Here is a 139,752-nt window from a genome sequence, read left to right as displayed (position 1 = left end):
GCGGATGGAATATTTAGTCCTGAGACATTTTCCCTCAACCTCTGCTGACCCCTCTGACACAGGGAGCAACCCCACCAGTTTCTGAGGGTTGCCCCTTCATGCACAGGACATTGTCCTATTTGCTGGATTCTAGAATTCAGGGGTGTGATATGTCTGCCCATAGATGAGAGAGTTAACTGCAACCTTAGTTGGGTCTCTAGGAAGTGAGAAAGGAATTAGGAAATTTCCCTTCAAATGCCATTGGAGACCCTTCACATGTTGTCAAAGGGAACTGCTAGGCGTGTGTGTTGGTGAGCCCATCCCTCTATTTCCTCCACAAACCCAGGTGATCATACCCTCTCCTTGCTACCTTCAAACCATGGGACTTAAGTTGCCAGAAGTAGCAATATCTGTACAGGAGGCCACTCGGGGGTCTGGGGCCTAAGGGGTGTACTTGAGTCCTAGGGAGCTATCTAAGCCACCACTTTCAGCCCAGCCCCAGGCAACTGGCTGACCGGGCTGCTCCTCACACCCAGGGCAGCCTCCCATTTGCAGGACAGCTGGCCAGACCCCATGTAGCCAAGTCCTAACAGGGCCTTGGGCCCTGGGTCCAAGCTTGGAAACTCAAGTCCTAGCAAACCTCTGAAAATGTCAGCTACATAGAAACTGATGTATCTGAGAGGCGAGTGAGGCCAAGTTCCTTAGTAATGCCAGGGTGCATGGGGGCTGCAGGGCCAGGGGCCAGAGTCGAGATTCCAAGAGTTAGAAGTGTGGGCAGAGACAGCGAGAAGACCTGAGTTCAGTGGTGCTGTGAGTTGGGAGTAAAGTGGGAGGCCAGGTACAGTTGCTGCGAGCTCAGGCACTAGATCAACTTCGTGGGCTCTACTTATTCTCATGGGTAATGTGTGCTTCATTAAGCCACCCAATTTAGAAGGTCTCATGAGCATTAAATAAAGTAAGCCCTGTAAAGCGTTTAGCTTGAGGTGAGCCCAGTGTGTGTACATTCAGCTGACAACAGCTACGGTCACAGAAGAGAAACATGGAACTAGTGGTAGTGGGAGCTGATGCTTCAGCCTGGAGCAGGTTAGGCTGGGGAGGGCTGAGGGAAGCCCAGCTGATGCCTATATGGCTGTACAAGGGACTGGAAGCACTTCTAACCCCACCCTGTTCTGTTTTCCAGAAATTCATTACACAACACACGGAGCCCTTCCATACCTGGATAGGCCTCACTGACAGTGATGGCACCTGGAGATGGGTGGATGGCACAGACCATAGGCTTAACTACAGGCAAGTTCCCTCGTTAGTTCCCACCCCGTTAGTTTGGCCTTGGGACAGCCACCTGGTCTTTCACCCCAACACATCAGTCCATTCCCTCTCATCCTTCAGGAACCAAATCCCTCCCCTCTCCCCTCAAACCCCCAACCTCCACGGCTACAACTCTGCACCCTGAGCCCAAGGTGAGGTGGAGGTGTGGGTTGCTGGGATGGAGGGGAGCTCAGAGCTTGTCCTGCCTTCTTAGGAACTGGGCTCCCTTGCAGCCAGACGACTGGACGGGGCACGAGGTGGGTGGAACTGAGGACTGTGCGGAGATGAGGCCGGATGGCCGCTGGAACGACGACTTCTGCCTGCAGATGTACCGCTGGGTGTGTGAGATGAAGTTGAACATCACGGGCTAGGAGCCCATCCTCCAGCATGTCTTTCTGATCTGCACCCCACCCCAGCCCTGTCCCAGCTTTTTTATAGGGATTTTGAAGAAAGGAAGAAAAGAGTCAGAGGCGTGAGAAAGGGTTGAGGACAGATAGAAGGGCGTGGATTAAGAACCTCAGATCTGAGAGGCTGAGAACCTATCTCCTACTGCAATTCATTGGAATTAGAATTTTGAGCCTTCAGTGGAGTTGGAACAAAAGAAACTAATACTTCAGACTCTGTGTGGATTGGTTATTTGGGCTTGGGAATGTAGGGTGCAAAGAAGGAGAGGACATGGTTTAAAAAAGAGAAAATTTTATGTTCTAGATAGTTGCTCCTTGACACCCAGTAGTAAGACACTTTTCCAGTATGGCTGACTGGAAGCATGGCTGTCTCTTTTGGGACCCCAAACACATCTGGACCTATCTCCAGCACAGAAATTGTCAGCAGCAACTTCTACAGTGGGAAAATATGGCCTTTGAAGATCAATCTGAAAGTGACCTTGAAAGGATCTTTAAGCAATTTGATTTTTGCTTTAATTTTTATTACAAAAGTAACATATACTATCAGTAAATTATGTCTCAAATATACACACACACACTACAGGCAATGAGTAACTTTCCCAACCCCTCCCATTTTCCTCAGTTAAATATTTCACAGATACTGTATTGGTCAGGGTTTGCCAAAGAAAGAACCAGTAAGATGTGGATGTATGTATGTATCTATCCACACATACATATACATACACCCACGCATATACATGTACACATACACACGAGTGATTTATTATTAGGGACTGGCTCATGCAACTGTGGAGGGTGGCAAGTCCTGAGTTGACAAGCTGGAGACCCATGAGAGCTGATGGGGTAGCTTGAGCATGAAGGCGGCAGGCTCTAGATGCAGGAAGAGCCATTATTTCAGTATGAGTCTGAAGGCAGGAAAAAACTAGTGTCCCAGGCAGGAATTACTGTTCTACTATGGGAGGCTTATCTTTTTGGTTCTATTCAAGGCTTCAGTGGATTGGGTGAGGCCCACCACACCTATGAGACTAATCTGCTTTACCCAGCCTACCAATTCAGATATTCATCCCATCCAAAAACACCTTCACAGACATATCCAGAATGATGTTTTACCAAATATTTTTGTCCTTCTGTCCCTGTCAAGTTGACACATAAAATGAACCATGATAAGTCCTTGTCAGTGAGTTTCCTGTGCATTTGCATATTCATGACACTGCATATCATTATATTGTTTGCTTTTGTCACTTTACATTGTCTTTGGACATCAATCCAATCTATGCTATTCCCTGGCTGGTTTTACCTCATTGAATTTAACAGGGTAGATTACAGAATGTGGATGTGCCACATGCCATTTAACGGTTCTCTGTAGTAGACAAGTAGTTGCTTTAGATTTTGCCACATGCTAGTTGTTTTCAATCAATTTTTATTTCTCAGCTTATGCTAGGTTGACTTTTTAATTTTCAGCTGCAAAATTTTCTAGGGCTTCTTCAAAATATGCATGGTTGGCATTAAATAAAATTTTAAAGTAATAATACACATAATTAAAAGTCTTATGGGGCTAGAATAGTCACCTCATTTACTTCCTTCAGCCATTCCTGCTGTTCACATAAACAAGTTTCTGTGTTTTAGCAGTCTCTTCCAGTATTGACACCTATATTTCTAAAGAATACACTCATGGATATCCACATATTTATTGATTATAGACATAACTTAGTCACTATGTTGAAATGAGGTGCAATCTATTAATCGCCAAGCCATCTTACTACGTTTACTTTCTTGCATATTTTTTTCTGAAGTTAATCATTTTTTTCTTTTATAATTTTGCCTTATATTCTTTGTTTTTCTCCACATATCCCCAACTCCCTGCTTTATATTCTGTGAACCTATTGCAAAGACTTTCTTAGCTGTGAAAAAACTCACAATAAAATTTTCAAACTGGCCACACAATCAGTATTTCTGTTGTGCTTTTTCCCCTGAGAACCACTGGCAGGAATCCAAGTTTTAGGAGTCCTTCACACAAATGTACACAATTGTGAACAGCCCTCCTTAGGAAGAAAATACAAAATTAAGCATAAAAGTTAGTGTTTAAATGACGAATTTATTTTTATTTTATTTATTTTTTAAAGATTTATTTATTTATTTATACAAGCACTGGGTACAGTCAGAAGCGCGGGAGGGTGAGAGAATTCACCAGAGCCAGAGCGGGGAGCAGAGAAGGCAGAAGGACCAAAGTACACTGCTGAGGGGAGCAGCGGGCGGCAGGAGAGGTCTGCGCACCATGTGGGACCCTCCTCCGGTGGCCGGGAATCAGCCGGGGATTGAACCTGCGCTGCAGAGGCTGCGGGCAGCTTCGCAACCCAGCGCTCAACCGCTGCACCACCAGGGGAGGCCCTAAAGGACAAATTTAAAAATCTGAAAACCGGGCCTCCCCGGTGGCACAGTGGTTGAGCGCTGGGTTGCAAAGCTGCCCGTGGCCTCTGTGGCGCCGGTTCGATCCCCAGCTGCTCCCCGGCCACCGGAGGAAGGTCCCACATGGCGCGCAGACCTCTCCTGCCGCCCGCTGCTCCCCTCAGCAGTGTACCTCGGTCCTCCTGCCTGCTCTGCTCCCTGCTCTGGCTCTGGTGAATTCTCTCACCCTCCCGCGCTTCTGACTGTACCCAGTGCATGTATAAACAAAAAAAACCAAAAAAAAAAAACCAACCAAACAAATAAATAAAAACATGCTTCTAAAAAAAAAAAAAGAAAATAAAAATCTGAAAACCACAGTCAGCATCACAAAATCTAGATAAATTATATATTTTAAGTAATCTAGACACATCTCTAATATCTATCTCCCTGCCTGATTTTTAACTTTTGTTGTATACTCATTGTTTACTTCCACATGTGACAAGGAGTTGTAAGGTGATTTTCCAGAGAGAGAAGGGAAAGAGAATTGTTTCCTTATTACTGATGTCAGGTGCTTCAGGGTGTGTTTGTGTCCCACCTCTGTGTCATCCCCCACAAGTAAGTCTGCATAGTGGGTGGTAGAAGTACCCCCTCTCCCCATACACACACCCTGAAAGCCATTCCTGTGCAGATGGGAAACCATGAGCATACACAACACGACTGCAAACTGATGCCCCTCTCAGTTCCAGCCAAATGTATTTCCAACTCAACCTCTCCGTTGGATGAAAAAGAAGCCAACTGACATGGAATAAAGTGTGAAGGAGAGAACATTGGAGTGGAAAGTGACAATGGTTATTTTAACTGACGGTAGCTCATTTAGCTGTCAATTTCATAATTTAATAAAGAAGCAGACTTAAGCATGTCCTATGCTTGGAAACAAAAACATGGATAAAATAAAATTGCCTTTGAAAAATGAAAAAATTCATGGGAGCCAATAGCCTCCTATAATAATAATTAAAAGCTAAAATTGTTTCACAGTATTTTAGGAGTGATTTACCACACAATTTATCAAAGAAAAACCTCAATGAATGCCAAAAAGGAGGGATTTTTAAGGCCTCATCTCATGTTATAATTAAAGTGATATGTAAATAATAAAGAAGGACCAGAATATTTTAGATCTTTGTAAATGAAAGTACATACTTTTCCGTACTACCATGATTCAAGTGAAAATAATCTAGAAAAGAATCAAATATATCAAAACCTATGGAATGCAGTGAAAGCTAAACTCAGACTAAAATGTGCAGCATTGTGTTTATATAAGTAAAAGTTAAAGATTGACAATAAATAAGCCGGTGTTCAACATAAAAATCAGGAAAGTCAGCTATAAAAAATATTTGAAAATGGGCCTCCCTGGTGGCGCAAGGGGTTAAGGACTGCCCTATGAAGCAATGCACAGACTCTGCAGCACGAGTTCGATCCCTGACTGGCCAGGGAGAAACCACATGGCAAAGCAAACCTCTCCTGTCTCGTCCACTGCTCCCCTCAGCAGTGTATTTCAGTCAGTCTGCCTGTTCTGTGTCCCAATCTGTCTCTGGTGAATCCTCTCACCCCCCACATCTCTGGCCTCTACCCCAACTCTTGTATGCATAAATAAATAAATCTTTAAAAAAATAAATAAAATATTCCAAAATGTAGTAGTAGGAGGGAATAAATAAAAAGAGAATATTAGAAATTTCCAAAAACTAGTAGAATGTAGAAAAACTAAAACCCATTTTTAAAGTAAAATTTTTATTTTTAAATAGTTGGACTCATAAGCAGTTGTATACAGAGAGATCCCATGTAACCTTTACCCAATATCCCCCGATGGTAACATCTTGCAAAACTATTGTATAATATGGTGTTCAGGATATTGGCATGATCCAGTCAAGATGCAGAGCATTTAACCCCTTAAGAATCCCTTGGGGAGGCCTCCCTGCTGGCCTAGGGTTAAGTCTCAGAACTATCACCACTACTGCCTGAGTTATCCCCGGCCAGGGAGCTGACCCACATGGTGAAGAGATCTCTCCTTTCTCACCCACTGCTCCCCTCAGCAGTGTATTTCAGTTGATCCTCCTGTTCTGCTCCCCACTCTGTCTCTGGTAAATCCTCTTACCGCCCCCACCTCTGTCCTACACCCCAGCTCTTCTAGACACACCGAAAAAAGAATCCCCTGTGGAGCCACAGCTACCTCCATCCTCTATCCCATCTAGTTCCAAACCCTGGACAGCCACTAACTGGCTGTGTATTTCCACAGTTTTGTAATCTCAAGAATGTCAGATAAATGGAGCCACACCCTTTGGAATTGACTTTATTCCCCCCACTCAACATCATTCCCTGGAGATTTGTTCAAGTTCTGGCTGGTGTCAGTGGTTGATTCTTTCTTGCCTCGTAGCATTCCATGGGATAGATGTACCACAGCTCGTTGAACCATAAATAGCAACTGGGTTGTTTCTAGCTTTGGGCTCTTACAAATAAAACTGTTATGGACACTCATGTACAAGTTTTATTGTGAACATAAACTTTTGCTTTTTTGTAATAAATACCTAAGAGTACAATTGCTGGGTCATGTAGTGATTGATTGGATGTTTAATTTTAGGAGAAGCTGTAAATTTTTTTTCCCAGACTAGTTGTACCTTTTATCTCCCCATCAACAGTTTGTTCATCCCCTCACCTGCATTTGGTTGCTGTCACTTAAAAAAATTTCTTTTAGTCAACCTGGCAGGTATGTATGATACGTTATTGTGATTTTAATTTTCATTTCCCTGATATTGTAATGATGTTGTCCATCTTTTCACATGTTTATGTAGCTTTCTACCGGTATGTCTTTTTTGGAGAAGTGTCACTTCTTGTATTTTACCCGTTTTTTTTTTCTTGTTTTCATTTTTTTGAGGTGTGTGTGTGTAGAAGAACTGGGGTGTAGGCCAGAGGTGCAGGGGTGACCTTTCACCAGAGACAGAGTGGGGAGCAGAACAGGTAGATCTACTGAAATACACTGCTGAGGGAAGCAGAGGGTGAGACAGGAGAGGTCTGCTGTGCCATATGGTCAGCTGCCTGGCCAGGGATTGAATTCAGGGCATCTGGGTGAAAGCTCTGACACTTAACCCTCCTACTCATTTTCTAACTGGATTGTTTTTTCCCTTACTACTGAGTTTTTGAGACTTGTTTTTATGTTCTCTAGATATCAGTATTTAGCTGAATTTATGGTGTTCAAATATTTTCTCCAAATCTGTAGCTTATGTTCCTCTGTTCTTAACAAGCTCCATTTCCAAGAACACTAATGTCGTCAGTAAAATCCTGGCCGTTCCAATTAAAGAACTGAAAAAAGTGACATGATCGCGTGAAATAGTAGGTTAAAGAGCACTTTTCCTGTTTTTATGGAAATTTGGCTAGAGTCCTAAAACTAAGAATGATTCTTGATAAGCGCCCACACATTTAAAGTAGAGAGGAGCTGAGGGGCAGGGAAATGGGGAGATATTGATCAACGGGTATAAACTTCCAGTTACAAGATTAACAAGTTTGGGGATCTAATGTACATCAGGGTGACTACACCTCATAATATGGTGTGAATACCCGAATGATGGTAACGATGTGAAAGGAGGCAGGTGATAACCAATGTTATGGTGGTAATCATTCTGCAATATGTAAGTGTATTAGATCAACACATTATAGAGCTTATACTTACACCATGTCATATGTCAATTATATCTCAATTAAATTGGGGGAAAAGGAGGAGAAACTGGACACATCTATCAGGACTTAGCAAGCTCTACTAAAAGGTAGCAAAACCAGCCTCTGTAAGAGAAGGAAAGGGAGTTAGTAGATTATTTCAAGGGAATTCTTAGATCTAGAGGAGGGGAATGCTCCTCTGTAACTCCTTAGTCGGATGATAGAATCCAAAGAGAACCACTATAGAGAGTGGGATTGAGTGCAAGGGGGTAAGAAGAGCTGGATTGCAGTGAAGCTGACTCTCTGTTGGGACTTGTCTCTGAGAGGCGGTCTTTGCAGGAGGCATGGATAATTCCTTAGGAGTTTTGGGGTTAATCATGAAGACTCATCTCTGCTTCTTGACAGAAGTCTGGAAGCAAAATACTGGGCTGGAGCTGTTTTATTCATCAGTTCACCCAGCTGCACTTGTTCGTCTGTCAGAAAACCTGTGATCCTACTGGACTCCATAGATGTCAGGCATGAGAAATGTAGCAAGGCCCATCAGGGACGAACTGGGGGGCAGAGTGTGACGGAAAGATGCTGTGGGCACACAACTGTACTCTGGGGCAGGAACTGATGGCGACCCCCATAGAAGCCAGCCAGAGGACTGTGTAGTGGCCCCAAAGGGGTCTCTGAAGCACCATCAGTAGACCGAGGGGAGGCCAACCTTGGGACCTACTGTGAAGAGCATCTTCACTTCCACAGTAGCACCACCTCATTGGTCTCTTGACCTTGCATTCTCATCTCCCTTTGTCCCAACTCTTGAGGATCAATGAGGAGAAGAGGAAAGGAGGAGAAAGGAGGATCAGAACAGCCCAAAGTTCTCCAGAAGCAGAGTCAGAAATGAGAATTCTTGTGGAAGTCATGTTAGAAAGGCTTCCTAGGAAAAGTGAGTAGAGGCAAGATGAAGAAGGACAGAGGAAGTGAGAGTGTGATGGGAGTGGGCCATGAATGAGGACTTTTGTGAAAGTGGTTGAGTGGGAAGAATTCTTAGGCAACACCAAGCCAAGTCCTGTGGTGGTGGGGCAACAGCTCAACAGGACTCATCTCAGAGTTGTTCAGTCAGACACAAGGGATCTGGAGTATCAATACCTTAGCACCTGCAGTCATTGGTTAAGTGCTGCCTGTGGTTGTTAGATTGTAAATTCTGAGTATTCTGTGAATGCTCTCTGGCCAGGTGAAGCTTGGTCTGGAAGCTGGAGGGAAGTCTTGTGACAAAGGGACATAAATTCTGCCTGTTAAGAAAAAATCACACTGGAAGCCAGTGTGCACGAAAAGGAAGAAGGAATCTGGAAGGATCTGAACAAAACCCTTATCGTGTCTGCTGCAGCGCTGTCATTGACCAGCCTGAGTTGTTACTGCATAAAGATTTGATTGGATGTGAGATTAAAGTTTTGCTTTGATCTGGACTGGACTTTTGAGATCTGAAATTAAGACTGATGTTATAGCTGAAGTATTGTTAGAAGTATGGCTTCGGAAAATTCCAAGAAAATATATTTAATAACAGTGCAATGACATATTAGTTATATGATACCCCTTATTAGGTTGAGGAAGTTTCCTTCTGTTGCTAATTTGCTGAAAAGTTGGGTTTTTTTTAATCACGAAAGGGTAGTGAGTTTTGTCTAATGCTTATTCTGAGTGAATTGATATAATTTGTGGATTTTCTTCTAAGCTTACTAATATGGTAGCTTATATTAATTAATTTCTGAATATCAAGTCAATTTTGTAGTCTTGGGATAAACCTAATCTGGTTTTTAATTTTAAATGTCATACTTAGTGCTGCCATGTAATTGATTCTTCTTTAGAATCAAAAGCTAAGGCTTTCTATGTTAATATTTGTTTCAAGTGCATTATTGACTTCAATTATTTTTATAATATCTTCTTTAATGTCTTTGTCAGAGAATTCCTACATCTTTGTCATCTTGGCATTGGTATCTATTATATTTTACCATCTGAGTTGAACTTCTTGTGGTTTTCCATATGTCAAATAATTTTGGATTGTATTCTGGACATTTTGAATATTAAGTTATGTGATTGTGGGTCTTCTTTAAGATTTATGGAGGATATTGATATTTTTGTTTTAGCAGCAGTTGACCTGGTAAGGTTCAGGTGTCAAGTTCCAACACACTTCTGTAGGTTATGGTTCCAATGTCAGTTCAATTCTGAGGTTATTGGGGGGACATGGATATCAGTTTATCCATTATTTCAGTTCTCAGAGTCTTTGGTATGCTAATTGAGGATTAGATCCACATATGTGACTCAGGGATGAGTGCTGAAATGTATAGACAACTAAAAAAAAATCTAAGCAAATTGATTTAATACGTTCATGGATTGAAAAACTTAATAATGTTGTCATGCCAGTTCTCCAAAACATCATATGTAGAATCAAAACAAACCCAAGAAAAACCTCAGCAGGTTTTTTGGGGTAGAAATTGACAAACTGATTCTAAAATGTATGTGGAAACATAATAAATCTAGAATAGCCCAAATAATTATGAAAAAAAAAAAACAAAAAACAAAAACAGTAAGATTGCAAGACTCACATTACCTGACTTCAAGCCAGCATAAAGCTACAGTAAACAGGGCCTCCCCTGGTGGTGCAGTGGTTGAGCGCTGGGCTGCAAAGTTGCCCGCAGCCTCTGCAGCACCGGTTCGATTCCCGGCCACCGGTGGGGGTCCCACATGGCGCAACAGACCTCTTCTGCCACGCCCGCTGCTCCCCTCAACAGTGTATTTCGTCAGTCTGCCTGTTCTGTTCCCCGCTCTGGCTCTGGTGAATTCTCTCACCCTCCCGCGCTTCTGACTGTACCCAGTGCTTGTATAAATAAATAAATAAATCTTTAAAAAAAAAAAAAGCTACAGTAAACAACACATTAATATTTGCATATATATAAAGTTAGACATACAATCAATGGAACAGAATAGAAAGTACAGGAAGAGACCCACATAACTTGATTTTCTTGTAGAGGAACCAAAGTAATTAAATGGACAAAGAAGTATTTTCAATAAATGGTGCTAGAACAACCACATATGTGGGAAAAAATGTAACTCTGAATATCTATAGACACATACAAAAGCTGTAACTATAAGAACTATAAAAGAAAACAGAAAATCTTTGCAAATGTGGGTAGGCAGTTTTCTTAGAGTATAAAAAAACATGAATCAGGGCCTCCCCAGTGGCGCAGCGGTTGAGCGCTGGGTTGCGAAGCTACCCACAGCCTCTGCAGCGCCAGTTTGATCCCCGGCTGCTCCCCGGCCACCGGAGGAGGGTCCCACATGGCGCGCAGACCTCTCCTGCTGCCCGCTGCTCCCCTCAGCAGTGTACTTTGGTCCTTCTGCCTGCTCTGCTCCCCGCTCTGGCTCTGGTGAATTCTCTCACCCTCCCACGCTTCTGACTGTACCTAGTGCTTGTATAAATAATTAAAAATAAATCCAAAAAAACCCCAAAAAACAAAAAACATGAATCATAAAAGAAAAGATTGCCATTTGGACTTCATTTTAAAAATCTATTTTTTGCCTCGTTTCCAGCTCAAGGCGCCTGGGGAACTGCGGCCCTGGGTGCAGACAGGGCCATGTCCAAGGACCACACCACGCACAAACAATCCCGAAAATGGCACAGAAATGGCATCAAGAAACCCCGGTCCCAAAGATACGAATCTCTTAAGGGGGTGGATCCCAAATTCCTAAGGAACATGCGCTTTGCCAAGAAACATAACAAGAAGGGCCTGAAGAAGATGCAGGCCCACAATGCCAAGGCCATGAGTGCACATGCTGAGGCTACCAAGGCCCTTGTAAAGACCAAGACGGTCAGGGCTAACATCCGAAAGGGCAGGAGCCTCAAACTCAGCCGACTTGCCTACATCGCTCACCCCAAGCTTGGGCACATGCACATGCCTGCAACGCCAAGGGTCTCAGGCTTTCGTGGCCAAAGGGCAAGGCTCAAACCCAGGCCAAGGATGTGGCTGCAGCACAGGTCCCCAAAGGAACACAGGCTGCCAAAGGTGCTCAGGGCGCCCAAGGTGCCCAGGCCCCCAGAAAGGCTGAAGAATAAAATGCTGTCTGCCCGTGTGAGGACAGAAGGACTGGTGTCACCCCTAGACTGCTGTCTACAAGGCACTGTTGTCTTCCTGTGCTATTTGTACAAATAAATCTGAAGCAGAAAAAAACAATCTGTTTTTTGCAAACCAATGTTAAAGAAATGAAAAGGCAAACCACAGTCTGGTAATACTTATATCTGAGAAGAGACTTGTGTCCAGAATATATAAAGAATCCTTACAAGTCAATAAGAACACAAACAACCCAATTTAAATAATGGACAAAAAGATCGAATATAAACTTTGCAAAAAAAGATATCCATGGGCCTCCCTGGTGGCGCAGTGGTTGAGCTCTGGGTTGCGAAGCTACCCGCGGCCTCTGTGGCACCGGTTCAATCCTCGGCTGCTGGGTGAGGGTCCCACATGGCGCGCAGACCTCTCCTGCTGCCCGCTGCTCCCCTCAGCAGTGTACTTCGGTCCTTCTGCCTGCTCTGCTCCCCGCTCTGGCTCTGGTGAATTCTCTCACCCTCCTGTGCTTCTGACTGTACCCAGTGCTTGTATAAATAAATAAATAAATCTTTAAAAAAAAAAAATAACACATACTTATTTAAAAAACAAAAAGATATCCAAACGGCCAATACATCAGGAAAATGCAAGTTCAAGGAGCTATCACTACAGAACTATTAGAGTGGATACAATTTCATAGTCTGAAAATACCATTTGTCGGCAAGGATGTGTAACTGAACTCTCCAATATTGCCTTTAGGTAGGTAAAATGATAAAAATATCGGGGAAAATAATTTGGTAATTTCTTATAAAATTGAACACACACATACCATACAACCTAGCAAGTCCAATTTTAGGTATTTACTAAGAGAAATGTGATTTATACAAAGACTTGTGCACAAATGGTCATAGCTTCCTTCATAATGGCTGTAGGGGCAGGAAGGCCACTGAGCAGGTTTCCTATGATCCGAGCAGACCAGGCGGTTAAAGGAGAGTCCTGGAGCCCTCGGTGGCTTTTTCAGGCTTTTATTGAGCTTTTATGTGTAGTGAAGTAACCAGGTACACGGCAGGGTGCAGTGGGGGCCAGGAGGTCAGTAGGCCTCCAAGCCCCCCACAAGTCTTCTCTCTGGGCTTCCTGGCCTTCTTTCTCCTCTCTCTCTCCTGTCTCTGCTTCTCTTGGTCAATATCTCAATACTGCTGCCATGGCCCACAGAAGTAAACAACATAACTTATCATAATGTAACAAAATGCAGATGCCCCATTGGGCAGGGCAATCCTAATGGCAGGAGGGCAGAAAAGCCTGAAAATCACTTACCCTACAATCCACCTGCTCAGGGTTTGCTGCTATACAGTCTACATATAAGTTATATACAATTTTCCCTTAAAAAACATAAACACTGCAGCCATGGCCCACAAGAGAAAATACAACTAAATAATGAAATAATACAACAGAACACAAATAAGTACAAGCAGGGCACCAAGCTAGTGGCAAAAGATGATTATTGGCAACAGCAGATGATCTACCACTTCTACTGCCGAAGGCACTGCCTATTCCACGGAGGGAAACCACTCACAACATCTCATGGCATCTGCCGTTACACACCAGGACTCATCCGCTATATACATTTATAAAACTTACTTAACTGTGTACACAAAATGGATGCATTTTGTTGTGTAGGAATTAGATCTCAAAAAAGTTGATTAAAGCCACAATGATACCATTCTATATCCTCCAAGTGGCAAGGGTGAAAAAGACAGAGAAAGAAATGAACCATTCGCTGGATGGAGTTGCTCTGGTACCTCACCCACCTTTGGTTGGTTTGCAAATTGATGCCATCACCTTAATTTATTTTATTTTATTTTTTTTAATAGAGGCATTTTTTTTTATTTATTTGTTTGTTTGTTTGTTTTGTTTATACATGCACTGGGTACAGTCAGAAGAGCGGGAGGGTGAGAGAATTCACCAGGGCCAGAGCGGGGAGCAGAGCAGGCAGAAGGACCGAAGCACACTGCTGAGGGGAGCAGCGGGTGGCAGGAGAGGCCTGCGCGCCATGTGGGATTCCCCTCCGGTGGCCGGGGAGCAGCCGGGGATCGAACCGGCGCCGCAGATGCCGCGGGCAGCTTCGCAACCCAGCGCTCAACCGCTGCGCCACCGGGGAGGCCCCTGATGCCATCACTTTAGAAAGCACTTGGCGATAAGTACTAAGGCTAAACACAGTATATCCTATGACTCAGCAGTTTCACTCCTGCATATAATTAATACAGAAATGTGTACAGATAGTTATAAAAAGACATGTAGAAAATTGCTTATAGTAGTGATATTCAAAATAGTGAAAAGCTAAAAATAAGCCAAACGCTCATCTGTGGTTGGCTGGATAACTGTGCCTGCTACCACCAGGACACCACATGAATGAGGATGAGTAAGTCACAGCATGAAACAACATGGACGATTTTCAGACACGATGCTGAGCGGAAGAGGCATCATGTATCCTCATATCAAGATTAATTGGTCATATCTTTTCAGGGCAATTTAGCTCTGAATCTAGCTATCTGTACCATTTTTATTTTTATTTTTTTAAAGATTTATTTATTTATGCATACAAGAGCTGGGGTGTAGACCAGAAGTGTGTGTGGGGGTGGTGGTGGTGGTGAGATTATTTACCAGAGACAGAGTGGGGAGCAGAACAGGCAGAGCTACTGAAATACACTGCTGGGGGAGCAGTGGGTGAGGTAGGAAAGGTCTGCCCGCCATGTAGTTCAACTCCCTGGCCGGGGATCGAGCTTATGCTGCAGTGGCTGCTGATAGCTTCATAGTGCTGAGACTTAACCACTTGTGCAACCAGGGAGGCCCTGTACCATTTCGTCTATCTATCTATCTATCTATCTATCTATCTATCTATCTATCTATCTATCTATCTATCTATTACATCATTGTTCCTTTTTAAACAATGTTTGCTTCCCCCTCCTTTCCGCTCAGGTGTAGTCCCCATAGAATTTCCTTCACCAGTGCACCAGTCCACCATCACCACAGCCCCCTGTGCTCCTCCCTCCCTCCCTCTGCTCCCTCTCCCTCCTCATCCCCTGCAGGATGTCTCTGGTTTATAATTGTATGTTGTTTTTGTTTTGTTGTGCTTTGTATTGTTATCACTTTTTCCCCTTGATGTCTTATTTGGTTCCCCTATATTTCTCCTGTAAGTGAAAACCCTACACCATTTCAAACTTTAAGAGAGGTATTTCTACTCAACAGTTCTACTTCTAGGTATCTAACAAAGAGAAGCACTTTCTTCCATGCGCAACAGCACATGTAAACTTCTTCACTTCAACGTTATTTATAAAACCAAAGAGGCAAGCACTGCAACAATGCATCACTAAGGGCATCATTTAAAAAGTTTGGCTATTTAAGCGCTGAACGCCATGCAGACTTTAAACAGAGGAGGTGGGCAGTGGCAGGGGAAGCACCTTACAGAGAAAGCTACATGTGTGGACATCTTCTTACAGGCACAGAAATGTGCACAGAAATACATCTGGAAAGACATAGTCCTAGGCTTGGGGCCAAGGTGGGGCAATCTTCTCCCTTGACTACCGCTTCCTGACCTCCCAGGCTGAGCTATGAGTGGGCATTACCTTCAGTCACTGGTCAACGTAACGCTGTCTCCCCACAGCCACGGGCACAGCAGAGCGACAGAAGAGAGCGTGTCTCCTCTCAGCGAACACCTAGTAGTTCATGAAAGGAATATTTATGCTTCATCTGTGCAATCTGAATCAATGGATTTTGAATGTTCTAGGGCCTAATGAAAGAAGCTCCCCTCTAGGCAATAGAGCCTTGGTTTGGTTTAAATTTGAAGGTGAACTGCCCTGGTTGCTTTGAGCACCTCCTAATACCACTAGGGTGGGGATGCCCATGATTGTGCTTCTTGGGGGCGATCTATTCTGATCAAGAAGGGAAATGGGTCTGTTGCTTCACAATGGAGGGAAAAGAACTGAGCCTACTGTGGGATGCCACCTGCACCCCCGTGTACGTTACCATGAAGGTCAGTGGTGATTGCGGTGACCCAAAAAGCACAGGATCACAAAGGACTTGGAGGCTATGGAAATGAAGTTTTGGGTCACCTTGTCAGGTGACCTGACCATCTGATGTGCTGAGAGTGGTCAAGGGATCGTGGAAAAGGTGGTGGAAGGAAGAAATTGCAGAGACAAAAACATGTGAGGAAGAACAGAAGTTTACTTGCAAAGAAGTTGCAAGGGAATCACACTTTGGGAGAACAGGCTTAGCAAACAAAACCACAGCAGGCATTCAAAGGAAATTCGGTGTGGTTATCCATTTTAAGAAGTTTTTGTTTTTCTGTTCACAGATAGCAGGACAGACCTCTTTCACGAGATTATCATATTCACAAAAGGTCATACATATCTTTAGGCGTCAGCATTGTGGCAGTGGGAGATAAAGTTGTTTTTCCTGGGCAGTCAGCAATTATGGGAAACATTGAAAGTTTAATTTATTTTGGGGACTAGAAGGAGAACTGTTCTTGTGAAACCCACATGCAATTAATCAGCAAAATCCTGCCTCTTCTGTTCTGACCCACCAAAGTCTACCTCTCTAACTTGGAATAAAAGAAATCCTTAGTAATAGCCCACAAAGCCCTAGAGAACTGGCAAGCCATGGTTTCCCTCTGTGACTCATTACTCCTTCTTTGCTTGCTTCTTTATAAAATCTCTGACATCTCTATAAATGAATGATCCTTGTACACACCAGACATTCTCCAACCCCAGGGCCTTTGCACTTGCTGTGCCCTCTGTCTTGGAACACTCTTCCTCCTGGTGTTGTAGAAATAAATTCTAGCCTTTTACCCAGGCAGAGGAAGAACAAGCTGTACTTCAGGAACGGTGAGGTCAGGAGAAGCTTTATTACTCATGCATGAGGTCCCAGACCTGGGTAGCCCTGTAAGGTCTGAGCACCTGCTCAAAGACCAAGGGTTCCTTTTATACACAACTATGTGTCCATATATATCCACAGATATGTGTCCATATCTGTTACATGGATAACATCATTTTTCAGCAGGCACAACCATTTACAGCAAAGTCCCTAGACATGGGGGCAAGGCAAGGGGGCATTTGCAGGCATTTGGGGATGGCAGGCATTTGGGGATGGCCTTGGAGAGAGACCAGCTTGGCTGGCTGCCCGACCTTGTAGATATGAGTGCTGAGGCCCTGGCCATGAATCTTGAAAGGAAAGGAGCTCTAGGTAAGCAAACTTGTTGATTATGCCTGCATTGGAATGTTCATTGCACCTGGGCCGGAAGTTCTGCTGGGATATTTATTATATTCATTTGCTCAATAAAATATTTTCTCATCACTAGAGCCCCTCATGACTTGCTCCCTCACCATCTTCAGACTTTTGCTCAAGTGTCACCTTCCTGATAAGGCCCTTTTTTGATACCCTATTCTAGATAGTTCTTTAGAAGTCAACCCTTTTTTACTTCTCAGCTATATTTTCCTCCATAGCACTTATCACCATAAGACGTTTTATATATATATATATATAAATATATGTTTATATTTATATATATATATATATGTTTTTTGTCATTAATTTTGTTTATCTGTCTCCCACTAGAATGAGGGTGCTCACCCACTATGAGGGCAAGCTTTTTTGTCCTTTTACTGCCAAAGTATGCCTCTTTTGAAGGAGCGTGCCTGGCAGTGTGCAGACATCCACTAAGTACTTGTTGAATGGATGAATAAATGTGTGCATAGGTGACTGGAAAAAATATACCAAGTTCTTTGTGGGAGAACTTCAACAATGCAGAAGTGGTGATTATCCCCAGATTAGCGTGTGAGTACAATGCAGAGAGGAGCTAGCAAAGACCTCACCACCCCCACTCTTTTCCAGGAAGAAGTTGTTGCTCAGGCATGGGACTGGGGAGATTATTGTCTCCCCTCTCTCTGAGTTCACTCCCCTCCAGGGTGGTCTGTGTCTGGTGACAGGGCGACAAGGGGTTGTAAAGGTCCTGGCTCAGCCCCATGCTGGACAGCTGCACCTGGCACTGTAGGTTGACCCAGGTTACATGAGCTGGGCTGTGTAGGGTCTTCAGGGCTGTGTAGGTTCTCTCTCTGCCCACTCCTCCTTCTTTCCCCTTCCTTTCACAGGTATTGATCCTTAATAGATAGCTGCACCCCAAGTTCAGTCTCAGCATGGACTTCCAAGACCCTGTGACAAATACCAATCAAAATAACAAATAAAAGTAAAGCAAGAAGACAAGACAAAGCTGGAAACAACTTAAATGTTTAAAACAGGGAAAATCTTTTTTTTTTTTTAAAGAGGCATGTATTTACTTATTTATTTGTTTGTTTGTTTGTTTGTTTGTACATGCACTGGGTACAGTCAGAAATGCGGGAGGGTGAGAGAATTCACCAGAGCCAGAGCAGGGAGCAGAGCAGGCAGAAGGACCGAAGTACACTGCTGAGGGGAGCAGCGGGCAGCAGGAGAGGTCTGCGCGCCATGTGGGACCCTCCTCAGGTGGCCGGGGAGCAGCCGGGGATCGAACTGGCGCTGCAGAGGCTGCGGGCAGCTTCGCAACCCAGCGCTCAACCACTGCGCCACCGGGGAGGCCCAAAACAGGGAAAATTTTAATAAATGATGAAATGATAAATGATCGATAGTGTGAAATGAGATGGAGAAAAATAAAGGACATTATGTGAAGTGATGTAGAGAAATGTCCCTGATGCTTTGGTTTTTGTATAAAAAAGCAAGTTACAGACAACAATTCCATTTACATAGAAAATATAATCTAACTTGTGTTTGCTTTCCTTCTCTACCTTTCAACACACTCTGTTTCCTTCTCATTGCAAGGATGTGCGTATGAAGTCAGGGAAGCTCCCTTAGAGGGATTTAATGGGTGAGCTGGATGAAGTTGAAACCCGTTCATGAAGACAGTGCCTGTGAAAGGAGACCACACCAGGGTGTCACGCAGCACTGGGCTTGAAATCTGGCTGTTTCACTTGCTGGACCTATCATCTTGGTCAAGTCACACAGTGGGTCTGAGCCATGGTCCGTCATTCAAAATAATACCAAAAATTGGGGTCTCCCAAGTGGTGCAAGGGGCTAAGATGCAGCACTGAAGCTCTCTGTGGCCACTGCAGCACGAGTTTGATCCGTGGCCAGGGAGCTACCCACATGGCACAGCAGACCTGTCCTGTCTTGTCCACCGCTCCCCTCAGTAGTGTATTTCAGTTAGTCCACCTGTTCTGCTCCCCACTCTGTCTCTGGTGAATCCTCTCACCCCCATACCTCTGGCCTGTTCCCCAGTTCTTGTATGCATAAATAAATCTTTTTTTAAAAAAGAAACACTTTAAATAATTAGTAATAATAATAATACCCAAATTCTTGTGGGAACTGAATGGTTAATGTGCAGCCAATGCTGACACAATTCCCATTTCATCTGATGATCAATAAATTTTGCTCCTTTCCCCAGCTTCCCCCCTCCCATTCTGACCAGGAAATCCTATTCTCCATCACCCTCTCTCCTCCTTTTATGCAGAGTGAAAAGAGTTACGCCAGAGCTGGGGCACCTTGAGGGCTGAGACTCCAGAGGAAGGCCAGGGACTTGGGTGAAGACTGAGCAGCAGCAGAGCAGTGGGCTCCTCTGGACCAGGTATGCAATCCCGGAAACACCAACAGTTCTAGGAAATTCAGATACAGGAAGTGAAAAGCTAAATTGTGCAGCTTCCCTCACCCATATGGTACAAATGAGGAAGTTGGGGGGCTGGAAAAAGCGGAAAGGGAGTAGGCACAGCTGGGAGAAGAACAGAGCTGGCTCCATCACAAACTCCCCCCACCCGCGCCCCCACGCAATCTCTGCCTGTGTTGCGATTTCAATTCCTTCTCCTTGTTTACTGCCCATAGTTGAGGAAGTAGGAGATTCCAGAGGATAGACTCCAGGCTCACAGACACAAAGACCAGCGGGAATTCAGTTTCTTCTATGGCTCCTCCTTCCCTCGCCTCTACCCCACTCTCCAGCGTTTCGTTTTTCCAGTTCTGATCATTGCTGCCCTGAGATCCCGAGAGCCACAGCCTCCCAGCTCGCCACAGGTAACTGGGCTGGGGATGCAGGTGAGACCGAGGGACCAGGGAGGACGTCAGAGGAAGCAGAGAAGGACTGTGCATCTAAATGGGAAGACGGAGAAGGGGCAACTTGGAGATGTCATTGCCCAATGGAGCGTCGTGAGTGGGCGTGTTGCATTCTCCTCCTGCCTCCGCGGGGTCTGTTTTCCAGGATGGCACCTACACCTTCAGTCAACTGGAATGGTAGCCCCCGTCCCAACTGGGGATGAGCTCAACTATTTCCGGCTTTAGTGCGAAGTTTAGGTCCGACTTCATCCATGGCTCCAACATAAGGGTCAGCCCCAATCCCAGCAGGGATTGCCACACAGATAGATTTGACCCTGGCAGTATATTTTGTTCCAACTTCTCCTCCATCTTTAGTCCCAAACTCACCCCACCCCAGTTCAAAACCCAGTCTTGAGCCCACTGTAATCCAGACTGCAAACCCAAGTCCTTTCCCATTCCCAGCTGTGAGGCCAGGCCGCTTCTCAACTGGAACCTCAGCTCTCACCTCAGCTCCAGCCCTGACATCGGCCCCAGCTGGCCCCAGCCTCCCCGTTTGTGCTACCTCTGTCTGCTTCAGCTCTGACAGCTTCGGTGTTGGGCCAAGCATGTCAATGAAGTATGAGAACTTCCAGAACGTGGAGAGTGAGGACAAAAGCCAGTGGTTTAGAAATGGTAAGAGGAAAGAGAACTGGCCTATCCTAAAACACCCCTTAATATGTTTAGAAGGATTTCTTTGTGATATCCCATCTGCATATCTGGGACACCCCCCCCCGCCATCCCGACTCAGAGAGGGCCAGGACCCAGGATGAGAGGATTCAAGGTCCCCAGGAAAACAGGGGCAGGGAGACCACAGAGATGTGGGGTCGTGTGTGCTGGGGCGGCAGATGAGTGCTTGCGCTGGGGAAAGAGCAGTTGGGCTTAGACGGAAAGCTCATTCTGCTGACAGTACGGAGGACGTGAGTCTGCTAAAGACCTGGCTCCCCAACACTCTCTGGGTCCTCCTGCCACCTCGTCAGCTCTGATGATAGGACTTTATACAACATCCTCCTCCTCTGTCCTTGTGTCCTTGTGATGGGCATTCCCCAGGGGTGTGAGGGACCCATGCAATGAGGACCTGTGAGGCCTGTGAGGGGTCAAAGGCCAGGACACCCCCTGTCCCACAATTCTTGTCCAGCCCCATCACCTCACAGATCCCTGTGGGCCCATCCACCTCACGTCCCACACCCTCCTGGTCCTGACATGCTTTCCCTTTACAGGGCTGCCTCCTCCCCAGTCCTTCTTGCAGCATCTCTGCTCTGGGCCCCGTCCCATCCTGCTCTGCCTGGCCCTCAACCTTCTCCTTCTGGTTGGCATCTGTGTGATTGGATCCCAAGTGAGGCGCAGGGGTGTGTGGAGTGGAGAGGCGGAGGTTGAGGGTGGAGGTGGGGGGTGGGGAAGGGGACAGGGTGAGGGGTGGAGGTTAGGGGTCTCCGGCAGGCAATGAAGCAATCATGGGTTTACTGGTGGGGGCACTGAGGGGTAGTGATGGATAAGGGTGGCTGCTGGCCCTGCCACTTACTAGCCAGGTAATGCAGTCGAGTGGCTTAGCCTCTCTGAGCCGTGGTTCCTGCATCTGCAATACTGATACCATTTGCCCCCATCCTTTGGGTTGGGGCGCTGTGAGACCAAATGAGACATGCGTGTCAGGTGTTCTGCTCAGTGCCCACACAGCAGACCTGACGCATATTAACACCAGTGGTCCCATCCGCCCTGTAGGGTAAGTGAAAAGGTATCAGGCTTTTCTGCCCTCCCACCATTAGGATTGATCATGGATCCTTGCGGTCCTGCATGCATGCCTGATGGCGGGCACCTGGAGTAGGGTATGGGCATATGTAGGTTGGATTCACCTGGGCTGAGACTGGGCTTATAAGGGCAGCGTCACAGAGATGCCAGTAGAAGAACAAACGGAAGACGAATGAAACGGCAGAGAAAAGGCCACGAGAGAAGGCCTGAGAGTCCAGATAGAGTGAAGACTTGCTGGGGGCCGGGAGGCCTGCAAGAGGCTGGCAGGCCTCCCGGCCCCCAGGCACCCCTGCCTGCTGTGTACCTGGTAAATCCCAATAAAAGCCTGCAAAAGCCACCAAGGGACTCCAGGACTCCACCTTCACCCCATCTGCATAGAATCATAGAGAAACCTGCACTGGCCCTTCCTGCCCCCTACACGCCTGCTCAGATTCCAAGTTTCAGGGGGACCTGGTGACCCTGAGAACAACTTTCAGCAACGTCACGGCTGAGGTCGAGTCCCTGAACTCTCGAGGTGAGCTTCTGTTGGGCGTGGGGCGGTGGGGGTGGGGCTGGAGGCAGCCTGGCCTGAGCCTTGGGACCCCGTGTCTTCCAGGTGACAGGAGCTCTGACGTCTCTGAGCGCTGAGGTGGAGAACCACAAGCAGGAGCTGCAAGCAGGTGAGACCCCTCAGCAGGTGTGTGGTAGGGTGGGGGCTGGGCTTTCTGGGCAGAGAGGAGGCGGCTGGAGCAGCCTCAAGATGCTGAGCGTCCCCCCTCCAGCCCGCAGCTTGAACAACAAAGTGTTTTCTCTGGAGGAACAGCAGGCGGAATTCAAAGCAGGTCAGACCTTGGCTCCCCTCCACTTGGCCACGATGTGTGTGGGACAACTTGGAGGTTCCTAAGCTGGGTCCCCAGGTGCAGCTGGCCTCCAGGGACTCACTGAGCAGAAGCCACAACCACAACCAGGCACCGTCCCCACGGCCCATCTCCGAATGTTGTTCCGAAATGCTCCCTGTGGTCCAGCAGCTGGTCAAAGACCTGAAGTCCCTGACTTGCAAGATGACTCTTCTCCAGAGCAACAGTGAGGAGTAGAGGGGGGCTTACCCGGCCTCACTGGCTGTCCACATCCCCCCGAGCAGCATCTGAGACCCTCCCCACCCCTGGCCCCTCAGGTTCTCAAACTACCTGCTGTCCCACTGACTGGCTGGAGCATGGAGGCAGCTGCTACTGGTTCTCTCGCTCTCGGAAGTCCTGGTCCGAGGCTGAGAAGTACTGCCAGCTGGAGAACGCCCACCTGGTGATCATTAGCTCCAGGGATGAGCAGGTGACTGTGGAGCCCAGGTCCCACGGCATATCCCATTTACGGAAATGGTTTTCAACCCTGGCTGTACGCTGGAATCAGCTCTGGAGCTTTGAGGACAACTGCCATCCCAGGCTCACCCTCAGAGGCTCCCTGAGCCGCCATGGGATAAACACCCCAGAGCACCTCAACTGCTTTAGTGAACTGCTAGTCCAAGGGGCAGGCTGGGACTCTGTCCTCGGAGTCCACCCCACCCGCCACACACATTGTTGCCTTTCTGTCATCCCAGAATTTTGTCCAGAAACACAGACACCTGGATGGGCCTCATTGATGACTACAGAGAGTGGAAATGGGCAGATGGGACAGACTACGAGACCAGCTTCAAGTGAGTGTGCTCTGGCCTGGCCCCTTCCTCCCGGGACTCAGCGACCCAGGGTCTGGGCCTCAGCCCCTTCTTCCCAGACCTGGTTTCTCTTCCATCCGTTCTTCCTACTGTGCTGCTGTCCTCCCCTCTCAGGAACTGGAGGCCAGGGCAGCCAGACAACTATCAAGAATTGGACTGGGCAGAGAGCAGCAATGTGCCCACTTCCGCTCGGATGTCAGGTAGAATGACGATATCTGCTGGAATCCTTTCAACCGGGTCTGTGAGACCAGCCTGAGTACTGCGGGCTCTGAGAACCTTCCCTGGACCTTTCACAAGACCCTGTGGGAGGGGGTACCCCCAGGAGATTGGAGCATTGCCGTAATTTTGAATTCTTTTCTTTTTAACTTTCAAAAGACTAGATAGAGTTCCTAAGTTTTCTTTAATTTCAGTTTTATTGAGATATAAATATGAAATTGTAAGATATTTAAAGTGTATGTTGTGGTGATTTGATAGGCTTATTTATTGGGAAAGGATTCCTCCCATCTAATTAATCAACACATCCATCACCTCCCATATTCACCTTGGTTGGTGGTTTTTTGTTTTTTGTTTTTTTGTGAGAACATTTAAATTCTTCTCTCTTAGCAAATTTCAATTATACATGCAGTGTTTTACACTATAATCACATGTTTCCTATTAGCTCCTAAGACCTCACTCATCTTATAGCGGAAAGTTTAACCTTTAACTAATCCTTTGTTTGTTACCTCTACCTCTGGCCCCATCCAGGTTAGGTGAGGGATGTAAAGAGAAGGAAGAGTATCAGGGAAAATTCTCAGCTTGGAGGGAGACCTGATGCAGGTGACTAAAGTGGGTAACCTGCAGGAGTTGGCGCTGATGCTTAGGTGGTTCTCCTGAGACCACAGGTGCTCTCACAGGTTTCTCTCTCTCTCTCTCTCTCTCTCTCTCTCTCTCTCTCTTTCTCTCTCTCTCTCTCTGTACAGAGGGTGAGAGGATTCACCAGAGACGGAGTGGGGAGCAGAACAGGTGGATTGACTGAAATACACTGCTGAGGGGAGCAGCGGGCGAGACAGGAGAGGTCTGCTGCACCATGTGGGTAGCTCCCTGGCTGGGGATCGAACTCAGGCCCTTGCCATGATAGCACTGAGACTAACCCCTCTGCCACCAGGGAGGCCCTCTCACAGGTTTTTTTTTTTTTTTTTTAAAGATTTATTTATGCATACAAGAGCTGGGGTACAGGCCAGAGATACGGGGTGGGGGGGGTGAGAGGATTCACCAGAGACAGTGTGGGGAACAGAACAGGCAGGCTGAGCGAAATACACTGCTGAGGGGAGCAGCGGGTGAGACAGGAGAGGTCTGCTGCACCATGTGGGTTGCACCCTGGCCGGCTGGGGTTTGAACTCAAGCTGCGGAAGCTTCGGATTGCTTCATAGTGCGGTACTTAACCCCTTGTGCTACCAGGGAGGCACCTCACAGGTTCTTCTTGTCCTTGAGCCCTCATGAGTACCATCGGGAAGACCACAACTTCTGTCAGAGAGGTGGGGAAGGATAATGAGTACCCAGAGATTTCATGAGGGAAAAAGACCTCAATTTAGCTCCAAATATTATCTACCACATATTTTTTACTTTGTCTTTCTGTTTGTATTTTCTTGTATGCATTGTATTTTTCAAAGTGAGTTTAAGATTTATGAAACTCATTAAAGTCGGTTCAAAGGAATATAAGAGAGATAAGTCATTTTTGTTAACAAAGTTAAAAACTCAGGAAAAAGATTGCTAAATTAGAGACAAAACTGGTTAATGCCCGATAGGTCAATAAAACTGAATATTTGGGGTTAGCCTGTGTACCACATAAAAATAATTTGTTGTGTATTGGATAAAATCATTTGCTTGGCTATTTATTTTCACTCAAAATTTAACAATATTTCATTCAAGAATAAATAGTAAGTCAAACAAAGGTACATATCCTAGATTAGATAATGCTTGGGTGGGCCTATATGAGACAATGTCCAACATGATAACTGAAAGGATATTCAATCATCCTTTTGCTCTTCTCCATCTGTTTTCTCATCAGCCCCCACCATTTGTGAAGAAATAATTTTTAGAGGTTGCTCTTGATCACCTAAATCAACCCACCCACCCACCAACCAACCAACCGACAACCACTAACCCACCAAATCACTAACCACTCAAACACCACCCGCCCACCCAGTCACCACCCAACCAAGTCACCCTTGTTTCCTTGTGTTTTGACCTGATTCATGAACATATATTTTTATATATTATATCTCATTAGTTTCTATCACTGGAGACTTAAAAAAATTACTGCTATTTTCTCTTTCATTCTGAGCTTATAAAACCAAATCAAAGAAATGTACTTCTACCAGCTTTTGCCTGTGGTACCTATAAATGTGGGTGGATTCAATTTTCTCCATCAGGAAATGACTTTTACATGGAAGAGGTGCCAGAGCAACTCCCTAGGAGGACTTTGAAAGCACCTGTTCCTTAATGATGGACTTAAAATGCCTAATCAGATAAAGCATATTCTCAAATATGAGACCCCAGAAAATTAAATATATATATATATATATATATATATATATATATATTGCACAGTTGAATTTTCAAACAATCTCCTGGTAAAAAGCAGGACATAATCTTACTGAAATCATGCAAGTAACTACACTGCCATTAAAATGAAAGAGATTTAATAAGAGAATTTTCCCCACTTACTGAGGGATCAGTGAGGACATAAATGTTGGAAGAATATTTTACTAAATTAAGACCCAAGAAGAATGAGAAAGGGCTTTATTATAAAACTATCAAAAAATAGAACATTAAAACAATACTGATAATATTCCAAGCCAATAACTGCAAGTTTATTTCCCTCATTTGTTTATGCAATCCTGTTTTAATGAGTTCTTGTTCTGCTGCATGTTGGGTCAGCATTCAAGCTTCAGAAAGTCCTTTGTATCTGAAATTCTCACTCAGACTGATGATGGTACTGACAGTTGTCTAAGCTATGTCTCATGAATCCATTTCTTGAAATAATAGTATTTAAAAATACTTGGTACAAGACCTTTCTTGACGTCTGTCCTCTGTTGAAGAGACATTTTTGTTTTTACCACATAGCTTGTAACAGGATGTTCAGACAAGCACCAGAAAGAAACAGACCATTCATATTGACAAGGTTGAATAGCTAGTCAATTTATTATAATAATCAGCAAAATCATAATGAAGGAGACTAGTATGGTTCATAATACAAAACCATTTTATGATGATTTGATGAAGATTTCTTGAAGAGGAAGAATGTTTTATAAACAGGGCCTCCCTGGTTGCCTATGGATTAAGTCTCAGCATGATCACTTCTATAGCCTGAGTTTGATCCTTGGCCAGGGAGCTAACCCACAGAAAGCACAGCAGACTTCTCCTGCCTCATCCCCTCCTCCCCTCAGTAGTGTATTTCAGTGAATCTACCTGTTCTGCACCCCACTGTGCCTCTGGTGAACCCTTCCCTCTTGCACCTCTGGCCTACACCCCAGTTCTTCTACGCAAAAATAAAAAATAAATAAAAAGTATATTTCATGAATAGCAAGGGCATTAACAAATCTTTAGCACCTTCATATCTATTGTATAGAGTATATAATCAGAAGAATCTTTACATCATTTATTTTTGCCAGTACCTAATTAACCTAGGATGATGAAATTCCTTTTTGATTAGCCTGCTCTTTCCATAGAGCTCTGAAATTAGTGTAGCGATAATTAAGAATATGGAGCACATCAAATAAACCTCTTTATTAAAGCACCTGTCTTCCACTAAAGTACAAGAAAAAAACTTTGTGGTTGTCCCATGGCCTTCTGGGAAACCCTACATAGTTTAGGGTGAAAAAAAAGAAGAAAATTTATAGGTAGAGGAAGAAGCCACAGAGAAAGTTGAAGCTCTAAAATAAGCTTAGAACAACATGAACCAAGTAAACCAGAGGTAAAACCACCTCTGAGGCATGGAATATGGACTTGAGAAAAACACAGAATGCAGAGGGAAAGGAAGAGGCTTCCGTGGCTCATTGCGAAGAACAAGAACACGTGACAGAAGGTAAAGAAGCTAAGTTAAACTGTCTCCTTCACGGAAAGCAATGGGACTAAGCAAATTTGAGAAGCTATGGAGAAACTTCTAAGAACCTGGATGGACACCCAGACACAGAAGTGGGCTCCTTCCAGCACCGTGACTATTTTTTTTAAAGATTTATTTATTTATGCATTCAAGAACTGAGGTACAGGCCAGAGGTGTGGGGGGTGAGAGAATCCACCAGAGACAGAGTGGGGAACAAAACAGCCAGACTGACTGAAATACACTGCTGAGGGGCACAGCGGGCGAGACAGGAGAGGTCTGCTGTGCCATGTGGGTAGCTTTCTGGCCGGGGATGGAACTCGTGCTGCAGTGGCTGCGAATAGCTTCATAGGTTGCTTCTTAACCCCTTCTTAACGCCACCAGGGAGGTCCAGCACTGTGACTATTACGAGCAAAGCAAGAAATTTGTACACTGTATGACGTTTGACAAAATTACCTACTGAGGCATTTCTTGGACTGTATCTTGATTATTTAGCAAAACATGACTTTATGTAACTGCTGCAGCAGGAGGAAGCTACTACGATCCCTGGGGACCTGGGTATTTAGCAGCTGCAACACTGGCTTAATGCTCTGCACTGAGTAAGGCGCTGGGCACGTCCAGCTTCACGTCTGGAATGAAAATAGAAGCTCCTCTCAGAGCTGACTTACTTGCAGGTTTGGGGGAAAGGACAAGAATCTGAACAGAATAAAGAACATGTGTGATTCATTGGCTAGAAAGGAAGACAAACGCCTATAGTAGTGCCCCCAGAATTCTTAGAATTTGAAATGTCAATATGAGTCATCACTGGTTATGTTTTATTAAGTGAAAAAGCAATGCCATTGTATTACTCACGTGGTGTGTGATTACTTCGTGGGGGTGGATGGGAACAGTGTATTGCCATTTGATAGAAAGGTTTCAGAATGAGAAAAGAACACAATTAAATAAATCAGGACAAGCGGGGTACAACCCTTTTAACTCTATCACTTTCCACAAATTTATCTGCCACTGCCTGAGGCCGCAATACACCTAGGCCTGCTATACACAGGCATAGCCAAGACGCCTAAAGTCAGTCAATTCCAAGTTAACACATAAAGATTTATTTATTTATGCATACAAGAACTGGGGTACAGGCCAGAGGTGCGGGGCGTGAGAGGATTCACCAGAGACAGAGTGGGGAGCAGAACAAGCAGATCAACTGCAATACACTGCTGAGGGGAACAGCAGGTGAGATAGGAAAGGTCTGCTGCGCCATGTGGGTTGCTCCCTGGCTGGCCGGGATTAAACTCATGCTGCAGAGGCTGTAGATAGCTTCAGAGTGCTGTGCTTAACTCCGGGTGCCACCAGGGAGGCCCTAGGACTACTTTAAATTAAACTCTCAGCTGGACGTTGCTGGGACCTCAGATGTGGCAGGTCTCTGTGTCCAGATCTTACTTGTGAACAGGCTTATGGTTATGAATTTTAACCAAATCTTCTTTTTTTTTCTCTGCCCAGAACCAAGGCCAAGAAGACCAACTTCTAATCTTTCTGGTTATGCTTCCTGTGCTGTTCTGCTCCGACTCCCCACCTCATATACACCCAAGACTTTGTCACTTGCCATCCACCAGGGCGTTCAGCTAGAAGCTCGGTGTTATGCTGTCACTCTCTTCAGGTTCTGTCTACTTCTGGCCCTGCTTACCTCTCTGCATGCAGGCCTTACTCTCTAAGACTGTCCCCTACTTTCCTTCTCGCTAAGTCGCTACTTTTTTCCTTCTGTCCAGCACCTCCAGGAGGACAGTTTCAGGAAATTTAGCTGCCCATTGCTAGAAAAAGAACTTAATGTTCCTGTTTTGCATTTATTTATCTCATATCTAGCCACTTTGCTGAAACTCATCAATACTTCCTCAGAAGTGACTGGTATGCTGCATCCAGTTTTAACCCAGGTTCTGCCTCTTTCTGCTGGTCTTTACCCTTCTTCAGGCCTGAAACTAAGGAGACAAGACCCTTTGGGTTCAAAAGACAAAGGGCCTAGTGCTCCTGACTAGGCTGCCTGGAATTGTCCTGAGGGCAGTGGGGAGCCTTGGTGGGTAGGTCAGATGTGAATTTTGAAAAAAAGTCCCTCTGTTACAGTGAAGCAAGTGGTTAGTTGGGACCAGCCTGAGAGGGGAGGTCAGTCAGGGTGTGGTGTAGTCGTCAAGACCCAGAGGGAAGGTATGCATATATTGATGCCCACCTCGTGCCAGACAATATGGCAAGTCCTTTACACAGCATGTAGGTGTTTTTTCCTGTTTTGCTTTTGTGTGTGTGTGCATGTGTGTGTGTGTGTGTATACATTGTGATGAAAAAGGAGGGGATTGTGGTAAAAACCAGAAGAAACAAATCACATTAATAATAATAAACACCCTCCCCACCCCGTGCATATCCAGAGTCCCAGGAATGGGCTCCTCTAGAGAAATCTTTGGTTTTCCAACTTTTCCAGTTCCTTCAGGCACCTATGGGGAGATCACAGATAGTTTAGCCAACACTCTTGGTTTCCTGCGCAACTTTGATTCCTACTTTTTCCTGACCCTACTTGGTGTTCAGGAGCCACTGTACTCCACATAGTCTTGTGCTTTGGAGGCGGCTGGCTCAGGTAAGATGTGATGAAAGGAAGGCACCCCCTTGTCAGGGGCTGGTTAATCATGTATTTGGGACACAATTCTGGCCATGGATGAGGGGTTATCTTTTGGGGACTGTTGGAAAATTTTCCTTACTGTTAAGGGGGACACTCTGCAAGAGACGTGCTTATTTTCCTCTCCACATTGTCCTTCCTGGCTGCCATATTTGAAATCGCATAGTCCTCAGTCAGTCTGAAGGCGACAGGCTGAAAATATGGAAAGAACCTGATTCCTTGATGATGTAGCTAGGCTTGGGTAATCCTCCCTTCATAGGAGGACTATAAAATCAATAGCTTTATTGATACATAAGGCAATGTACTTTCATTCAAGCCCAGCTGAATTGGATTCTTCTGATACTGCAGCCAGAAAAATGCATCATAACTGGCAGAGATGGTTTGAGCTGCCAGTGCACATGCTGCTTAGTTACTCCTGAAGGGCCTGGGGCTCGAAGCCAGCTCAGTCTTTCCTTCCTTCCAGGACTGATATTATGCAAAACTGTCACCCGCTGAGCTTTCTGGGCACTGCCACTTCTCATCACCATCCCCAATATGTCACAGGATGCTGAACCCTAAGCTGGAAACAGAGATGAAGCTGAAAGTGGAAGAGATTGTCAGAGACTCGAGAAGCAACAGGGAGACTCAGGAGGCAGCTGTCTAAGGCAGAGTGGTCAGCAGAGTCAAAGGCGGCTCAAGGGTCAAGCAGGTCAGTGCCCAAATAAATAACTAGGCTGGGGAGGAGTAAGGAAGACAACTTGCTTATAAAACCAAACTGGAAACTCCCTAGATTAGCCCAGCAGGGCAAGAAACACAAGACTGGGCAGCAACTCTCTGCTCCAAGTTTTCCGTTCTCCTTGGGGCCCTTATTGTTCTGCTTCTATCTCAAAGGCCCATGTGTCCTGTGATGGGGGAGGCCTAAGGCTGCATGTAACCCTCTCCTTAGTTCACTCTCCCAGGTGAACCAGGATGGAACTTTCTTAACGACTTAAGCTAACACACTCAGGAAACCAAAGCACTCCTACACATGCTTATTTGTTCAGAAAATTCTTACATAATGCTTGCTTCTTGCTAGCAGTTCTTCCAAACCCTTTACAAATATTAACTTCTTTAATCCTTGCAACAAACCTAACAAATTGTGTTAATAGTGACAAGGTGCTATTATTATCACCATCATTTTTTTTTTCAGAATCGGTTACTATTTTACCATCATGTTTTTGGTTAGTTAAACAATTTGTTCTAGGTCACAGAGCTGGTAGATAAGTGGGGTTCAGAATTTGAACCCAGGTGGTCTGGTTTCAGAGTTCATGCTCCTATCACCAGGTTACATTTCCTCAATAATAACACACTCAACTCTGAGCGTATTAAAAAAACACCCACATTCCATACTAAATATTTTTTAGTTAAAATTTTTGTAAGGATTTACATCTCTGTAACATCTTTAAAGACACATCCCCCAAAGCAAAAAAAGTGAAGGAAAAGATGAACAGCTGGGGTTACATCAAATTAAAAAGCTTCTGTACAGCCAAAGAGACATTAGCCAAAACAAAGAGACGCCCTACTTACTAATTGGGAGAAAATTTTTGCACTCCATACAACTGATAAGGGATTGATCACAAAGATCTACAAAGAACTCACACAACTCCACAAAAACAAAGTAAACAATCCAGTCCAAAAATGGGCAGAGGAGCTAAAAAGACACTTCTCCAAAGAGGAAATGCAAATGGTCAACAGGTATATGAAAAATGTTCCACATCACTTGTAACCAGGGAAATGCAAATCAAAACCACAATGAAATACCACCTTATACCAGTGAGAACAGCACATATTAAAAAACAAAACAAAACAGGAAACAGCAAGTGTTGGTGAGGATGTGGAGAAAAAGCAGTTCTCCCACACTGCTGATGGGGTGCAAACTGGTCCAACCACTGTGGAAAGCTGTCTGGAGGATCCTCGCCCAGCTAAAGATGAAGTTTCCATAGGATCCAGCAATTCCCCTCCTAGGAATCTACCCAAAGGACACAAAAACATTAATTCAAAAGGATACCTGCACCACTATGTCTACTGCAGCACTATATACAACAGGTAAGCTATGGAAACAACCCAGATGCCCCAAAAATAGATGACTGGGTCAAGAAGTGTGGTACATATGCACCATGGAATACTATTCAGCAATCAAGAAAGATAAACTCATGCCACTCACAGCAACGTGGATGGAGCTGGAAGGGATTATGCTGAGTGAAATAAGACAGAAAGAAAAAGAAAAATATCAGATGCTTTCACTTATAGGAGGACCCAAATAAGGGGGAGGACCCAAATAGGGGACCCAAATAAGGGATCAAGGGAAAAAATAATTACAGTAAATCAAAAAACAAAACTAGGGACTCCCTGGTGGCACAAGGGGTTAAGATGCAACCTATGAAGCTATCTGCAGCCACTGTAGCACTTGAGTTCGAGCCCCAGCCAGGGAGCTACCCACATGGTGCAGCAGACCTCTCCTGACTCGCCAGCTGCTCCCCTCAGCAGTGTACTTCAATAAATCTGCCTGCTCTGTTCCCCACTCTGCCTTCACCTCTGGCCTATACCCCAGTTCTTGTATGCATAAATAAATAAATCTTAAAAAAAAAAACTAACAGGCAACTATTAATCAGAGACACTCTGCAGAGGAGAGGGAGGGAGAGGGATCAAAGCGGGTGGGGGGTTGGGGGGGCGGAGAAGGAATGTATTTTTACACAAGGGACTATTATGATGGTGCAAGGGTGAATTGGTGGTGGGAATTTCATAGGAACTACACCTGAGAGGAGAAAGCATGCAGTGTACAAAAAGGAAGAATGATACATATATAAATAATAATAAATTTTTAAAATAATTAATGCATATATATATTTTTAAAGATTTATTTATTTATGCATATAAGAGCTGAGGTGCAGGCCAGAGATGCAGGGGTGAAAGGATTCACCAGAGACAGAGTGGGGAGCAGAACAGGTGGACTGACTGAAACACTGCTGAGGGGAGCAGCGGGTGAGTCAGGAGAGGTCTGCTGCACCATGTGGGTTGCTCCCTGCCCAGCCAGGGATCCAACTCATGCTGCAGAGACTGCGATTGCTTCATAGTGTGGTGCTTAACCCCTTGTGCCACCAGGGAGGCCCTATATTTAAATAAATGTGTGTAAAACATAGCAGTCGATTAACTTCTTTGTTAAATTTCCTATTTCTAATATTTTATTATATTGGCAAACAATTCATAGGTTAATTTTTCTCATTTCCCAGAATTTCCCAAATATTCAGATGGTTGCCAAGAAATCAGAGCCAATCATACTTTCAGACAATTCCTTATACGCAAATAACTTTTTTAAAATCCTTACAAAAATCTTTGTAAATATGGGCCTCCCCGGTGGCGCAGCGGTTGAGCGCTGGGCTGAGAAGCTGCCCGCAGCCTCTGCAGTGCCGGTTCGATCCCTGGCCGCTGGGCAAGGGTCTCACATGGCGCACAGACCTCTCCTGCTGCCCGCTGCTCCCCTCAGCAGTGTACTTCGGTCCTTCTGCCTGCTCTGCTCCCTGCTCTGGCTCTAGTGAATTCTCTCACCCTCCCACGCTTCTGACTGTACCCAGTGCTTGTATAAATAAATAAATAAATCTTTAAAAAAAAATCTTTGTAAATATAATATATTTATTTATTTATTTTATTTTTTTTTATTTTGACTTTTTGCATATTCTTTTTTTTTTAATATTAAATTTTATTTTTATATTCCCCCATACAATTGCAAACGCCCCATTCTGACCCCAATCCTTCCCCTCCCCCCCCCCCACCCCCCAAAAAGTGTCTCTGGTTCATAGTTTTTTGTTGATTTTGATTTTCACTTTCTTATATTCATTTTCCTGGTCCCTTATTTAAGTTTTCTAGATTCCTGCTATGAGTGAGACCATCCGGTGTTTTTCTTTTTCTTTTTGGCTTATTTCGCTGAGCATGATCCCTTCCAGTGCCATCCATGTTGCTGCAAATTGCATGTGTTTATCTTTTTTGAATGCTGAGTAATATTCCATGGTATATATGTACCACATCTTCTTGATCCAGTCATCTATTTTTGGGCATTTGGGTTGTTTCCAAAGCTTAGCTATTGTAAACAGTGCTGCTATAAACATAGGAGTGCAGGTGCTCTTTGGAATTGATGTTTCTGTGTCCTTTGGGTAAATACCTAGGAGTGGAATTGCTGGATCATATGGAAGCTCTATGTTTAGTAGGTCCAGAAATCTCCACACAGCTCTCCATAGTGGTTGGACCAGTTTGCACTCCCACCAACAGTGCAGGAGAGTTCCTTTTTCTCCACATCCTCGCCAACATTTGTTGTTGCTAGTTTTTTTAATATGTGCCATTCTCACTGGTGTGAGATGGTATCTCATGGTAGTTTTGATTTGCATTTCCCTGATTACAAGTGATGTTGAACATTTTTTCATATGTCTGTTGGCCATTTGCATTTCCTCTTCAGAGAAGTTTCTTTTTAGCTCTTCTGCCCATTTTTTGACTGGATTATTTTCTTTGTTGTTGCTGAGTCTCATCAGCTCTTTGCAGATTTTTGTGATCAGTCCTTTATCATTAGTGTTGGGTGCAAAAATGTTCTCCCAGTTGGTGGGGTTTCTCTTTGTTTTTGTTATTGTCTCTTTTGCTGTGCAGAAGCTCTTTAATTTGATGTAGTCCCAGCTGTTTAACTTTCTCTTCACTATCACTGCTTTGGGTGATGTGTCTGTAAAGATGTCTTTGATGTGCAAATCACGTAGTGTTTCGCCTATATTTCCTTCTATGTATTTTATGGTTTCAGGTCTTATGTCTAGTTCTTTAATCCATTTTGAGTTGATTTTTGTGTATGGTGTGAGGTAGTGGTCAAGCTTCATTCTTTTGCATGTAGCGACCCAGTTTTCCCAGCACCATTTATTGAACAAACTTTCTTTGCTCCAATGCATAGTCTTTGCTCCTTTGTCAAAGATTAGTTGACCATAAATCTGTGGGTTTATTTCTGGATTTTCTATTCGATTCCATTGGTCTGTATGTCTGTTCTTGTTCCAATACCATGCAGTTTTGATGATTATGGCTTTGTAGTATAGTTTGAAGTCTGGGAGTCTGATGCCTCCATTTCCTTCTTTTTTTTCAGTAGAGCTTTGGCTATTCGGGGTTTTTGGTGATTCCATATGAATTTCATCAATAATTGTTCTATTTCTTTGAAGAATGCCATTGAGATTTTGATTGGAATAGCATTGAATCTGTATATTGCTTTTGGTAGGATGGCCATTTTAATAATGTTTATTCTTCCAATCCATGAGCAGGGGATGTCTTTCCATTTCTTTGTGTCTTCTTCTATTTCTTTTAACAGTGTTTTATAGTTTTCTTTGTATAGGTCCTTTACCTCTTTTGTAAGATTTATTCCCAAATATTTGATTTTTTTTGTTTCGATAATAAAAGGGGTGGTTTTTTTGATTTCTTCTTCTTCAGATTTATTGTTTGTGTATAGGAAGGCTACTGACTTTTGCGTGTTGATTTTGTATCCTGCCACTTTACTGAATTGATTGATGAGTTGAATTAGTTTTTCTGTGGAGATTTTGGGGTTCTCTATGTATATTATCATATCATCTGCAAATAGTGATAGTTTGACTTCTTCTTTTCCTATTTGGATTCCTTGGATGTCTTTCTCTTGTCTTATTGCTCTGGCTAGGACTTCCAGTATTATATTGAAAAGCAGTAGTGAGAGTGGACATCCTTGTCTTGTTCCAGATCTTAATGGAATTGCTTTCAGCTTTTCACCATTGAGAATGATACTGGCTGTTGGCTTGTCATAGATGGCCTTTATGATGTTAAGGTATGTTCCTTGTATCCCAAGAATTTCAAGGGCTTTTATCATGAATGGGTGTTGCACTTTGTCGAAAGCTTTCTCAGCATCTATTGATATTATCATATGGTTTTTATATTTCTTTTTGTTAATGTGTTGGATAACGTTGATTGATTTTCGGATGTTAAACCATCCTTGTGCCCCTGGAATGAATCCAACTTGGTCGTGGTGAATTATCTTATGGATACATTGTTGGATTCTGATAGCTAAAATTTTATTGAGGATTTTTGCATCAGTGTTCATTAGGGAGATTGGCCTATAGTTTTCCTTTTTTGTGTTGTCCTTATTCGGTTTTGGTATTAGTGTAATATTGGCTTCATAGAACGTGTTTGGTATTGTCCCTTCCTTCTCAATTTTTTGGAAGAGTTTGTGAAGGATAGGCACTAATTCGTCTCTGAATGTTTGGTAGAATTCATTTGTAAATCCATCAGGTCCTGGGCTTTTGTTTTTGGGGAGGTTTTTAATTACCATTTCAATTTCGCTGCTTGTAATTGGTCTGTTTAGGTGTTCTATTTCTTCTTTATCTAGCTTTGGGTGATTGTAGAGTTGTAGGAATTTGTCCATCTCCTCTAGATTGTTGAACTTGTTTCCATATAACTGTTCATAGTAGTTACTGATTATTCTTTTGATTTCTGCTGTGTCCGTTGTGATTTCTCCTCTTTCATTTATGATCCTGTGTATTTGTGCTTTCTCCCTTTTTTCCTTTGTGAGCCTGGCTAGGGGTTTGTCTATTTTATTTATTTTTTCAAAGAACCAGCTCTTGGTTTCATTGATCTTTTGGATTGTTTTTTTAGTTTCAATTTCATTTATTTCTGCTTTGGTTTTTATTATTTCTTTTCTTCTACTGGTTTTGGGTTTTTTTTTGTTGTTCTTTTTCTAGATCTTTGAGCTTCGAGATTAGGTTGTTTCTTTGAGTTCTTTCTTGTTTTTTGATGTGAGCTTCTATTGCTATATATTTTCCTCTTATTACTGCTTTTGCTGCATCCCATACATTTAGGATATTGGTGTCCTCCTTGTCATTCAATTCAAAGAATTTTTTAATTTCTTCTTTGATCTCCTCGTTAGTCCAGTGGTCTTCCAGTAGTGTGGCTTTTAATCTCCATGAGGTAGGATAGTTCCTTGCCTTCTTTTTATGATTTATTTCTAGTTTGATGCCTTCGTGGTCAGAAAAGATGGTTGGTATGATTTCAATCTTGGTGTATCTGTTGATGTTTGTCTTGTGCCCCAGTATGTGATCGATCCTGGAGAATGATCCGTGTGCGCTTGAGAAAAATGTGTACTCCGTTTTTTTTGGGTTTAGTGTTCTATAGATGTCTGTTAAGCCCAAATGCTCTAGGTCCTTATTTAGAGCTTTAGTTTCTTTACTTATTTTTTGTCTTGTTGATCTATCCATTGTTGATAGTGGTGTGTTGAAGTCTCCCACTACGTATGTGTTTTCTCTGATGTCTGTTTTCAGAGAGGACAACAGTTGTCTGATATATTTTGGTGCTCTTTCGTTTGGTGAGTATATGTTAATGAGTGTTATTTCTTCTTGAAGTATTGTCCCCTTAATCATAATGTAGTGACCATTGGGGTCTCTTTTTATTTTTTTGAGTTTGAAGTCTGTTTTATCTGATATAAGTATAGCTGTTCCTGCTTTCTTTTTTGGCCCATTTGCTTGTAGGATTGTTTTCCATCCTTTGACTTTGAGCCTATTTTTATCTTTTGTAGCTAAATGTGTTTCCTGGAGACAGCAAAAGGTTGGGTTTTGTTTCTTAATCCAGGCTGCAACTCTGTGTCTTTTTATTGAAGAGTTTAGTCCATTTACATTTAGAGTTAATATTGATATGTTAGCATCTGTATTTGCCATTATGTTTGTCTTTCCTTTGATTTTATTTATTTATTCTTTTAATAACTTTTTTTTTTTTTTTGTCTTCTTTCGTTGTTATTCGTCCCTCTGAGGTTCTGGCTTTAGGATTCCTTGTAGTATTTTTTGGAGTGGGGGTTTAGTCGCAATGAAATTCCGGAGTTTCTCTTTGTCTGGGAAGGTCCATATTCTTTCTTCATGGAGGAAAGAGAGCTTTGCGGGATAGAGTATTCTTGGTTGGCATCTGTTTTCTTGGAGTCTGTTGACTATGTCCCTCCACTCTCTCCTTGCCCGTAGTGTTTCTTCAGAGAAGTCTGATGTCAGCCTGATTGGTTTTCCTTTGAATGTTATCTGTTTCTTCCCTCTTGTCAGCTTCATTATTTTTTCCTTGTCCTGGATTCTTGGGAGCTTTACTATTATGTGTCTTGCTGTGTTTTTCCTTTCGTCGTGGTAGTTTGGTGTTCTTCTTGCTTCTTGTATATCAATTTTCAGCTCCTTCTTCGCATTTGGGAAGTTCTCTTCAATTATATCCATGAATATTTTCTCTGTTCCTACATCTCTCTCCTCTCCTTCTGGAATTCCTATAACTCTTATATTTCCTTTCCTCATGGAGTCAGATAGTTCCCGAAGTCTTTCTTCATTCTTTTTCCTTCGTACTTCTCTTTCCTTTTCTGTTTTGGTTCTTTTTATTTCTGTGTCTTCAAGATTACTTATTCGTTCTTCCATTTCATCTATTCTGCTTTCATTGCTTTTCCCAGAGTTCTTTAGTTCCTCCATTAATTCTTTGATCTCCTGCATTTCTCTTACTTCCCTCTTTAGGGACTCAATTTCCTTCTTCTGATCTATCACTTTTTTAATCATGGCAATTTTAAATTCTCTTTCTGGAAGGCTCAGAAGTTCTTCCAAGTTGCTGTCGTTGCAATCTGGGTAGTGGTTTTCTTTTTGTGGTGTGCTTCTTTCCTGAGGAGTTGTTAGGTTGCGTGTGGTTCTTCTTCTCCCTACTGTCTGTTTTCTAATTTGTCGTATGCGTTGGGACACTGTGTTGTTTGGACTGACTGACATCTTGGGTGAACTTCTCCGCTCCCCTCTGGCTCTTCCAGGAGCCATCTCTGTCTTCTGGGGGAGCTTTCTGCTGGTTTTAGGCAGTTTTTACTGAAGAAATGTCCCTGTTCTCAAATGGCGAAGCGGGATGCAGTCCCTGCGCCTCCGGTTTCAGGCACACTCTTCTGCGCACCTGGTCTGCCCCGGACGTGGGTGCCTGCTCCCTCTGTGGGCTCAGACTGCTGGTCGGAAGGGGCCTGGCGTGGAATAACTTCCCGGCTGGCCACTGGGTCCTCCAGAAGCCTTCTGCCCTTTTCAAGCAGTCTTAAGAAATTTCCTGTTTTATGGGGTGTTAATGACTTTTTTTTTCCTGGTCGCTAGGTGGCGCCAGAGATCTCTCCTATTGTCCTTGGGGGGCTGTTTTTTGCCTCCCCCCACCCCGTGGGACAGGGAACAGAGCGGGAATGGTAGGGTACACCTCAACAGCTTTGGGGTGCTGTGTCTGCCTTGTGCCCCACCGTCGTGGAGAACCCACGCCCCGAATTTTCGTGCCCCGGGTCTCAGTTCAAAGCCCTCAGTTCCAGGACGCGGGCTGTAGCCCAGTTCAGTGGCGCGGGAATGGCGCCTTTTGCACCGCTCCCGTGCCTGGGCGCCTGGATCCTGCTTACTCAGGGAGGGACCTTCACCTCAGTGAGGACCTCAGCGCGTCTCCCCGCAAGCCTAGGTCGTCTCCCCGCAAGCCTAGGTCGCAGGCGCGGGGACCTGGGCAGCTGCGATCCCGGTCTGCACTTGCTTTTCAAGCGCGCGCCGAGTGCGCCGCTTTCCGCGCAAGCTTACCGGCAGCCCGGGCTGTGTGCGCGTCTCCCGGGGTCTTTGTTCTTCTCTAATGGCGCCCGGAGCCGTTCGCTCACCGCCGCGGCGGATCCTGCAGGGTTCGCCTCAGCTCCCGTTCACGGGGTGTGGTGGCTGCAATAGTTCCTTTCCACTCACAGTCCCGCTTGCTGCATCGTTTGTTTTTGTTGGCCGTTTTGGTTTGTTGTTTTCCTCCTCTCTGCCGGTTGGAGAGTGCCGCCTCTGTGGGCGGGGGAGGGGAGCAGGGTTCTGCGCTTTCCTCCCTTCTAGTCCTCTTTTATGGCCAGTTTCTTCTTCCATATTTATTTATTTATATATATTTTACATCATTGTTCATTTTTGTACAATGCATGCTTTCTCCTCTCAGGTGTAGTTCCCATAGAATTCCCACCACCAATTCACCTGTGCACCATCATAATAATCCCTTGTGGGGCCTCTCTGGTGGCGCAAGGGTTAAAGACAGCGCTATCAAGCTATGGCCAGCCACTGCAGCACATGTTCAAACCAGCCAGCCAGAGAGAAACCCACATGGCGAAGCAGACCTCTCGTGTCTCGCCTGCTGCTCCCCTCAGCAGTGTATTTCAGTAGATCTCTCTGTTCTGCTCCCTACTCTCTCTGGTGAATCCTCTCACCTCCCGGCACCTTTGGCTTACACCCCAGTTCTTGTATGCTTAAATAAATCTTTTAAAAAAATAATAATCCCTTGTGTAAAATCACATTCCCTTCCCTGTTTTGATCCCTTTCCCTCCCTCTCCCCTGCAGAGTGTCTCTGATTAATAGTTGCCTGTTAATTTTGTTTTTTGATTTACTGTAATTATTTTTTCCCTTGATCCCTTATTTGGGTCCCCTATTTGGGTCCTCCCCCTTATTTGGGTCCTCCTATAAGTGAAAGCATCTGATATTTTTCTTTTTCCTTCTGTCTTATTTCACTCAGCATAATCCCTTCCAGCTCCATCCACGTTGCTGTGAGTGGCATGAGTTTATCTTTCTTGATTGCTGAATAGTATTCCATGGTGTATATGTACCACACTTCTTGACCCAGTCATCTTTTTGGGGCATCTGGGTTGTTTCCATAGCTTACCTGTTGTATATAGTGCTGCAGTAGACATAGTGGTGCAGGTATCCTTTTGAATTAATGTTTTTGTGTCCTTTGGGTAGATTCCTAGGAGGGGAATTGCTGGATCCTATGGAAACTTCATCTTTAGCAGGGCGAGGAACCTCCAGACAGCTTTCCACAGTGGTTGGACAAGTTTGCACTCCCATCAGCAGTGTGGGAGAACTGCTTTTTCTCCACATCCTCACCAACACTTGCTGTTTCCTGTTTTGTTTTGTTTTTTAATATGTGCTGTTCTCACTGGTATAAGGTGGTATTTCATTGTGGTTTTGATTTGCATTTCCCTGGTTACAAGTGATGTGGAACATTTTTCATATACCTGTTGACCATTTGCATTTCCTCTTTGGAGAAGTGTCTTTTTAGCTCCTCTGCCCATTTTTGGACTGGATTGTTTACTTCGTTTTTGTGGAGTTGTGTGAGTTCTTTGTAGATCTTTGTGATCAATCCCTTATCAGTTGTATGGAGTGCAAAAATTTTCTCCCAATTAGTAAGTAGGGCATCTCTTTGTTTTGGCTAATGTCTCTTTGGCTGTACAGAAGCTTTTTAATTTGATGTAACCCCAGCTGTTCATCTTTTCCTTCACTTTTTTTGCTTTGGGGGATGTGTCTTTAAAGATGTTACTGAGATGTATGTCATGTAGAGTTTTGCCTATAGTTTCTTCTATATATTTTATGGATTCAGGTCTTATGTCCAAGTCTTTTACCCATTTTGAGTTGGTTTTTATGCATGGTGTGAGGTAGTAGTCTAGCTTCATTTTTTTGCACGTAGCAGTTCAGTTTTCCCAGCACCATTTATTTAACAAACTGTCCTTGTTCCATTGCATATTCCTTTGCACCCTTCTCAAAGATTAGTTTCCATTAATATGTGCGTTTATTTGTGGGTTTTCTATTTGATTCCATTGGAATGTGTGTCTGTTTTTATTCCAGTACCATGCATTCACTATTTTAGATAGCTTTCTTTTTGTATTCTGATACCAGTAAACTTTTTTTTTTAGGATTTTTATTTATTTATGCATACAAGAGCTGGGGTACAGGCCAGAGATACGGAAGGTGAGAGGATTCACCAGAGACAGAGTGGGGAACAGAACAGGCAGATTGACCAAAGTACACTGCTGAGGGGAGCAGAGGGCGAGTCAGGTCTGCTGCGCCATGTAGGTTGCTCCCTGGCCAGCTGGTGATAGAACTACTGCTGCAGTGGCTGCGGATAGCTTCATAGAAACTTTTTCAGGTCTATTACATTCTGTAAGTACTTGGTAAGCTGTTAGCCCTGAGCCCTGTAAGATAAATCAGCTCTCCTCAAGGACATTAGGGGAATAAACTCAGAGCCACAAGTCACCTAAGGACAGCCAGGCTTTCTGTGTAATGGAGTTTAGGCACTGATCTGGCCCCACCCTGCCACTCACTGCCCTCCATCCTGAAACATCTATACCTGAGCATTTGACACCAACTTCCACTTTCCAGATCCCTAAGCCCAGGAGCAGTGAGCTGTTGACCCCTAAGTCAGGATGCCCCTCCTAGGCAGCTGAATGACCAGATGCCCAAGCCTTGACCTAACTGGCTATGGGCCTACCCAGAGGTGACTTTCCTCCAGGTCAGGTTCCACCACCTCCTTCAAATTAGAACACAGGGGCCTTCCTGGTGGCTCAAGAGGTTAGGACACAGCACTAGGAAGCAATCCGCAGCCACTGCAGCATGAGTTCAATCCCCGGCCAGGGAGGTAATCCACATGGTGCAGCAGACCTCTCCTGTCTTGCCCGCTGCTCCCCTCAGCAGTATATTTCGCTCAGCCTGCCTGTTCTGTTCCCCACACTGTCTCTGGTGAATCCTCTCACCCCCCATGCCTCTGGCCTATACCCCAGTTCTTGTATGCCTAAATAAATAAATCTTAAAAAAAAAAAATTAGAATCCAGATTCATAAGTGACCTTCACTGGGAATGACTCCTGGTTGTGAATCAAGAAAAGAGAGATGACAAGAACTTAAGACAGAGGTAGATACAGCTGGATAAAGCTGTTTTTCTGAACAGAGAGAAGGAAGCCTTAGGAGAGAGGCTGCCTAAGATTTTAAATGCTTTCAAAGTAGGGGAACGGCAGAAGGCTTTGTGGAGGAATTGACAAGGAGTTGTAGCCAGAGCAAAGGAGATTCTGTCTACTTGAGCAGACAAGAGGAATTCTGTTTATAAACCAGGGTACTGAGTGTGCATAGACCTCCTCCCACCCCTTGGTAGGGACAAACTACCAGCGGCAGTCAGCCTCTTCAGCCCAGAGACCCTCCTAGCAGCTCTGTGACTCTTCCAGGGCTCAGCCAGTCCGCACCCTACGCCTACCCTCAGTTTGCTGAACAGCAAAAATATTCCACCCTAGTGTGGACACTGGAAGGAAAGAAAACAGGGATCCTCTGCTTGGTCTGGAAATCTCTGCCTTACATGGGTTAGATCTCTAGGAAGCCTAATTTGCCTCCCAATAGCTACAGGAAAACCTGTTATCTGACTCCCTGTCTCCTCCCACCTTGCTTCCAGTCCAGGTTGACATTATTCAGCTGGAAAGCAGATGCCAGCCTGGCAGGGCCCTGACAGCCTTAGAATAGCAGGTCTGGGGGTTGTCAGTCAGACCTCTAAGAGGCTGAGTTTGTTAAGTTAGATGTGAGGTCCCAGGTTGGTTCTGGGAAGGCAGGCCGAGGGTCCAGAAACCCCAGCGGTAGCTGAAAGGTGGGTTACTGCAGAGAGGAAATGAAGTGATAGACATCACCACTGGCCCTTTTGGTGTGGCTCCCCCTCTCAAATGAAGATATGAGGAACAGAGAGAACTGGAGTAGAGATTGGCCTGGAGTAGAAATGATGGGATAACTACCCATGACTAGAAAATTGGTGGAAATGAAACAGATGAGACCTTCCTGAGCAGAATGTCCGCCGTCTGCCTGGAATTGTGCTGGGTCCTTTCCAAGGTCCGTTGCAGTGAAGTTTCACCAACATTCCTTTGAAGAAGAATTACCTCCTTTAAATCGATACCCAGAAAATGTTGGAGTTGGACCTCAAGGACTAAACTCTTAATACTTCATCAAGTCCAAGTTGCTTTTGCAGAATGTACGCACACTGCTCCTTCAGTTCAAACCCCATTCCCATCCTGATAACCTGCTTTTCGTGGACATTTTAGTGGACATCTTGTACTCTTTTATTTAAGAAATTTCTATTATTATTCCAATGTATTGATTGATGTCCCAATTTGTTTTTGATGAGAGACAGAATCCTGAAAACACCAAGTGTTCGCTTTCCTGGTATCCCTTGTGCCCCTGACCTGGACTTGGAGCTTGTGAATGGAACAGAGAACATTTCTGAGCAGCAGCAGCTTCTGGGCCTGTGGTCACAGAGGGCCAGCAGCGACACCTACTGTCCAGTGGCAACAGCAATGGCTGTGAAATTGTGTTCTGAACCTGGTCTGTGCTGTACATCCTTGGTAGTTCTGAAGACTACCTAGCGCCCTGTAATCAATCATTTTTCTCCTGAAATAAGCCAGAGTCAATGTCCGTAGCTTATAACTAAGAACCTTGACACAGATGTAGGCCAAAGTCACAGAACCAGAAAATGCCAAATAAGACACATTTGGATATTTAGCCACTGAGGCCAGGATCAAAGGCTTTAGTTGGGTAATTCCCACCCTCGTGACCCCCCCTGTCCTGGAGACGGGGATGTCTGGAGAGACCCAGGAGAGAGGCTCTAGACCTTTGGCAGGCAAGGAAAGGGGACTGAGGAGGTGGGGGGTGGTAAGAGTGGGAAGAGATGGGGACTGGATTGGAAGAGACATGGGAGTCCAACTTGGCAGAAGATGGTAAGCGAGATGTAATGTAGGACTCCCATCCCATCCTACCCCAGGTCTCGGCTCCAATTTAATTCTAGCCTCAGTTCTGCCTCATCTGTACCAACTTCAACCCCACCCCAGGCTACCCTGGCTCCAGACTCAGCAAGGCCCTTATCTAGTCCTAGACCCAGTCCAACTTATGGTTCAAGTTCAGATCTTCATTCATGTGTGTTCACCCAAGCAGACTTGTCCGGGCACACAGTGAGCCCCACTACCCTGAGTGGCTGACTTTCCCTGCCTGCTTTATTACCCACCCTCCATCTCTTAGATGTGCTCGCTTGACCCTGCACCACAAACCCTGAGCTTTGTGTCCTCATCTGTTTCCTGGGCCATATTCTTCTTGCAATTTGTATGCCCTGGGTCTAGGGGTCTGAGATCTATGCTGACTTCCCATGGCCTGTTCTCTGGGTGAGTTGGAGAAGATGATTCTGGGGAGTGGTGAGTGAGAAGCAGCTCTATTAGGTACTTAGAAGCCCAAGATCAGCTAGACCAAAAACTAGAGAGCCTCCTATTTTTGTGTACCTCAGGAAGAACAGTTTCCTGAGGGTAACACTATCTACCCTTGCCTGTCCCATTCCCTCCTGTAGAGGGAGCCCAGTGGGTGCCTCCAGAGAATGACTGGGCTCAATTCAGGGCTTCCCATAGGTAGGCCTCAGGACCCCCAAGAGCCTTCTTCAGGGGCTCCTATGAGAAAGCTCCAAAGCAACTGAGAGTTCACAAACAGACATGCTCCCAGACCCTGTCTCCCCAAAACAAATTGTGCACAGATCTTAACCCTTTCAAATTTGATCTCCCCAAAGACCCAACCTGGCTCTCAGTCTTGGTGCCATCTTCTCAGAAGCCTCTGTGCCATGAGAGCCAGTGGCAGAAGAAGTGAATGCTCAGGCTGAAGTGCCAAGGAAGAAAGATGAGACAGAGGTCCAAGAAAACCTCTGGTTTGTGTACCCATGGAAGCCACAGGAGCAAAAATGAGGAATGCCAGAGGCCAGAGGCACTGATACAAACTATTGGACTTCATGCTTCTGTTAGAACTCGTCTTGAATCTAGAACACCCAATACCATCAGATCACTGTGACCACTTTGCTCGCACTAAAACAGTCCCTTTCGGCCTTTTGCCATGGACCTTGAACATTCTGGACAAGTCTCTTCTTATCTGTGACTGAATGTAACACATGTCCATTAAATCATTTCTTCTATGCTTTCTTCGCTGAAGAAGGGAAGAAAAAGGGGAAAGGAAAGAAAAGGAGGAAGAAAGAACTCAACTGGGCTCAGCGCCTGCTGAGGGTTTTCTCCATGTAGGCAGACATTACTAATTTGCTCCCTCAGCAACCCTTTTTTATCATAGCGCCACATCCAGTGGAGCATTAGTTCCCTGGGGCCAATCATTCAACGAGTCCCTCATTCTGTGTTTATCCCATTTAGGGAGTCTTCATTCACCTTTGGCAACTTTGTGTGTCAGAGTCAAGGCTGATAATGCAAGATCCTACCTCCAAGGATCTCGTGACGTGGGATTCAGAGGCAAAGACAAAAATGGATGATTTCAGTGAAGGCTGAGAAGTGCTCTTATGTAGGCCGATTGGCAGTGAGTGTGGTTGGGGTCGACCTCGACCTCCCAGGGAAGGTCCCTCCCGGGGAAGACCTTGCTGTACCATCAGTGGATGAAACACTTAAATAATTTAGTTATTCCAAGTATCATTTCCCTATGAAAATATGCATCCAAGATTATGAAGTAGAATGAAATAAGATGCAAAATTCCCCATGAATTTCCAATACAAAACGAGATCTTTCAAATTTCCTACACTAAAAGGTCTATAACCCCAGACTCTCCTGACCCCTCTGACTGTGTTATGAGTCCTCTCCCTCTATATTCAGCTGTCATTATTCATGAATATTAGTGAAATCTACATAGTGGAGATAGCTGAGAATCATCAATCTTGGAAAATATCTAAGCCTGCCCCTTAATCTGCTTTCATGGCCTTTCTTGATGGGACCCTCTGCCCGGTTCGCCTTTGTCCATCCTACATTGTTCTCCTACTCTGTTCTCCACACAGTGGCTTTTTACGCTCCTCAATAGATAAACAATGTGGCAAGCTGGTTCATGCCTTAGTGATTTTCCACAGGCTGCTTCCTTTGCCTGGAATGGCCCTGCCCACAGACCCATCTGGCAAACTCCTACTCACCCTTCAAGACCCAGTTCAAAGGGCTCCACTTCTGTGAAGACTTCCCAGTAGGCTCCAGTATAATGAGTCAGTTCCTCCCATGCACCATTCTATGTTATCTGTATCCCTCTCCTTGTATTGAGATTTCTTTACTTCACTTTTTCACTAGTTTGATTGTGGGGGCTTAGAGGGGAGAAACTATCATTCATATTTGTATTTCCAGCCCTAAGCATGGCATCTGGCATGGTAGGTGTCTATAAATATTTTGTATGAAGGAGCTAATGAGCAAAACTTATTTTGACTCCTTTCTTCTCATTTTAGAGTTAAAAAAAAGACCAGTATTGTCTCATAAATTTTGAAGAACATTAAGAAAACCACTCACCCAAAGAAAATAATTCCATTTTGCTTTTTTGTAGCCACCACAAGGTGGAACCTATGTAGTTCTACTGGGAACTCACCAGACCAATGTGGGTCTTTGACCTTGAGAAAGTAGAAGGAGCGAGGTAGGGCAAGGCAGTAGGGCTAGAGGGTCTGCCCAGCTTCCTTGGAGTCAAACTGCAGTAAGAGGGGTTTGCACATAAATGTTCCTGGCCCTGTTCTGACATGTATACACACGGGACTCATTTCATCCTCATAACAACCTGCTACTCTCCCCTTCCCCATTTTAGAGAAGAAGAAATGGAGGCACAGAGAGGTCAACTAGCTTGCTCACAATCAAGTGGCTAATAAATGGCAAGGCTGAGAGTCAAACCCAGGAAGTCTAGCTTGGGGATCTATTCTATATTAGCTCCATGAGCAAAAGATGGAGAGGGATGGTAATAATGGGAAGGATGGCTAGGGAGGAGGATAAAAAGGGAACCATGGATAGTTTAGGAATCTGCATGTACACACATTGTTTTGTTACAGGGCAGGGAGAGGGGCCCCAGGACCTGCCCACTCTAAATAGGTTCTGCCATCTGCCGCATTAAGATGAAACGTACTCTACTGTGTAAGACCTTTAATGCAAAGAAACTTTAATACAATTAGTGTACAACAAAGAAAAGACAAAGGGGGCCTTCCTGGTGGCACAGGGGTTAAAGACAGTGCTATCAAGCTATCCCCAGCCACTGTGGCATGAGTTTGATCCCTGGCCAGCCACATGGCTTGGCAGACCTCAGCTGGCTGCTCCCCTCAGCAGTGTATTTCAGTAGATCTGCCTGTTCTGCTCCCTACTCTGTCTCTGGTGAATCCTCTCACCCCCCACACCTCTGGCCTGTACCCCAGTTCTTCTTTTTTTTTAAAAAAAGATTTATTTATTTATGCATACAAGAGCTGGGGTACAGGCCAGAGATGAAAGGGGTGAGAGGATCCACCAGAGACAGAATGGGGAACAGAACAGGCAGACTGACTGAAATACACTGCTGAGGGGAGCAGTGGTGAGAAAGAAGAGGTCTGCTGCGCCATGTGGGTTTCTCCCTGGCCGGCCAGGGATCGAACTTGTGCTGCAGAGGCTGCGGATTGCTTCATAGTGCAGTGCTTAATCCCTTGCGCCACCAGGGAGGCCCTGTACCCCAGTTCTTGTACGCATAAATAAATCTTTTTTTAAAAAAGACAAATATAGGTTCAAACCAAGCACCCTAAGTTACCCCATCCCCTCATGGGTAAATGTCCAGCGAAACAGGGTTAGCCCAAAGCAGGGCCACTGAGGCCCAAATGCCTGCCACAAGTCTAAAGAACCTTCTAGCAGGACCCACAAAGGGTCAGAAACAGCCAGACAAATCTGGAAGGAAAAGAGCAAAATCAAAATCAAGATAAAACTGCCATTGTTTACTTCCCCACAGGTCTCTCACCCACATGTCTTTCAACCAGCCCAAGGCCAAAAAGCAAGTGCATCTTCTTCACATGTCTCTCTGCTCCCTGTCACTCCTTTCAGGTCTCCTCTTGCACTCCATCCTTCTTTCTTCTCCAGTCTCCTCTCCAGCTTCTCCTCCTCCCTGCTCAGCTCTACCCTTCCTTGGGTGGGGTCCGGGACCTGGAACCCCCCCCCCTTTTCTGGGGGAGTTACAGTTTGAGATAACCTAATTACTTATAGGATGTGACTAGGTTGATTTTTTTAAAGAATTATTTTATTTATGCATACAAGAGCTGGGGTATAGGCCAGAGGTACAGGGGGTAAAATGATTCACCAGAGACAGTGTGGAGCAGAACAGGCAGACTGACTGAAATGCACTGTTGAGGTGAGCAGCGGGTGTGACAGGAGAGGTCTGCTGCACCATGTGGATCGACTCCCTGGCTTGGGATCGAACTCGTGCTGCAGTGGCTGCTGATAGCTTCATAGCACTGAGACTTAACCCCTTGGTTCACCAGGGAGGCCCGTGACTAGGTTGATTTGTGAGGTATCAGTGATTCTCTGCAATGGCCTCCATCTTCATATCCCCACCTCTCTGCTGCAAGGGACCTTGGTGATACTCTCCACAGCAGTCTGATACTTGATCTAGAAGTTGGCACCTAAGGATTTTTAATTTCTGTAGCTGGATTAATGGCTATGTTAATCCCTTTCATTCTCACCTCCTTTGTGTGAGCCAGACCCTGGTCTTATGCTGCCTCCTTTCCAACTTATCTACTCTTAACTTTCATCAGTTTTTGGAGCATGATGCTTGGCCCTTCTCAGATTGGCTGGCAAATCTAATAAAAGCGCATATTAAGGATTCAACCCCTGTCCTTTGCCATTTTTGGCTTTGTTGGCATGTAGCAGACAAAGACGACGAAATTTCCTGGCAACAGGAATTTTGGTGAAGGATATAGGGAACATCAGGATGAAGATGACTGTGCTCTTTCACAGTCAATCACTCCTGCCTCCTGGGTTAATAAATATCTTATAGAGGTGCTCAGCATCACTTTGAACAATTCCTAGATCCGGAGGGGCCAGTCCCCTCTTTGCTATGCATTTTTACTTAACCCCGGAGGAGGGAATTGTTACAGCTGGCTTCATTTATCTTGGAGCAGAGTCCTCACCAGCCATCTTCCTGCTTTCCTGCTTTCCCGGGTGGCTGAGAACAGGCTGGCTCCACCTCCTAGGTGCCTTTCACAATAGCACCCCAGAGTAGGGAAACCGGTGAGGTCACTTTCCTAGGGTGTACGTGTCAGGAGCACAAACTTTTATGGACTTCTGAACCCCATCTAGGGCATTTCAAACTAAAAGTTATGCAAAAATCCAGGAGTGAGAAAATGCTAGGCATGGCCATGGAGCAGGTAAGAAGCTAACAGCTGATAGAAGGGTGTAGGTGAGACGGAAGACAGAATGAAAAGACATCCTGGGCTGGCTCTTGATTGCGAAAGGTCTCATACACAAAGTAGTTTGATTTTTTTTTCCTCTTATAGTCATTGGGGAGCAGTTGAAGGTCATGCTGTGTTTGTAAGGTTTACAGTTTCAATAAAGAAGCTGTTTTTCTTTTATTTGCAGATACTTTGTCAACATTTAGGAAATACTGCCATCAAGTGGCTGTGGGCTGATGCATTCTCCAAGCTGTAAGTTACAGAATTTTCTATATTGTTCAATAATTAATTCAAAGATAACATCTCTTGATTCAAGCAGCTGAAGTAAAGCAACGGTAACCTTAATCCTAATGTTAAAAAAACATATTTATAAAATTCTTCAAGAAATCAATACCTGGGCTCAATTCTCTGGCTTCTTGCTTTGTTTTTAAAAGTCTGACTTAAATCTTCAGGGATTCTGATCACAAGGATCCTTTCTATTCTCAGGTCTTAGAATCATAAACTCTCCGACCCTGCAAAAGTTCTGCTATTTTCAGGAAGGTTTGGCATCAATCGCTTCAGTCCATTCCCCTTAACTGTGGCAAAGGGACCTGTGGCAACAACTTCAATCCTAGGTCCTTTTTTCTGGTATGGTCCTGCAGTTGGATAGACCCCAAATCAAGTGCTTCCACCATTTTTAAAAGCAGTTCGATTTTAGGCAACTCGCTTAAAACGTAGTTATTTCATCTACAAAATGGAGATGACACCTTCTTAGGGTTATTGTGAAGGTGAAAAGAGGACGGGAGTAAGGAGTGCCTGGCATATACAGTTCCATTACAAGGGAGCCCTCTTCCTGGCTGTAATAGTAATTCCTTCCCCATAACAAGGGAGTCCTCTTCCTTGCTGTAATAATACGTCCTTGAGGGCATATTATTGATGAGCAGGGAGCGACTACTCAGTGGAGGTCTGTGATTTGAGATCCGATATTTTCCGGGTCCTCCGGGGCACAAACTACTCTTGCCCTCAGGCTTCGGGGGACCACCCCTATTTTCGTACCTCGCCTCCAGACCTCGGCCTTGGCGGGGGTTGCCCTTGCTCGCCTCCTCCTCGAGCCCGGGCGGCAGGTGCGTGGGCGTGAGCCTAGCGGGGTGGGGCTGCATTCATTCCTCGCCGCTCCCTTCCTGGGGGCTGGGGGTGTTTAATTCAATCCCCGTGGGACTAAGCTTCTGGCCTCACCCGCCGCTCGACGGATTGGCTGTCGCATTCCGCCCCCGCCCTCCGTACCCCCAGCCTCCCAGGTGGCTCAGGCCCCCTGTGGTGATCTCTGTTTACGGAGAGAGCCCGTCCAAGTTGGGCTCCATCTCCGCACTCGCTCCCCACTGGGGCCCCGCCCGCCGGGGAAGCGGGGCGAACACCCGGCCGAGCCTTTCCTCGCCCTTCCCCTCCCCCACCGCCCGGAGAGGTCGGGTAAGGGGGCAGGGGCGTTTGGGAGGGGGAACCCCCGTACTTCGCGCGGATCCGAGGCCCGGCGCCGGCTCCCGCCCCCCCCCCGCCCTCTCTTGCTCAAGGTGACGTGCCCACCTTGACCAGGCAGCCAGAGCTGGAGCTCAGGGATGCCAGGTCCCTAGAGGAGGCACAGACGTGGAGACTTCACTCACAGGTGTTCCCCTCCCCAGATGGCGATGACCCCCAAGCCGGCCGGACCCCCGGACGGGGGCTGGGGCTGGGTGGTGGCGGCCGCAGCCTTCGCGGTGAACGGGCTCTCCTACGGGCTGTTACGCTCCCTGGGCCTTGTCCTGCCTGACCTCGCGGAGCATTTTGACCGAAACGCTCAGGACACTGCGTGGGTCAGCGCCCTGGCCCTGGCCGTGCAGCAGGCAGCCAGTGAGGGGGCGCCCGCGGCGGGAGGCAGGAGCGGGGGTGGAGGGGCCGCGAGTGTAGAGGTCGGGTCCCCGCCCGAGGATCGGACAACCTGAGCACGGCCATCGGGAAAACTGGTCGTGGATGTCAAGGGGAGGCGCCTTTAGGCTGGAGGAGGAATGTCAGGCCAGGAAAACAGCCAATGAGAAGTGCTGGCGCGAGTTCGGGGGTCCAGGGGCGTGTCTTGCGTTGACTCCGGCCCCTTCTAGGCCCAGTGGGCAGCGCCCTGAGCACCCGCTGGGGGGCGCGCCCGGTGGTGATGGCTGGGGGCGTCCTCACGTCCGTGGGCTTCGTCTTCTCGGCTTTCGCCGGCAGTCTCCTGCACCTCTACCTGGGCCTGGGCCTCCTTGCTGGTGAGGGGACAGGGACGCCGGGCCCTGGCGGGGGCGATGGTGGAGAGAGCAGCTTGTCGGGGCTGGAGGCCAAAGGGTGCGGAGGCGCGTGCGAGGAGCGGGGCTGGGGTTGTTGGGGCCGGCGCTCACGTCCCTGGCTTCACCCAGTCCTCTCCTTTCGCAGGCTGCGGCTGGGCCCTCGTGTTCGCCCCTGCCCTCGGTACCCTCTCCCGTTACTTCTCCCGCCGTCGAGTCCTGGCCGTGGGGCTGGCACTCACTGGCAACGGGGCTTCCTCGCTGCTCCTAGCGCCCACTTTGCAGCTCCTCCTTGATACTTTCGGCTGGCGGGGCGCCCTGCTCCTCCTTGGCGCCATCACCCTCCACCTCACCCCCTGTGGCGCCCTGTTGCGTCCCTTGGCGCTCCTTGGCGACCCCCCGGCCCCGCCCCGCGGACCCCTCGCTGCCCTTGGCCTGGGCCTCTTCACACGCCGGGCCTTCTTAGTTTTTGCTCTGGGCACGGCCCTGGTGGGGGGCGGGTACTTCATCCCTTACGTGCACTTGGCTCCTCACGCTTTAGACCGGGGCTTGGCGGGGTACGGAGCAGCGTTGGTGGTGGCAGTGGCTGCGGTGGGGGATGCGGGAGCTCGGCTGGTCTGCGGGTGGCTGGCAGACCAAGGCTGGGTGCCCCTCCCGCGGCTGCTGGCGGTCTTCGGGGCTCTGACAGGGCTGGGGCTGCTGGCGGTGGGACTGGTGCCCGCTGTGGGGAGCCCCGAGGGCTGGGGGGGCCCCCTGTTGGCCGCGGCTGGGGCCTACGGACTGAGCGCTGGAAGTTATGCCCCGCTGGTTTTCGGCGTGCTCCCGGGGCTAGTGGGCATCGGAGGTGTCGTACAAGCCACCGGGCTGGTGATGATGCTGATGAGCCTCGGGGGGCTTCTAGGACCTCCCCTGTCAGGTAAGGGTTAGACCCAACAGATCTACTGGCAACTGCCCTCTGCCCCTAGTGTCCAAGCCCTCTAAATTCCTCTACCCTTCCTCTCAGGCTTCCTGCGGGATGAGACAGGAGACTTCACGGCCTCCTTCCTCGTGTGCAGCTCTTTCATCCTTACTGGCAGCTTCGTCTATATGGGGCTGCCCACGGCGCTGCCCTCCTGCCGTCCAGCCTCCCGCCCAGGCACCCCTCCCCCTGAGAGAGGGGAGCTGCTCCCTGTTCCTCAGGTTGCCCTTCTCACCCCAGGAGGCCCTCAGCCTACTCCAGACACCACCTGTTGACCATTTTCTTGTTGGAGTCCCTCCTCCAATAAAGAATTTCTATCTGGTTTTCCTGCAAGTTCCAATTGTTAGTCAACCTAGTATGCTAAAAACATTCTACTTAAGAGAGCCAAAAGGCTGCTTGAAAGGAACAGGATCCCACTAGGCTTTGGGGGGAGGTGGGGTGTCTGTCCAACCAATCCATTACTCTTTGCCTGACTTGTCATCACAACCTGGAATCTTTGAGAAGTTGTCTGCCTGTCAGTTGAAGTTTGTTGCTGGGGTTGGGGTGGGGCACTGTGGGTGCCTGTTCCCCACCCTCATTTCCCTCACCTGAGCATCCAGATCACCCAAATAACTCTTTCCAGCATTTTGCTTATTCAGCTGGCTGGAGGGGAATACAAATATCCTAGACCCACACTTCAGCTATGTCAACTTTAGCTCCCCTTGCCCAAACTAGGCACCATTCTTGTGATTTCTTTTCTAAGTCACAGGGCATAGTAGGAAAGAGAGAGGTTAGTGGACAAGTGGGAGGAAATGTGGTCCAGAGAATAGACTCAGGCTTCAAATGACCCCATTTTGTCAACCCAAGCATATGGGCCCCAGCTCTTTTTGAGGTTCTGAGTACTGTCCAGTTTTCTTATTCAGCTTTATCTCAAAGGGGCATCCCTCTTTCCCAAACATCTGTCTTCAGAGAAGAAACTCAGCAGGCAACACTGAAGATCGTATGTAAAACATGAGAAGTCTCTTGGCCTTTGATTTTCATGATTGATTCACAGCTCAGTGGAGCAAACTAAACTCCTGAATCCTTCAGAAGAGGTTGTGGCAACAAAGAAGAGATAGGAGCCCTCAACAAAATACCAAGGGTTGGCATATACACTGCAGGAGCTCCAAGCCTGCTCTGGGGAGGCAGATCAAGATGCTTAAGGCACTGTGGTTTCATGGGCACTAAGATGCAGTAGGAGTAGAAGACGTAGAGCTGCTAAACTCTGGCCTTCTTGGTCAGACTGCCCCTTCTTGGAGTTCAGTCCTCTCCCGGCCCTTCCTTGGGCAAGGGGACTTTGGTATCCAGTGCATCCGTTACAAGATTCTGGGGTTTGGAGGTAGGAGCTGAGAAGCAGAAGAAGTGGGGCAGGGTGATGAGAACTCCACTCCCTGCAAGAAGAAAGGCCCCAGCCACTACAAAAGAAGCGGTGTAGTTGCCTGTCACATCTCGGAGGTAGCCTAGATACAAGAAAAAAAAAAAATACCTGGGTGATGTTTGCCAGCACTATAAATCAGACATATTTTTGGTTGGAGGGATCAAAATAATCTATAACCCATCATCTTGGAAGAATTGAGTGCCAAGGTAGGATGGTGCCAAGGATGGTGAGCTTGAGAACTCTGGTTTCCAAAGAGACCTCCAAAGGTCATCTCAATCACCTTCCTGCCTTCAGAAAGGACCTCCAAACCAGCCAGTGAAGATCTGAGGATCCAGATAGTGTCTTTTCGGCAACTGTGGCCTTCCTGCCTACATCTTCAGTTAATAGTTAAGAGGGAAATGTTAAGGATTTGAAAGTCTGGCATCCAGAACTGGGAGAACTTTGACCAGATGACTCAGACACCAGGGTTACGGGCCCCGACGGCCAAGGGAAAAGGTAGACACTGGCATGCTGGTCTGGTTGGGTCCTCTGAAAACCCAAGCTGTGGGTACCCTGCTGAGGGTAGGAAGCTTCTCAGTCTTTCTGGTGTGTGCCAGTTTCTTCCTGCCTTGGACTCGTTTTGAGGCTGCTATGATTGGCCGTGCTGGCCCTGCAGTGTACTGAACCACAGGACAATATTTACATATAATGTGAATAGTCCCCTCCCCTGCAGCCCAGACCCACAGAGAAACTCTGTTCCCCTTACCTGACAGAGGAGCCCCCAGCAGCCCCCCGATGCTCTCTACCATCTGTACCAGTCCCAGGCCACAGTATATCCTTCCAGTCCCCACCAGTTCAGGCAGCACGGAGAAGGCCACTGGGGTCAGGGCCCCTGATGCGAAGCCATAAGCCACAGCCAGAGTCACCAGAGCTGTGGGAGCCTGAGCCACAGAGAACAGGGCTAGTGACACCCCAGTCAGGGTGGTCCAGAACATCAAAAGACGTGCCACCGGCCCTGGGATGGCATCCCCTAGCCACCCGGAGACCACACGCCCCACGAGGTCAGAAATAGCAGCCACCGAGAGTACAGAGGCAGCAGACAGTGGGTTCCAATCCAGGTCCCGGAGATGAGCCACCAGGTGCACATAGGGAATAAAATAGCCAGTGTTGATCAGGGTGAGGGCCACAGTGTAACGGAGAAAGGGGCCATGATGGAGGAGGGAGATGAGTTGGGCCCCAGGGCCACCCACAGCAGGGTCCTCAGTCAGGGAGAGTGGGCGGAGGAGAGCACCACAAGCCACCAGGTGGAGGGAGAGGGCAGACACCAACAATAGGGCCCCCCGCCAGGCATAGTGGTTGAGCAGCCATTGGAAAAGTGGGGCAAAGGCAAAAGAGGAGAGGCCCACTCCTGTCAGTGCCAGCCCCGTGGCCAGGGATCGCCGGCGAGAGAAGTAACGGGAAAGGCAGGCGATCGTCGGAGTGAAGGTCAAGGCCCAGCCAGAGCCTGTCAAAAAGGAAGAAATGGGGGTTGGGGACTCAGTGCGCTCAGGCAACTTGGTAACCCCAACGCTGCAACAGAATGTAGCACAGATCAGGGTTACAATCCTAGCTTTGACCTTGTATATTTTACTTAATCTCCCAGCCTCAATCTCATCTGCAAAATGAGGGGGCATGGTAATATGCCTTATGAGACTTGCAGGCTTAAAGGTAATGTTTGCAAAATAAGCAGCACAGAACTTTAAGGTTAGACCTGGGCTCTACCATTTCTGGCCAAGCTGCATAAACGTCTAAAGTCCCTTCCCCTATAAACTGGATAATGTTATGTACTTCACAGGCATAATTACCTGTCTCCATTTTATAGTAATTCTTGCTTTTACACTCCAGTCCCACTATCCCCAGGCTTGCAATTTTCTAATTTCCCCACCATGTTTATCAGTTTAAGCATTCCTCTTGAGAATTCCCTTCAAGGCCCAAAGTTTCTCTCAGCTTGTCTATGTCTTCTGGAAAGAGCAGGAAGAAGGTGAACGTCCAGAAGCCAAAGACAAGTATTGGACTTTCCTGCCGTAGCCCGGCTTCTCACCTGAGAGCAGCCCAATACTCAGGTATAGGTGAGTTAAGGAAGTGGCAAAGGAGGCGAGCAGCATCCCCAGAGCAGCCAAGATGCCTCCGATCATCACCACGGGCCTTGGCCCGAACTTTGTGCTCAGGGCACTGCCCACTGGGCCTGGGTAGGAAGAAGGAAGGAAGTTTTGCGTAAAGATCTTAGGCGTCCTTCTCCAGCACCTCCCTTCCCATTTACTATCTCAGCACCCCCGCCCCCTTCCGAGGGTCGCAGGATGCCAGACCCAGCGCGGCACTCACTCCCAAACTGCTGCACCGCGATTCCTATGGAGGTGATCCAGGAGACGCGTGCTGCTGGTTCCTCAAACGCCGCCACGAACTCCACAAAGAAGACCCCGAAGGAACGCAGTACCCCGAACACCAGCGCCGACTGGAAGAAAGCCGAGAGAACCACCATCCAGCCCCAGCCCCCGTCTGGGGGCCCGGCCCTGTGCGCCATCCGAGAGGCAACAGGGCTGCCGCTACCGAGAGTCCCCGCGGGCGCAGGACTTAGGACGCTCCACCTTTGCCCACCCTCTCCGCTCCGGCCCGCGGGGGAGGAGAGGCTGGTGGAGAGGAAGGTACCGACGAGGGCTTCAAAGCTGCAGAGAGCTGCTTGAGGTGCCTGCGCTTCTCCCCTCGGGGGGCCACGGAGGTGGGGAGACCGGGCCTAGAAGCCCGGATTTCAGCGCACGGGGGCGTGGCCCCGCTGGTCAGGAGTCGCGGCCCGGGCGCACGGAGCGTGGCCTGGAGCCAACCATCGGTCTAGGAATGGGGGGCGGTACTGGGCTTGGACCCCACCCCCAGGCATGCCAGTCTCCGCGGGGATTCTCTTGCATTGGAAGTATCTGCACCTGCCCTGGTCAACGTTCCTGTTCGTAACTCGCCAATGAGAACGCGGGATTCCTTAGGGGGCGGGGCCAGAGGGGTAGGGCGGGGCTTAGAGCCCAGCGCGGAACCTGCGGTGAGTAGGGCGCATGCGCAAGGAGGAGACTTTAGGCGGCTGACAGACCCTCGCCACGTGACTCGGGAACCTAGCGGGAGGCGGCCCCGTTTCAGGTCCGACTCGCGGGTCCTTTCGTCCAGATTTCAGCACCCAGTCCCGCGCGTAAGGAGTGCAGCATGGGGGGCGGGGGTGGGTGGGTGCGTAAACCGTTTCAGGAGGGGAAAACACTAACTTGCTCCGCGAGAGGCCCAGGAGTTACAAGACCAGGTGGGGGCGAGAGGAGCGTCCAAAGGAGACTCAAGCGAAATACCTGATTCGAGCGCAGGAGGCCGCTAACACACCAGAATCTGGATGCCTGATCCCTGAGGGGTTCGGAGGCCAAGGAAAGAGACTAGGGGAATAGGTTGTTGAACTCCTAGCGTTCATTTCTGTAATGAGAACTTGTTCCTGTCGCTTCTGTGCCTTCCAACAGGAAACCTACAGGTCACAGAAACCAAAAATAACTGGGGAGGAGAAGGGCGGCTGAGAACTTACTCAGGACCCCAACAGCACCACCTACCTGTCTTTCTTCAGTGAGGCAGGAATCGTCTCTGCCCTCTGGCACAACCACTTTCTAACCACTTGAAGGGATGAACTAAATAAACAAACCATGACCACCGGAGCCATCAGCCCCCAGCCACTATCCATTCCCTCCATCTTGGCTTTCTGTTTCTTCATAATAATTGAAGGTCCTCAGGACTCTGATCTTGAAACCTTGGGCTGGGAGTTCATACCCAGATCAGTGGGAAAAAAGCATCGTAGAAAAGGTGGAAAGCTTATGTACTTTTTAAAGGCACACCGAACCTTATAATTTTATATGCGGGAAATAAAAATAAGCATATATTTTTAAAAAAATATGTGTAAGTGAAGTTAAAACTTCGGCTAGTGGAGAATATGCCAAAGATGCAGAAATTGGTTTGGTTGTATAATATAGTGATTAAGAGCTCAGACTTTATTTTTTTAAAGATTTTTATTTATGCATACAAGAAGTGGGGTGTAGGCTAGAGGTGTGTGGGGTGGGAGGGGGCGAGAGGATTCACCAAAGACAGAGTGGGGAGCAGAAAAGGCAGATCTACTGAAATACACTGCTGAGGGGAGCAGGGGGAAAGAGGAGAGGTCTGCTGCGCCATGTGGGTCAGCTCCCTGGCCGGGGATCGAACTCATGCCACAGTAGCTGGTGATAGCTTGAGAGTGCTGAGACTTTAACCCCTGCCCCACCAGGGAGGCCCAAGAGCCCAGACTTTAGAATCAAATCACAGTTCCAATCTTAGCATCGTTACTTACTAACTTGGTCAAGATCATCTTGGGTCCCTATCTGTAAACTGGGGGGTAATAATAGTATCTACCAGCTTTTAGGGTTATCAGGGGAGTTGAATTGAAAAATCTATGTGCTAAAATGCTTAATTTATGGCCTGACCTTCACAGGAGATAATGTTAGCTGGCCTTATTTTTAACAGGGGAGAATAAACTGTAGTGGGGGGGGCAGTGAAAGAAAGCTTTATTTAGTTTCTTTGTTTTACCTTTTGCCTTAAAAAAAATCTAATCGAGATCATGGGTTTTAAAAGACTGAGAAATATAACTACAAACTGTAAACGTTGGAAAGAACTGCAGAGACCTTGTTAATGGATTTATTTCACAGATGAGGAAATCCAAAAGGGAGGTAACATCAGAATTAGTGACCATCTACCCCCTGCCCCTGGGCTAAGCTATGCACCCAGGACACACAGGGTAGGGAAAAGAGTGGGGTGGAAGCAAGCACTGTGCACTAGGTAGATTCCAAGACACCACTGCTGGGGAAGGGATGTGGAAGCCTATTGGCTCCAACTGCACAGCCTTCCCAATGCCAGCTCTAGCATCTGTTGTCCTCACTGGACCCAAGTTCTATCGATTTTCCTTGGTGGTAGTCAGGGGTGTCCCAAGCATTAAGATCCCCAGCACAGATGCATCTTCCAGCCTCTGATGTTAGTGGCTTCCTGGTTTCTCCCTGCCGCCTCCACACCTCAGGCAGGAAGTGACTTCAGAGCAGCAGGATGCAGGTGGCTCCGGAGAAACTTCATGAAGTCACTGGTTCCTACACAATGAGCCGGAAGGCAAGGGCAGGGACTGGGAGAACAAGGGCCATTTAAAATGTCTGCTGGGATGGGTGGTGGAATTGGCCCAGAATCCACATGGTATCCAGGAGGGAAGAACCCTTCTTTCTCCCACCCCCTGGCATACCTCAGTCCCTAGATCTTCTCCAGGTAAGAACCCAGGACACATCAGACAATGTGAGGCTTCTTTATTCCAAAAATCTGATCTTGCAAGATCTAACATCTCCACCCCTAAGCACTCTCCACCTGCCCATCCAATCTGCTAAATAAAAATCATAGTTCATTCTGTTTTCTCTTTCTTCTTCAATTCTATAGTGGGGAGTAAGAGGGAAAGAAGGAGACGAGTAGCTTTCATACCAGTCCCCAAGTGACATCACTAATACTGACCCATCTTGAGAAAGTTCCACCCCACAAAATCAAAGTGCTTCTTATCTTCTACCCCCAGCTTGTTATCCAACAGGCCCCAGGACAACTGGGGCAGGATTATAAATCAAGGATTAGAACATCATCTCACATTTCAGACATTCCATCCAGCTAAGAGGCAACTCCATTCCTAATTTTCTACCTACTTGGCCTATACCAGAGACTGTGCCCCTCAAACAATCTCTTAATCCTACCTGGATACCTGGTCAACTAGAAGGCTCCTTCGGTCATCTGCCAATCACCTTTGAAATCTTCTAAGGCTATAATCCCAAACTACAGCAAACCCAGAATGGAACTCAGCTCCTTTTCTCCCCCTGTGGAATGTTCTTGTGCACTCATTGGTTCCAAGCAGAGAAGTAATGAGAAGACCAGGTCACAGACCCATCTTTTCTAAGGTAAGCAAGTTACCCAGCACCAGTTCTACAGGCAAAGAAGTTTCTGGAATCTGGACACTTGCCAGAACATGTCCAAAAACCTACTAAAGGAAGTTTGTCTCAGGTAGATAGAGGATAGTAACCCAAGGAACATTTAAGCCCAGCCGCCTCTGCAGTAAAGGACAGGTCTTGTCTCTTTACTCTTTAGTCAAGATAAAGAGTTTCATAAGTCTCCCTTAGGTCATGACGTTCTTAGAGGCTGGGTAGAATCAAAAAAGGCTGCATCATCTCTGATACCTTAGATCCCTACACTCAAGGAGGGATCATTTCAATGCCAAGACCAATGGGAGGATTATGGGTTTATCTCAAGCCCCTGAATGGACTCTTTCAAGATAGATGGACACGGAGGAGCCAAACCTAGGTCACCAGACTAATGGGACTACACTGGACTGCCTTGCAGGAGAGACTGCCAGCCTCCACTTAGAGTGATGCACATCCACACTGGCACTCCCCTGCGCTCCAGGAGGCATTTTTACCTCCATTTCAGGCTCACCATAAAAGTTCCTATGACACTTGAAGAAGAGGGGAAAAATCTACATCCAGTTCTAGCCTGCTAGAGAACTTACAATACCCACAACACCAGAGAGGGTTCCTGACCCAGTCTCAAACCCATGTGTTCCCAGAGCTGCCCTAAAAACAAATAAAGGTTCCAGACCTAGAATTGGAGGGGCAAGAAAGAGAACCCCTTTCTCCATTTTAAACAAACCAACAAGCAAACAAATAGAAGAACAATTCTAAAGAGAAAAGTTATGACAATAATAATAAAAAGCACTCAAGCCTAAGGAGACAGCCAAGTGCTAGTCTCTGCCAGCAGAGCTGTGACCACACGGTCTGTGTTCAGGTCACTTCTATCACACTCATGAAAGAAGAGGGCAATGCAATAGAATGAAGGTCCTGGTGCCACCCAAAGACCTAAATAAATTATATTTACAGATATCTGAGTGAGTGGAGGGCTGTTTCCTTAAGGAAACAAAGCCTCCAGCCTGTCCCCTCTCCCAACCTCTAGCTTGCTCTCCTCAGAAATAATTTTGATTGTGGGGAAGAGGTTTTGACCAGCAAAACAGAGGCAGATTAGGCCGGCATCTGCCACCCCTGCTCTCCCCAGTGAGAAATTAAAGTGGTGGCAGTTTCTGATGGGAGCAGGGCTCTTGCACACCCCCATGCCCAAGCCTGACAGGGAAGCCAGGTCTGAGTCTGCAGCTTTCGTCCCTCCAGGAAGCAAGTGGGTCTGGGCGGGCACTCAGCTAGGGTCCCCCCAGAATGTGGTAGTGCACTTTGGTGTTGGTGGTAGCTCCGTGTTTCTGGCGCAGATGCAGCCGCAGTTGACTTTTGTGCCGGAAATGCAGGCCACAGGGGTCGCACTGTGGGAGGACAGCCGGGTTAGGTTCCCTCCGCATTCACAACCACCTTTCAGGAGTGGATCAAAGGCGAATTGCCTAGCTCTCCGCCAAAGACAAGCCCTTTAGTCCTCACGTGCTCTCAAATCCTCAGGGGGACACCAAGGAGCCAGGTACAGCCCTCTTCAGCAAAGGTTTTTCCATCGGTTAGCCCCTCCCCAGCATAGTGCCCAGTCGAGGACTCTAAGGCTACACCTGCCCCTCCCTATACCCCACCCCACCTTATTCACACGGACTCTTCCAGATCACTGCCCATTTCGAAAAGATCTATAGACCGTCAGGCCAGCTGCTAGATAAACGGGAGGTAATTCTAAGCTTTAGGCCAGGCAGTCGGGCACTTACGTGGTAAGGCTTCTCTCCCGTGTGGATGCGAACATGGCTCTTGAGCGTCTGTAGGTGGCGGAAGCGAGTCCCGCAGGTGGGGCAAGGATAAGGCTTCTCCCCGGTGTGGATGAGCACGTGCGCGCGCAGATGCGCCACCTAGGAGGGGAGGAGACTTCAGACCGCGCCTTCGGGGCGGGGGCACAGAAACCCTCGCCCCAAGATAAATTTGCCCTTGAACGGGCTCTGAGACTGACTCCATACCTGCACAAACCGCGAGCCGCACGTCTCACACTTATAGGGCTTCTCTCCGGAATGGATGCGGCTGTGTGTTTTCAAGTTAGCGGGCCGGTTAAAGCGGGCTCCGCAGATGGAACAGTGGTAGGGCTTTTCTCCTGGAGGCAAGAAGGAAGAGGGGTTAAGCACTGCTCCAGGACACCTATGGGCATGAAGGCCAGGGCTGCCCCGCCCCCCCCAACTCCTCCCCTACCTGTGTGCACTGTGCGGTGACTGGCGAGGTTGCCCTTGTAGCGGAAGGCAGACCTGCAGAGTTGACACTTGTAGGGCTTGTCCTGCTCTCCAGGAGTCATGGGGTCCAGCCGGGATGAGCACCCGGCCACGGCCTCACAGTTCTGGCAGCTGAAAAATTCACAGCCTGGGAACAGGGATGGGTAATGACAACCAGTGAATACCAGGGAATCCCCAAAGCCCACAATAGCAGGTTTTCTTCTTTCCAATTTACTGGTAAGATCTGGATACTCATTTTACAGGTTAAGTGGTGAGCTAGAGGTGAAGTCAGGATCTGACTCCAAAGTACTAGCTGATCTCTTCATAGTGGTGGTGTGAGGTGGAGGTCCCTACTAGTGGTTGGAAGTTTCTGTTTCTTTCTCCTCTCGTGCACCATTCTGGATGACAGTTTGCCCCAGAGGCCCTGTCAAGCCCTAGACTGACCACTCAGCCCTGGATGGGAATAGGCCAGAAACTTCCAAATTTTGCTGCACTTTGGAAACTTTAAAAAAATATGGATGCCTAGTTTCCAGTCCAGACATTCCTGATCTATGGAGTGTTTCCTGAGCAATGCGATTTTTTTTTTTAAAGTTCCCTCAGTCATTTTAATTTGCAGTAATTAGAATAGACCTTTCCTGGGGACATTTGGCTCAAACTGACATTGATCAGCCAAAGGAGAAAAGTCAAGTTAGAGGTAGAAGGGGCTCTTACCTGGTGGTGGGTGAGCTCGCCCAGAGGGTGATCCATTGGCCCCTTGAACCTGAGTTGTGAGGAGATGGTGGGTATTGACTGAAGCTCCACATTTGAATTGTACAGTGGTAGCAGCTGGAGAGAGCCTAGGCAGATAGCAAGGCCCAGATAAAAGGGTTAGGAGAGATTATATGGAAAATAACACACCTGGAGAACCTGGGGTCCAATTCTACTCTTTGGAGGTGAGCCATATTGACCAATGAGCTGTTTCCAACTGGACTGCCAACGCCCCACCCCAGTATGTAAGTCTAGCTTTTAGCCAACTCCCTATATGGGCTAGTGTCAAAGAAACCCACCCCCTCACTCCCTGCTCCTAACCATCCAGGCCCAATAGCTGTGCCTCCTAGCTGAGGCTAGCCTCTAAAGATATTTGGGGTTCCAGTTTCTGTACCTGGTCTGGGGACCAGGAATTGGTCCATCTTCACTGCTGCTGCTGCTGCTGCTGCTGCTACTGCTGCTGCTGCTGCTGCAGGCCTCATCTCCACTGGGGAGCCTAGCTTGGGGGCAAAGTTGACCAGAACTCCTCTCCCCAGCCAGACCCCCTGCTTGGGAGGCCTGAGAATTTAGCACGATGAACTTGTACTTTTTCCAGTTGCAGGCCTTGGGGTCTGGGCTACCTGGACCGGGGGAGCCTTGACTGCAGCTTCGAGACTCAGTAGGTGGGTCTGGGTTGCCTTCCGAGCGCCTGGGACTGCCTGGTGGAGGGGCCGTTGGTGGCCTAGGGGGTTCTGCCTCCAGGGGCCGCAGTGAGATGCCCAGAGGTTCATAGCTGGGAAAAGTGTGATGGACATTAGTACTATATCCTAATCTTGACCTCTGCCCTGGACACCCGGATGCCATCTCACCCATGGAAAACACCGAATGCTGTCTCTTTCCCTCACCTGGCCTGGATGAAGCGGTGGCATGCCTGGACCACATGTTCCATCTGCAAGTAGGTGGCTGCTGCAAGGACCGCAGGTGCAGTGGCGGGAGAGAGGCGTAGGCGTGAAGTGTACATGAAGTCCAGGAGAGGAGCAAAGCCTCCGGCTTCGGGTCCCCCCGGCAGGGAGAGCACATCGACACCCACTCCTGCACGGCCTCGGAAAATAGAATAGAAGAATCCACTGGGGAGAGAGCAGACAGGTCATGTTAGGGGCTGGGGGTGGGGGGGGGAACCACTGGAAAGTGCACCACTGTACACAGCTCCGCCCCATAGAAGCCCCTCCTCCTGCTACTATTCCCTCGCCAATTCCTGAAGGCTCCACCTCAAGTCTCTGGAAGGCTTGGCTTTGGATTCCCTTCCAAAGACCTTCTGGCTCCGTCCTTTTTCCATTTGGGTCCCACCCACCCCAGGAGCCACCCCTCGAACCTGCAGGCGATAAGGACAGCCTTGTGAGCTCGAAGGGGTTGCCCGCCAACCAGCAGCGTGACGTCAGTGAGGATCCCGCGCAGGCGCAGCTCGTTCAGGTTGCCGAGCACGTCGGAGGAGTGGCGCGTGAACTCGCGGACGTAGCCCAGCGCGCCCTCCCGGGCGGCGGTGGAGCCCATAGCGGCGCAGGCCTGCGGGTTCCAAGGAGAGGACTCAGGGGTCCAGGCAGTCCTAAGCTGTCTCCGCAGTTCCCTTCCTTTTCCTCCTGAGGTTGCAGCTGGAGTCAAGGCCCCCGGCCCCGTCTCACCCGGTCTCCTTTAATTCATCATGTCATCCTGCCCTCGATCGCACCATCCCTCGCTTTCCTGCACCAGATTCCGCAGCGCGAAAAGCTAGTTGAAGGTTCCCACACGCTGGCGTCGACTGCTAGCGTGGGAGTCGGGCCGCTCCCAGCGCCTCTTCGGCGTCCCCACACCCCTGCTTCGCAGCGCGCCGGCCTGCGGCTCAGCTGTCGGGCCGGCCTGGAGACTCCGACGACGAGCGGTCCACCTCCCCGCCCACCCCGATCAAAGCTCCCGAACCTGCCTGGGCTCAGACCCCTGGGTTAGCCCGACCTCCGGGCCTGCCTTGCCCCCATCGCCAACCCCAACCCCTCTCGGGACCTGGCAGTCTGACACCCTCGGTCTCTCTTCTTACCCCCGTCCTGCAGGGGCTGCGGCTCCTGTTCTCAAGGGGGGCGGGGTCTCGCTCCCCTCCCGGCCTCGGCTCCTTTATCTGGCCGGGATGTCGGGGGCGGGGGTGGAGGTGGGGTGAACGCCTGGGTCTGTATCCTTCCTTCCTCCCTCGCTCTCCAGATGGCGAGCCCGGGGCGGGGTCTCCGGCTCCAGGGCGGGACCTCAGAAACGCTGGGTGGTCGTAATGTACAGGGTCTTGGGCCCCTGAAATTGGAACCGATAATGGCATATTGGAGTTGGGGCGGAGGTTGGGATATGGAGATTGCAAAAATGGGTGACCTGGGTCGTCGGAGGGCCCGGGACAGAGAAAATTGGTGTGTTGGCTTTTGGAAGGGGGTGCTAGGAACCCGAGAGTGAATACAGCAGAACTCCCCTTTCCAGTGCACTGTATTAAGGCAAGTGAAGGGGACCCCAACGAGGCACCAGGTTTGGAGAGGTGTTAGTGGGCTCCGGTGGGGTCCCAGCGAGCCGGAGGGTGTGGTGTGAATGACAGCCTCTTCTAGCCATGCCCACAAAAAGGGGGGCTCTGGCCGGGCGGGGTTGGGAGGGGGCGGATATGATTTCTAGTTGGTTTCCTTCCATTGTCCTGCGACCGGACGGCTCCGGCAGCTGCTTCCCCCCGAGGAGGTGGGGAAAGCCCCGGGTGGGGGGCCGACAGACGCTCTGGAGACCTAGTCGTCGGACTCTCGCTCCCGACTCTCTTCTGAATCCTTTTAGGGATCCAGGGGGACAGACTCCTGCCCAAAGCCCGCTCGCCCTTTCCCAATCCCAGCTCACTAGGGCCTTGGGCACCCGCCGGTCGGCTACGCTCCGAGGCTGGCGGGACGCCGGGGTCCGGCGCGGCAAGTAGGCAACCCTCGGCAATGTCAGGCTTCTTCCACGAGGGGGCGGACGAGCACCAGCCTCGCCTCGCCCAGTGGTTTTTTTTTTTTTTTTTTTTTTTTACTCGCCTGGGGGTCCGCTCACCCCGGCGCGGCATTGATTTGGTCGATTTGGTCTGGGCGGCTGGAACCTTCATCCTCTTCCCTTTGCGCTGTTTTCTTTTGTCCCTCTGTCTTCTAGGAGGGGACTAGAGCTGGGCAGAGGGAGGGAGCGTGGGGGGACAGAAGGGAATTTCTCTGAGGCTGGGGTTTCTACCTGTGGTGAGAAATCCCCGGGCTTCGGGAGCAAGGGAAATGGGTGGGACAAGGAGCCGGGTGTGCGCTCAGGACTTTGTTTTGTAATTAAGCTGGACGTGATTATCCACGTGTCTTTAGAGGTGAATTTCTAATGAACATTAGTATGAAAGTTGGGTGGGGTAAACAAAGCAAAGGGGGGGAAATACCAGGCAGAGTTTCCAGGGTGAAAAAAAGGGAGAAACACCTAATTTTAAGTCCCTGATCCTGGAGAGAGGGAGGAATGGGCCATACCTTCATGTTTTGTTTGGGGGAGATTTTGAGGGGAGTCCAAGGTTCATCTGGAGAAGGCAGACCAGAGTGAGCCCAGCTGCAAAGCAGGGACTCTTTGCATTTGGGCTCAGGGCCTACCGTTGCCCAGGAATGACTGGCCATGACCCATGGAGCTGCACATCCAGGCCTGGGACCCTCTCCTTCAGATCTGAGGGTGTCTTTATTTGAGTGGAGGAACTGCTGGGGAACTGGGGACCACTAGAGGTTCAGGCGGGTGAGGTGGTTTTGGCATGTGAGGGTTACTTTGGTGTCTGCCCAGCTTGGAGGTGGGAGTTGGAGGAGGGGGGGGACTCCCTTTGGTATCAGGCTGGAGTGGGTTTTGTTATCTGGTCACTTGTGGGGTGCATGTTTATTATGGGGTTTTGAGATAGTTTGATTGTTCTGGACACTGGAGGCTGCCTTCAGACTTGAGGGCCAGTGGTAAGTTTGAGGCATGGAGCTGATTTTGAAGCTACATTCATTCAGGGGGCTCTGATGCTCACAAGTACCCATCCTTGTCATCCTGGAATACTGGGAGAAACTGCTAGTTGTTCTTTGGAGGGTAGATGACGGTTTTGCTTTGGGGATTCATAGTCGTTGATGCATATGGACATTTTGATTCCAAATAGAGAGTTCATGCTGATTTTGGGGTGCTGTGTGTTTTGGGTGCCATATAAGTGTCCAGACTTGGATTAGATTTTGGACCACATGAAATTCAATTTGGAGCTTTTGGAAATTAGCTTGAGATGGAACATAATAGGAATCTGGGAGCAAGTTTGAGGTCCTTTTGTAATTGTGGGTCATTGAAGGGAAGCACAGTTTAATTTTTGAATGTTGTGGCAAGTAAGGGTGATTTCTGTGTATACAGAGGTAGCCAGGGAGCTTTTTCTAGCGGGAGAAACAAGGTAAGGGTTCTCAGGGTAGGAGAGTAAACTTTTGGGGTGTCTTGTCACTCTGGGTACATTTGGTGAGTCTGAGGGATGGGTCATAAGGTGGGACTAATTTGGGGGTTCACCTCAATGCTGGTTTGGGGTGTCTTTTGCTTATGGTACCCTCTGACTTCAGATTCTAGAAATCTTTTTCAGTGAACCCCAAAGGAGTCCAGGGCTTGTAGGAAGAAATTTGAAAAGGGATATTATCGCTTCTTATTTCTATGTGATCTGCATATATCTGAGGAAGAAAAGATGGTTTTAGACTCTAAACCCCAATTTCTTAAGGGAGCCCACCTCAGTTTTGGGGAAGGTGGGAGAAAATGGAATGTCTTGTGGTAAACACGCAGACCAGGGCTATGCTGCAGAGGTGGTGGTGGGGTGCAAGGAGGTGATTGTTGTACCCTAATTTTCTAGGATAAGATCCCCAAACAGAAAGCAAGACAGGACTGGGAGTGAGAGTAAGACTGTGGGGGGGAGGGGTTCCCCACCGCAGCAGGGGCTAGGGGGTAAGCCAGGCCGGCTCTGCTCTCCTGGGTCCCGGTTCTCTTCGGCTCTCCTCCCCTCTCTCCCTCCCACCGCCCACCCCCCCAACCCAAGGAAAAAAAACCTGCCTGTGCAACAGCAATGGCAGATTCCAATCCTCCAGGCTTTCCTAAACCACCACGGAGACCAGCCAGGGGGGAGGGGAAGGGAGGATCGGGCTTTCCTGCTTCCCCAAGACTGGGGCTATGAGTTTGACCTCCTGGCCCCTAGACCCTCGAGGAGTGTCCCCCGGGTCTGGAAGCCAGGTGTCCTGGACCCTAGCCCCCGAGCGGGGGGGCCTGGAGAGACGGGGAGGAGGAAGGAGGGAGTGACTTCCAAAATTGGCATCGGGACAGAGCAGGGCTGGCGGGAGGCAGGCGAAAGACGGAATTTTCCTGAAAAAACGGGGGTATCTGAGGACCCCAAATTTGGGGAGCTAGTCCAGGACTGTTCTGCCAACATCCTAGATTTTTTGGGGATTTTTTGGGGGCCCCAGGACCCCTCTAGATGGGGTGAGGAATGTAGTGTTGGGGGAATCTGACTGGGGCATTGCAGCTGCCTCTCCCGCCGAGTTGGAGACGGATGGGCTGGGACGAGTTTTGGGGGGTGTCCCCAATTCTGACTGGGAGTGGAGGAACCCCCTCCTGAGTTCTCTTATGGGGGTCCCCTATCCTTAGGGCACTCCTCACTCCCTGAGCCAGCCGAGAGGAAGGAGGCCAGCGGTGCGACTGGGGTGGCTCCTTTCTCCTGCACCCCAAATGTGAGGGCTGAACCCCAAATTTTGCTCCCTTCAAAATAGGGAACCAGGATCTCAGGGGAGAGTAGCTGAGGTAAGTCGGGAGGAAAGTGTCCCCTGTTTTCAGGAGAGACGTGGCGGTTGGGGGGGAGGTTTGGAGGTGCGTGTTGGGGTGGGGTTGGGCTTTGTCAGCCTTGGAAGTGGGGGGATGATTGGCAAGGCTTTATCTTATGCCCCTAAACTGCAGTCCCCCAGATGGAAACCAAAGACTGAGTCCAGAGGGCCCCCCAACATCACCAGTCGTTAGTATCGTGTTTGATTTGTTTCACCCCCACAAAGGCTCTGCCGAGGATGGTTGCTGGGGGCAGCTGTTCAATTTGGGGGCTATGGTGGGTGGAATGAGGAGCAGAGGACTTGGCAGGGTAAATAGGGGTCTGGAGGGAGGGGGTCTGGCATTCCTCCGGGCCTAAAAAGACTGCTTATACCCACCATCTATTTGATTGCTAAGAGTTTTGGGGGTGTGTCGGAAGGGGGGTGGTGGTAGAAGTGGGAGGATAACTCTTGGGTTTTAGAGGATATTATCTTGATTTGCAGAAAGGATTTTGGCCCTTGGATTTTGCTTTCTGGGGGGGGGGCATTTTTTAAAAAATTAAGTCCTGGACAGGAGAAAAAGGCTGAGGGAAGGCCTAGGGTGGGGGTGGGGAGAGGCATGTTTGTCTCAGTTTCAACGTGGCTCTCTGGGGGTGGGCCCACCTTCCTCAGCCTGGTGGATGGGCTGGTGGGGCTTGTTGCAAGCGGGGTGGGTCTTGGGTCCTGGGGGCAAGGACAGTGGGAACAGTATTGGAAGTTGACTACCTGGACCCCAGGTCCAGATGGCCCTCTCTTTGGGTCCTGCTGCTCCCCTTTCCCCCTGGCCTCCATTTCCTGCCTTTGGCCTCCATCTTGTGGCAGGCCCAGGGCCCAGGGCAACTTCCGGCCCCCCTCTCCCAACCATGTTCCGGCCCCACCACCTCTGGACTGCCAACTCCCAACTCTGCTGTCCTTGGCCTTCTGTCTCTCCTAGCTTTCTCTTGGGTTCTGACCCAGGGAGGGAGGAACAAAAGCAGGAAGTCGTGGGTCCCTGCCCTTGCTGAGTCGGGAGGCAGTGTTGGTCCCCCCCAGTCATTCCCTATTTCCTCCGCCTCTCACCCCACCCTAGGGATTCCCTGAGTGGAGTTCCTACAGAGGAAGATGGTTTAGGTCTTATACTGAGGGCTCACCTCATAGGCCCCTCTCCCTCCTGCTCAGCTTCTAGCCCTGGTTTCTTACTTCCCCCAACCCTTCTCAGGGTCATGTTTGCCTTTTAAGCCTGGTCTGCCTTGGTGATGGGGTCTCCACAACAGTCTTGTGCTCCCTTCCTCTCCACCCACCCAAGTCCTGCTCCCGCCCCAGCAGCACACTGTGGTTTGTACGGCACTGTGGCCACGTCCAAACCACACTGTGGTGTTAGAGCGAGGGTGGGGGAGGCACCGATGAACCTTGGCCCCGACAGGCCACCCTGCAGAAGCAGCACAAAAACATCTGGGGCCTTGTGGCAAACTTCTTGCAAGGTTGCAGAGTGGCGGCAGAGGGAGGTGTGAGTACACTGGGTCTCCCTAAAACCCCCAGGGTAATCTCAGGAATTGCCAGAGTCCCTGGGAATAAGTTCTGCCTCCAGAGAGCAAAGTCGGTTCTTTGCTGCCCATACCCAGCTTCCCTGGCTCTAGCAGCACAGAAATATTGGCACTGGGAAGAGAGTCTGCCAATACTGGCTGTGCTGCTCCAGGCAGGATGGTGAGATCTGCCCACAAGGGGCTGAGCCCCTGAAAGCGAGGGAGAGAGGGAACCACATAGGCACTCCAGTAATGTTAGGCTGCAGGCACCAAGCTGAGAGGGAAATCTTTATTGTTTTCTGTATAAAAATGTCCATCAGATGGAAGTCAATGGGTTTGACGGTAGACACTCGTACAGGGAACAGCGAGGACGACAGCCCCAGCAACCTTTCGACCCTCTCACACAGGCCTTGCTCAGAGTCCCAGGCGATCCACAGGTCCAGGGTGAACTGTGAGAGGGGTCAGAGATGGAAGGTTCATCGAGAGAGTAGCGGAGGGTCAGTGGAGGTCACGAGAAGGCCAGAATCCAGGGTCAGGCTGTCTGGAACAGGAAGTAAAAGGCACAGAGATGGAGCAAGCCCAAAGTACGTTTCCCAAAGCATTCGCGCCCTCCTGACCTGACCGCCTGCACTGTGTGTGAGAAGCTTCTCTTCCAAAGTCCCTGTACAGGGTGGTGTGTCCTGCCGAGACCCTCCCTTTCCATCCAAGTGAGCGCTGCTTCTCCTGCCCCTTTAGCTGGTGTAGGGGGAGGAGGACTCCTACCCTGGTCGAAGTTGAGTTTCTTGGCTGGAGGAGTTTCTCCTAGTCCTTCAATATCCACCAGGTCACTGTTGCCGTCCGAGTCATTCAGAGCACTGAGTGTCACATCTGAGGGCAGGGGGCATAAGCTAGGTTCTAGGTTCCCTGACTGCCCCCCAGTCTCCCAAGGCTTTGAGCTCTCCCTCCTGCACCCCAGCCCCTCGGGAACCTTCACTAATAGAAGAAGAGATCTGCCCTTTGACCCACATCCAATGGTCTCACTGAACCTCAGACAGGACTCTGACCCCTAGGCAGCAACTCCACAGGCCTCACCAGCCTTCTGTTTCTTTATGGGGGGGGCCCCAGCCTCAGGGACACTGGAGCTGCTGGGTGGAGGGGCCGCTGGAGGCGGTGACAAGACACCAGATGCCACCTTCTTGGGCCCTTTCTTGGGTGACTCAGCTGGAAGGGGTATGCCAGAGTCTTCATATACCTTGCGCTTCACGGTGGCCTTTATCTGAGCCCTGAAGAGAGGATACCAGGTTAGGAAACGAGTCCTCGGAAAGGCTGAGGGAAGAAGGGAGGGGAGGGGCAGGAGTAATGGACCACTCAGAAGGAATACCGGGGAGCCTCTAATAAGAGTCCAGCTTTGGGCCCTACCCCTTTGATAGGACTGTTTTTCCTGAAGCTCTGTACTCACTTAGAGCAGTTGGAGTGTGAAGAGTAGAGTCCCTGAACTGAGTGGCGGGAAAAGCCCACATCCTTATTCTCTTTGGGGAGAGATATATGGATAAGGAAGGCGACCAGGTAAACACTGGTGTTCTACCGGCAGACTGAAACTTAGTATATCCTGATCAGCTAATTAAAAAATCACAGCATCCCTGGACTCACTGCTATGGTCTCCAAAGATCTATATAAATAACTAGGGAACTCCCATATCACAGTAAAGGATTATCTCAGGCAACCCAGGATAGTGGAAGGTTCTGTTACCATAGCATTTTGGTTACGTCTTACCAATTATGGCCATTAAATAGTTTTTCAGCACTCAAGGAGATGCTAACAAAACTAGCAACAGAGAGATGTTGAGTGGGGACTTCTGAGGAAGATGCAACAATGGGTTTGGAGGGAAAAAGCTACCCCCCTCCCCTTTCTCTGCCAGCCAACCCTCCCTCACACTGTCCGTTCCTTGATGACACAGCTGATGTGATTAAGATCGTCCCCAAATCGCTTCACAGCAGCCCTCAGCATCTCTATCTCCGTCTCCGTCCACTTGGCACTGTCAGGAGGGGAAAGGGGGATAGCAAAGTGGAAGGAGAGGTGTGGAGCCAGCCCAAAGGCTAAGCATGCCACAGCAACCAGCCTCCTCCCCCCAATCTCTGGGGTCCCTTCCACGAATCCATAGAGGTCTTCCCTAGGAAAAAAGAAACTCTTAGGGCCCCGTGGGAACCCTGAGGACACTCAACCACATCATATTGCAACTACCACCACCTTCCTTCGAGTCCTCCCCCATCAACGTGGAACAGCTGCTGTAAACAGTCCACTGAAGCCAATTCAACAAGTGGGCGTCTTATGAACAGAACCCCTGAACATAGCTGCAGCAGTTGAGGGAATTCCATATATGATTTGGGGTGGTTGGGTAGTAGTGATTGTGGTCTGCTGGTTCGCAGCAGGATAGAGCGGTTTAATGATTCCGTGCAGTGAGCCAGTGTTCTCAATGTCATTCATTCATTCAACAATCATTTATTAACACCTACTCTGCTGCACCAGGTAAAAGGGGAAACTAACATCTGTCCCTGCCCTAGAAAGTGTCCATGTCTGTGATCGAGTCCAAGCGTCGGCTCTCAGCCTCCACGTCCCAGCCCGGGATCACGTACCCCGCGGGGGAAGAGTCGGCCACGGGATGCAGCTGCATCGTCAGCTCCCCGAGCTTCGTGAAGGCGGCGCCAGCCGCGGAGAATATCTCTCCGACCTGGGGGCGGAGCAGCATTAAGGGAGGGCCGGCGCACACCCCCCACGCCGTCCCGCCCGGAATCCCTAGCCCCACCCCAGGCTCCGCTCCCGCCCGCCCCCCGCCCGGGGCGGAAGAGCCGGGAGCCAACCGGGGGGGCCCGCTCTCCCGTGGCCGCCAGGGAGCGCTGTCCGCGAGGGAGGTCGAACCTTTGTGGACGCTGACGTCATGTCCCCGCGCGCCTCCTCACGGAGACGCTGCCGCCGCCGCCACCACGCGAGCCGGGACCACGGAGAGCCAGGCGACAGAACCACTCCGACTCCCGCGCAGGAAGTCCCGCCCCTCCTCGCAGCTGATTGGCTCAAGCTCGGCCGCGCACAGCCTCGCCAGTCGCAGTCACCGAAGCCGCCTCCGCGCACACTAGGAATGAGTGGAAGAAACCGCCTCACTTCCGGCCCGGCTTCACTCCACTTCCGTCCAGGGGTCGAGTCTCCCGGTTACGGGGCGGATTTCCAAGCCTCGACCCGACCCCCCTTCCCCTTCAAGCACTGACACAAGACTTAAGAGAGCAGTATCTCTTTATTGTGGTACCGGACAAGGCCCCAGCCTCCTTCCCGGGGTCGGTGTCAGAGTGGAGAATAGGGATTCAGTCTCTCGCCAGGGAAATCCAGTCCCGCGGAGTTGGGGTTAGGGACAGTGAGGGTGGGGAGTCTTTAAATAGAGGAAGGGACTGAAGAGGGAAAACGTGACCATGCTCTAGCGCACCATGTATTCCTTGCGCTTATTGAGTCGAACTTGGCAAAAAGAGAAGCCTCCGAGGAGGAGGTAAAGGCCCGCGGCGATGAAACAGTTGTAGCTGACTTGCTCGTAAAGGTCGTATATGCTCTTGGGGCCATTCCTAAGGGGCGGGAATTAGGCAGAGAAGTGTCAGAAACATTAAACAGCAGCCATCGTTTACTGAGCCATCATTTACTAAGCACGTTTACTAATATTCACACCCCTGTGGGGCTCTGAGTTCTGTTATAGAATCCACTTTGCAGAGGTGGATTGTGGCACTGAGAAGTCAAATACCTTAGAGGACGCACCTAAAGCTGTGGATTTAGGAGGATTGCTGAGGTCTGACTCCCAAGACCGCGCCTAATTATGGTAAATAGAGCAGCTCTCTGTACCCAGTTCCTTAGCCACGGCGGGCCCCAGGCTTTCAGCCTTCTGTAACTTCGTGCTCAAAATTCCCACCAAGATGCGGTGACTTGCCACTTGTCCTCAGCATATGCCTCCCCACCTGCATACTCACTCAAAATCTTTCTCCGTGAAGGGGACGTCCTCAATTAGTACAGCGGAATGGACATTGAAAAAGATCCCAAGCATTATCTGAAAAGGGGGATTGGTAGGTTGTTGAACTTAGTCACCTAGGTGAATCTAGGTCACTACCTAAACAACTCCCTCTTATACTGTTGCCACAACAACTGGACTTAAGAAGTACCAGAATGAACTGGGATTGGGGTGGTTGTTGCTGGATTCGGACTCAGTCACCTGGAATAAGGCGTGAGGTGATGACAAAGAAACGACACGGCAAGGGCAGGAATAGTGAGAAATTGAGGAATCCAGATTAGCCTCCGCTCCAGAAGCGTGGTTATCACGGGACATGGCGGAAGGAGTCAGAGAGGTCGGCACTTAATATTATTTCTTGCTGGAGTGGGAGCCGATAGAGTCCCGGGGAAACGAGGCCTCAGCTACCCATTTCGGGAACACGTCCCTCACTTCCCCCCTGCCTTCCATGCAGCTCAAGCATCTCTCAAGAACCCAGCTCCTCTTCCTCGTACGTTGGGCATGGAGGTGGGACCTTCATATTTACAAGCCCAGAATCCAGTTTCAGGCCCCAGCACCACCTTCGTCCCTTCCGCCCCGTTCTAGTTCCCCATTTCTTAATATCAGATCTGTCTCGTTCTCCAGCGGCAATCACCAGCCCCTCCAACCTGCCTACTGCTTTCTAAGGCCTGGAGTCTGCTAGCCTTCCAGCCCTCCAACGCCCAAGCCCCTCCGGCCCTCTCCGGTTCTCGCCGGGCAGTCCCCTCACCAACATGATCACTCCCCAGGCGCTGAGGACGATACCGCAGGCGGCCAGTTTGGGCCCACAGCACAGAAGCGACGCCATGGAGAAGAAAGTCGGGGGATCGCCCAGATGTGGGTAGAATGGAAAAACGGTGACAGGAAGGCCCGGGTCCTCCCGGGATGAGCGAATTGGATTTACGGGCTCGCAGGGCTGAGGACTGAGAGCGCCAAGGGCTGCCGAGGGGGCGGGGCCTCTGGACCCAACCATTGTGTTGGGGGTAGAGGGGAGGCCCCAGGTAGAGAACGCTGGACGCCTCCGGGTCCTGTTGGGACTTGGGTGGGAGAAGGAGGTATCTGAAACCGAAGCAGTTCCTCTGGAACTCTCTCACTGATCTTTGTATTTGGGCGTGAGTATTGCGGTAGCGAGGGCCTCCATTTCCTTGTCTCCGCCTTTCCAGGTTGGAATGGAGGAAGCCATCGTGTCACGTGACCAACCGGCAAGTCACGTGACGGGGAACAGGCACTAGCCGGACCTGGAGGATCTGCTGGTGTTTTTTGGCGCTGTGCTTTTTTGGGAGCAGAGGATAGGAACCATCTCACTCCCCCTCTCGCAAATACCTTAGTTTCGGGTAGTGTCCAGCGATGGGGAAATGGTAAGTGAAACTTAGAGAATTACCCCAGGAGAGAATATCTCTGTCTCCTCTCCACTCATTTCTTTAAAGAAAATACTCTGACACAGTAAAAGGAGATAGGATTCTCTTCCCAAGGCCCAGTATGCTGTTGTAGCCAGAATATTTTAAAATTGCTATGGGTTTTGGGCTTTGGAAATACTTGAGGAACATTTTGCTATTAAACTTAAAATACTGAATAAGTTTGGCTGTCAAATCTAGGAAAAATATGCACAGTTAAAGTCCTGGAGAAGCAGACTCACTGAACAAGGTGTGAAGGTGAGTGGTCCTTATAAATGTACTGGAGAAAGGAATAAGTGTAAAAAAAAGCCACTGCTTCCCTACTGTAAACTAAGGAAACAGATTATAGTCCTTTGAATAAAGTAGGGTATATGCTTCAAAAAATATGAAAGCTTATCTTCTCAAAAAAAAAAAATTGGGTACTTCATTGGTGAGAGACTGATGTGTAATAGTTATTCTGGGAACTGGGGTTGTTTGAAGAATACAATTTTGCAGTGAGCTTGTTGTGCCCATTCTAGTAAGGACATTGATCATATCGCAATTGAGAGGGGTCATTTAATTCCAACACCTCAGCCAGAGAGAAACACTGTCAGTGGCTAGAATAACTGCGTAATTTTCTATTCATTTTGTGTGTATTTTTCCAGGAAGGGTTGTGTATAAGAACTTGGAAAACATGGAGACACCCCAAAGTAGTAAAGGGGCTGGAAAAGTGACCTTGAAACATGAACTTTACATAGTTTGAGACTAGGAAAGGAAGCTATTTTGAAGGCTTTTATTGTTTTAAAAACACCATTCTTACTCAGGGACTTTTGGGGTATGTGTGTGAATAGGAAAAATAGGTATGTGGTAGGGAAAGTTGCCAAAGAACAGAATTGTGAATTTTTAAGTTGGCCATCAAGCATGAGGTCTAGCTCCTGGGCAAGGAAAATTAGTTGCAGTAATTATAATCTCCACGTAATCTCTTCCCCTGCTCAGCATTTTTTTTTTTTAAGGTTTATTTATTTATACAGGAGCTGGGGTGCAGGCCAGAGGCGTGGGAGGGTGAGAGGATTCACCAGAGACAGACCCCAGAGCAGAACAGGCAGATGGGCCAAAGGCACTGCTGAGGGGACCAGCAGTCAAGACAGGAGAGGTCTGCTGCGCCATGTGGGACTCTCCCTGGCCGGCCGGGAATCGAACCAGCACAGTATTTTAGCAGCTGCGCCACAGGGGAGGGCCCCCTGCTCAGCATTCTCTGGAGGTTTTGGGAATAGAGTCAGTCCCTCAGGCCAATACAGGATACCCTCTTGCAGGTACTGCCACTGAGGGCCAAATCCAGCCCACACGCTGCTCATGTCCTTAAAGCAAAGGTTTTTTTTTTTTTTTTTTTTTTTGGCATTTTTATATGACTGACTAAATTGAAAGAATATTTTGCGACAGGTTCATAGTTCACAATCATAAATAAATTTTTATTGAAACATTAATTTACATATTTTCTGTAGCTGCTTTTGCGTTATAGCAGGAGAGTTGAGCAGTTATGAGAGACTGTGTGGCCTACAGAGCCTAAAGTATTTATTATCTGGCTCTTTGCCAAAAGGGATTTCTGCCTCCTGGGCTAGCGGGATGCTGATAAAGGTGGTTTAGTCAGGGGGGAGGGGGGGGGAGGAAAGAGAGCGACAGCAGCAGAGATTAGGAAACCAAAAAATTCAAGATCAAAGTGTCAATTCTAGAGCTGATCTGAGGTCTTCCAGGTCGGAGCACTTTAGGGTTCAGATAGTGACACTGTTCTCTATGTGGCTGGGCTTCATGTATTCATAGGGTATGTCAAGTTGCTTATTCCGGGCTGTGATCTCCCTTTCGAGGTTTTCCAAATCCATTTGCAATTGCTTTAGTATAGCCTTGACCTTGGGGCCTGAGAAATACTTTTCTTTGTGATGCCCCAGAGGCACCTGAGAAAGAACAAAAGCATCACTTAGTTTATTTTCTACAGGCAGAAATACCTGGAACCCAGCCATTCTGTCATTTTTTTCCTAGCTGTCATTTCCCTTTTTTCCAGAGGCCTCTCTTACCATGTCTGGCTGGCGGCGACCCAGATGCCACGTGATGGTCATTTGAAGACAGGACTGCTGGACATCAGGTAGTGACCCCATCACTGTGGCCATGGTCACATCTTTGGTGGTAGGTGGGGGCATCCGCATTGTGCACGGGGCATTAGGAACCCAGGCATACCAGTCCAGCTGTGGGAAGAAACTGCAACCCTAGGATCCTGATACACGGGGTTTGGATCCCCTTTTCCCTGGGGCAGTCCATGGTCCAGACCCTTGCCTTCAAGGACTTAAGCTTTCAGTTGTCCATACCTGACCCTGGTTGACGGCCGAGTGCTGGACAGTGCATGTGAAGACACACATGGTAAGGAAATGGCAGAGTTGCTTCTGGGACTGGAAGGAGATGGGAAAACCTATGCAGAAAAGAAATAGGATTTAGAAGTTATGACATAAGAGGAGAGAAATAAAGACTAACAGGGGTGTCTGTATTTTAAAGTTGATGAGTATTTGTTCATTTGTTCTTTTATTCAAGTATGCATCAGACATGAGTTTCAATAAAAGCTCAAACAATATAGTTTGTTTACATTAGACCAAGCATTTAACCTCTCTGAATCTCAGTTTCTGTGAATGTGAATTAACCTATCTTTTCAATAAGATAATGTATAGAAGTCATCTGGTATGTGACAAAAATTCGATAAATGTTATTGTTATGGAGGGGCCAGGAGCTAAAAAGATTGCATCATCAAAGATCCTTTACCTCAAAAAGTGGTTAAGAATTTAGGGATGCTTCCTTCTATTCCAGGACTGGAAATGACAAGTGTCTGAGTTGTAAGGTGAGGAATGACAGAAAGTCATAGATTTCTAGTGTCACAGCCAAGTGAGGCTTCCCACAAGGGTTACCTCAGGCCACTCATTTTACAGTGGAGGTGGGGGCTCAGAGACCCCATTAATGTTACTAATTAAGTAGAACAAATATAATTACTCTCATTTTATAGATTTAAAAAAAGGTAAGACCAGAGATTAAATTGCTTGTCAGGATCTCAGAGTTGGGAAAAGGCAGAGGTTGACCTTAAACTTGGGTTTCTGGCCGTTAATCCCAACTCTGATATAGTTGTTTTAAAGATCTATCTATCTATCGATCTATCTATCTGTCTATCTTTTTATGTGTAGAAGAGCTGGGGTATAGGCCAGAGGTGCAGGGGAATGAGAGGATTCACCAGAGACAGAGTGGGGAACAGAACAGGCAGATCTACTGAAATACACTGCTGAGCAGTAGGCGAGACAGGAGAGGGCTGCTGTGTCATCTCCTTGGCTGGGGATCAAATTCAGACCCTTGAGGTGATAGCGCTGAGACTCAACCCCTAGGCGACTAGGGAAGTTCATCCCATTTTGTTTTTTGTTTTTTTTTAACTGTAGCACAAAATCTGTTGGGAAAATTAGGCAAAGGTGAGCTGTGAGATCTTAGGAAGGGAGAGTAATAGCAGAGGCGAAAGCTACTGTGAATTTAAAAAAAAATTTTTTTCTGAATGTAAATACTATTTGGGGGAAAGATGACCAGGGGGAGGAAGAAATGTCTTTTGGTGAGGGGGGGGTGGCATGTGCAGCCTGAGGCATGTGCAGCCTGAGGCAAGTGCAGCCTGTGCAGTATTGAGAGCTACTATTTGGTCCTGGAAGGGCAGGGTAGTGCAGCCACAGTCCCCAGGGGTAGGCTTCCTCCTGCGTGTGGGTTTATTGCTCCCCTATCCCTAGGGCCTGGCCATAATGGTTTCCCAGTAAATGTTACCCCACACAGGCAGAGATGTTGGTGAAAAGTGGAAGGAACGGACTGAAAGATGATTTGAAGCAGTCTAGGCTGGCCCACATGTGTCAGCGAGAAAAGGAACAACCTAGAAAAGCTCAGGAAAGGATATTTCTTTCCCAGAGTTTAAATGTTGGTGGGGGTTGCTTCTTGGCCTCTTGGCCAAGATCAAGTATAAAATGTTGCTGGAGGAAAAAAGGATATAGGTGGTGGGTAGACAGGGCATTAAAGGTAGTGGCTAGATCCTAATGGACAGGGGTAGGGGTGGGGAAGACTGGATTGGCCAAAGAAATGTGAGCCCCAAGGGCAGGACTCTGAGCCTGGGTTTGAAGCAAAGCATATACAGTATTGAGTTTGCACTTAGACATGCCCTTGCATTGTGGCAAGTGTGCAGTGTGCCCAGGACTCTGTGTACCAAGCAAGAGGAGAAGAGAGGGAAAGCCAGGGTGGGACACTATAGGCTTTGGTGGAAATTTTTTCCCATTTAGGTAGGAAATTAGGCAACCATGAGGAGAGAACTTGATATCATGCAAGGACTGGGCAGATCCCTCACTGGCCATGGCTCTGGCCTTATTGGGCCCCTTGCAATGGGGATGGGGGACAGAAGGAAAGGTTGAGTGCCAAGGTCTGGGAGGAGGACAATCTTTGGATATCAAGAATTGTCTAAGGAGGCAGGACTGGCATTCAGATGCTTCATCTGTGGAGAGGAGGGTTTTGTGAAGAGTTGGGGTCATGTCCCCAGAAGAGCAGGGCTGAAATGGGGCTCTGGGCAGAGTCTTTGAGGCACTCCCAGCTCTGGGGAGGGGTCCTACCTCGGTCCTGGGCCTGGCATAGCCCCACTTCAGTGATCTCCCGACACCAGGCCTGCAGCTCAGGGTCCCCTCTCACGACATCATCCCCGGGGTAGAAGAGACGGCAGATCCCCTCGACGTACCTGTCCAGAGGAGGGCGTGAGCCTCGGAGACTAGACTTCTCTTTCCTGTGGCCTTTGCCCAGCTCGCTCTCACTGTCTGAATACAGATCCTTTAAGACTTGTCTTTTGGGACATTCCTCATCTCTTTTTGAACACTAGTGTAGAATGGAAGGGAATGTAGGTCACTGGTTCTAGGAATTCCCTATACAAGGTTGATAGTCAATTTTTCTAACAAAGAATGGGTCATATTTCTTGATTGGCAGACGAGATCCCTCACTCTCCTCACCGCAGAGACTAGACCTAGGCTCTCTGCCCCTACCCCAGTCTTCTCCTTTTAATGCCCTACTCACTGACTCCTTGCTCATTCCCATCCCCAGGACCGAATCTCAGCTCTTCTGTCTGGACCCTGCAGTTTTCATGTTCATTTTGCCCTGTACTGACCTCAGCCCAGAGCTCCGCTCGCCCTCCCCCCAGGCCTCTCCATTGCTCAGCCCCACTCTCACCCACCGGGCAATGATCTCCCAGAGGTGTAAAGCATCGTGGGCATAGAGAGCACTTGGGACTCCCAGCAGGCCCCGGTCAGCCAGGTTATCAGGAGGACAGAGGGAGCGGTAGGTTAGCTGAGCCAAGGCCCGACGGAGCAGCTGCACATGGCCTCCTCCACCTGTGCTTATTGCCTGGGTCAAGATAAATGAGCAGTCTTGAGGGGAGAACACGGGCATAGTATATAAGGAGTTCAGGTGTGGGCTTTTCACATTTAAAGACATGGGGATAAGGTGGGGGGACTCATGGGTTTTAAGAACAATCACACAGGCTGGTCTGGGATCTTGAAAGTAGCAGGAGGTCATACATAACTGGGTGATTAAGCAGCCCCACACCCCATTCCCTCCTTACCTTATCAAATATACCTCCATCTGAAATGAGTTGTGTCCGAGCCCTGGTGTTGATTTCCATGGTGTAGCGGATGTGCGGGATCAGGAGCTGGATGGAGGGAATGGAGAGGGGTTTATGGAGCCCATGCTTGGGCCCTTCCTGTGTGTGTTTGGGGGTGTGCCTTCTCTCCCTTTGTTACTTTCCCTGCCTCTGATCATTCACTACCATGCTTTCCTCACTGCCCCTCTGATTCACACTCTGTGGCCAGACTGACCAGGATTTTAGTTCACCCTTTGACATGAGCTTTGAAACCTGACCAAAGTAATAACCCCTGTAAGTGTTAACCTCATTTGTCAACAAGGGTGATAACAGGGTTTCTTATCTCAGGGCACTGTGCCGGTGCTTACATGAGGGTGTCGAGTGTTTAGAGTACACAGGAACAGCAGCTGTTCTCAGTTATTTTTGCTGAGTGTGGATATCCTTTAGGAATCAGCCCCTTTTCATTTCTTTGATACTTCTATTCAGTCTTCTAAATAAACCTCTCCACACATTGCTAAAGCCACCCCTCCATTCTCTGTTCCTTTCATCGCTGGGTTTTGTATCTCAGTCTGTTTTGTCTTCATTTCCACCCAGTTTATATTCAGGTGTCCTGTGGTGTTGGTATTGATCTGAGCTGATGCTGGACGCAGGGCAGCACCCAACTAACTACGCTGATGTTCAAGGTATCAGAGCAGCTCACATTGGTCTGAAACTTTTCCAAAAGTTCATGAAAGATGCTGAGTGACTAGAACGTCCACATGAAGAGAAACGATACCCGAGGCCCAAGGACTCCTAATAACAGTAATGATCTTTGCAAGAACTAGTCACTTTTTAACTGGTACCTTTTAGCCTGTATCATGCTGCTGTGCTGTGTCACTCTGTCCACTAACAGCTCCATAATGGAGCGCGCACCTGGTAAGTGCTGAGGTCAGGATTCAGACCCCCACAGTCTGAATCCAGAGCCTGCACAGCTGACCTTTGAGACATTTACAGGCACAGCTCTCCTGGCTATCCTGATGGCAACTCCGGTATTGACCAAGGGATGAAGCTGTTGTGCTGAGTGAGGACAGGTAGGAAGAGGGCTGAGCTGTCAGGGACAGTAAAGTAAATCTCTGCTTATCCTATTCAATATGGTGAAGTCGGACACTGTGAAATCAATAAAACCCAAGATTTTCTTAACCACACTGATCTCCATCTTGTTTGTTGCCCCAGACTCAGAGAGGCCACAGTTACAATATATTGCCTTGGGGAGTCCCCAGAGGAGGCCCCCAAAGTAAACAATTCATTTGTCCTCCCAACCAGGGTTCGCTCGTATATCTTGCCAATACTTCATGCTTAAAACCAAACAGCTCATCTTTGTCTCTAAACTGACTTCTCCCGTCCTAAATGTTTCTGACAGTTGCTTGGGTTCATAAACTTGTTCTTTCTCTGCCATCTTCCCTGTATCTAAAGTGTTAAGATTTTGAGAACTTTTTAAAGCAAGGACAAGTCTTACTTTGTTGCCTTCTGCCTAGCAATAGATACTGAACTAATTGTAAAATGAAAGTGTTTCTAGTGTGGCACTCCCACCGTGCTGGGTCCCAGGTGCTGGGAAAGCATGGACCTCTGCCTGTTCCCTCTCCAGTTTCACACCCAAGCATGCCATGGCTACTGTTGTTTCCCTTCACTGAGACTCTGATTTTTTCCTTTTTCATTTCTGTCAGCCACCTTGCTAAGGCGTGTGGTTACCTTCCTCTTTTCTGGGCAGGTATAGTAGCCTGCTTGGCTATTCTTGTCTTTTGATCTGTTCCTGCTTAGACTCCCCCGTGCGGTGGAAGGTTCTCTATCAGTCCTATAATGCTTTAGGTGGTCTCTTGGGATTTCAAATTCCAGTTCCAGATGTTCTCTGGTTGGTTCTTTTAGGCATCACTTGGTCTTTCTGGCTAAAGAATAAATCTTCCAAGGCAAGAACAAGAGTTGTTTTTCTAACAATAGCCTGTAATTCAGGTCCATTGCTGTCAGGTATCTGACAATTTTAGAGGGTCCCTTTATAATATGTCCTGAAGAAATGTTAAGTGACTTAATTAAAATTCATGTCTCGAGGTATTGGATCAACCTTTCTTCTCCCCTTTTACAAATTGCTATAGAGATTTTTTTGCTACTGCAATATCATATGATATCAGGTGGTTTCCTGTCCCTGAGATGTGGGACCTGGAGGGTAGAGGATGTACCTTGAAGATGGGGTGCATCTCTGGGAGGCACCTCATGGTGGCGACAGCAATGACCTCAGCCAGCAGATGAGTGCTCAGCAGATGATGATGCAGCTGGTGCAGTTGAAAATCTGAATTTCGGACCCAGCACTTTGCCAGGAGCCAAGCAAGTGGGGGGTCTGAGGGCAGGAACAGTGCTGGGATGGGGAGACTAGGGCTGGGAGGCTGGATCTGGGGGAAAAAAAATTAAGCATGTATTGAGCTCCTACTTTACAGATGACATTATGCTTCCCATTCTGGAGGAAGCCAACCAAATTAGACACTTTCCTTCCAGGAGGCTGTAACTTAGTTGGAGGATCGAGGACCTCGGTAGACTTGGCACCTGCCAGTGCCCTGGTGGTTGCCCTCAATGCAGGGGTCAGAAGCAGGGGTCCAGAAAGGAAGCCCTAACAGTGCTTTGGAAGAAACATGATGGTGTCTGTGTGGATGGGAGAATGGAAAAGGGAAGCTGGATATGTGTGCTAATTGACTGTTCACATGAACTGACTGTTGAGAACTATAGGGAAAAAGATATTCTAGAAAAGATGGATAGTTAGAGTCAGAGGCCACTGAGAAATTAAGTAGTGATTTTTTTTTTAAAGATTTATTTACTTTTGCATAGAAGAACAGGGGTGTTGGCCAGAAGTTCAGGGGGTGAGAGGATTCACCAGAGACAGTGGGGAGCAGAACTGGCAGATCTACTGAAATACACTGCTACAGGGAGCTGCAGGTGAGACAGAAGAGTTCTGCTGCTCCATGTGGGTCACCTCCCTGGCTGGGGATTGAACTCAGACCATTGAGATGATAGCGCTGAGACTTAACCCCTGTACCACCAGGGAGGCCCTAAGCAGTGATTCTTAAGGTGTGTTCCCAAACAGCAGCATCAGCATCACTTTGGAACTTGTTAGCAAATTCTTGGCCTCTGCCCCAGGCCTACTGAATCAGAAAATCTGGTGGTGGGACCAGGCAACCTTTGTTTTAACAAGCCCTTCTGGTGATTCTAATGCAGGCTGAAGTTAGTTCCACTGGGTATAGGATGAGACTCCTAAAGGCCCTATGACTCTTGAACAAGTCCTTCCAGTTGGATGAGTCAGGGGAAACGAGGCTGTGAGCAAACTGTGGCATAAGGACAGGTCCCATTGTGTGAGGAAGGAGTTTGGGAGCCACGAGTCAGGGGGCTGGGTCCTTGGCAGGGGAAGCTGGAGTGGACAGAGGACAGTATTGGCAGGAGGACGCCCACGGCACCACACCTGGATGACCATGGGTAGCAGTTTCCCATCAGATTCCATCTTCAGCATCACGAGAGGAGCTGCCAGGTACTGCTTCTCTCCTCGGATCACGTTGGCTGGAATTCCATCGAGCAGGATGAAGTCAGCCTCAAACAGGGAGCCTTGCTGGGGAAGGAGTTCACGTATAGCTCGAGATCAGAGTCGACCACCAGAGGGTCAGGGCAGGGGTGGGGGTGTTTAAAGATGTTTATCTGTATCAATACCAGAGTCTTGGCAGAACTAGAGCATCTGGTGCATTTTATCTCACTCTAAAGAGATAGCCTGGGGAGGTGGGCCTCTTCCTCAGGGATATGTGGTAGCCATTCTTAGTTTAGAACCAGATCTGCTCCAGTTTGCATTACCAGCATTGGAAACTATTGCTTTGTCAAGACAGCGAGTCTCCTTTCCTATGATTCTCATGATTCCCCTGATCTCTACTCTCCGTGTTTGGCCTCCACCAACTCAGCAAATGCTTTCACTTCCTGATCCTATCACCTCCTCTACCAAATATTCCACTGAAACAAACAATATGTTTGTTCCCTTAGCCACCACTATCACTGAATCCAGCAAAGGCATGAACATACTCACACCTTTCCTGCCTCATCCTTCTCACAGCTCCTCTCTTCTAAACCCAGGCTCCTTCAGGGAACCTTCCAATCCCCCAGCTGGATGGAGCTTTCTTCATTTTCCGGGCCCAGCACACTGGTGTCCACAGCACTGATATTAGCCAGGAAATGTCATTATCCCTGCTAACATCCCTGACCCGTTCTGTGCTCTAGGAATCCATCCTTTTTCTCCTTCTATATGAGAGCTCCTTATAGATGTTCCTACATGCCTTATCTTTGGGTGTTCCAGGACAGGACACTGCCCCCGGGCACAGTGGCTACCACACTCTCCCTTTACTTATTCATCCTTGGTCCCTTCCCTTATTGTTTCTTCTCCCCACATACAAGGAGAAAGCAAGGCAGGGAGGGAGGGGGTACCTGGAGTTCTTTCTCTAACTGAGTCCGAAGTTCCTCCATCCCAGGGGGCAGCACCAGCCTGGAGGGCAGAGAGGTGGAGCGTCTCAACATCATGGGGTTGGCACCGTTGAGGAACTGGTAGCCGAAAATCTCATCATCCTGCCAGCGCTGATGGACCATCTCTGTGGGGTTGAGGGTGGAGTGTAGAAGGAGAATATTTACCTTAGGCCGCATGTCCCTCTCCTCTAGTCCCTCCCCCACCACTGAGATTCTGTCATGACCACCCCATATTCAGCCCTTGCCTTTTCATCTCAAGGCCTCTGTGAGATGATGAGACACCATAAGGTCTCATCTGGATAGGAATTATTGGGCTCTATGGAGTGTAATGTTTGGTCATCTACGGGCATGAAGAGGTTTATCAAGACCTGGGGAAACCACTGACCAGCTAGGGCACTCTTCGGGCCCCAGAAGATCTGATCAAAATCCTCCAGACGGTTCCAGGGGCTCAGAAGGGTATAAACACGCTTGAGGATAGTCTCCAGAGTCCTAGGATAGGTGTTGAGGCATGAACACCTGGGTCAATTCCTCAGCCCCTCACCGTGTACTATCATTCTTGGATCTCCAAGCCCTTATTTCACCCTGAGCTCCAGGATTTTTCTTACCCTGCCTTCTGTGTCCATTCAAAGTCCAGCCTCTTCTCCTCATGGAATCTCATATTTGGAGGTAGATCCTCCGTAGAGCCAGCAGCTATTGTCAGGGGTAACCCTTCCTTCCAGGTGGCCCAGCTAGGAGATGGGGACAGGGCTTCAGTGGGCTGTCTGGGTCAGTGGTGGGGACAGGGGCAGGGAAGGGGAGGGCTACAGGGGAGAGCCTCTGAATGGGTGGTCACCAATATGTTTGTTGTCTTTCCTTTAGTTCCTTTTCTCGATGCTTCTGGAATATATCCAATGCATTGTCCCCTGCCAGACGTGCTGGGGAGACAAGAAGATTTGCCATGCAGTTTTGTGTGGTCCTGTGCCCTCCCTGCTTGTCCTCATCTTCCTTTCATAGTCATAGTCCATGTGATCAGTCATGATCTGTGACTTTTGTCACAGACTGCATTGATGGATTCCCCAGACACATTTACCCCACTTTTGCCAACTTTACCCTTTTGGTTTCATTTATCTCAGCCTTCATTTACTGCCTTGACACAAAAATCTGTTATTTGCTACCCTTTCCTGTCCCTTAACTCATCTTCCCCTACCTGATCCTATATCAAGAGTTATGGGTGCATCAATCACCTTAATTAAGATGATAAAAGCTTAATCACCATTATGCCCACACCTTGTCTACTGTATATTGCTTTGGTTCATTTCACATGCCTTGAACCTCAGATGCCACACCTTTAACCTTCTCCCAGCTGTTGAAAAACAGCTGTGTTTGCTTTCTCCACTTGGCTTCCCTTTTTCCTTATGGGCTTCCCTTTTTCCTTATGACCTACCACCAGAGTTGGTGTTTATTACTTGTTCCTGCACTGGTCCTTTTTGTCAATTGTCTAGGGGTCACATTTCATGTTTCCATCTTTAGCTGTCCTTGCTGTCAGGTTTTTTTCTTGTTTCCCATGGGAGCAAATGCAGTATTTGCTGTCCTCCCTCACCCCCTCCTCAAAGTTTTCTTCCATGTTCTTCCACCCAGACCTCTCCAGAGTTGTCATTTATTGCTAATGTGGCTATCTCCTCTCAGGGACGCCCAGCACCGCCTGTTCACCTGTTTTCGCCCTAATTTGTATCCTGTCATGTAGACATCTTTCTGCTTTTACCCTGATTTTCAGTTTTCCCTCATTGGAGCAACGCCCCCTCCCACTTCTCACCTTCAAAGACAGTCTCTACTTCCCTGGCTCGCAGCCTTTTGAATTTTACATATAACTTTGGATTTTATCACTATCCCCCTCACCCCATCCTATCCCCACACTAAACCTGCTGACCCCCACTTTCGTCTTGTCCCTCCCGACCTTCCTCAGTCCTATTCCCGCGAGGCCTGGCACCCCCGTTCCCGCCCCGCCCCTCACCGGTGCCCTCGGGCAGGCTCAGCACGTCCTCGCCCTGCACCCAGCGGTAGCACGGGAAGGCGGCCTCGGCGCTGTCTCCCGGGCCCCGCACGGTGATGCGGTCGCAGAACCACGCGTCGTCCACCAGGGAGTGGTGTTTGCGCAGCTTCACGAACTGCAGCGGCCCCAGGTCCTCGGCGACGTGGCGCTCGAACTCCTCCACCTGGGGGCGCGGAAGCCGGCGGTGAGCCTCCGGGGCAGGAGGGGCGTCCGGCCGGGGCTGGGGCTGGGCTGAGGGGTGGCGTGGCGCCGGGGCGCGGCGGGCCGCTCTGGGGCGTCTCGCTTGGCCAGGTGCCCCGAGACGGCGCCCCGCGTCCGCTCCTCGGGACCCCGCGCGGCGAGGCCGAGCGAGCGGGGCGCGGACCGCAGGTGCCGAAGGGCCGGGCGCGCATCGCCACGACCGTCCATCCTCCGCCGACAGCCGTCGCCGCGTCCGCGCTCCCCGAGGCGCGTCCCGTTTACCCCGGACCCTGCGCTGTCAGGCCTCGGGCGCCCTTGGGAGGGGGAGGCTGAGAGGACCAGGGTCGGGGCGGGGGCGGCGGGGGAGGGTTGGGTGCCGCCCGGCCTCTGCCCCGGGAGCCCAAGTCGCCGGCGGGGACCGCCGGGGCGGCCAGGCGGCGCCGTTTCTTGCCTGGCCCCCAGCCCTCGCCGGCCCCCAGGGCGGAAGCCCCCCGTCGCGAGCCCCTCCCGACCGGGCTGGGGCTCCCGGCTCCGGCCCGCTGACCTGGCCCCGCGCCGGCCGCAGCTGCAGCTCCAGCTCCGCCTCCCCGCGCGCCCCGACGAGCCACAGCTGCACGCGGTTGTGGGACCCCGAGTAGAGCGAGGCCCCGGTGGCCACGCGGATGCGGTAGCGGCCCATAGTGGCCCCAGGCTGCTCAGGCTAGGGGGAGCCGGGTTCTGTGCGATCCTCCGAACCGCCCAGGGCCGCCGGCGAGTGTCTAGGCGCCCGAGGGCCAGTTCTGGACCTTTAAAGATGGGTCTGCGGCCCCGCCCTCCTCTCCACTTTTAGGCGCTCCCAAGTCCCCGCCCCGGACTAGCCCGAACCTGCCGGCAGTAGAGCCGGCTGTGGGGAAGGAGCGCGTCTCTATGTCGGAGTTGGGCTGCCGGGAGGTAAAGGGACCCTGGTCTGGGGGAGACCCAGAGGATGACGTTCCTGGTCTTCTCTGGACCTCCCGGGGGAGGCCTAGGGGTCACACAACTTGGGGTTGGAGGGACCAAAGATGTGGACACTCCTGGCATTTTGGAGAGCTGGGAGGAAGAATGGGAGGGTCTTTTCCAAATGGAGGAGAAAGTTCCCAGTTTTCTGGGTGGAAACGGGGAAAGGCAGTAGGGCGACTTATGGAAGGCCGACTGGGAGGCTGCGCAGGGCTCCGCGGGATTTCTAGCCTCGGTAACTCAGCTGCTGATTGCGACCGCATTTGAGCCCAGTTCTTAGAAACACAGACAAAGCGCCCAGGCTGCCTTGAACCTGGAAAAGCAGCAGTTCAAAGACTCGCCCCCACCTCTGCCTCGGCCTGATTCAGACATCCTGGCCTTAAGACCCGGGTGCACCAGATACGCAGAGAGACCTCACCGCGGCAGGGTAGTGAAAGCCTACTTTTGTCCAACCTTCACAGTGAAGCAGAAATTGTTTGGGACCCCGGCGTTAGGGGGCAGTATAGAGTCACCAGTGTACATGGGCTTGTCCCATGAACTTTGTTTTTTCCAGGTGAAAGCAGCCACTTCCCCACCAGTATATTCCAGGGTCGTTTTTATTTGGCCTCATCCTACCGTCCCTGATGCCAGCTCTTTCTGGCAGGATTCAATTTTCTCCCAAAAATTATGTGGAAACAGTTATTAGGCATGAAGTGCCACTTCTTCCCCCTTGTCCTTAAACATCCTCTGGCCCATTCCCATCCCCACCCCCAGCTATTTCCTGGGCAGGAAACCCAGGAACAGCTGTGGGACCAGTGCTGGTTGGGGGCTTTGTAAACATTAAAAGGGTGATTCAGGGTTCAGGCTTTGTCACTGACCCAGGAATCAGATGAAGCCTCTTACAGGTCTCTAGCTAGATCTTGGTGTGGGTTATAAGCATTTGGCTCACAGTGAATGTGTCTGTTGTCCTGGGTAGGGGGTGGGTCAGGGCAAGGTAAATCTGCTTTCTTGAGCCAGACCCTCACAAATGACTTGGTATATTGGTTATAAGAGGGAATAAGGTTGGGAATAAGAGGGGTTCTAGTCCTGCCTTCCAGCCTCCAAACCTCACTAAGTGTCTGATCCCTATTAGGTGCCATTCCCCTTTCTTGTCTTTGAGAACCCCCCCCACCCGCCACCCCACTATGTTCTTGCTCAGGACTGGGTGTCTCCCATTTGCCTGTCCAAAGTTCCTCAGTTTGGGGGATGATTCTGTTTAGTAATATCCGAATAAAGTGACTCACATTCCATTTTGTGTGGTAGCTGGATGTGGCCTTTCAATGCTGTTATTTTTTGCCTAGAAAAGAGAATTTGTTTTGTACCTGTTTCCAAAATCAGCCCATACTTCAGCCTCCTTCTCTGTTGTGTTGTGATACTTTTTCTGCCCCCTGTAGTGTAGCGGTCACTGGGCAGTGTAGGAGTGGGGTGCATGGAAGGTTGAGGTGTGTGGGATGAATAATTAAGAACAATAATCCAAGCTATTATATATGCTAAATAAGTTAATACATTTAAAACAGCTAGAAAATGCCAGGTTCCTGATCCCTCTGTATATTAGTTGCTATTATTCTATTCTTTACAGACTGAAAACAATTTCCAACTGAAATGTCAGCCTCACTCCTGGAAAATTTTCTGCCTTTCTCCTCCACACATTGTTTTTGTACATCCTTCCAAAGGCACCAGCCTCCCACGAGGGGTCTTATTCCTTATGATCCTCCTTCCCACATTTTTTTTTTTCTTTTTCCTTTTAAAGTACATGCACTATATTGGGGATATATAATTAAAAAGAAATTTTCACAACCTAGAAAACCTCTCCACAAAAAATAGTAGAGGAAGAAACAGTTTGATTGTCCAATAAGCATTAAACTAGAATGTGATGCATGTCACAAGCAATCGTGAAGAGATTTCGAAGCCCAAGAAATTTTGCCCTTTTCTGTAGTCAAACACAGGTACAAGCCCTAACACACGTTCTGAACACAGCCAATAGCTAGTCCTCAAGAGAGAGACTGGCAGCTCCATCTGCCTCACCTGCTTCATCCCAGCTGCTGAGCTCATGGGTGGCCCTCTGTGTTACTAACAGAGTTAAACAGGGGGGAAACAAAGCTCCTGATCTTTATGGCAAGAGGTAGTTTTGCAACTTAGAGCAAGGTGCCCACCTTAGTTAGGCTCCCGCCCTCCCACAGAAACTGGCAAGTGGGAGTGCTATCTCCCTTGATGTTTGTATTTCAAAGACTCCCAGGTCCCTGGGAAAGACATTCCTGGGTCATAAAGCTGGTCAGAGGCTTGGTTAGCGACTAAAAAGATGTACATGTTTTTTTAGAGACACAGAAAAAAGAACACGTTTTCTGAAGACAGCTCCCCTTTCTACTAAAAGGGAGGGAAGGAGTAGTCCCTTATCTTCAATGGGGAGAATGAAGCCTCCTATTTTAACATTTTTATTTGTTATTACAACCACCATTTTGTTCTTATGTTTGCTCCAGGAAGGGCACCGGGGAAGCCCACACACATGCTTCAAAGCTAGACTCTCCTCGCAGGTTCCCAGCACGCTGTTTCCTGCACCAGTCGCAGTCTCCCACATTCCCATTTCTTCTCTTTGCAGAACAACTTTACTTTTCCTTCACAGCCACTCTCCCTAGGTAATGCCCCTCACACCCCACAAGGCAGTGTGGGGGTGGGTTTGACCTGCCACAGGCTTGTGCAAGTATTTCCCGAAACACAAGAATGATTCCATTCCCTTCCTTTCGCCTCTTCCACTGTGGCTCAAACTGCAGTCAGGGTAGAGGATAACTCCAGTCCCTGCTACACAAGTGTTAGTGACTCATGTTTGGCATGGGCTTCATCCATTTATATTTGTGCCTTGGACAAACTGGACAAGTAGACATGGCATGATAGACTGTAACTTTAAACTCTGTACACAGAGAATCTGACTCCACGGTGGAAACTGTATTATCTGTTTTTTCCAGAGGCTGAGTGCCCACCCACGCCTGTCTGTAGGAAGTCCAGCACTTGCCTCCAAACCTGCCACTTCCTTCTGTCCTTGTTCTGTGATGTAATTGGGGGACATGATCCATGTGGTGCAGGCACCCCTTCCTGAGTCACGACAGTGACCAGCTCTTGGGCTTGCAAACTCCTCATTCACAGAGGCTCAGGTGTGACGTGGTGCCAGGGCCAGGCCCAGCCTCAGGCTTTTAAGCTTCAGTTTTTCAGAGAGGATTTATTTATTTATTTGTTTGTTTGTTTGTTTGTTTATATAAGAACCGGGGTACAGGCCAGATGTGTGGGAGGGTGAGAGGATTCACCAGAGACAGAGCGGGGAACAGAACAGGCAGACTGACGAAATACACTGCTGAGGGGAGCAGTGGGCGTGACAGGAGAGGTCTGCCGCACCATGTGGGACCCTCGCTGGCCGGCCGGGATCGAACCCACACTGCAGAGGCTTCGTACAACTTCACAGCGCTGCGCTCAACCGCCTGCGCCACCAGGGGAGGCCCCAGAGAGAATTTAATTAACATTGAACAATGTCAAAAACAATTAGAGTCTCACTCTCTTTTTCCTTCAGTGTCTTGGGCACTTTAGGCAAATTTACTCCCTCCTTATCCACCATCTCTGTGTACCAGGGAGTACTGGGGTGAGACTGAGGCATGAGGAGGATGTGACAGGGACACGAGAGCCTTTGTGGAGCCTCCAAAAGGTGGCAGAGAGGGGACACTCAAGGTTCAGAGGTTTGTTTCCAGGTAACTATGTCCACTGAGAGAGGAAAATAGCTACAGATTCTTACCCCTTTGTTACCTCTCCCTACCCCCCACCTCCTGCCCCCATCCTACCAGGTATGCCCAAACCAAGCCCAAAGAGTCTGCTCGAGCTTCTGTGGGTGCATAGATTCATCTTCAATCATGAATACGTTTGTAGGAGCTGTTCGTTTTGGCTGAAAAACACATGTGCCACACTCTACCCATTTCCCTGCAGCTTGCTCTGCTCACATACTCGGAGAGTTCATGGGACACAGCAGCTCAGTGGCTATACACCTGGTTCATTCTTTCATTTTTTCCCAATTTATTTATTTATTTATTTTAAAGATTTATTTATTTATGCATACAAGAGCTGGGGTACCGGCCAGAGATGTGGGGGTGTGAGGGGATTCACCAGAGACAGACAGGAGAACAGAACAGGCAGACTGACTGAAATACACTGCTGAGGGGAGCAGCGGGTGAGACAGGAGAGGTGTGCTGCACCATGTGGGTTGATCCCTGGCTGGCTGGGGATCAAACTCATGTTGCAGAGGCTGCAGATTGCTTCATAGTGTGGTGCTTAATCCCTTGCGCCACCAGAGAGGCCTTATTTATTTATTTTTAAAGATTTATTTATTTATGCATACCAAGTGCTAGGGTACAGGCCAGAGGTACAGGGGGTGAGAGGATTCACCAGAGACAGAGTGGGGAGCAGAACAGGCAGACGTACTGAAATATGCTGCTGAGGGGAGCAGCGGGCAAGATAGGAGAGGTCTGCTGTGTCATGTGGATAGCTCCCTGATCAGTGGGGGATTGAACTTGTGCCGCAGTGGTCGCAGATTGCTTCATAGTGCTGACGCTTAACCCCTTGCGCCACCAGGGAGGCCCTGATTTATTCTTTTTTTTTTAACACTTTAAAATTTTGTTTATTTATACAAGCACTGGGGTACAAGCCAGAGACACGGGGTGAGAGAATTCACCAGAGACAGAGCAGGAAGCAGAACAGGAAGAAGGACTGAAATACACTGCTGAGGGGAGCAGCGGGCGCGACAGGAGAGGTCTGCCGTGCCATGTGGGAATCTCCCTGGCTGGCTGGGAATCGCACCAGCACTGCAGAGGTTGTGGACAGCTTCACAGTGCTGCGTTCAACCTGCTGTGCCACCAGGGAGGCCCCTGATTTATTCTTTTTTTAATTTTTTTTTTATGGAGGCATGTTTTATTTATTGGTTTGTTTGTTTGTTTGTTTGTTTGTTTGTTTTAGTTTGTACATGCACTGGGTACAGTCAGAAGCGCGGGAGGGTGAGAGAATTCACCAGAGCCAGAGCTGGGAGCAGAGCAGGCAGAAGGACCGAAGTACACTGCTGAGGGGAGCAGCGGGCGGCAGGAGAGGTCTGCGCGCCATGTGGGACCCTCCTCCGGTGGCCGGGGAGCAGCCGGGGATCGAACCGGCGCCGCAGAGGCTGCGGGTAGCTTCGCAACCCAGCGCTCAACCGCTGCGCCACCAGGGAGGCCCTGATTTATTCTTTTAAACATCTGCCAGGTGCTGCACAGCACAGATCCTCCATTCAACATTCATTCAGTTATTCTCAGGTTTTGAACTTAGGATGCATCAACCAAGGGCATGTTTGCACTTATATCCTTATGCACTTGGTGGTTTTATTTCTGTGGGTTCCAGTCCAGGTAAAAGGTAAAAACAATAAGGGACAAACAGAAACAAACTTAAGAAATGAAAACAAACAGCAAATTGAGTGTCCTTACTCATCAGGTAGAGGAATATAATACCAGACAAGCCTTTGAGTTATACACAGAGGAAGGTAAGTCAGTGATTTTAACTGCTAGATAGGGGTTCGGTGTGTATATACTAATTAAAAATTGAAAGCTTATCCCCTTGGAGAGGTTGGAGTGAGTCCACAGGTCTGTACACAGTTGGTGGAAACAACTGATGTTCTTTAGTTGTAGCCCACGGAGGGTCTGGCATACTAGTGTTGCTCCAAATTCATGGACAGTTAAAATTTTCAGCAGGCTAGAAACAGTTGTAGTGAAAAACAGCATTGGGTTTTGTTATCTGCTAGGCCAGTGCTGCTAAATGTTCTTTTCCATGGGCTTCTGGGTGAAAGAGGATGTATATGTGGGTTCATGGAGTTCATCTGTGATATTGTCCAGTGAAGGGATGGAGGTTGTGGGGAGATGGAGGCAGAATGCAGAAATAAGTCCAGTGAAGGGATGGAGGTTGTGGGGAGATGGAGGGAGAATGCAGAAATAAGGCTTTCAGAAAGCAATTAAGGAAAAAATGCCTTAAGCCTTGTAAGGGAGCAATAATGGAACTTGTTGGAAATAATGGGGGGAAATGGTAGAAATTGCTGAAAATAATGGGAAAAAATGGTAAAGAAACATGGTTCAGGAAGTGATTTCCTTAATAGCACTCACTGCTTGGCCGGTGATATGAGGTTGGATTCGCCCAGAAGATGAAGGGGTGAAACAGGGACCCCAAGACTCTGTCTGGCAGAGGCTGATATGAGTCCTTCCCTTGCTGTCATCTCCCCAGCATCAGTGGCAGAGCACGTGTGGCCATCAAGCCTCATTCTTCTGTGTTGTCGATTTGCATTGTAAGCAAACATGGTGTTAGAACTGGCAACCCAGACCACCTTCCCTCGAGACTGGCATCTCTAAACTGCTTGGATTGACTTTCCTGAAGCCAGATACTTGAACTTTCCATGAGGAGGTTGAGGGGTTGATCCTGGTGTCTCCCTTTGGCCCCTGCTGCTGCTCTTTGGTCCTCAAGGACCCAACATCTAATGCCTGATCTTTCTTTCCAGGACTGAACAGCAAGACCAGACCCAACATAGCTGGGGCTTCTCAGTCCAACAGTGGAACTTGCTGGAAATAATGGGGAATGCCTAGAGAAACCCAGGTTAGAGGACAAATGAACTGTAGGCAACAGGGACACAAATTCCACTCCTCCCCTGGAATCTCTGCCAACATCTTGTAACCATCCCAAACTCTGTTTATCTTTCTCTTTGTGAAGATATTTACCTTGTAATCTTACATTATTCAACTTTCTTACTCATTGATTTATAGATAATTTTCATGTCTCGCCAACTGTGATCTCTTTGTTCTACTCTGTGTGCAACCATATTTAAAGCTGTCACTGACAAAAAGCTGTTCCACTGACAGACTTTTACTGAAGGTTTGAAAGGGTAAATTCAGGGCAGGGAATAGGGTGAGGTGAGTGAGGCCTCCACCTCAGATACAACATTTAAGTGTATTCCCCCAGACTCAGTAAGAAACATGAATAAGGGCCTCCCTGGTGGTGTAGGCGGTTGAGCGCAGCGCTGTGAAGCTGTCCGCGGCCTCTGCAGTGTGGGTTTGATCCCAGCCATCCCTATGTATCTCTATGTGGAGATACCCACATAGCGCAGCAGACCTCTCCTGTCTCTCCCCCTGCTCCCCTCAGCAGTGTATTTTGTCAGTCTGTTCTGTTCCTGCTCTATCTCTGGTGAATCCTCTCACCCTCCTGCACATCTGGCCTGTACCATGGTTCTTGTATGGTAAATAAATCTTAAAAAAAAAAAAAAGAATATTTTCATGCAATATTTAAAAAATTAATGTAATCCCCCATGAACCAAATATCAGAATTTTTCGTGGAGGCAGGATCATTGTAAGACTTACTATAGTCCTCTATAGTCTCAATATTTTTTGTTATCATTCCTGCCACCAGAAATTTCTCTGACTGTCTTAATCCCCAGCACCTTCACATCCAACCCACAGGTGACTTGTGGTAGAAATGTCTTACTTCATCTTTTTTCTGTTTATTCCCAGACCCACTCACCTCTTCTCCCTACCTCCAACCTCTCCCCAGCAATGGCTTACTTGAGGAAAGTCAATTTTCTTATTTTACCATGTAAAACCACTTGTCTTTAATAGTCTCATCTCCTTTCCAAAGCCAAAATGGTTCTTCAAGGTGTTCTGTAAATAATGAACTATCTGCTATTTTAGCAATATAAATAAATGATTTTTATAGATCAAATTCTCAAGCATCACTGTCTTCTCCATGAGTGTCTGTAAATTGAAGAAAGCACAGATTGACTCTCTTAAGATTCACATACTACAACCACCATCCCCCCAAAATAATTGGCTGCAATCAGGGGTGTGTGTGTGTGTGTGTGTGTGTGTGCGCGCGCGTGCGCGCACTCGTACTGAAAGTAAGAAAATGAATGTGTCTAATTTAATCCTACAAGGCTCTGAGAAGTAGGCATTCTCATCTCTGTCTCATAAACAAGGACACTAACACTCAAAGAGAGGAAGGAAGTCCCTCCATGTTACAAAAGAAATTGGTAGAAGAGCCCAGAAAGTCTCATGGGCTTGATTCATATTCTCATTACCCTTTCTCTCTTTGACACTTCAGTGTAACCTTCCACCCTCATCACTGTAGTGAGTCCACACCCAATCCTTATTTATAACATCTTCATTCTTAACCCCCTACATAAGCTTTGTAAAAGTCTTGCTTTGAGTTAGGCTACCTACTAGGGTGTGGAGGGCCTCAAGCAAATAGTTATTTGCAGGCCCCACAACTCACTGGCCTGTGTAAGATGTGGCGATTTACCAATGAATGTATATAATAATGGCGAGTGGGGTGGTATTTCCATCTGAGGGGGCTGGCATGAGCCTTTGCTCCCATTGTTTTTAGAGCAGTACTTAAGAGTATACTTTTGGAGATCATGCTTATTTGAAAATGTCTTTATTCAACTCACACTTGGTTTAGATTTGCCTAGGACAAGAATCATGGATGGATGGAAAATAAACTTCCTTTAGAATTTTAGAGGGTTTTTTTTTTTTTGAAAGATTTATTTATGCATACAAGAGCTGGGGTACAGGCCAGAGATGCAGGGGGTGAGAGGATTCACCAGAAACAGGATGGAGAACAGAACAGGCAGATATACTGAAGTACACTGCTGAGGGGAGCAGCAGGTGAGACAGGAGAGGTCTGCCTTACCATGTGGGTTGCTCCCTGGCCGGCCGGGGATTGAACTGCAGAGGCTGTGGGATTGCTTCATAGTGCAGTGCTTAACCTCTTGCGCTACCAGGGAGGCCCTTTTTTTTTTTTTTTTTTTTTTTTTTTTTACTGAAAGTAAAGACTATGTTTCATAACAAGAGAACTCTGAAATCCAGTGACTTAAACATTTAATTAACAGTTTCTATGCTTTTTCTAATTTCCAGTTCTGTCTTTTTCACTACTTTATTAGATATACCCTTGACTCATCTCCACTTCTACTGAATTACGTTTTCTTTCTTGCTATTGAATCTTCTGTCTTGTTCTCTGATTATAATTTTTAGAAAGATCTTGCTCTATTTCAAGGATGCTAAATCTTCCCTAATATTTCTGAACTGGTAACTATAGTTAAAAAAAAATCTTTTCAGGGCCTCCCCTGGTGGCGCAGTGGTTGAGCGCTGGGCTGCGAAGCTGCCCGCAGCCTCCGCAGTGCCAGTTCGATCCCCAGCCTCCGCGCCAGGGTCCCACATGGCGCGCAGACCTCTCCTGCCGCCCGCTGCTCCCCTCAGCAGTGTACTTCCTCAGTCTGCCTGTTCTGTTCCCCACTCTGGCTGTTCTGTTCCCCACTCTGGCTCTGGTGAATTCTCACCCTCCCGCACTTCTGACTGTACCCAGTGCTTGTATGGATAAAAAAAAAAATCTTTTCAAGACCTTTTATCTTTTTAATTGCCTGGGGATCCTTGGTTTTGTCTTCATATTTAAGATTGATGTACTTAAGAGGGTGATGGTTTCCTCAATAGGGCTTTTCAAAGTAATGGCAGAGCGCTGACTGTTTGGTATGGGACTCCAAGTGATAGTGTCTGTGGGCCTTTTCTATTGGGATGCTTGATTTCTCCAAAGATCAACATTCCAATGACCTGTTTGGGGTGTACAAGCCTGACCATCAGGATTCTTGGCAGCTTTTGAAGAGGACTGGGGACTCACCATTAAATGCGTCAGCTTTCACTTAGATTGTGTGTTTTCAATAAAAGGCATTATTAGGCTTCTGTCCCAAGTCCAGAGTCCCCCTGCTCTACTAGAAGATAAACTTTTAGTCCTATGTTGGGAAGGTGGGAGAACTGCCAGACTGAATGGGGTGATCAATGATATGGGGACCATTTGCTTCTCACACAGACTTGCAGTTCATTGTACCGTGTTCAGGCTCATCTGCACCCCTGTCCCCCAGGATCATTGACTTCGGTTCCTGAGGAGCTGTGCTTACTGGCCCACACACCCTGCAGGCACTTGGCTTTTGGCTTTCTTTCAGCTCTCAGGTCTGCTAAGTTACTTACCATTTGTCCATCTGCTTTCAGCTTCCAAAATACAGATATCATCTCATATCTACTCTTGTATCACCTCTAATTCCCTTTGTAATTATGCTTTTAAATAATTCCTTATCTGGCATTTTAGTGGAGAGAGGGAGGTTGAGCGAAGAAGGGAAGACAGGGTCAAACCTTTGTGTTACTATAGTGCTACTCCTCCATTTTTCCTAGTTTCTCCTTGAACTTTTAGGTGAATGTTAGAGCTCCATGCTCTTCAGTGTCTCTTCTTCATTTTTACAAACTCTTTTTCTTACTTACTTGAAATCACATTTTAGTGAAAAAAATTTCCAAGGTTTTTTTTTATCATGTTAAATATAATTTTCTACAATTTTATTTATTTTTTGCTGTAACATTGGTTTATATCATTGTGTATTTGAAGTACAAGACCCCATACCCCCATCCACAGTGTTGTTACCACATCATATCCACCACCAAGACCCCCACAGTTCACCACCATAATCCACTGTGCTCCCTCCTCACCTTGCTTTTTGCCCCTCCCCCTCTCCTTGCCCCTTCAGTAGCTTTGGTTCTGTAGTCAGCTCTCTGGTATTGTTGTAGAGCAGACCCGATACAAAACGGGGTGCCTGACTGTGGGTCCTCACCCGCGCTTAAAAGGACTTATCAATGCTCTACTGCAGGCACACGCGAAAGGTTAATAAAAGGTTTATTGACAAGGGAAGGGGAAATGAGGAAATGTACTGCTCAGGGAGAAAAGTGGGAGATAAAGTTTTAAGTGAGTACCCATCTGCCGATCTAGAATCCCAAATGGCGCTCTGAGAGCTGGCCGTGAGCCAGGAGCTGTGAAGCCAGGAGGCGAGCGTCAGCGAGCCAGAGCCCAAGGCCCACATGTTTGGTTTTTATATCCAACCTGGCTGCCCAACTCCACCCTCAGGTCCCAGCCACCTTCCCTTTGGTGGTGATGGGATTTGTCTTTCCCAATGTCTTGATGGCTTTAGTCTGGAGTGGGGGTGGGGTCCACAAAGCCTGTATGGGATTAGCTCAGGACATCATTTCCCCCTAACAGTATTAGTTCTCAGTCAGGTACAAAGCCCTTCCTTCCTTCCTTCCTTCCTTCCTTCCTTCCTTCCTTCCTTCCTTCCTTCCTTCCTTCCTTCCTTCCTTCCATACAAGAACTGGGGTACAGGCCAGAGGTGTGGGGGGTGAGAGGATTCACCAGAGACAGAGTGGGGAACAGAACAGGCAGACTGACTGAAATACACTGCTGAGGGGTGCAGCTGGCAAGTCAGGAGAGGTCTGCTGTGCTGTGTGGGTAGTTCCCTGGCCGGGCTGCAGATAGCTTCATAGGTTGCATCTTAATGTCTTGAGCCACCAGGGAGACCCCAAAGCCTTATTTCTATTTGTGGTAGTATAAGAGTATTCCTTGACTGAGTCTTCCAACTCTCAAATTCATCCTTAGTTATTTTCCTTCTGCCAGTGAGTTTTAATTGCAACACTTATAATTTTCTATTTGCTAGTTCTCTAATTACTCATTTGATAATTTCCAATTTCTATTTCATGAATGCACTGCCCATTCTTATCTCTGGAGATATTAATCATACTTATTTTTTCCCAAATGTTATTGATTTACCATTCATTTACATAAGTATACAATTCTGGGAGTACTGCTCACACCTCAGCATGTGCACGATTCACTCCCACGCCACACAACTCACATACTCCCTCAATCCCCTCCTCTCCCCTCTTCCCCCACCAGCCACCACATTTTTCACAGAGCCTCAGAGGTATGCAAGTTTGTTTTCTTTGGTTATTTTTATTCCACAAATGTACATTTACTTTATAAATCCTGTTCTGATACCTTATTCTTTCATTGTGTATAAGTTCCCCCAACTTTTTGATTTTGGGTCTCCATTAGGATGTTAGAAGTGTGGCAGCTGTTTGGTGATCCTGTTTCTGTGCACTTCTCTTCACGCTGCTGTTATTTTCTAGACTGCTGCGTTGGCTTTCACAGCCCAATTGGGGAGGGGACCGGTGTTGCCGTCAGGGTTGAATCTTGTCCTTGTTTTCGCTGAAGTTGGAAGTGAATGGGGCATGTGGCTGGTGAGGTATGTGAAAGCTGAGTACAGGGTGTGGAGGCTCCATATTCTGTGTGGATGGCCTCCTTGTGGCTACAACACCTCAGGGCATTGGTCTTACTTTCTCTGAGGGAGAGGAACATAATCCTCTCTCCAAATTCCTGCTGATGTTCTAGGCTACAGTTTTCCATTTCAGTAATCTGGTATGATTTCTGTCTTTAAGCAATTATCTCTCTCTATTCCACCAATGCCATTCCCTTTCCAGTTTTGAAGCATAGTTTTTAATTTATTGGTAATATATTTCCTATCGTTTCTGCAGTTAGAGCTTGGCGTAGGAGCACAGACTATGGGTCTGTGATATTGTAAAATACTGGATATTTATTCTATGCCGAATTCTATTGTACTGGTCTCTGAAAAGATATTTTAAAATAGTCTTAATTTTCAAACTATGAATCAAAGAAGCAAAGAGTAGCTTAACCAATATATCCTGCTTTACTGGTTTGTTACAAAATTAGGTTACACTCCTTTCAATATGTAGATTAAATTGTCTTGTGCCTCCACCTGACTATTAGGATTTTTTTTTTCTTTCTCCAGGGTCCTTCTGCCACACTGACAGCTAACAGTCTAGGTACGTACTTTGGGTCAAACATTCTTCTAAGTGCCATGTATATAATTTAAATTTATGACATAAATATAAATCAGCTAATAACAACTCCAGACCGTCAGGGAAGCTTCTGAAGTTTAATGGGTGGGTTATTATCATTATCTTGAGAACAAAATCTAAAAACTTGCTCAGCCTGCCAGAGATTCCTGTTTTGTTTTGGTGTTTGGCTGTTAGTGCTTTTACTTGCACTTGGCATTACTGGCGAATCTCAGGCGACCTAATGATTTTGCTCCTTGTCCGTTTGTACATGATCCCTGAGAGCATCACAACCTATAGGATGGTGATCATTTAAGAGGTGGACACATAGCCCAGGATGGGCTAATCTGAGTCAAAGAAGCTTTTACTTCTAGGACCTTGATGAAAATAGAGAGGGTGAAGAGTGTGTTTCCACTGAGGCTGCCAACCTCCTAGACTATAGACTTGTTGACTCTAGTGGCCTCACTTGGAGAAAGCTGTCAGAGAATAATAAAGCCAAGCATAGAGGAAAGCAAAGTGGGTCATGGAGGGAGAGTCTGGATGATCTGGTTTGAACCCCTTGAAGCAGCCACTTATTCCAACCACATCTGAGGTCAGACTATTCCTGACTTTTAAATTATAGGAACCAATAAATGTCATTTCTTTTTTAAAAGTCACTTTGAATTGACTTTCTATTACATGTGAACAAAGAATCCCAAATAATGTGCAGTGTAAGGCAGAAGCACAGACCTCTAGGCTAGAGTCCCCGGGTCCCTGTGGTCTAGGTCTAAGACACAGTGACTTTAAAAACAATGTGCCAACCTGTGGGTGATTTTCCCCCAGGCAACCCCAGATCAATGCAAGTGAATATGGATGTGGAATTAATTTCCTAAGCCCTCCCTACAGCCTTTTCTCATACATTACTCTTAATTCCTGGGGCCTTCTCGAGGGCAGGAGAGTGGCATCTCCTGATCTTTTTCATGTTTCTAGAACCACTCTGGGTGAGTCAGCCAGTTTAAAAGGCACTGCCTTTGGGAGTGGGAAGACTGCTCAGTGACTGGCCTGGTATTTTCACTTCGACTCACTATTTAATATTTCTTTAAGATGTAGAAAAAAGGATTTTTGGGGGTTACGGATCAAATTTTGTGCTGGTACCTGCCTGCCAAACAGGAAGGATGGCAAGGCATTCTGCCCACCAGTTCTTAAAAGAAAATCACTTTGTTTTGGCCTCTCAGATTCAATTTGCATTTGTTCAAAGAAAATATTCCAAATTTCCATCACTAGACAGATAGCACCTGCCCACTGGCCAGCCAGTTTTGATGAATTTATGGAACAGGCACACCTTGGAGATATTTCAGGTAGGCTTCAGACAACCACAATAAATTGAATATCGCAATAAAGCAGGTCACATAAATTTTGGGGTTTCCTGGTGCATCTAAAAGTTATGTTTACACTATCCTGTAATTTGTTACATGTGCAATAATAGTTTTATGTCTTAAAAAAAAGTACATACTTTAATTAAATGTGACTCAGAGACAAGAAATGAACTCAGGCTGTTGGAAAATGGCTCTGCTCACCTTGCTTGGCTCAGGGCTGCCCCAGTCTTCAACTTGTAAAAAATGCAATTATCTGTGCAATACAGTAGAGGTGTAAAAAACAAGATATGCCTGTAAATCTTGTTATCTTTTCCATGGTTCCTGCTGTCTGGATGTATTTCTGTGAGCAGCAGCAAGAGTGAACCAGTGCTTTTCTGGGGGTGGATTTTGGGTGTGGATTTCTCTCTCTCTTCTACAAATCCATTCAGAAGCATTAGTGTGTGAGCAGTTGACCTCTACCTGGCATCAGAAAGTGGCAGAAAAGCCAGGGACATCACGGCTGTTTCACTGAGGCATACTCCAAATATGTCACAGCTCCTGCTCAGGTCAGTGTCCCTGACATTTAAAAAAAAAATCCAGTGATTTATCTTAGAAAGGAATAGTTTAAAAATCTTTTAATTTTAGAAGAGTTTTAGATTTACAGGAAAATTGTCAAGATAGTACAGAGGATTTGTCACTAATATTTTGATATCTGTGTGAAACTTTTTAGTTTGGGAGTTCTCTCCGGGGTCATTTGATGATGATCTTGTACTTTTATATGCTGGCAACGTGGAGTATGTCAGCAATAGTTGGATCTCAGTCTCTGCTGTAATCTGAGTGGATTGTAACCAGAAACCCTTATATTCTTATATTAAAGAATCGTCTCCATATTATATTTATGCTAGTCTTGTCACTCTCTGTTTTTTGGGGAATGTGCTTTTGCACAATCAGTGAAGTAATTGATCAACACAAATAGGCCTTCAAAGTAGCAGCTTTCAGTCGTTGAGGATAATATGGGCGCATACAATTGATGAGTATTACTCTGGAGCATGTATACAAAGTGTTGGTATTAGCAAGGCTTCTGTGGGGGTACTGATGTATTGGGCATTACAATTGGATTTGGCTTTCACAGTTATATCTAAATGGGCCTGTGTGCCATATTTATAAAAAACTTACAATTAAATATTTTAATATATATTAAAGTATAATGTATGTATTAAAGGATATACATTAAAATATTTTGTTCTTTTTCTTATTTATAAAACTAAATGATTCGATGATCTTTTTTGTTTTATTGCTTATATACAATAAAATACATTCATTTTATTTATTTATTTTTTTTAATCCTTTTTTTTTATAGAGGCATGTTTTTATTTATTTATTTATTTATTTATTTATTTATTTTATTTGTTTTGTTTATACATGCACTGGGTACAGTCAGAAGCGCGGGAGGGTGAGAGAATTCACCAGAGTGGGGAGCAGAGCAGGCAGAAGGACCGAAGTACACTGCTGAGGGGAGCAGCGGGCGGCAGGAGAGGTCTGCGCGCCATGTGGGATCCTCCTCCGGTGGCCGGGGAGCAGCCGGGGATCGAACCGGCGCCGCAGAGGCCGCGGGCAGCTTCGCAACCCAGCGCTCAACCGCTGCGCCACCGGGGAGGCCCTACATTCATTTTAAAGGTACATTTCCATGGGTCTTGACAGATTCACACATCCTTATATCGATGATCACATAAATACTTGGAACATTTCATTCTCTCAAAATATTAAATATTCCTTTACGCTTCATATTCATGCACCCAGCAAACTAGTGATCTACTTTCGGTCACTATAGATTATATTTGTCTTTTCTAGATTCATAAATAAATTGAGTCATGTATCCTATACTTTTGTATCTGGCTTTATCCACTTAGCATAAAGTCTTTGTCATCTATAGGTTTATTATGATTGTCAGTGGTTCATTTTTAGTAGTTTACAATTTTTCTAAATTTTGAAATATGCAGTCACAGGAAATTGCAAAGATAGGACAAAGAGGGCCCATGAATGGGCCTCCCCTGGTGGTGCAGGCAGTTGAGCGCAGCGCTGTGAAGCTGTCTGCAGCCGCTGCAGCACCAGTTTGGTCCCGGCCGGCCGATGAGGGTCTCACATGGCACAGCAGACCTCTCCTGTCGTGCCTGCTGCTCCCCTCAGCAGTGTATTTCATCAGTCTGCCTGTTCTGTTCCCCGCTCTGTCTCTGGTGAATCCTCTCACCCTCCCACGCATCTGGCCTTTACCCTAGTCTTGTATAAATAAATAAATAAATAAATAAATCTTAAAAAAAAAAAAAGAGGGTCCATGAATGTCTTAACATTATAGCACAATATCAAAATTGGGGAAAGGACACTGGTACAATGGGTGTGTATCAGTCTACTTATCACATGTGTAGACTTGTGTAACCATTGCCAGTGAGACACACGACTATCCCATTACCACAAGGATTTCCCTGGCTTCACACCCTCTCCTCCTCTCACCATTTCTAACCCCCAAAAACCACTGATGTGTTCTCCACCTCTATAATTAAGTCATTTCTAGAATGTTATATAAATGGAATCGTACCGTATATGGCCTTCTGAGATGGGCTTTTTTGCCACTCAGCACAGTGCTCTTGCATATAGTTGCGTGTGTTTTTTTAATCCACTTTGCCAATCCTCTTGGCCTGCTTTGATTCTGTAGGGGAGAGGTAGGAGGGTCTCATTACTACTCAGAGGGAGTGGAAGGCCCGGATTCCCATGTGGTTTCCCCTAACCTTTTGGAAGGGAAGTCTCATCAACACCAAGTAGGATGGGAAGTCCCAGCTCTCCATTCCATGTTCTCTACAGGGGCATGTTAGTGGTGCCTGTGGCAGCCCAGCAAGAGGGGCGTCTGGCTACTTCCCCATCCAGCATTGCTACTTCCCCATCCAGCATTCGTTAGTGCGGCTGCCCATCGGGTCTGTGGTTCTTGCCATGGTGTTTGATTGGGATACAGAGATCCTAAAGTTTTCTGTCTTTCTAGGTTGCCCTTTACTTTTTCCCTTTCTAGAGAGAGGAGGACTCCTTAGGGATTTGTTTGTTTATGTCTTATAGTATTCGCAGGTAGGCAGCTTCTCCAGCATTCAGTCTCAGACATCTGAGGCAATAAGAAAACTCAGGGAACTCACTGCCACGTCATATCATTCCTAAGGTCCCTAAGTGCTTAGCGAATGTGTTCTTACCTCTACGTTAAAGCAGCTTCTTGTAATTGTCATGTATGTCATGGCCATCATTTTTAGCTACACTTAGTGGGAAGTACGGGGAGAAATGAATCTATTTCATCTTCAGTTCAAGTTTTGATTGCTGACTAATATTCCATTGTATAGGAGTATAGTCATGTGTTGCTTAATGACAGTGATATATTTTGAGAATTGCACTGTAGGCAATTGTTATGTGCACATTATAGCGTATACTGACATAAACGAGGTGGGATAGGCTGTAACATATCTAGGCTACATTTGGGGAACACTGACATATATGTGGTTTGTTGCTGACTGAAACATCGTTATGTGTTTCATGACTATACCACAATTTGTTTACCCATTTATCTGTTGATGTACATTTGGATTGTTTCCAGTTTTTGGTCTTACGAATAATGCTGCTTTGAACATGATTTATTGCTACTATGAACATACATCAAGTCTTTGTGTGGACATATGTTTTCTTTTCTCTTGGATAAACACCTACTGGTGGACTTGCTGAGTCATATGGTAATTGTATGTTTAACTTTATAAGAAACCGTCAAACTGTTTTCCAAAGTAGTTGTATCATTTTACTTTCTCACCAGCGATGTCCAATTGCTCTAAATCTTCTCCAGCAGTTGGTGTTGACAGTCTTTTAAGTTTCAGTCATTGTAGTTTTAATTTGCAGTTACCTAGTGACTGATGAAGTTTAACTTCTTTTCGTGTGCTTATTTGCCATTCATATATCTTCCTTGGTGATGTGTCTGTTAAAATATTTGACCTATTTTTTTTAATTGAGTTGTTCATCTTTTTACTAGGGAGTTGTAAAAGTTCTCCATATATTTTGTATACAGTTCTTTATTAGGTATAGGTTTTGCAAATATCTTTTCCCAATCTGTGACTTGTCTTTATGTTATCTTAACAGTGTCTTTGGAATAGCACATGTATTTAATTTTGATCAAGTCTTGTTTATCAATTTTTTCTTTTGTAGTTGATTTTTTTTGCCCTAGCAAAGAAAACCACCCAAACAAAAGTAAAAAGACATTTTCCTGTACTTTTGTCTAAAAGTATTATAGTTTTGAATTCTTACAATAAAGTTTATTATTTATTTTAACTTATTTTTAATATATGGTATAAAGCAAAGATTAAGACCTTTTTTTTTTTGCATATGGATGTTCAATTATTCCAGCACCTTTTGTTGAGAACATAAATCTTTTTAAAAAGAGATTATCCTATTTCAGCTTCGAAACTATTAAAAATCAATTGACTATATATATATATATATATATATATATATATATGTGGGTCTATTTCTGGACTCTATTTCATTGTCTATACCAATATCACACTACTACTACTAATTGTTTACCATTTCATATATTAATAGTTATTTATATGCAATAATAGAGTAGGTTAGCTTTATAGTTAGCTAGCTCTCTAGTAAGTCTTACATGTAATGTCCATAGTTTTTAGCTGAGTAAAAACTGAGTGAAATTTTCCTTTTGTACTAAAAGTCAGCTAGTATAAGTCCTCCAACTTTGTTCCTATTTTTTTCCTGATTGTTTTGGATATTCAAGACCCTTTGCTTTTCTATTTAAATTTAGAATTGAGCTTGTCCATTTCTATAAAACAGTTGCCCAGGATTTTTATTGGCATTGTGTTGATATGTAGGTCAATTTAGGGAGAACTGACATCTTAACTCTCCTGAGTCTTCTGATTCATGAGCATGGTATACCTCTTCATTTATTTATGTATTCTTTAATGTTTCTTATAACATTTTGTAGATTTTAATGTTTAGTGTGGTCATTTCTTGTAATTTTGAGATGAGTTTTTCCTCTTTCCTTCCTGCCCTCCTATTCCATTTTACCTCTCCCTCCCTTCCTTCCTCCATTCTGTCCTCTCTCTGTTCATCTACCCCTTCCCTCCTTTTTGTCTTTCTTTCTTTCTTCTTTTAAATTCATCTAGAAAGTACATATCTTGAGTCCTGTGTTCATATCATGAATATATGAAACTTAAAATACTGTTTATCTCTAGATAAATACGCTTGAGAAGCCTTAAAATACAGTTAGGCAGAGGTTGCAGTCAAGCACAAAGCACTCTTGTGTGGGGAGACAATGTAGAATAATTATTAAGAGCACAGACTGTGGATCCAGACCACCTGTGTTTGCAATCCTGGCTTTACCATAACTAGATGTATACCTTGGGAAAGCTATTTCATCTTCTTTGGGCTTCAGTTTCCCCATATGTAAAGTTGTAAATGTACCTATAAATTTTTCTTGAAGGTGAAAAGTCAATATATGCCAAGTGATTAGAATAGTGTACAGTAAGCACTGGATTAGTATGTGATGATACTGCTGTTGTTGTGACCCATTGTTTACTGGGAGAAGCAGCCCTGTGGTGACAACACAAATAAATGCATAAGAATTCTAATCAAAGCTCAGAAACACAAAGATTGGATGGGTCAGGAAAGTCTTTAATGGGAGTTAATATTTGGACTGACTCTTGAAAAGTGAACGTAACTCACTAGATGTATCAGGAGAAAGGAGCATCTTAGGCAGAGGGAAGCCGGGACAAAGGCAGAGCAGTTTCATTTATCCATGTTTGTGGTGAATAGTAAGTAGTTTGTGGCACTGGCATGTAGAATTCATGGAAGAAGACAGAAGGATGATGCAGTTGGAAAGCTGGTCAGTGGCTGGATTAACACGGACTCTTGTGGTTAGTGAAAGCCATAAAAGAAAATGCAAATTTGTGTTGAACCTGAAATCATTGAACTTTGAAGCCAATGAAGCCAGTAAGGTGGTGTTGTTTTCTGTCTGAGCAAGACTTTAGACAGGGGTTTATCAAGGGGCAGAACTACATACTTCTATCGCTGGAGCGATAGAAGAGCTTAGATGTAGAGTTATCATTAAAGGCATGTGTGGGAGCACATGCCTAGGCAGTTTGTGAGATAGGCAGTAACAGAAGTGACAAAATGTTGAGTGGACTTTTCCTTCATGCATTCAACTAATACATGCCACACCTACTATTTGCCATACACCTTAACCCTTGTAGATAATGAGTGCAGGGCAGTGAACAAAGATACAAAATACCACTCTTATTCTATCATCTACTATGTATCTATTTTAGTAGATGTATTTTTTTTCTGGAGTATTTTTTTAAAAATCTCAGATACCATATCATTTTACCTTTAAACACTTTAGCATGTATCTCTAACTGATAAAGACTTTAAAAAACATAACCATATCACTTATCAAACCATACCAGATAGCTGCATAAAATTATTTAATAGTCGGTACAACTGGGGCCCCCCTGGTGGCACAAGGGGTTAAGATGCAACCTATGAATCTGTCTGCAGCCGCTACAGCACGAGTTCGATCGCTGGCCAGGGAGCTACCCACCTGGTGCAGCAGACCTCTCCTGTCTTGCCTGCTGCTCCCCTCAACAGTGTACTTCGGTCAGTCTGCCTGTTCTGTTCCCCACTCTGTCTCTGGTGAATCCTCTTACCCCCACACCTCTGGCCTGCACCCTAGTTCTTGCATGAATAAATAAATCTTAAAAAGAAGATTGCACATTGCTTTAAAAAATATAGTCAGTGCATATTCATATTTCCCTCAGTGTGATAAAACACAGCTTTCTTTGAATCCAGATTCTAACAGATCACACCTTATATTTGGTCAGGTCTCTTCTCTCTGTTAATTTCTAAGAGTCCTCTATATTTCCTTTTGTATCCTTTCATGCCATTTCAATTTTTTATTTAAAAATTCAACCAAAGGTCTCCCGGATGGTGCAGCATTTGAGTGCTGGACTGTGTGCGAGGCTGCCCGCAGCCTCTGCAGCGCTGGTTCGGTCCCTGGCCACCGGGGAGGGTCCCACATGGCTCTCAGACCTCTCCTGCCATGCCTGCTGCTCCCTTCAGCAGTGTATTTCCTCGGTCTGCCTGTTCTGTTCCCCCCTCTGGCTCTGGTGAGTTCTCTCACCCTCCTGCGCTTCTGACTGTACCCAGTACTTGCATAAATAAATAAATAAATCTTAAAAAAATAATTCAACCAAGATGAAAATGCATACATTGTGCAAAAATGAAAAATGGGGCCTCCCTGGTGGCGCGGGCAGTTGAGTGCTGGGTTGCGAAGCTGCCTGCAGCCTCTGCCACCGGGTGATCCCCGGCCACCAGGTGAGGGTCCCACATGGCACGCAGATCTCTCCTGCTGCACCTGCTGCTCCCCTCAGCAGTGTATTTCGTCAGTCTGCCTGTTCTGTTCTCCGCTCTGGCTCTGGTGAATTCTTTCACCCTCCCGTGCTTCTGACTGTACCCAGTGCTTGTATAAATAAATAAATAAATCTTTAAAAAAAAAGAAAATGATATAAAATATATAAAATTAAAAAAATAATAAAATAAAAAAATAAAAATTATCAGGTGGTAAAATAGACATTTTTGGTGAACGCTTCTATTTTAACATATGTATAGGTTCTCATAACTGCCACCACAACCAGGATACAGAACAGTTCCTTCACCCCCATGATAGTTCCTGGCATTATTCCTTTTAGGTCTGTCTTTTGTGCTATTTTGTTTGTTGGAAAATTGAGTTATTTATTCTGCAGTGTTTCCCATGACCTGGATTTGACCAATAACATGCTAACAGTGTGGTTAGTGTGTTTCTCTCCTATTTCCCATAAACTGGTAAATGGATATAGAGGTTTGATATAATTCAGATCCAATTTTTTTTGGGGGGGGGCAAGGATAGGTGATGCTTTGATTTTCCTATTGCATCATATTGGGAGGGCTATAATGTCTGGTTGAATCACTTTTAATGATGCTGAGATTGATCATTAAGTTCAGTTGTTATCAGCTTCATCTAGCCACCCATTATATAGTTCATCTAAAGATTTTATTAGGGCCATTATCTGGATCTGTTATTTCAACAGGGATTGCAAAATAGGATTTCTCAATTTTGTGATTTCATTTGCATTCATTAATTGCATTTTCGTATTCTGATCTATATTCAACAAAAGAAAGGGTCATTTCTTTGAAGAGTGGGTGGGACAGTGTGGCCAGGTCAGCTGCCATCCAAGAGAACCATTTGTAAAGACTTGGAATGGTTTGCAACCTCTTCTTCCCAGCTGGATGCCAGTTGAGCAGCAGAAATGAGCCACTCTGATGCTACTTAGTATGAGGACAGTGTGTGAAAAACTTCCTGGACACTTCAGTTATGTCCTCTGGAGATTGCAGAGGACACAGCGGAACCCTGATCCTTGCTCTTTCACCTCTCATCCTTTCTCCCAGCCTGACTCTGAGGGAGCCAGAGCAATGTGTAGGCCAATGGGGCATGGGGAGGGTGGCAGAGTGAGAGCAGGAGAGGGAGGGATCCCAGGGGAACAGGGTGGAGGATTATTGGGACTTCTATGGTGGGCGTGGTGTGAGAACATACATTTGCAGAGGTTTGAAAATAAAAATTAACAGAAAGCTACAGGTTATAATATAACCCAGAGGCAGATGTGAGGACAGTGGAGAGTTTCGATTTTATGTTTGTGCCCTATTGAGTCTGCCTGTATATTACCACTAACAGGCTGGTTATTATCTGACTATTTAATCCTCTACCCTGTAACCCTGAAAACAAATACAAGCGTGTAAATTAATTTTACCTCAATAAACATAATTAGAGGGGGGTAAAGGTTATTATGGAAGTTCAGGTTGGATCATGGCACTGCATGGTGCCCTAAAGCAAGAGTACATTTGCACCTCCACCCTAGACTTCTCCAGGATCAGCCCATGCACACAGTCGCCTACAGCGTATCAACTCTCAGGAATGAAAGTCACCTCAATCTCAACTTATTCAACCTGAATGCATGTTTTTCCTCCCCAAACCTGATCCTCCTTCAGTGTTCCCAGTTTCTATGAACCACATCATTTATTTGTAGTTGTGCAAGTCAGAATCTAGAAGTCACCCTTATCTCCTCCTCTTTGCCAAGCCCATCGAGCTGCTCATTTAAGTGTCTCCTGAATCCTTTAGTTTTTCTTCCTCTTGATTTTCGTTTGTTTTTTTTTTGGTGGGACCCTCCCGGTGGCCGGGGATCGAACTGGTGCTTTAGAGGCTGCGGGCAGCCTCGCAACACAGCGCCCAATCACTGCGCCACCAGGGGAGGCCCTCTTGATTATCTTTAATGTAACTTTATACCCTCACATAGGATCATGATCCCCACTCCGTTTTGCTCCCATTGAACCCTGTACAATTGACCCCTTTCTTTGATTTGTCTCCTCCTCCACCCTGGTCTCCTTCCCCCTCGTGACCACCATTTATTCCCATAAATAAGCAAAGTTTGCTTTGTTTTGTTTTCTTTTCTCTTTCTTAAAGGTTTAGTTGTACAGTTTTATATTTTAACACCTGTATATAGTACTTTATGGTCACCACCAAGATCTAGTTTCCACCCAACACCATATAGTTGACCCCCTTTATCAGTTTGAACCCCCATTCTCCCATTCTCCTTTTCTGGCTGGTGACCAGCATTCTGTTGTGAAAATCTATGGGTTTATTTTATTTTGTTTTATTTTACTGTTCATTTGGTTTGTTTCTTCACATATGAGTGAAGTCACATGGCATTTGTCTTTCCCAATTTGACTTATTTTACATAGAACAATCCCCTCAAGCTCCACCCACATGGTCACAATTCTCGTCCTTTTATAGTGGCTGGGTGGTATTCCATTGTGTATCTACACCGCATCTTTTTTTAATCATTGCAGCTGTTTATAGAATATGTACATATAAGGTATTATTATACTGGTTATATTTCTCATGTGGTTTTTAATTAGAAAATGTATCCAAAGTAAAACAGCACAGACATATACAAACTTAAAAAATAAAGAATCAGGAGACAGATGAATAGATAAGGCAAATGATCCATTGAGAATTCAAATCATTTGGGGAGTAAGGGGAGACAAATTGAAGCCACACTAGATTTGTGGCTTCTCTTATGTTTGTACTTCCCCTGTGTCTAAAATAACCTTGCCTTTAAAAAGGGATAACTAAACTCCACATATCATTAAAATGTTAATAGAATACTAGATTCACATTGGAAAGTGCAGAGGAAGTACAGAGGAAATATTTTCTATAACAATGATTCTAATATAGTACCTCTTGAAAATGACCCCATGAATACATTCTTGCTGTAGATAAATTTTAAACATAATGCTGCACTGATATTTTGAAGCTTTAAATTCTTAGTCTTATTTTTTAGAATATTTATTTATTTATCCCTACAAGAACTGGGGCGCAGACCAGAGGTACAGGAGGTGAGAGGATTTACCAGGGACAGAGTGGGGAGCAGAACAGGCAGATGTACTGAAATACACTGCTGAGGGGAGCAACGGGTGAGACAGGAGAGGTCTGCTGTGCCATGTGGGTCGCCTCCCTGGCCAGGGATCGAACTCAGGCTGTAGCGGAGATAACACTGAGACCTAAGCTCCAGGTCACCAAGGAGGCCCTTTAACTTCATTTTTCACCCACAACTTTTGTGGTACTTTGGTTCACCTAAGGTTGTGCCTTTCCAGATCCTATGGGGTTTCATTGGTACACTTCCATTTGGGAATACCCCCCAAATGTTACTCCTCTTCAGGATTAGGAAGATTAAATTACTGAAGGTTACAGATCCAATCATAGAACTCAGATTCAATCTCAGGTCTGTCCATCTTTAAATGTCTATGTTTCTTCATTTATTTTATAAGGCCTGATAAACCCAAGAAAATAGAATACCAGAAGAACCAATTTCAGAACATAAATAAAAAATTAAATGTTAACAAATTGAATCCAGCACATTGAGAAATCTATATACGATAGACAACTCAATAAAGAAACACAAACCATATCAGGTTACTAGCCCCCGAATTAACCTTTTTCTTCCCACCAACTCTTGCTCTCAATTTTTTTGGCGCATTGGGTGGTGAGTGGTTGAAACTTGGAAATTTAGCAACAAAAAATGAGATCTTAAAACTTTACACAGAGGGTGCCTCCCCTGGTGGCGCAGGCGGTTGAGCGCAGTGCTATGAAGCTGTCCGCAGTCTCTGCAGCGCCGGTTCGATCCCCGCCGGCTGGTGAGGGTTCCACATGGTGAGGCAGACCTCTCCTGTCTCACCCGCTGCTCCCCTCAGCAATGTATTTTAGTCAATCTGCCTGTTCTGTTCCCTGCTCTGTCTCTGGTGAATCCTCTCACCCTTCCACACCTCTGGCCTGTACCCCATCTACTGTATAAATAAAAATTAAAAAAAATAAATCTTTTAAAAAAAAAAAAACTTTACACAGAGGGCCTCCCTGGCGGCACAAGGGGTTAAGCACAGCACTATTAAGCTATTGGCAGCCACAGTAGCACGAGTTTGATCCCAGTAGCACGGGTTTGATCCTGGCCAGGGAGCTAACCCACATGGCACATCAGATTTCTCCTGTCTCACCCGCTGCTCCCCTCAGCAGTATATTAATCTACCTGTTCTGTTTCCTGCTCTGTCTCTGGTGAATCCTATTATCCCCTGCACCTCTGGCTTGTACCCCAATTCTTGTCTGCATAAATAAATAAATCCTTAAAAAAAAAACTTTACACAGAGAGAGAGAGTATAAGATCATATATAAGAGATGGGGAATCAGATTTAGCTTTTCAAGCTTCAACAAACAACACTGGAAACAAGAAGAAGACAGCAGAACAATGCCTTCACATTTTGGAAGAAAAATTATTTCTGACCTAAAATTCTGCACCCAGCTAAATTATCAATGAAGTGTGAAGGTAAGTAAAGACATTTTCAGACATGTAAGATTTCAAAGCCGTAAACACCCATGTCTCTTTTCTCAAGAGGCTACTGGAGGCTGTGCTTCCTGAACAAGAGAATAAACCAAGAAGCAGAAAGCATGGGATCCAACAGATAGGAATCTGACACTGAGAAAGGTGAAAGGAATCTTCAGGGTCGGGATGATGGGAGATTTGCACCCAAGAAAAACTTAAGGGTACCACGTACCCTATACTGTTAAGGGGAAAAATCCATGTTGCCCGTACTAAGGGTTTGTGCCCACCTGTATGTATACAAGCAAAATAACCACACTGTAGTGTGCCCAAAGAGTTTTACCGGTGAGAGAGTCAAAGGGACTAAAGAGAGGGAGAAGAGGAGCAGGGGAGAGAAGTGTTTCAAAGCACAGAATCAAACTCTGAAATTAACCATTCCCTCCTTGGCAACTGTCCAGCCAAACGGGCAGGGCCCAAAGCAGAGCAGCAGAGGCCAAGAGGAGAACTGCCAGCAGAACAACCCAAGGCAAGCTCCAGGAGGAACACAGCAAAAGGTGCTCAGGGCCCAAAGGGCAGGGAGAGGAGGAAAGACCAAAGTTCAAAATATACCACCGAGACTCCTTCGCCTTGCCCCCAAATTATGTGCTCTGGTAAAATCTCCTTCTGTCCTAGTATAGCAGTTGCCTTGGGCTGTTAACCTCTCAGTTGCTTCAACATCCTGTGTTTGACCTCTCAGCTTTTCCATTTCCTGTCTAACCATTTCCTTATTAAATTTCCTCTTTATTTGGTCTGAAAAACCCAGAGTGGTGTCTGTTTTCCTAACTAAATCCTGACTAACACAGGTAGGGTGTTCATTCTCGGTCTAACCCTAGTGACTCGTGGAATGGGGTGACAGGGCACACACTACGGCAGCGCTTCTGCCTCTTCCCTGGTTACTAAAAAAGGAAGTGTACAGGAAGGCAATTTATCTCTGTGTGGTGATTTTTATATAACTATTTCTTCTCTTTTTTGTTTATCCAAATGACCTCCATTTTCTACAACATCAATTGTCTCTCCGTGAAGGAAAATGGCCAGTGTGCCATATTTAGTGTGGTGGGTAAACATGTCGTGCTCAGTGAGATATACTCGAGACCATGGAAGACATTTTATCTGCAGATACTTTAGCATATGTCACCTGAGAAACGGCAAACCCCCATCAAAGCATTTTGACGCCCCAAGTATTTTAGTTTGATTGAGGTATAATTGACAGATAAAACTATAATATATGTAAAGTGTATAGCATAATGATTTGACTTGCAATAATCTATAACCAAGTACAAATTTTTCTAATCAAAGGTCCATGAAGGATACATTTGCTTTAAATCACATGGCAGTAAAGCACAAGCTTTATATACTCATCTTTTACTCTGCTGTTATTCTCAATACAATAACTCTAAAAAATCTACATTACTTTTTTTTTCTTATACTAATTTATGCATTTTAATTGGTTGCATATATTAACTATATACTATATTAATCTTATTACTGTAAGATTCTTTTCTAAGAAATATTACATCATAAATGGGTACTGAAGAAAGATTTGATTAGTTAAAAGCAACAAGCATTAACAGATACAGACAAAATTCAGCCTGATCAGACTAAGTGTGAGGCTGTCATGAAGCACGGGGCACCTGGCTTCCCAAGTGGTAACCGTCACAGGAGAAGTGGCAGGGAGTAGAGTAAAAAGATCACAAGACCATTTTTAAAAAATCAGACAGCTAGACACGATTAACTGCAAATGGTTCTCTCTCTCTCCAGTGGACAAAAAGAATAAACTTATGTCAGCTCCACACCCAAGTGACTTCTGTCGTGGATGGACAAACCTCCATACACGCGTGGGCTGGACTCTGCTTGTGTCGAGTTGTGTGTTGTATATGTGTGTGTGTTTCTGGTGTATGTGTGTCTCCCTGTGTGTATGTACACCTGTCTGTGTAAATGTCTATGTATGCATGTACATGTGTTGTATGTGGAGGGGTGAATGTATTTGGTGGGGTTTCTTTTGGCAACCGGATAGATCACTTTATGTTTTGTTTCAATACGGTGAAGGGTCTTTTTTTCATAAGTTTTTTTAAGTTATTTATTTTCTTACATTGTGGGTCATCTTTCTATAGCTATTGTTCCCCTTAGGTGAGGCCTCTCACCAATAATCCACCCACACGCAACCCCCCAGCTCCCCGGTGTCTGTCTCCCCTGTTTTAACCACTCTCACTCCTCCCTTGTTGCAAGACGTGGATCGATGATCAGCCCACAGGCCTTGTCCTTTTGCCTGGAATCTTGAAGATCTGGGTTCATGGACTGCAGCAGACCAGGCTGCCCAGCCTCCCCAGCTGGGAGGCAGGTAGCTGGGCAGCACCATTCAGGAACCTCTTGTAGGGCAGGTGTGGGGAGTGGTTCTCTGGACTCCTTGATTTTGGAGCTTCCTCTGGTATAGGAGACTGTCCTGTTTTCTCCAGACTGGTGTGGTCTCTGGGTTCCGTGCATCCTCATTCACACTGATTGTCTCATCCATTCTGGTGACTGTCACAGGATGCTGCTTCTAAGTCTTATAATTTTGGCGGTGGGAACAATGCACGGTGAGGGGTCCTGAGTTGGAAGCCTTAAGCATGTTCTTGGTTTGTGAATGACCCTATCCTCTGCTCTGGCTGCCCCTTCAGCAACTGCAGGCCTTTTCTGAGGTCTTAGCTGAGCCTTTCTTGTCCAGTTTGGTGGGTTCAGGGAATTCACTGCACAGCTCCACCTCCACTTCCTGTTTCAGCGTGCTCCATGCAATCATCTGAAACATCTGCTCCAAGCTGGTGGCCTCCCTGCACTGGTCTCCAAGTATGGAATGTTGTGTTGCTGTAGCACCAGGCCTGTGCCTGCTTTGTGGCCACTTGTCTGTTTTCCAGGTCAAGCTTATTTCCCAACACAACCAAGGGGAGGTTTCAGCATCCCAGGGACTGGCCTGGGTGAGAAAACTCATCTTCACGGGGTTTTGAACTTGTTGGGGACCACCACATCAAATAGCAGAAGGCCACACCAAAAGATGGAATCGCTCCTGTCCTGCCGTGTCCCCAGTCTGCATTGTAAATAGCCTGTCACCCATCATAGCCGCCCGTCAGAGGTCTGCTCCTTTGCGGCTTTGACTGATTCCTGAACTTCTTGTTCACATGCTAGAAGGTAAGTGATGTCTCTCCAACTCCAGAATCCCAGGGAGATCACCTTAAGCTACCCTTTCTTCGTAGTGGTCATCCTTCAAATGCGGTTACTATGTGGGGGTCTTCCTTTTAATGAGAAGATGCAAAGGAGGATGGGGGCTCAGAAGTCTAAGTCTGGCTTACAGAGGCTCTGTTCTCCCCAAACTGTCAATGCAGTAGCTGCGCAATCCTTGGCTTTATGGCTCCATTCCCACTTCTACCACTGCTGCAGGCCTACTTTTGAAAACATTAAAGCATGATCTAGAAACTGCCTCACACCAAGCTCACCACCATTTCTTCTGTAAAATACAGTGGGTTGTGCAAACCAAAGTTACCTGGTTGGTGCCCTTCAAAATCAATTTCATCGATGGGCCACGAATGACTTGGCAATCACCCCCAGGGTCTCACAGAGGCTTTTATCCTTTCCAAATTCACAAGCAGATTTTCTTTTACTATTAAGTTTTCCTAAAATGGTTACTGAGCATCTCTCAGTTCATCACTTTCAAGGATTCTTAGTTAAGTGTGGGTGTTTCCAGTCTTTTCCATGCTATTTCTGGCTCAGAACTTGGGTCTTGGGTGATCGTGTTGCTCACCGAGGCAAATGACTTCCCTGGGAGGTGATTGTATACCTGACTCAGTTTCCATGTCTTGTTCTTATGAAATTTTCCTTTAAGGACAAGAACCTTAAATCATAGATTCTATAGTAGAGGTTCCTAACTTGCGGTCCAAATACTCCAGTGATCATGATTAAGTGTTAGTGGGTCTTGAATTCTTTAGGCACATAAGTTTTCTGTACAAGTGATTTTTCTGGAGAAAGAGTTCTCAGCTTTCATCAGATTCTTCAGGAACGGATGGTTCCAAAATGGCTAAAAGCCACAGATCTGTCCTATTACCTTAATCTCACTCCACCTCTTTGTATTTCTAACCATCAGAATGTGAATTGGTTTACCAAGTCCTAGTTTACCAAGTCCTCTCTGTCTCTCTCACTTGCTCTTGTTCTTTTTGATTACACAATTTCCTCTGGTTGTACTACCAGTTTAGGGGATACTATTTTGTTTTTTTTCTTCAAAAAGCTACTGTTTTCATTTTGTCTAGGCTTGGGAGAAGACTCCAGAGTGGTAAAGATACTGCTTAGTGCCTACAGGAGGAGGTTCAGGCAGAAGCCCCTGAAGTTAGGGGAGTGTAACTTGGGCCCCTCAAAGACCACTGGTCTTCAGAGGCATCTAGTGCTTGAGGGTGAGTATGATTGTTAACTTGTCTTCTTCTCCATGTAGTTCTGTCAATTGTAATTTCATGTATTCTGAATCATGTTATAAAGTTCAAACAAATTTAAAATTATTATTTCTTCCTGGTGAATTGAACATTTTATCAATATTAAATGAAGCAGCTTATCTCCAGAAATGCTGTTTGCCTTTAATTTTTGTTTCTGCATTTAATAGGGTGAGAGATATTTACTGAATATGTATATGTGCATGATAAAATATATATAATTCAAAATTTATAATTTTAGGAATGAAGTATTCAAAATACTGAAATATAAAAATTGCCAGTTGAGAACACTATATCCAACAAGATTGTCTTTCACATACAAGGGATAAATAAAGGCCTTTCCAGATAAACAAAAGCTGGAGTTTGCAAACACTAGACCTTGCCTATAAGAAATGTTGAAAAGAACACTCTTATCTAAACCAAAGCAAAGAAAATCCACAAAAAATAAAATAAGGAAATAGAATCAGCAAACTAAAGACAAAATGGCAATAGCAAATACCCATATATCAATAATTGCTCTAAATTTAAATAGATTGAACTTGCCAGTCAAAGAGCAGAGAAGGTGGTTGGATCCAAAAACAAAATCCAACATTCTGCTGCCTCTAGTAGGCTCATCTGAGCTCCAAAGATAAAACATAGGTTTGGGGCCTCCCTGGTGGCACAAGGGGTTAAGCACAGCACTATGAAGCAATCCAAAGCCTCTGCAGCACGAGTTTGATTCCCAGCCCACCAGGGAGCAACCATGTGGCACAGCAGACCTCTCCTATCTCACCCGCTGCTCCCCTCAGCAGTGTATTTCAGTTAGTCTGCCTGTTCTGTTTCCTGCTCTGTCTCTGGTGAGTCCTCTCACCCCCTGCATCTCTGGCCTGTGCCCCAGCTCTTGTATGCATAAATAAATAAATCCTTAAAAAATAAAATAAAACATAGGTTCCAAGTAAATGGCTAGAAAACAATCTTACAAGCAAATGGGACCCCAGGGATAGCCATAATTTTAGCAGATAAAGAAAACTTCCAGTTAAGAAAGGTAACATGAGACAGGAAAAAAACACTATATAATAATTAAGGGATCAATACATCAGAAAGATATAATACCCATAGTGCACCTGCACCACTTGAAGAGAACCAAATTATGCATGACAACTATCAATAGACCTGAATACAGACATTGACCACAACACTATAGTGGTAGGGGACTTCAACACCCCACTTACATCAATGGACAGATCACCTAGACAGAAAATCAAGTTTGCCAGTCATCATTTTCTGGCTAGATTTCCTTTTTCCTAAGAGGCACTTTGCTAAACTCTTTTTGTACATGATCTCATTTAATTTTCAGAACAAAGCTGTGAGATTATGATATTATTTCCTTTGACCAGATAAGGAAATGGATGCTGGGTGAATTTAAGTAACTTGCCATGGTAACACTGCTAGTGAGTGGTGGGAGACCCCTAAGCACAGCTCTGTTTGCCTTCAACACAGCACTTTCCTCTCCCCATCTTCTAAGGAGCTTCAGTCTCTTTACCTGACTCTTCAGGTTTAGGAACCAGATCAGGCCATGTGGACTCACATCGGAAGACCAGCTGTTCTGTAATTAGATGTTTACCCTGCTATATGGAAGGTTTCTCTGATAAAAAGGCTATTTCCTGTAAAAACCCAATTCTGGGTAAAGGGAAATGGTAAAAGTTTCTTGTGAACCTATGGGATCTCGATGATCCTCAGCTTGAAATAATCTACATGACAGAATGACACATGTTTTGGGGAGGTCTTTTCTGAACATCTTGGGGAGGACTGTCTGATACTGATTCAGGTCAATTTATCATTTTATGGTATTAAAAAAAACACATTTCAGGTTGTTGTTTTGTTTGTGGTATGAATGAGTAGAATGCACAGATCTTAAATGTGATTAGATTTGTTTTGCATAATTATACACCTGTTTGCCGCTATCCAAATAAAAATATAGACTATTTTAATCACCCATGAATATTCCTTCCTGCCTATATTCCCACTTCTAGAAACAACCACTGCTCTGGTTTCTGTCCCTTTAGATCAGCTTTAGATCAGTATACTGTGTATACTCTTTTGGTCTTGCTTCTTTTACCCCCACGGGATTTTTTTTTAAGGCTTATCTAGGTTGCTGCATGTAATTCATAGTACCACAATTTTTATACTTGTTGATTGGCATTTGGGTTTTTCCCAGGTTTTGGTTGTTAGGAAAAAAGTTGCTGTGAACATTTGAGTAGCTATGGTTTTGTAGATACATGCTTTCATTTTCCTGGATAAATAACAAAAAGTAGAATTTCTGGGTAAAAGGATAGATGTGTTTAAATCGATCAGATGTGTTTAAATGTCTTTTGTCATTTTATGCTTCCACAATCAAAGTTGGAAAGTTACATTTTTCTTACATCTTTGCCAGAATTTGGTTTCATTCTTTCCAAAATAACCTTCCAGGTGGGTGTGTAGTGTATCTAATTTTGGTTTTAATTTGCATTTCTCTGATGTCAAATGTTGTTGAATCCCTTTTCATGTGCTATTTTTTTATCTTACTCTGTGAACAGTCTGTTCAAGTTTTTTGTTCATTAAAAAAAATTGAGTTATTTACTTTTTTCATTTATTAGTAAGTGTTCTGGATGTTAGCCCTTTGTCTGATATTTGTGTTGCCAGTGTTTTCTCTTTGTCTGTGTTCTTTTCATTCACTTCATAATGTTTTTCTTTGAATGAACAGAAAGTTTAATATTGATGAGTTTCAAGTTATCAGAATTCCCTTTTATATTTACTAACTTGTTTGCTAACTATTTTTTTTCTTTTTTTAAAAAAGATTTATTTATTATGCATACAAGAGCTGGGGTACAGGTCAGAGGTGTGGGGGGCAGGGGTTGAGAGGATTCACCAGAGAGAGAGTGGGGAACAGAACAGGCAGACTGACTGAAATACACTGCTGAGGGGAGCAACTGGGGAGACAGGAGAGGTCTGCTGTGCCATGTGGGTTGCTCCCTGGCCCGCTGGGGATCAAACTTGTGCTTCAGAGCCTTGTGGATTGCTTCATAGTGCGGCGCTTAACCCCTTGCGCCACGAGGGAGGCCCATGTTTGCTAAGAATTATTATGAAGGTAGTCTACTAATTTTTCTCTGAGTAGATTTATAGTATTAGCTTTGACATTTAGATTTTTTAAAAATTAATGGTGTTTAGCCATTATTAGGGGTCAAATTTAATATTTTCTATATTAGGTATCTCATTATTCCAGGATCACTTGTTGGAAGAATTTCCTTTTTTTTTTAATTGAATTGCTCTGAAGCTTTTATTTACTGTATATTACAGGTCTAAATTTATTTATTTATTTATTTGCATAGAAGAATTGGGGTGTGGGCCAGAGGTGCGGGGAATGAGAGACAGAGTGGGGAGCAGAGCAGGTGGATTGACTGAAACTCATTGCTGAGGGGAACAGTGGATGAGACAAGAGATGTCTGCTGCACCATGTGGGTCAGCTCCCTGGCAGATCGAACTCAGGCGGAGTGCTGAGACTTAACCCCTAGGCCACCAGGGAGGCCCACAGGTCTATTTTTGAACTCAGATTCTGTTTTATTAATTTATTTGAATTTTCCTAAATGCCGCATTATTTTTAGGGTAAAGCAAGTCCTCCAACTGTATTATTCTTCAAGAATGTCTTAACTAATTTGGGCATTTTGCATTTCCATATAAATTTTAAATCACTTGTCTATTTAAAAAAATTAAAAATTCTTCTAAGATTTTTATTGCAATTGTATTCAATCACATCAAGTTAAGGAGAGTTGAGTCTTCCAAACTGTGAGCAGAATATACCTATCTAAGTCTCTTTAATTTCTAATGATTTTTAACTTTTCAATGAAGATATTGTGTCCATATTTCATTAAATTAATTCTAGCATATTCAATTTTTTGATGCTATTGAAATGATATTTCTGTTTTAATTTGATTTTCCAGTTGTTTGTTGCTAATGTACAGAAATATAATTGGTATTATATTCTGACTTTGTAAGCTTCAACTGTTAAGTTCATTAAATGGCTCCAGTTTCTATTTATAGGTTCTCTTGGATCTATATATATGATCATGTAATCTGTGATTCTGTGAATAAAGAAAGTTTTACTTTTTCCACTTTAACTCTTGTAGAAATAAATTCTAGCCTTTTACCCAGGAAGAGGAAGAACAAGCAGTACTTCAGGAAAGGTGAGGTCAGGAGAAGCTTTATTACTCATGCATGAGGTCCCAGACCTGGTATCCCCGTGCAAGGTCTGAGCACCTGTTTAAAGACGAAGGGTTCCTTTTATACACAACTGTCTCCATATCTGTTACATTGATAGCATCGTTTTTCAGCACGCACAACCATTTCAGGCAAAGTCCCCAGACAAGGCGGGCAAGGCAAGGGCAAAAAGGTGTAAGCATTCGGGGATGGCCTTGGAGAGAGACCATCTTGGCCGGCTGCCCGACCTTGTAGATAAGAGTGCTGAGGCCCTGCCATGAATCTTGAAAGGGAAAGAGCTTTAAGTAAGCAAACTTGTTGATTATGCCTGCATTGGAATGTTCATTGCACCTGGCCTGGAAGTTCTGCTGAAATCTTTATGATATTCATAAAGATTGATATTTATGATATTATGATATTCATAAAGATATTTATTACCTTTATGCTTTTTTTAAAATTTATAGCACTGCATATACTTTCCAATAGAGCAATGAGCAGAAATTATAAGAGTGGACATCCTTATCTTGTTCTCAATCTTTTTTTTAAACAAGGCTTTTATTATTTTTTTTAAGATTTATTTATTTATGTGCACCAGAACTGGGGTACAGGCCAGAGGTGTGGGGGAGGGTGGTGAGAGGATTCACCAGAGACAGAGTGGGGAACAGAACAGGCAGATCGACTGAAATACACTGCTGAGGGAAGCAGCGGGCAAGACAGGAGAGGTCTGCTGCGTCATGTGGGCACCTCCCTGTCTGCAGTGGCTGCAGACAGCCTCGTATGTTGCATCTTAACCCCTTGTGCCATCAGGGAGGCCCATCTTGTTCTCAATCTTAAGTATGATACTAACTGTATTTTCAGATGCTCATTTTCAAATTGAGGAAGTTTCTTTCTGTTCTTTGTTTAGTGAGTGGTTTCTTTTTTATGAACTATTAAACTTTATCAAATGTTTTCTCTTCATTTAAACTGAAGCGATGATTTTTTTTCCTTTTATTTTGTTAGTCCTTAAATTTTAATGATTGACATGTAAATTTAATCTCCATTCCTTGTTTAGAGTTTTTGCATTTCTGTTCATTTTCTTCCTGTAATGTTCTTGTCAGTTTGTAGTGTTAGGGTTATACTGATCTTGTAGAGCAACCCCAATACAAAACGGGGTGCCTGACTGTGGGTCCTCACCCATGTGCTTAAAAGGACTTATCAATGCTCTACTGCAGGCACACACGAAAGGTTAATAAAAGGTTTATTTACAAGGGAAGGGGAAATGAGGAAATGTACAGCTCAGGGAGAAAAGTGGGAGACAAGGTTTTAAATGAGTCCTACCTGATCCGCCAATCAGGAATCCCAAAATGGTGCTCTGAGAGCTGGCTGCAAGCTAGGAGCTATGTAGCCAGGAGGCGAGTGACAGCGAGCCCCCCAAGGCCCACGTGTTTGGTTTTTATATCCAACCTGGCTGCCCAACTCCACCCTCAGGTCCCAGCCACCCTCCCTTTGGTGGTGATGGGATTTGTCTTTCCCAATATCTTGATGGCTTTGGTCTGGAGTGGGGGTGGGGCCCACAAAGCCTGTATGGGATTAGCTCAGGACATCATTTCCCCCTAACAATCTTATAAAATGAGGTCACTTTATTCTTCTCTATTTGTTATGAGGACTTACGTAAAATAATCATTATTTCTAGTAGGATCCAGCAGTGAAGCCATCTGACCTGAAGTTTTTATTATAGAAAGGTTTCAAATTATTGCTTAACCTTCTTAAGGAAATTCAGTATCTTTATGTTAATATCAGAAGGCTGTGCTTTTCAAGGAATTTGTCTATTTCTCCTAAAATTGTTAGATTTGTTAAAGCTTGTTAAAAATGTCACCTTATTTTTTGTCTGTAAAAGTTGTAGTAATGTTTCTTCTTTTATTCTTTATATAGTCTATATTTTCTTTCTTAATAGTATGATTAGGATTTTCTCAATTTTATTAATTCTTTCAAGAACTTGGTTTTGACTTTGTTGCATTTTTTTCCTGTTTGTTTTTTTCTATTTCACTGGCTTTTATTATTACGAAAAGTTATTTTTCTCTTTTCTCCTACTTTTTGTCTCCTTGATTTGGTTTATATTTTCTGGCTCCTTGAGTTATAAGATTAAAGTTTTCTATCCCATTATATCTGCATTTAAAGTTATAAAATTCTCTCTATGCAAAACTTAAGCCACCTACCATAAACTGTGACATGCTGTGTTTTCACAATCATTCAGTTACAAATATTTTCGAATTTCTCTTAGGATTTTTCTTCTTTGTACCACAGGCTGTTTAATTTCATAACTCTAATTAAAAGATATTGTTATTTCATTGGGGCTATTCCATTTTTATCAGAAATATGCCAATAACTTAGAAACTCAAAGGGAAATCATTTGGACCATTAATCTCTTCTTTCCTGTAGGTTCTTGTCTTTAGGATGCAAATATGTGACAGAAGGAGATTCTATCGACAACATTTAATCTCTTGCCCAGAACAAAGCCTATAACAATCCTGCTATTTTTCTTGCTCCAGAATATGGATGGGTTCGTGCTTGAATTTTGTGTAATTAATTAAACTGTGGACTCCCTGAATTTATGTTACCCCTGGGGTAATATAAAACTCTTCCTAGAGAAAGAAATGGTTAGCAAATTTAAAGTATCGGTTTTATCATTAACAACAACAGTAAAAACTTTTGTTTCACAAAGCACTCTGTATAATATGTAAAATATATAAAGATAGTTTGTGACACATTGAAAGAAATTCCAGAATCATGGCAACAGCTATTGCTGTTTCTGTTTGATAGATTGTTACTCTGCTAGTTTTGGAAGGTTCTCGATCTTAACAATATGGTACAAGAATGGGCTTAAATTAATCAGGACCCTGGAAGTTTTTTAATGTGGTGAAATTTTAACCATGGTACAATTCAGTGGCATTAAGTACATTTACAATGTTGGGCACCTCTCCCCACTATCTTGTTTTCATGATTGTAAATGGAAACCCTGAACTAATTAAATAGCTGCTTTCTAGTCCCCCCTTTTTCAGAACCTGGAAAACACTAATCTGCCATTTGTCTCTCTAGGATTTGCCTATTCTAGATATTTCATATGAAAGGAATAATCCAATATATTCCTCTTTGTGTGTTGTTTCTTCTTTTTAGCATAATGTTTTCGATGTTCATTCTTGTTGCTTTATATGTCTCATTAATTCACCTTTATAGCTGAATAATATTTAATTTTATTGCACGTAAAAAGACACATTCTGTTTATACATTCATCTGTTGATGGATCTTTAGATTGTTTCCAACTTTTGACCACTGTAAATAGAGCTGCTATGTTCCTCATTTGTGCCAAACATTTTGTAAACAAATGTACATAAATGTTTTTATTTGGACACCTGTTTTCTGTTCTTTTGGGGTGGAATTGCTAGGTCATTCCACATGGTAACTTACTGAGTAACTGCCAAACTTTTTCATAGCAACTGTACATTTCACATTTACACCAACAATGTGTAAGGGTTGCACCAACAACGTATAAGGGTTACATCCATGCCAACACTTATTTTCCATTTTTCAATGGCCTTCCTAGTAGGTGTGAAGTGGTGGTTCACTGTGGTTTTGATTTGCATTTCTCAAATGACTAATGACTTTGAACTTTCTTACAAGTGTGTTGGCCATTGTATATCTTTGGTGAAACAGCTATTCAATTTGTTTGTCCATTTCTAAATTGGGTTGTGTGTCTTTTTGTTGCTGAGTTGTATACTTTAAGTTTTAAGTTACAGGAAATCAAACATTAGCTTAAACAGAAAATGATTTGGAATTGATTCTTAAACAGGAAATGATTCTTGGCTCACAAACTGGAAAATTCGAGGAGTGGTTTATCTAGATCCAGCGATTCAAGCTGTATTGGGAGGGCTCTGTGTTCTTATCACGTCTCTCAGTTGTGATTCTCTCAAGCTAGCTGCAGAGGTGGTCTCAGTGTAGAAAGGTGACCTTTGGTAGCTCTACCTGCACGTTATCTGTTAAACAATCACAGTAGATAGAAGACTTTCCTTATACCTTTCAGAAAACTTCCAGGGTAAACTCTGATTTTCCAGTTTGGTTTTCATGTCCACCTTTTAAATGATCATGGTGGCTAATGGTATGGGGAGCACTGTTTGTGGAGTCGTGGTCACGTATCCACTGGTCAGGGTGACAAGTCAGTGTGATCCCATCCAAACCACAGAGGAGGGCTGTGAATACACAGTCTAGAGGCGTAGGCTCTAGAGCTACACTGGGACCTAATTCTAGAACTAGAGTGCTTCCCTCCCACCAACTCATGATCTAATTTTGGGTTCCCAGGGCTCAAGGAGTTGAGCCTGGACCCAGCTGTGCAAATGCTCATGGGTTGGGAAATGGATCCAAATGGACCTCCAAACTTTAATGGACCTAGACCACAGGGCCATGGTATTCCCATCTGCTGTTCTGCTTCACATAGGTCTTGGAGAACAGTAGTCCCTTCAATAAAAGTTTGCAATGAAAACCAAATCCAGTGAAAGCCTGCACTTTTGTTGGGAAGGAGGAAGAAGCAAAGTCATTTTAGCTCTTGGGAAGGAGGGTGGCTTCTTTCACAATGAAATTAAGATGTAGCTATACCACAGGCTGAGAGAATTCAGAATAATGAAAGGGTCCACTCCAACAAGTACTGCAGAGCTTTGTTGATGAGAGATGATAGAGCAGCGTTTGGATTGACAGTAGAGAAGGTGGTAGATGTGGGCGTTTGGGCATTTGCAGCAGCTGAACTGGAAAAGAGGAGTTGATACCAGTTGGGACAGGCTGGAGGGATCAATTTTCACTTCCTCTCCTCATCCTATTCATCTTCCCTTTTCTCCTGGGCAATATACCTTTATTATCTTTTTTTCATTTAATATAGCATCTTCCATGTTACTAATCTTCCATCTTCCAAGCATTTTCCATGTTACTAATATGTTTTCTTAATAAACTTTTCTTTATCATGGAATGTTAGCTTTACAGAATTTTTGCAAAAATAGTAGAGCGAGTGCTCATACTGCAGAGATGAAGTGCCCTTTTCATTATATCACACCAGGAAGTGTGTGAAAACCACATGCCTTTACTGGATTATGAACCTGGTTCACTTGGTTCAAGCTGTGTCAGCCAAATTTCTCCAAAGAAAATTAACTGTTTCTTCTTTCTCGGTTCTTTGGTAGTTACTCATTAAATCCAGCCAGACTCAAAAGAGGAAATTCACACAAGGACTTCGTTGCTGTGTGTCAGCACAACAAAAATTACCCCTTCCTAGAAGGGGTAAATACCTTCTTAAGTTGTTTGGAATCCTGTAAGGAACATTTATTTCTTCTCCCCATTTATTTATTCACAGAACAATTTGTTTATATTAGTATATTTACTTATCTTATATTTTGGGTTATAATCCAATACTATATTACTGATTTTCTTGTCCAAATTGTTCCAGCTTTCATCATTGGTGGCTCTTTTAGGTTGGTTCCTGTGTCTCCAGTGATATACTCCATCCTTTTCTTTGTTTTTTTGAGCGTTTTCTTATTTCTAGCAGTAAAAAATGCTGCAGGCTCATCTTGTATTTGCTTTGCCCCAGCCCTAGTGAGCCATTTCCTCAAAGAGCCCTGCTTTCTTTGATTGGAGGATGGTGTTTAGCGAGCAGTTTCTGAGTAGTGGGCGTATGGATTTTATAACTGTGGTTTTCATCTGTTTATCCTGTTTGGCAAATTACATTATAAATTCAGCCACTCAGAATTTGACATTTAGTAGTAATGATTTTTACTGTTAAAAGTCATTTTGCAAATTTCCCCTTCTACTGAATTCTTTCTGGAGAATAAATTTGCAGGAGATGAGTTAATGGGGAAAAGCTTATCGATTATTTTTCGTTTCTTTATTCTTACAGGCAAATTGTTTCCTGTAAAATACACTAATATATACTGTCTTCAAGAACTTGTAAATGAAGTAGTTTCACTTCAGTTTTTAGAACAAATGGAAAGGCATAGAATGAAAATTCTGCTTTCTGTACTTCTTCCCAATCCCCATGCACCTCTGTCCTCGAGACCATGGCCTCAGCTTCTTGTATGTCCTTCTGATACTGGAATTGTCAGGCCTAGTCTACCAGCCAAAAACAGATCCCAGGCTACAGGGGCAGCGCTGAGTCCCAGCCACTAGTCCACCACGGGTTGGTGTCTCACGAAGTCGCAACAGGAACTTCACAGACGTTCAGTCAAGCAAGCGAGAAGAGGCAGGTTTATATAAAGAAAGAACAAGTTTATTGAGGAGAAAAGGAACAGAAATAAACTGGGACTCCCAGGCCATGAAACCAGGCCAGGGAGGGGCAAGGAAGCCAAAGTGGAGTCGTGTCTCAGGGAATGTAGACCTTCTTTCCCTCATTATTCTAAAGCTCCACCAGTCTCTTTGTGATTGGTTAGTTCTTGGCTGTCTCACTTTATCTGCTACTAAGCAGGGGGTCTTTACATTCCTTTTTTTTTTTTTTTTTAAGATTTATTTATTTATTTATACAAGCACTGGGTACAGTCAGAAGCGCGGGAGGGTGAGAGAATTCACCAGAGTCAGAGCGGGGAGCAGAACAGGCAGAAGGACCAAAGTACACTGCTGAGGGGAGCAGCGGGCAGCAGGAGAGGTCTGCACGCCATGTGGGACCCTCCTCCGGTGGCCGGGGATCGAACCTGCGCTGCAGAGGCTGCGGGCAGCTTCGCAACCCAGCGCTCAACCGCTGCGCCACCAGGGAGGGAGTGCCTGTCTTTCACTAAAGTGAACCATGAACTCACATTTTGCCTTCTGTGCAAGTATATTTGGATATTGAATTCTCAGAAGCATTATTGCCAAATTGGCCCCCATAGGGGTTCTAGACAATATACACACCCCTTAGTAATGATCAAGGCAGTTATTATTTTGTTACATACAAATGAGTATGTTATTAAACAGGTGAGTTAAGGTGTATAAAGCCCTTAGAACAGTGAATGAAATGTAGCAAGAGAGAACTAATTACTTTTTATTATATTACCACTGTTATTATTAATGTTTTGTTATTACAGTTGGCAAGAAGTGGTACCTTGGTGTTTTTTAATTTGCTTTTGTGTTATTGGAAATGAAGTTGAATCTCTTTTCATGCTTAAAAGCCACCTGTATCAGTTTCTTTTCTGTGATCTTTCTTTGCAGGTCTTTTACCATTTGTCTATTGGATTGATGATCTCTGTTTTCTTCTCATTTCATTTAGAGTGCTTTAAATATTAGGGAAATTAGCTCTTTGTAATATTGATGGGAAATATTTATTCCCAGTTTGTCATCTGTCTTATCAATCTTTGCCTGTGGGTTCTGGATTTGAGTCATAGTTATAAAGACTTTCATGGTTTCCATTTTTACAATTTATTATTTTATTCTTTTGGAATATATCCTGGCAGATGGTGTTAGGTTTGGGATATTTAAAATTTTTGTTAACCAAAGAGCTATTTTGGCAATATTTTTCATAGTGTTTGATTGTCGAAGAGGTGGCACATTCTTCTCTGCATTTGTTTTCTATTTGTATTTCATCTCAAGGTCTTTACCTACTTTTCCTTACATTAACCTTTGGTCTCTCAGTAATTTTCTTGCCTAGCTGCAAGTATGCAGCTTGGATTACAAAGTCTATTCTTGTCTTTTTTACATTTATTATGTTCTTTTTGGTTCAGTGTTTTCATTTTCTTTGGATACATGCTGCTCAGCTACAAAAAAAGATGAAATCTTGCCATTTGTGACAACATGATGGACCACAAGATTGTGATAGTCAGACAGAGAAAGACAAAAGCTGTATGATTTCACTCCTATGTGGAAGACAAAGAAATAAAACAAAGGAGCAAACAAAACAAAAATTAAACCTTTAAATTCTAACAACAAAATGGTGGTAGGGTGGGGTGTGGGTAAAGGGAGTCAGTGTGTGTGTCGGTGAGTGGAAACTAGGCTTTTAATGGTTATTATAATGTAGTATATGCAGGTGCCAAAGTATCAAACCATACACTTGAAACTTATACTATGTTATAAATCAGTATTACCCCAATAAAATAAAAAAGAAACTATATAGCTCTCAAATGACTAAAGAATTGATTTTTAACAAATAGAATTAAAAAATTTTTTTAAATGATAGTGACACTAAAAAGAAAATTTTCAAATAAGATGTCCTCATCTTGAGGTACTATAATTTATTATTTTTATTTTTACAAATAGAGTAAGATGAAGGTACATATTCAAAGAAGGCATGACAGTATCAAAAGAATTAATGCAAACAGTGAGATGGTACATAAAAAGCACGGAATGGGAATCAGAAATTCTGCATTTTAGTTCCTATTCTTCAATTTTCAAGCTAATTCACCTGTAACCAATCTGAGCCTTAGTTTGTTTTGGGAGAGAAATATCTGTCATGCCTACCTCCCAGGAAAGGCTCAAATGAAATAATGCAAATAAGACTTCTTTGCAACCCTCCTTGCCCCATCCAGACATAAGATAACACTGCAATCCATCTTACTTCTTCCAGAGGTAAACTATCACTATGTGATTGTTATTGTTTTGCTTAGTAAGTGTCAAGATGCAGAAGTGTTAGGGGGAAAGGATGTCCTGAGCTAATCCCATACAGGCTTTGTGGACCCCACTCCCACTCCAGACTAAAGCCATCAAGACATTGGGAAAGACAAATACCGTCACCACCAAAGGGAAGGTGGCTGGGACCTGAGGGTGGAGGTGGGCAGCCAGGTTGGGTATAAAAACCAAACACGTGGGCCTTGGGGGGCTCGCTGTCGCTCGCCTCCTGGCTTCACGGCTCCTGGCTCGCGGCCAACTCTCAGAGCGCCATTTGGGATTCCTGATCGGCGGATCGGGTAGGACTCATTTAAAACCTTGTCTCCCACTTTTCTCCCTGAGCTGTACATTTCCTCCTTTCCCCTTCCCTTGTAAATAAACCTTTTATTAACCTCTCGCGTGTGCCTGCAGTAGAGCATTGATAAGTCCTTTTAAGCGCAAGGGTGAGGACCCACAGTCAGGCACCCCTTTTTGTATTGGGGTTGCTCTACAACAGAAGGACAAAGTAAAATTTTGATCAAACCAAATAGTTATAATCTTTGCGGTCTTCCCGTAGGAGGCCACTAAAAATCAAAATAATAATAAGATGGAATCGAATTAACTGGTATGAGAACCACCACAAACAAAGCCCTGGAGGCAGAAGTTAACTTGCTTTTAATGTTGGTTCTTGGGGAGTTTACCCTCTCCCCACAAAGAGTAGCTGACTGACACACTGAGGAAATTAGAGCAGAATGTTTAATGGGGAGATTAGAAATGTGTTGGGAGTGAGGTGAGGATGCTGGCTGAGAGGGAGCTAAAAAGAATGGCTGGAAAGAGAGAAAGATGTGGGAGAGAATAGTGGTCTATCACCACTATTCTTTGGTTGGAGTGGGGTGTGTGTGCTTGAGTTATTATAAAAGTAATGTCTACTAATTGTGAAAATTCATGTACAACAAAGGGAAAGCCCTGAACTCTTTTTCACTTTGGAAAGGTGACCAGTCCTAATAATTTGGTGTATATTTCTTCACACTTTTTCTAATGCATATGAAATATTTATAATACAAACTTCATTTTACACATAAGCCCTGGAGATTTTCTCAGCCATTGGCTTCTTGTTCTTGTGCTGGTTCTCCTCCTAACACCCAGCTTGGTTTTCTTCCTTTTCCTTCCTTACTGAAAGAGGAGGTGTATCTTGAGACTCAGCCCTTGGATTCCTGTTCCCCCTTTTTACATTCTTTGCTCTTGAAGATCTTCTCCATGTAGATAACTCCCCAATCTCCTCTCTCAAGAGTTCCAAGTGTCCATTTCCTATTATCTGCTGGACATCTCTTCCACGGTCTCTCTCTTACCCACCACCTCTGAATTGGACGTTATCAACAACCAAGGTCAACCATTTGTCTCCAAAGGGCTCCTTCTTTTTTATCATTAACATACCCCTCAGTCATGTGCTCAAAATTGTGGCTTTATTTTTGACTTCTCCCCTTCGCTAACCTCCAGGTCTCCTCCCAGAACATCTTTATTCTCCACCCAATCTTTCCATTCTCTATTTTCAGCACTTGGATTGTGGCAGTCATCATGTTACCAGCCTCTCCCTGCTCTAATCCAGTTCCTTATAGTGCATATCAGCCCTTATAAAACAATTTACTTCTTAATCCTCTCTTTCTCCTTAGCATAGAATTCCTCAACTTCTTGCTTATCTGCCAGTTCCTTGAGTCGGCAATTATACCTGTCAAGGACACAGGTTACTGGCCTTTATGTATTATCTCTTTAGATAAACTCAGGCCTCCTGAGTTCCCTGTGTGCAGAGACTATGCCTATTACTCTGTTTACCCTCAGTACCTGGCATAGGGCCTGGGCATCATACTTGTTCAATAGCTTTTATGCATAGTGGTTATGCTGAGGGATAGGATGGCTAGGTTAATAGTTTGGGGAAAAAATAAGATAAAGTTTAGGGGTTAGAAGAAGGGGGATGTTATGGGAAGGATAAAAGGAAGTATGTTATGATGGATAAAATTGTGACAGTGGATAAAGGGAACAGGTTGAAGGAGATATAGAAAGAGGCATTTGGGAGTGAAGGATAAGAATATGAGATTGGGTGAAGCTCACTTTTTCACCTGTCATTGGTAGGGCCCAGGTTACAGGACCCAACTAGATGTGGTCGTGACATGGTTGGTTGAGACCCAGGTGGGCTTTAGGCTAGGGAATATCAATGGGGCTGACTTCTCAGCTCTGCTATCACAGGCAGCCAATGAATTCTTTAACTCTTACAAGGACTCAAAGAAGCATTATCTGGAAGTTCTGCTTGCTTGTTTCACAGAAGAAGGCTAAAGATAGGAATGTATTTTGTTTTTTCACTAGATGAATTCAAAAAGTGTTTATTGAGCATCTGTTATACACAGGCACTGAGAATATAAATCTTTCCCCTTGAGCATTTCCTAGTCTAGTGGGGAAAGCAAAGACATAAAAAAATAAATTGAATGGTTATTACTGTGAAGAAGGAATTCTATATGGGGTGCTGTGAGGCACAAAGCAGAGAGGGGCTAGTCACCTTGGGGAGACATAAAAGACTTCTCAGGGGAAGCAACTTGAACTGAGTGTTGACATGTAAGCAGGCATCTGCTGGTTTGGTGAGAACAGAGGAAGGCTGGGGAGAAGGTGGGTGTTCTGGACAAACAGGCATCAAGATAACTACAAACTAGTGAAATTTCAGGGAAATTCATGAGGGTCAGACCAGGAAGAGAAAGTAATGTGTTTTAAAGAAAATAGGAGGATACTTCTCTGGTGCATGTGGAAGAGGATAAGGGCCTACAACAGGCAGGATTAGCCAGAACAGAGCTGGGGGAGGGTAAAAGATGCTAAGGAAGTGGAATTATCAGGACTGTTATTCAACAGGTGGTGGGAGAGGAAGAGAGGGGCCTCCCTGGTGGCCTAGGACTTAAGTCTCAGCACTATCACCACTGTGGCATGAGTTCGATCCCCAGCCAGGGAGGTAACCCACATGGCGCAGCACACCTCTCCTCTCTCACCCCTTGCTCCCCTCAGCAGTGTATTTCAGTCAGTCTGCCTGTTCTGTTCCCCACTCTGTCTCTGGTGGATCCTCTCAACCCCTGAAACTCTGGCCTATACCTGAGTTCTACGCTAATATAAATCAAAAATTAAAAAAAAAAAGAACACTACACAACTTATTCTTTTGGGCAATTATAACCTTCTTAACAAAAACAGACAAGGATAGTTTAAGAAGATAATTATAGATCAATTTTATTCATGAACATAGATGTGAAGTATATTTTAAAGGTAAGCAAGTTGAATTCACAATGTATAAGATAACTCAATTGCATTCTTTTCAAAAATGCAAAATTGGTTTGAGATTTTAAAATTTATACAGATGCAAAGTAATTCCAATATAATCGTAAAGCTCATCTGGTGGAATTTGACAGGCTGATCTTAATATTTATATGGAAGGCCAGAACTCCAAGCAAGCTAAGGCAATGACTGTGTGGTATTTTTGGCTGTAATGTATTTGTATTGACTATTTTTCTTTTAATTTATTTTCCTCTACCACCACCTATTGTATTTCCTTCTTCCTTCCTTTCCCCTCCCTCTTAATCTCAGAGCCCTCAGGAAGTTTGTGAAGTCTAGTAGTTTGAAAGTGTTTTATATCACTTCATTGTCTATTATATCAATGTCTAATATTTGGACTTGCTTTGCTGCAAATTTTTTATTGTTCTGACTTGCTTTGCTGCAAATATTTTTTTTCAAATTCCCTCCATTTTGTTGAAAATGGTTGCATTTAATCCTTCCTTGTGGCTGTATTGCATGGTGTGTATATACCACTCATCTTGATTGACTCGTCTGTTGAAGGAGATTTAGGTTGCTTCCATGTCTGAGCAGATGTAAATAACACTGCTGTGAATATTGTCGAACACAAGTATTAGTGAGAAATCCAACTTCATTCTTTTTTTGATGGCTTCCCTATTTTCCCAGCATTATTTATGAAAGAGCCTGTCTTGCCCCCATTTTATGGTCATAGATGTTTTACCATAGATTAGGTGCTAGTATATGTGTGGGGTTTTTTCTGGAATTTTGATTCTGCTCCATTGGTCCATGTATCTATTTTGGTACCAATGCCATATTGTTTTTAAACACAAGCACCTTTGAAGCATGGAAGGCTATGTAGTAATGATGTCAGGGTGGCACAGGGAGAGAAAATGAAGAAAATTTGATTTATGCCTGCATTATAAATTAGGAGGAAACACTGCTGTGATAACTGACTGCCCTGATGGAAAAAATGGGACTGACCTCTATATCCCATCATATTAAAAAGTTATTTCTGCCATTCATTTAAAAAAATCAGTTGTATTAATAATAACATAACATCACTATGCTATATAATGATTTTTTGATAAACGCAAAGGCAAAATTTCCAGGAGGAAGAGAATACTGCTTGAGTAGATAACTAATTTCTCTATAGAAGTAAGGTTCAAGTTAAAGATCATTCTATTAGAAAACCTGGAAGAAAGGATAATGTGAGCTATTCAGGTAGGTAACTCAGTGGGGAGAAAATAGAACTATAGCAACTCAAATCCAGGAAATCAGAACTGGAGAGAAACAGTGACACTCACTGGTGGCCTGAAGTATTTGAAGAGTGAGATGTGGGCTTAGATAGTGACACTGCTCTCTATGGGTTTCAGATATTCATGGGGAATGTCCAGTTGCTCATTCCGGGCCATGATCTCTCTTTCCAGGTTGTCCAGATCTCTCTGAAGTTGTTTAAAACAAGCCTGGACTCAGGGCCTGAGAAATATTCCTCTTTGTGATGCTCCAGGGGCACATGAAGCAGAAAAGATAAATTAACTTCTAGTCCCCAAACATAGGGACCCAAAGTCCAGCCCCTCACCCTAATGGCTCCCCACCAATCAGCCAATTACCAGTGCCCCTAGCGTTCTGGGGTCTCCTCTTACCGTGCCTGGCTGTGGCTGGTTCAGGAGCTGGGCCAAGGTGTACTGAACACAGCCTGCAGACATCAGGTAGTGAGCCCATCACTGTGGCCATCGTCACATCTTCTTTGGAGGTAGGTGGGAGCATCCGCATTGAGCACAGAGTATTAGGGATACAGGCACGCCAGTCAAACCGGGTGAGAAAGAAGATGGATTCCTCAGAAACTGATGCAGGACTCTAGCCCCCACCTCCCTCTCCTTAGTATCCCCAGCCCAGATACTTGCCCTCCGAGCCCAGGCTTTCAGTTGCCCATACCTGGCCCTGGCTGATGGCCGAGTGCTGGGCAGTGTGCATGAAGATACACATGGTAAAGAAATGGCAGAGCTGACCCCAAGACTTGCAGGAGACAGGGAACCCTAGAAGAAACGATCAAGTTTAACAACAACTCCAAAGCATATATGGAAATAAATGCTGCTGCCTGAGATGTCCATATGTTATAAGTACTGAGGGTTTGTTTAAAAAGTATTGAACGACTGTAGGCAGGTGCTATCTAGGCACTGGGGCAATATTGGTGAACAAATACACACAGACTTCTAGTTTCTTTTCGTTTTGATTCTAAAAGGCAAGAAAGAAAATAAATAGGACAACTAAGTAAAATCACATGGTATATGAGATAGTGATAAGAATAGAAATAAAGCAGGGAGTGGGGATAGAAGTCAGGGACAGAGGGCTGATAATTCAGTCAAGGGTCAGGGATGCTGCAGGGACACTGGTCTAGGAGGCAGGTGGTGAGTGAGAGCACAGGCTATGGCATCAGCCTTGGAACCCATCCCGGCTCAGCTGCTACCCCGCTGTGTTACCTAGGGCCAGTTACTAAGTCTCTCTGAGTCTCTATATATTCCTCTGAAAATCAAGATAATAATAGAGCATCAAGGGGATGCTCTATTAAAAACCCTTCAGCACACTATAGCATGATTATTATGGTAGATGGCGAGCGGGGGTATCTGAGAGACAGTTGGTCAATAACTGGTTTTCAAAAGTGATAGAAAAAATCACAATCAGAAAGAAAAGCAGACAAGGGCCTCCCCTGGTGGCTCTTGGTTGAGCGCTGGGCTGCAAAGCTGCCCGCAGCCTCTGCAGCACCAGTTCGATCCCCGGCAGCAGGCAAGGGTCCCACATGGCGCGCAGACCTCTCCTGCTGCGCCCGCTGCTCCCCTCAGCAGTGTACTTCGGTCCTTCTGCCTGTTCTGCTCCCCGCTCTGGCTCTGGTGAATTCTCTCACCCTCCCGTGCTTCTGACTGTACCCAGTACTTGTATAAATGAATAAATAAATAAATCTTTAAAAAAAAAGAAAACAAAAGACACAAAAGCAAACAACCAGGAAGAGAAATGGACAAAAGACTTTAACAGGTGCCCCACCAAAGAGAATAGCCACCGCCACTAAATCTATGAAGATGTACTCAGAGCACTAGTCCTCGGGAGACCACAACTTGAACTCACAGTGTGATAACATACTCACCAATGGGCTAAAGTGAAAATGAAGAACCATCTTGTTCATCTATTTGAGAAGATGTGGAGCAACTCTTAGGATCCTCTACGGGAAGGAGAGCGTTTTGAAAAATGATTAGTAACTACTAA

The 139,752-nt window shown here is 45.9% G+C and overlaps 7 protein-coding genes, 1 long non-coding RNA gene and 4 pseudogenes across 13 annotated transcripts in view; 5 read left to right on the top strand and 7 right to left on the bottom strand.

Annotated features, from left to right (window-relative positions):
• LOC119231501 (asialoglycoprotein receptor 2-like) overlaps positions 1–1,655 on the top strand; it is a 3,945-nt gene extending 2,290 nt beyond the window's left edge. Inside the window, exons 4-5 of the mRNA XM_037493232.2 lie at positions 1,160–1,266; positions 1,499–1,655. Of these exons, the coding sequence (XP_037349129.2) occupies positions 1,160–1,266; positions 1,499–1,655 (264 nt within the window). The remainder of the gene's footprint in view (positions 1–1,159; positions 1,267–1,498) is intronic.
• Positions 1,656–11,386: 9,731 nt separating this feature from the next.
• Positions 11,387–11,865, top strand: LOC119231500 (60S ribosomal protein L29-like; annotated as a pseudogene).
• A 10,173-nt stretch (positions 11,866–22,038) lies between these two features.
• On the top strand, positions 22,039–23,807 carry LOC119231499 (asialoglycoprotein receptor 1-like; annotated as a pseudogene).
• A 27,926-nt stretch (positions 23,808–51,733) lies between these two features.
• SLC16A11 (solute carrier family 16 member 11) lies at positions 51,734–56,059 on the top strand. The gene is made up of 4 exons (XM_037493015.2): positions 51,734–51,989; positions 52,235–52,378; positions 52,542–53,309; positions 53,397–56,059. Exons 1-4 carry the CDS (start codon positions 51,782–51,784, stop codon positions 53,624–53,626), a joined length of 1,350 nt encoding a protein of 449 aa, XP_037348912.1. The 5' UTR covers positions 51,734–51,781; the 3' UTR covers positions 53,627–56,059.
• Positions 54,464–57,583, bottom strand: SLC16A13 (solute carrier family 16 member 13). The gene is made up of 4 exons (XM_037493014.2): positions 57,088–57,583; positions 56,807–56,950; positions 55,493–56,230; positions 54,464–54,829 (listed from the first exon to the last, which is right to left on the bottom strand). Exons 1-4 carry the CDS (start codon positions 57,284–57,286, stop codon positions 54,630–54,632), a joined length of 1,281 nt encoding a protein of 426 aa, XP_037348911.1. The 5' UTR covers positions 57,287–57,583; the 3' UTR covers positions 54,464–54,629.
• Positions 57,584–61,594: 4,011 nt separating this feature from the next.
• Positions 61,595–65,821, bottom strand: BCL6B (BCL6B transcription repressor). The gene is made up of 9 exons (XM_037493805.1): positions 65,778–65,821; positions 65,082–65,272; positions 64,615–64,836; positions 64,125–64,502; positions 63,695–63,819; positions 62,967–63,131; positions 62,741–62,871; positions 62,498–62,635; positions 61,595–62,119 (listed from the first exon to the last, which is right to left on the bottom strand). Exons 2-9 carry the CDS (start codon positions 65,258–65,260, stop codon positions 62,003–62,005), a joined length of 1,455 nt encoding a protein of 484 aa, XP_037349702.1. The 5' UTR covers positions 65,261–65,272; positions 65,778–65,821; the 3' UTR covers positions 61,595–62,002.
• Positions 65,822–71,338: 5,517 nt separating this feature from the next.
• On the bottom strand, positions 71,339–74,160 carry CUNH17orf49 (chromosome unknown C17orf49 homolog). 5 transcript variants are annotated; one of them, XM_037493623.2, is made up of 6 exons: positions 73,959–74,156; positions 73,676–73,770; positions 72,976–73,077; positions 72,135–72,325; positions 71,826–71,930; positions 71,339–71,604 (listed from the first exon to the last, which is right to left on the bottom strand). In XM_037493623.2, exons 1-6 carry the CDS (start codon positions 73,977–73,979, stop codon positions 71,540–71,542), a joined length of 579 nt encoding a protein of 192 aa, XP_037349520.1. In that variant the 5' UTR covers positions 73,980–74,156; the 3' UTR covers positions 71,339–71,539. The 5 variants fall into 5 exon arrangements, with proteins under 5 accessions (XP_037349520.1, XP_037349522.1, XP_054545163.1 ...); XM_037493625.2 differs by having other exon boundaries at positions 71,339–71,600; XM_054689188.1 differs by lacking the exon at positions 71,826–71,930 and having other exon boundaries at positions 73,959–74,160.
• A 136-nt stretch (positions 74,161–74,296) lies between these two features.
• On the bottom strand, positions 74,297–76,062 carry RNASEK (ribonuclease K). The gene is made up of 3 exons (XM_037493628.2): positions 75,827–76,062; positions 75,044–75,120; positions 74,297–74,647 (listed from the first exon to the last, which is right to left on the bottom strand). The coding sequence occupies exons 1-3, from the start codon at positions 75,902–75,904 to the stop codon at positions 74,506–74,508; spliced, it is 297 nt and encodes a 98-aa protein (XP_037349525.1). The 5' UTR covers positions 75,905–76,062; the 3' UTR covers positions 74,297–74,505.
• Positions 76,063–76,276: 214 nt separating this feature from the next.
• Positions 76,277–87,443, top strand: LOC119232718 (uncharacterized). Its single transcript, XR_008549752.1, has 3 exons — positions 76,277–76,454; positions 78,526–78,606; positions 82,732–87,443. It is a non-coding gene; the product is annotated as an uncharacterized LOC119232718 (long non-coding RNA).
• On the bottom strand, positions 77,923–89,597 carry LOC119232717 (polyunsaturated fatty acid lipoxygenase ALOX12). 2 transcript variants are annotated; one of them, XM_037494909.2, is made up of 14 exons: positions 89,406–89,597; positions 88,643–88,844; positions 87,485–87,566; positions 87,258–87,380; positions 87,038–87,141; positions 86,617–86,777; positions 85,616–85,759; positions 84,348–84,557; positions 82,120–82,206; positions 81,733–81,902; positions 81,125–81,246; positions 78,827–78,927; positions 78,539–78,706; positions 77,923–78,418 (listed from the first exon to the last, which is right to left on the bottom strand). In XM_037494909.2, the coding sequence occupies exons 1-14, from the start codon at positions 89,538–89,540 to the stop codon at positions 78,239–78,241; spliced, it is 1,989 nt and encodes a 662-aa protein (XP_037350806.1). In that variant the 5' UTR covers positions 89,541–89,597; the 3' UTR covers positions 77,923–78,238. The 2 variants fall into 2 exon arrangements, with proteins under 2 accessions (XP_037350806.1, XP_054545748.1); XM_054689773.1 differs by lacking the exon at positions 87,038–87,141 and having other exon boundaries at positions 86,617–86,674.
• Positions 89,598–118,613: 29,016 nt separating this feature from the next.
• On the bottom strand, positions 118,614–119,219 carry LOC119232716 (ras-related protein Rab-7a-like; annotated as a pseudogene).
• An 18,994-nt stretch (positions 119,220–138,213) lies between these two features.
• Positions 138,214–139,752, bottom strand: part of LOC119231496 (polyunsaturated fatty acid lipoxygenase ALOX12-like) — a 21,519-nt pseudogene continuing 19,980 nt past the window's right edge.

This window comes from Talpa occidentalis, unplaced genomic scaffold, assembly GCF_014898055.3.
Source record: "Talpa occidentalis isolate TD23 unplaced genomic scaffold, MPIMG_talOcc4v2.1 talOcc4.7, whole genome shotgun sequence".
NCBI classification, from domain to species: domain Eukaryota; kingdom Metazoa; phylum Chordata; class Mammalia; order Eulipotyphla; family Talpidae; genus Talpa; species Talpa occidentalis.
Note: the sequence above shows the minus strand (reverse complement) of the source record. Positions and strands in the feature narration are given on the sequence as shown.

Coding starts and splice junctions, on each gene's coding strand:
- SLC16A11 (XM_037493015.2), top strand. CDS start 51,782: ATGGCGATGACCCCCAAGCCGGCCGGACCCCCGGACGGGGGCTGGGGC. Junction 51,990..52,234: donor GGCCGTGCAGCAGGCAGCCA/GTGAGGGGGCGC, acceptor GGCCCCTTCTAG/GCCCAGTGGGCAGCGCCCTG. Junction 52,379..52,541: donor GGGCCTGGGCCTCCTTGCTG/GTGAGGGGACAG, acceptor CTCCTTTCGCAG/GCTGCGGCTGGGCCCTCGTG.
- SLC16A13 (XM_037493014.2), bottom strand. CDS start 57,286: ATGGCGCACAGGGCCGGGCCCCCAGACGGGGGCTGGGGCTGGATGGTG. Junction 56,951..57,087: donor CGCGGTGCAGCAGTTTGGGA/GTGAGTGCCGCG, acceptor CTTCCTACCCAG/GCCCAGTGGGCAGTGCCCTG. Junction 54,830..55,492: donor GCTGGGGGCTCCTCTGTCAG/GTAAGGGGAACA, acceptor TCTTGTATCTAG/GCTACCTCCGAGATGTGACA.
- BCL6B (XM_037493805.1), bottom strand. CDS start 65,260: ATGGGCTCCACCGCCGCCCGGGAGGGCGCGCTGGGCTACGTCCGCGAG. Junction 63,820..64,124: donor ATTCCTGGTCCCCAGACCAG/GTACAGAAACTG, acceptor CTATCTGCCTAG/GCTCTCTCCAGCTGCTACCA. Junction 62,872..62,966: donor TCACCGCACAGTGCACACAG/GTAGGGGAGGAG, acceptor TCTTGCCTCCAG/GAGAAAAGCCCTACCACTGT.
- CUNH17orf49 (XM_037493623.2), bottom strand. CDS start 73,979: ATGACGTCAGCGTCCACAAAG. Junction 73,771..73,958: donor TGACGTCAGCGTCCACAAAG/GTTCGACCTCCC, acceptor CTCCGCCCCCAG/GTCGGAGAGATATTCTCCGC. Junction 71,605..71,825: donor GAAACTCAACTTCGACCAGG/GTAGGAGTCCTC, acceptor TTCCTGTTCCAG/ACAGCCTGACCCTGGATTCT.
- RNASEK (XM_037493628.2), bottom strand. CDS start 75,904: ATGGCGTCGCTTCTGTGCTGTGGGCCCAAACTGGCCGCCTGCGGTATC. Junction 75,121..75,826: donor CCTGGGGAGTGATCATGTTG/GTGAGGGGACTG, acceptor CCCCCTTTTCAG/ATAATGCTTGGGATCTTTTT. Junction 74,648..75,043: donor TTCACGGAGAAAGATTTTGA/GTGAGTATGCAG, acceptor CCCGCCCCTTAG/GAATGGCCCCAAGAGCATAT.
- LOC119232717 (XM_037494909.2), bottom strand. CDS start 89,540: ATGGGCCGCTACCGCATCCGCGTGGCCACCGGGGCCTCGCTCTACTCG. Junction 88,845..89,405: donor TGCGGCCGGCGCGGGGCCAG/GTCAGCGGGCCG, acceptor CCGCGCCCCCAG/GTGGAGGAGTTCGAGCGCCA. Junction 86,778..87,037: donor CCCGAAGAGTGCCCTAGCTG/GTCAGTGGTTTC, acceptor TCAACCCCACAG/AGATGGTCCATCAGCGCTGG.